The 144,179-nt window shown below is 41.9% G+C and overlaps 2 protein-coding genes, 1 non-coding gene and 4 pseudogenes across 3 annotated transcripts; 1 reads left to right on the top strand and 6 right to left on the bottom strand.

Annotated features, from left to right (window-relative positions):
- Positions 1 to 42,637: 42,637 nt before the first annotated feature.
- Positions 42,638 to 46,743, top strand: LOC139909710 (uncharacterized; annotated as a pseudogene).
- A 10,660-nt stretch (positions 46,744 to 57,403) lies between these two features.
- On the bottom strand, positions 57,404 to 57,579 carry LOC144538850 (U2 spliceosomal RNA; annotated as a pseudogene).
- A 9,317-nt stretch (positions 57,580 to 66,896) lies between these two features.
- LOC144538886 (U2 spliceosomal RNA) lies at positions 66,897 to 67,009 on the bottom strand (annotated as a pseudogene).
- Positions 67,010 to 67,179: 170 nt separating this feature from the next.
- On the bottom strand, positions 67,180 to 67,292 carry LOC144538922 (U5 spliceosomal RNA). The gene has a single exon (XR_013504644.1). It is a non-coding gene; the product is annotated as a U5 spliceosomal RNA (small nuclear RNA).
- A 582-nt stretch (positions 67,293 to 67,874) lies between these two features.
- LOC144538874 (U2 spliceosomal RNA) lies at positions 67,875 to 68,099 on the bottom strand (annotated as a pseudogene).
- A 4,606-nt stretch (positions 68,100 to 72,705) lies between these two features.
- On the bottom strand, positions 72,706 to 121,933 carry LOC139922578 (scavenger receptor cysteine-rich type 1 protein M160-like). The gene is made up of 15 exons (XM_078283290.1): positions 121,897 to 121,933; positions 120,077 to 120,109; positions 119,639 to 119,938; positions 117,205 to 117,510; positions 116,810 to 117,109; positions 100,993 to 101,298; positions 100,604 to 100,897; positions 84,319 to 84,624; positions 83,870 to 84,223; positions 82,237 to 82,542; positions 81,900 to 82,141; positions 75,385 to 75,425; positions 73,423 to 73,442; positions 73,037 to 73,121; positions 72,706 to 72,952 (listed from the first exon to the last, which is right to left on the bottom strand). Exons 1-15 carry the CDS (start codon positions 121,931 to 121,933, stop codon positions 72,706 to 72,708), a joined length of 3,177 nt encoding a protein of 1,058 aa, XP_078139416.1.
- LOC144538550 (scavenger receptor cysteine-rich type 1 protein M130-like) lies at positions 73,481 to 74,230 on the bottom strand (the record flags this gene model as incomplete). Its single annotated transcript, XM_078283013.1, has 3 exons — positions 74,197 to 74,230; positions 73,830 to 74,135; positions 73,481 to 73,734 (listed from the first exon to the last, which is right to left on the bottom strand). Coding segments are annotated over exons 1-3 (594 nt in total), but the record flags the coding sequence as incomplete, so codon positions are not given.
- Positions 121,934 to 144,179: the final 22,246 nt, after the last annotated feature.

The following is a 144,179-nucleotide window of genomic DNA, read 5'->3' as shown; positions in this document are numbered from 1 at the left end:
AAAAAGGACTGGACCCAGAATAGAGCCTTGTGGAACACCTTTAGTCATGGGAAGAAACTCAGATCTTACATCACCCACTTTTACACACTGCTGTCTGTCTGAGAGGTAGTTGCTAAACCATCTCAAGGTGGTTGGATCCATGCCAATATCTGATAGTCCATCTAAGAACGTCGGGTGATCAACACAGTCGAAAGCCTTAGACAGGTCGACAAAAAGAGCCGTGCAATGCATTCTTTTGTCTACAGTAGACAAAATGTAATTTAAGACTAACGAAGTAGCTAGTAGATAGTACTATGTTCCGCTCTAGATCCAGATTGGCAGTGACCCAGTATAGAATAGCTAGATAGATATATTTTGAGTTAGTTATTTACTAATGATTCAACGACCTTTGAGAGGCAAGGCAACTTTGAGATAGGCCGATAGTTATTTAAATCATTTTTATCCCCACTTTTGTGCAGGGGAACAACATGAGCTGGTTTCCATGCTTTTGGAATAGTACCAGATAAAATACTTAGATTAAAAATAAATGTTACATACTCTGCAATGCAAGGGGCCACAATCTTAAAGAAACAGGGATCCAGGTTATCTTCTCCTGTTGCTTTCATAGAATTAATGGCTAAGAGAGCTTCAGCAACTAAGGAAGGGGAAAGAGGGTGAAGGACAAACTGTGGGGAGGTAATATCTGAATTTCCTTCCTTATTTGGAAGAACTCTTTTAGTGGACCCTGAACATACATTTTCAAAAAGGTAACCAGCAGAAGCAAAATGTTCATTAAAAGTAGTGCATATTTCACTTTGCCCTGTTAGCACAATGTCATTGTAAACAATATGAGATGGTAAAGAATTTTATTGTATTTATTCTTAGTGGAATTTACCAGTTTCCAAAATTTAGCTGGGTTAGACCTTGTGTTAGAGATAGAGTCTAAGTAATAGCTTGATTTGGCTTTTCTCACAGCTGAGGTGCACTGATTCCTTAGCTAAGCCAATGACAGGGGTCCCCAGTGTGTCTAGCTAAGGCCCAAGCTTTATTCCTTGAATGAAACAGGTTAGATAGATCGGAAGTGAACCAGGGACTGGATCTATCCTTTATTCTTAGCTTTTTAAGAGGTGCATGTTTATTAACGATAGAATTAAATGAGTTTACAAAATGATTTAGTGCCAATTCAACATCTGGCATTTCTGATGTATAAGAAAGATCCTGAGAAAATTCCTGAGATTTCTTCTGACAACTGTACGAGACTTCGATTTGGGTAGATGGGTGTCTCTGATACATATAATTGGGCAATGATCACTTATATCCAGTGGGAGTACACCAGTTGCAGAGTATTTATGTGGACTATTTGTTAGTATAATATCAATCAAAGTTGACTTAGAGGGATCCTTCAGATTCAAGTGTGTAGGTTCAGAAATCAGCTGAGTAAGGCATAGTTCTGTACACATGAGTTTGAGGTGATCTGAATCTGCAGACAGCCAATTTAAGTTAAGATCACCCAATAATATTATTTCAGATGACAGAAAAGGGATTAAGTGATCAAATATTTCAGTGATAGCCTCTGAGGGAGCGGAGGGTGGGCGGTAAACACCAATAACAATAAAAGAACTGCTACAACTCAGCTCTAATTTTAGTGCTAGCAATTCAAACTTTTTTGTAATAGAAATACTAAGTGACCTGGATGTCTTGATATTACTTTTAATATAGATTGCCACACCACCACCTCTCGGGAGTCTGTCACATCTGTAAACATTGTAACCATTTAGAATAACATCGGTATCTTTAATACATTGGTTTAACCAAGTTTCTGAAATAACTAGAATGTCCGGGTTGTTATTGTGTACACAGATGTTAACATAGTCCATTTTCTTCTATAATGCTACGAATGTTGATATGCATCATCCCAAGCCCCCTCCTAACCTTGAAGTTCATAGATGAGCTTAAGGAGAGAGGTTGGCTCTGAGGTAATGCAGGGACAGTATCTCTTATTATATTAACAAGGATAAGATTTCTGGTACAGACACCTACTGGACTAAAATTACCTCTATGGAGGAATCGGCCATGCCACCAACTCGTCCAAACAGCTGGTATACTACTGGAGGTGGCTGGATGGTTCCCACCACTTCAAATGTGCTTAATAGCAGAAGATGCTGATTTCTCAAAGGAAAGGGATCCAGTAGCACTATACTCTATGCTCAGTTGTTCTGCTGTTGCATTGGTACTGATGATAGGTCTCTTAGTTGGTGAGTGGGTGGTCGGCAGAATAAGGTAGGGAAAATGAGAGGTCCGTTAGGCATGCAAGTCCATCAGGAGAGGGGGCAGGAGTGGAGGAAGAGGATGAAGATGCATCTGCATTGTTCCTTTTTAGAACTCCAGTGGAGGTGTTGAGAAGTCCATATCTCATATTAGCACTCAGGATCAGGGACCCAACCCTGTTTGGATGAATGCCATCTGGGCTAAGACGATGTTTACATTGCCAGAAAATATGAAGAAGGCAGCCAGGTATTGAGGTTAAGAAGCCTACTAAATAATTCAGCTTCTCTACGTGCCGTTGGGATTGGGCCTGAGATACATGCTTGCAGCTGAAGCTTCCCAAGTTGCTCCAATAAGTGAATAAAATCCATCTTCAGTAGCTCTGACCATAAGTTTGTTTTGGAAGAATGTTGTATAATCCTGCATGGATGACAACCTTCTTTACATGAGGTCGATTGGACAAAATATCCGGGAGTTGTTCAGTCACTCGCTTAACTGTAGCGTTAGGAACACAGCAACTTTCCATCCCAGGAAACCTGACACCTTTAATTGTAGAATCTCCAACAAGTAAGGTGTCAGGAACATCGGGTCTGCCAGTATTAGTATGTAAAGGAGCATTAGGCAAGTTGTTAGCAGCGGCATCAGTGGAGGTATCGGGCTTGCAGTTAGCATTGGTACGCATCTGAGCGGGCCTCACTGGATCGCCAGCAATGCGGCTAGAGTTAGCATTAGCAGGCTTCAAGTTAGCAGTAGTGCCGGGGCTAGCACCAGTGGGACGCTCACCTTTCAAAGTTTTAAATGGTTCTCCAAGGATTTCATACCTATTTTCCAAATGTAGCACAGCCGGAACACAGAGGAGATTCTTTTTACTGATGCTTTTAGTCTTTCTGCGTGGATGACGACCAACATCCGTCCACTTAGCGTAAGGAGTAGAGGCTTTCGGCCTCTCGCCTTTTGTCGTTCCAGTAGGCCACATCCACAACAGGTGTTGGTGGAAAAGGCTCCATGGTCAGGCCGTTCAAGGAGAGTGTCGGCCAGGTCAGGTGCTGAAGCAGGTCCGATAGGATCGGGAGTCTGGGCTTTATCAATAACCACCAAACACTTAGCATGTGGATTAGCGGGTTCCTCAGTTTAACATAGCGTTCATAGCTACCGATATCACAGTTCGTGGGCTTGTTTGCCTGTCTGTCAGAAAAGCGTCAATAACAGCCGACAATAACAGATCAGAGACCACATTCATGGTCTCTGATCTGATACAAATTGCTGATTCTCTTCTCAAGAACAGCTATCTTTTGCTCCAAATTTAGCAGTATAGCTCAAGATCCTTGCAATTTGGGCAGTTGACAATAGCCAAGGGAGCTGCTGCCGCTGCTTCACTGCGTATCGCCATCGTGGAAGTAATGATTTCTTTATCTGATTATTTTCCTAATTTATTTTTCCTCTTTCTCCACTCTATTTTTTTCCTTAGTTTTACCATTAGAGTCAGCATAAGAGGAAAAATATATTGACAAAAAAACTGATTTGCTTAACCAGCTATTAGGGACTTCAGAAGGTGTTTTTATTTTAGTTCATCTTATTTATTTATTTTTTGTCCCATATAATGCCACCCACTATGCTAAGAGACTTTAAAATTTGGGATTTCTTTTGCAGCATATAAAATGTAAAAATAATTAAGCGCATATTATGATCATAAAGGTTACTGGGTAGATGGAGATTAGTGGGAAATTAATTTAACGATTCATTCATCTTATGACGTGCAACTGTGAATGGGGGGTTTAAACACGCCACAATACTCATGATATTAGATATCAGTATGCTGTTTTCCACTCAAATATGGGCAATATGTTTGTCATGCCCAAGATTCCTTAAAAAAACAGAATCACTTTCCTTGCAAACTAGTAGAGTTTGCTACTTATGGAGGTCATTGATAGATTTTGTTGATAGAGTTGGTTGGTTGTTGACTCAAACAGTAATAATATTGATTGGAAAATTGTCAAAAAGAAACAAAGGAATTTTAAAGCTGGTGGTGCTTGGCATGGAATAGAAATTTACATTGACATTTACTAATGAAACCTCTTAAAATCATCTCATATAAAGTTAATGGCCTTAAAAACCCTATCAAACGCAAAAAGATGTTATAGCAACTCAAAAAAGATGGAGGGGATATAGCATTTCTACAGGAGACTCACTTAAATCAAACGGAGCATGAAAAGTTAGGTAAATTGACATCAGCCCAAGTTTTCCACTCATCATATAAATCTTCAAGGAGGGGAGTAGCAATATGGCCCCATTATGCGTTTCAAGCAGAAAAAGTGTATTCTGATAAAGAAGGGAGATATGTTGTTCTGATTGGAAAACTTTATAACATAATGGTCTCTTTGATAAATGTGTATAATCCCCCGGAAGAAGGTCTGATTTAGTAAAAACAAGACTAGGTCAAAACCTAGTATATGGCTGGACCGTGTCCGTCTCCTCTCTCCGCCGCTGTCCTCTCCACCGCGCCCATGGCCCGCATTGATCCTCCCGATCCAAGCCCCAGTCGCTCTGGTACCCATCGGTGCCGAAAACGCCGTTCGCCGGACACCCGGTGACGCATCGGCGACGGGACCCCCGCCGAAATTTTGGGCGGATCGGGAACCGGGAACAAATCGGCGCCCAGCTATCGGCACTGGCCAGAACCATGCCCCCAGGAAACTCCAGGAAGTGTCGGCAGTAAGCCCTCGGCGTGCCGAAACCTCCATGCTTGTCTGTGTCTCTCTCTCCGCTGACAGAACAGAGGGCTGTCAGGTGGACTGAGCTCGCGCATATGCATCGAAATAAACGGCAATATGATATAATTGTATAGATTCCACTTTAGCTTCAGTTAGCTTCAGCTTACATGCATGATATTGGTCAGCCTGCTTACTGTGTGGGAGAAACGGGCTCCCATCTCAGTGGAGAAACAAGATGGCGGAGAAAACAAAACTTAAATTTCTGGCTCTGTGATCCTATGATGTGCCACGGCCGACCAATGGTATAACTTCATCACTCACAACAATGAGTGAAAGACATTCGCATTTATAGGGCTGGCCCCACTGTTGCGGTCCAGCCAAAAAGTGGTGGATATAATAGCTTCCCAAAGTCAAGGAATAACGATAGCTGCAGGAGATTTTAACCTTATTATGGACGCAAATTTGGATTCCCAGGGTAATAGACAATATAGTTCTGAACCTGCCGCCAGAGTAATGAGAAGAGCAACAAAAGAGATTGGAATTGTAGATGTATGGAGAACTCTAAATCCTACAGAGAGGGACTACACTTTCTATTCAAAGTCGCATGACAAATATTCAAGATTAGATTATTTCTTTATTTTTTTTAAATTAAATACCTAGAGTACAAGACTGCAATATACACCAGATTACCCTCTCAGATCATGCTTTAGTATAGTAATAGATGTAGGAAGGGAAACGGGTAGAACACTATGGAGACTTAACAACTCATTACTGCAAATGGAAGACTTTAAATTAAAGATAAAAACAGTAATTGAAGATTATCTGGAAATTAATGATACAGGAGAGATCAACCCAGTCATTATCTGGGAAGGTTTGAAAGCTGTTACTCGAGGGGAAATCATCTGCTTTGCATCCCGCAGAAAAAAGGAAAGAGAGATGAAAGTTAAAGACCTGAAGCTCAAGATAAAGAACCTAGAACAAGTTCACAAAGCAAAGGGTGGGACCTCAGTTATGGCAGAACTTAAGAAAATAAGAAAGGATTTAGATGGTTTGTTAACTGAGAGAGCAGATCGAGCTCTGACCCTTACCAAACAAAAATATTATGATGGAGGGGCAAAAGCACTAAAGATACTTTCTTATAAACTGAGAAAACAACAGACAAAATCAAAAGTTTATCAAGAATAACGTTATGCACAAGACGCTAACGGGTAAACAGGAGATTGCAGAAGAGTTTGCTGAGTATTATAGACAGTTATATAGCTCAGACAAAGAAGAAACTCAATCTCAACTGAGAGATTACTTGCAAGGGTTAAATCTACCACAAGTGACTGATGCACAGAGCCAAAGCCTCACCACATCAATTGCTATCGAAGAGATATCAAAAGTGATTCAGGGACTAAAGCCAGACAAGAGCCCAGGCAGTGATGGTTTCAGGAGAATTTTACAAGGAGTTTAAAGTACAACTTACTCCTATCCTACATAAAGCGGTTAACTGGGCATTAACATATGGAATATGGGCAGACACATGGTGTAACTCCATAATAACAGTTATACATAAGGAAGGTAAGGACCCATCGCAATGTGAAGGATACAGGCCTATAACTTTATTAAATTTGGACCAAAAGCTGCTAAGTAGTATACTAGCCTACAGGCTAGCAAAAGTTATGCCTGACATCATAGACTTAGATCAGACAGGGTTCATTACAAATAGACAATTATCAGATAATGTTAGATGTACACTGAATGTAATGGAACATGTACAGAAAAATTATGTCCAGGCTCTCATACTTATTCTTGATGCAGAAAAAGCATTTGATAGAGTTGCCTGGCCTTTTATTTTTGAGACTTGATGAAGCTTTGGCTTTAGTAACGTTTTTATTTCTTGGTTGCAGGCTATGTATGGAATCTCAAAAGCTCAGGTCAGAGTCAATGGTCAACACTGTCAAGTCGCTTTGAGCTTAGAAGAGGCACAAGACAGGGGGACCCACTCGCCATAAATTTTTGCTTTATGTATCAAACCATTGTCAGTGAGCGTCAGGAAAAATTAGGAAATAGAAGGGGTAGAAATCAGTACACAGCATAGCGGATACAGCATAAACTAGCGTTATATGCAGACAACGTCATCCTATACTTAACAAAACTTTAAAATACTCTTCTAGCTTTAATGAAGAACATCAATGAATATAGCGCGGTATCAGGATATAAATTGAATACACAAAAATGTGAAGCTATTAGCTTGGGAGACCCTATTCCTACAGTGCTAAAAAATGAATACCCATGGAAATGGGACAGAGAAAAAGTTAAATACTTTGGAATAGAAATACCTAGGAACATGGATCAACTGTATAAGCTTAACTATGATAATCTAGAAAGCAAGATAAAACAAGATCTGAATTGATGGAGTTTAGTCCCTTTGTCATTATTGGGAAGGATTGACACCATTAGAATGAACATACTCCCCAGATTCTTATTTCTATTTAAGGCATTACCTTTCTATGTCAGTCCAAATACGTTTAAGTGCTGGGAGTGAATGTTACTTATGGGACATCAAAAAGCCAAGGGTCAAAATGAAAATGCTTAAATTGGCCAAGATGGAATGGGGGCTGGCCCTCCCCAATTTGCAGAATCCTACTACTATAATTGGCGGCGCGTCTGTCTGTCTGTCCGGAGTTGCAAGGCACACCATTGCTCCGATCGCCTCCAAAATTTGCCAAAACACTGTTCAGGGGTCTGGCATAAGTTTGGTCGCACCAAAAAAAAAAAAAATTTTGCAGATTTCTAACCTAGGCACTGACTATAGCCTACTGTACCGTAGTTATATTTCGTGGAGGTCCGCCCCCCCATAGGGGAGCTCTGCTCCTATTGGTTTACCCCGCTGCCGAAGCAGCACCAATGACGGTCCACCCCATAGGAGAGCTCTGCTCCTATTGGTTTACATGACTGAAGATCAAATATATGAATGTCAGCGCGAGCCAGGACAAAGAACAAAGTCCTAAAATGCCCAAAAAGAAGCGACCATCACTCTCGGATTGCGAGGCCAAGCGCAAGAAATTGTCTCGAGCTAGCGAAACTCCAGACGAGTCAGGTAAGAAATCTGAACCCCAACCGGGACAAAATTTAAATGTAAGAACATGTTTTCACCTTGCTAACATAGCCTAACATTTACACACAAGTTAGCTAGCAATGTTGTGTGTGAGTGGATGGAGGGAGGGAGAGGGAGCTCTAGAATTGCCACAGTTATCCGAGTAACGTTAACGTTAGAGCGATCAAAGGAACCATAACTGATTTAATGAGCCATTCGCAGTTTCACTGTACCGGCCGTGTGTACTTAGACTTGCATGGCTTAATCTTTGAGACAAGCATATGCTACTGGCAGGATCAACCAGGTAGCCTCTTCCCTTTGGCCGCCGGGACGGAGCGCTCTGACACCCGCACAGACCACGCATCTGGGCCCCGCCGTGGACCTGGGCCAATGGCTACTGGGGGCGGCGGAGCGAGGCTTAGTGATAGGGGGGTTCGACGCGTTGCTTGGGCTTTCCCCGAAGAAACGGCCGTGGTGAGCCCGGGGGCGGGCTCGGTAGAGGGTAAGAGAAACAACGTGTTTGCCGGGAAAGCCCGCCGCAGCTATACGGGGGGGAGGAGTCCAGCACCGGGGAGGGTGAGGGACCCTGCAACGGGCTCCGTGGTAGGACTACTGGGGCAGACGGGGCGTCTCGGTCTCGCTACTGGCAGGTCGGCGATGGAGGAACGTGGAGGACGCCCTCCACGCATGCCCTCCGCGCCATAGAGGCGAACCCACAAGCCGGAGGAACCGTCCACCCAAACACCAGCGCTAGGCCAGAAGGATCAGGGGGAAGAGGTCAGGGGTGAGTTAGGGGGAAAAGTTAGAAATGCCCGAAGGGCGCTTTGTGCTAGTTATTATTATGCAGCCCAAATCCAGGTATTACGAATGTGGCTAAATGACAACACAAAGGCAAAATGGAGGTCCATAGAGTTGTCTCTATGTAAAGGCATGGGGAAACTCCTGCCATTCCTTGGAAAAAAGTCAAAACAGGAACGAAGAACAAAGGTGGAAAACAAATGGTTTCGAAATACACTTACTTAATAAAGTTAGGAGGGACCTAACGATTCATAATGAACTGTTTGTACTGAGAGAAATAAGGGGAGATCCTGACTTCACCCCAAACAAAGAGGATGGATTTAAAATCTGGAATCAAAAAGGGCTAAGCATAATTGGACAGATTACGGACAAAGGAAACAAAAACAAAGGAATTGTACAATTTGAATCGCTACAAAGAGAATATGGCTTGCCACATTCGCATTTTTTTTTTTTTAGATATTTACAAGTCAGGAGCTATATTGAGAATAGTGATATACAGAAGAAAACCACCACAGACCTCCACCCTATGACAGTTTTTGGTTAAAAATTATACATGTGTGAGTGTTAAGCATCAAATCTGAGTACTATATAACATCTTGGAAAGTGATAACAAACCAGAAGAGTTGAGAGAAAAAATAAAATGGCAAGAAGAACTTGATCTAACCCTATCAGAAAGTGATTGGGAAAATATAAGCTTTTCTTTACATAAGACAACAGCATCTCAGTTCTGGTGAGAATATGCATGGAAGTTTCAGATGAGATACCACCTGTTCAACAAGCTAAATTCCAACTATCAGTAACACCAAAATGCTGGAGGGATTGTGGAGAACACCACGCTAACTATAGTCACATTTTCTGGTCCTGCCCCTAACCCTAACCCTAACCCTAACCCTTATATATAATAACTGCTCTTAAACTTATAACAAAAAACTGGCTTCAAAAAGTAAGCCCTACTGCTGAGAAATGGAGAGATCTTATGGAACAAGTAAAATAAATGGAGCAGTTAACATATAAAACAAGAGGAACTCTTAGATTGAGCCACATATTGTGGACTAAATGGGAGAGCTACGTAGAAAGTAGGGGCGAAATGTCACAACATAGGATATAGGACAGCTTAACAAAAAGTACAGCAATCTCATTAGACATTTAGACAGCCAATAGACCGCCAATGTATAAATAGATATTGGGAGGAGTCAACAAACAAATAGGGGGAGCACATCCTTTTACTATTATTATTATTATTATTACTAGTATTATCATCAAAATGTTCTTTTTTATTTTATTTTATTTTATTTTTTTCTTTCTATATATCTATTTCTTGCTTTTTCTCTCGTTTGCCTCTCTCCTTCCAGTTGTATTATGTCTATGAGATTAATATAGATTCTCTACCTAACTTGCCCTCTTGCTTTTAATTTTTTAGCATTCACCTTTCCCTCATGGTCTATGAAATTTAATTTGCATTATTGTACGACTTCTAATGAGGAAGTGAATGAAGGAGGGCGATGATAAAATAAGCGAGAGAATGACTTGTGAACAAATGGATGGATTATGGTAAGGACCTGAGGGTGAGTGGGGGGAGAAGCGGGTACTTGGAGGGCATTTATATGTGTCTATGTGTATGTATTTTATTTAATTTTATATATGTATGTGTATATGTATGTATGTATGTATGTATGTATGTATGTATGTATGTAGGTATATATATATATATATATATATATATATATGTGTATGTATGTGTGTAAATATGTATATGTGTGTGTGTTGATGTATGTATGTATATATATATATATATATGTGTATATATACACTGAACAAAAATATAAACACAACACTTTTGTTTTTGCTCCCATTTTTCATGAGTTGAAATAAAAGATCGAAGACTTTTTCTATGCACACAAATGGCTTATTTCTCTCAAATCTTGTTCACAAATTTGTTTAAATCCGTGTTAGTGAGCACTTCTCCTTTGCCAAGATAATCCATCCACCTGACAGGTGCGGCATATCAAGATGCTGATTAAACAGCATGATTATTGCACAGGTGTGCCTTGGGTTGGTCACAATAAAAGGCCACTCTAAAATGTGCAGTTTTTAATCACACAACACAATGCCACAGACGTCGCATGTTTTGAGGGAGTGTGCAATTGGCATGCTGACTGCAGGAATGTCCACCAGAGCTCATGTTGCAGCATGATAATGCATGGCCCCATGTTGCAAGGATCTGTACACAATTCCTGGAAGCTGAAAACATCCCAGTTCTTGCATGGCCTGCATACTCACCAGACATGTCACCCATTGAGCATGTTTGGGATGCTCTGGATCGGCGTGTACGACAGCGTGTTCCGATTCCTGCCAATATCCAGCAACTTCACACAGCCATTGAAGAGGAGTGGACCAACATTCCACAGGCCACAATCAACAACCTGATCAACTCTATGCGAAGGAGATGTGTCACACTGCATGAGGCAAATGGTGGTCACACCAGATACTGACTGGTTTTCAAAAAATGCATATCTGTAGCCCTAGTCATGTGAGATCCATAGTTCAGTGCCTGATAAATGTCTTTTTTCAAGATAAAACTGCACATTTTAGAGTGGCCTTTTATTGTGACCAGCCCAAGGCACACTTGTGCAATAATCATGCTGTTTAATCAGCATCTTGATATGCCACACCTGTCAGGTGGATGGATTATCTTGGCAAAGGAGAAGCGCTCACTAACACAGATTTAAACAAATTTGTGAACAAGATTTGAGAGAAATAAGCCTTTTGTGTGCATAGAAAAAGTCTTAGATCTTTTATTTCAACTCATGAAAAATGGGAGCAAAAACAAAAGTGTTGCGTTTATATTTTTGTTCAGTATATATTGTTTTTTTTTTTGTTTTGTTGCTATCTTCACCTTGTTTTCATGTCACTGCACTGTGGTGTTCCACATTTTGAAAAATAAAGTTATTAAAAAAAAAAAAAAAAGGAAATCTGAAAGAGACAGGATTTTCACTAAAATCTTACAAAGAGAGATTGAACTGAGCTCCAAAGCAGAACAAGCTCTGATCTAGGAGATAGCAGTCGGTCAGTAAGGGTTTTGAATCTTTGTTTCTGGGTTAGATTTGGACTTAGGCTGTTGTCAGGATTTGTTGTGGCTGAGCACTTCTTCACTCTCTGAGTTTCGATAGGTGGGTCAGCTGTCGTGCCCTCTACAACTCCTAGTACAGGCTCTTGTAATATCACGCCTTGACTACTGCAAGTCTTTACTGGCAGGGCTCCCGGCATGTACGCTCAAACCTCTGCAGATGATCCAGAACGTGGCGGCACGTCTGGTCTGGTCACTCTGCTGTTCATATCCCTCCGCCGGCTCCCAGTTGCTGCCTGCATCAAGTTCAAGTCCTTGATGCTCGCCTACAAAGCAGCAACCAAAACCGGTCCCACCTACCTGAACTCCCTCATTCAGGTCTATACTCCCTCCCGCTCACTACGCTCTGCAAAGGAGCGGCGCCTGGTGCTGCCACCACAACAAGGCCCTAAGTCTCTAGCCAGACTCTTCTCTTCTGTGGCTCCTTGGTGGTGGAATGAGTTACAATACTCCAATTCGATCCGCAGAGTCCCTCTCAATCTTTAAGAAAAGGCTAAAGACCCAGCTCTTTAGCGAACACCTTCTCACCTGATGGACTGTGTAATTGCTTAAAAAAAAAAAATATTTATCTTTATCTGCCTCTATGCACTGCCTCGTGGCACCTATGTCATGTCGGACTATAACTTAGCTTTATGGCACTTACTCTCGTTCTTTCCTGACTAGATCCTTGCTTGTGTTGTATTAAAATCTCGTGTGTACGTCGCTTTGGATAAAAAGCGTCTGCCAACTGGGAAATTGTAAATTGTAGGTAGGCTGGGCAGAGTGAGTGGTGGCTCGTCAGAGGAAGTGATTGCACCTGAGGTGTTCAAAGTGGCTTCTCTCTCTCTCGCTCTCCCTCTTTTTCATTCTGCAGGCACCAGGCCGGCAACATGTCTGGCTACCAGCCTGGCATGTGGTCTGTTGTTTGATTTCTTTGCACCCTTACAACACCCCACACTTCGGCCCAATCCCAATGTCCTCCCTACGGACTGAGCCCTGAGCCCTCACGGTCTTAATTGAGGTCACCTGTGTGAGCAGCTGTAGTGCCTGAGTGTGAGAAGTCATGAGGGCTTGAAATGGTGTATGAGAAATGGGAAAGCACTTTGTGGTATCACGTGTTGCCTTGACAACATCAGACGTTACTATCCCCCATCAATTAATCAATTTGTAATTTACTCGTTGTTTGCGCTTTTGACTAAACAGCATTATTAAGCTAAAATGAAAAAAATGTTGATGAATAATGTTAAATAGGCCTAGGTATATGTTTTGCAACATTGCTCATACTTATCATAACATTATTATGTCAAGCTATGTAGGCAAAAGCTATTTTATAGCTTTATATTTAGGCCATATATATACATAGACATGACATGCAAAGTTTATTCATGCTTACCTTCTATGGTGCTTGGGCACCTGGGGCTGGTAGCTAGGAATCTGGGGCTGCTGCTTGGGCACCTGGGGCTGCTGTTGCTGGTAGCTATGTGGTCTACAAGTGCTGTCGTTTACCTGTCTTGTGCGTGAAGTGGAGGGTTGGTCCGCCTCACTTTTCTCTGAGGCTCTGGATCACTGTCAGATGAAGAGCCAACCCAGGACACATCGCTCAGTCCATCCCCACCATCAGACTCGCTATCATTAATTTGAGTTAGTAACTCTAATGCCTGTTTGGCATCCATGAATCGCTTTCTCTTATCCATTGTAAGCTGTTATGAATGACTTGACTTAGTTTTCAGATCACAACACACACTTGAATACCGTTGCCTAGCAACTTAGAATGTTTAAACATAAACCGCGCAAAAATAAATGCATTTTTATATATGGGTAGATATTACCCGGTGGCGGTTATAGGTATAAATGCCCGTGTTTTTAATCTGGATTTATCTTGACTATATTTAACAATAGGGAGTGCAACACAACACAGTTTTAGGAAAAGTCAAAAACTGGGGGACTTCAATATTTTATTAAAACATAGTTATGTACAATTGGAAAAACCGCTATGGGTAGAATTTACCCCGTGGCGGTTCTAGTTAATAAAGCTTAATGAGCACAAATAAGCACATAAAGCAAAAGGCTATATTAGTCCATGGGCCAGACCAGACTTCGGTACCACTCAAGGTGGCAAAATCTAGTTAAAAATGTTGAAAAGGTATATGTCCGTAGATGATATTTTGGTATGATAACCATTGCTGAATGGCAGCTTTGTCACAGTAATCAGCTCATGAAGTTAACCACCCCCTACAATAAATTGGATTGTAGGCGCTGATGCATATCCTATTTTAGGCTCATTTTCATTTTTTACCTTTATTCATGTTTTATGAGAATATGTTTGATATAATTTTAAAGGGTTGCTTCTTAGCTTTCATTCAAGCCCAGTTGTGAGTCTGTCTGACAAATAAAGAGGTCACATGGGCTCTTCAAAGTGTCAGTGACATTCATTTTTCCACAATTTTCACCTTAACTATAGTCTTTATTTGAGCACTGTGACATCTAGGAACATCACAGACACAAACATCAAAAACTGGAATACACACAGGACTGTAAGGATTCAGAAAAGGTATAATCTACCCAAACTATCCCATCGTGAGGGGTGATTTGACCTCTTGAGGGAAATCTCTCATATGTTCTTGATTGTGAGTAATATGGTGAGTTGTCATTGTATTGTGAACTGGCCATAGCACATAGGCCTTCTACTTAATGACACATACTACTCTTCAGACAATTCCCCAAAGAATTTCACGATTCAATAATTTGATTTGATGAGATTTTGTCTCTCGGACCCAAAACTGAGAATATTTTAATTGCTAGATATGATTTTTTTGTCCAGAATTCCATGACTACACTGTAAAAAAAGATCCTAATTTTACAGTGAGAAGCTGTAATTTTTTTTACAGTATTTTTATGTTTTTTTTAATTACATACTCTATGTAAAATTACAATAACTAGCTTGAATTTAACATATCTCCTGTTATATAAAGGTTTATGTCAATAATGACAAATTACAGACATTTTTTCTCATTTTAAGGTAAATGACAATAATTCTATATGTGCAAGTGTACTTTTACATTTAAATTTTGTAAGAAAACATGGAGTGCACTGTAAATAAATAAATGTTATTGCTTTTAAAAAAACAGTAAAAACAAATTTTCTGTCCATCACCCTGCTGTCACCATTCCTGCCCCTCCCTGTTTGTTTGTACCGTATTTGTATGTTTTTTCAAATTACATACAAATCTATGTAAAACTACAACAATTATCTCTAATTTAACATATCTCCTGTTATATAAAGGTTTATGTCAATAATGACAAATTACAGTAATTTTTTATCATTTTAACATAAATCACATTAATTCTATGCAAGTGTACTTTTACATTCAAATTATCTAAGAAAACGGAGTATACTGTAAATGTTATTTCTTTTAAAAAAACAGTAAAACCACATTTTCTGTCCATCACTCTGCTGTGTCACCATTCTTGCCCCTCCCTGTTTGTTTGCTTAGTCTTCACGTTTATCCACTCAAGTCTGTAGCTATGATCATGGGCAACAGTAGTTTCTCGTTGCTTGAAGATTACCCTTGGTTGTGAGATTGTCTACAGAGTTCAAGAGAAGTCAGCATGTCGTGTTGATAACAAGTTCTTCTGATGAAGAGTTGCCGTGAGGACAGCGTGCAGCGAATTCGGGAGTGAACTGTGGATTCTCCGGTGGATATTTCCTTGCGGTGTGGGATTCCGGTGTGTTTTCTGCAACAGTCTTGGATTTGATCATCAATAGGGACGTGCTTCATGTACGTGAGTAAGCTGTGTTTCAGTAGAGGAGGACAGTTTCGCCACTCCGTCCATCTTGTTTTTTGAGCTCCAACGATTTCGCGTGCCAACAAACTGCTGCAAGCTTGCAATAAGACTATTAAGGGTGCACCCAGGTTTAAGTGAACAGGCCTAATTCCGTGGAATGTATTTTGAAATGTTTTGTATTGTGTAACTTTTATTTTTTGGGGTTTGGAAGAAGGGGAAACACTGGATGTGTATGTGCAAACTGCCTGATTTATTCTTTGCATATTCCTTGAATACACATCCAAACGAAAAGTGATATACTGGTGGAGAGTTATTTGACTCATTCTCTAATTGTGTGTCTTTACATGTTTCTAAACATTTATCCATCTAGATTGTCTAGGTTGAACTATTATATATTATAAAGGTAAATCTAGGCCTTCTATGCACCTTTGAGAGGATCATAATTTCTCCTAGACATGTTTATTTCAATGGAATGTCTCTTTCATCATTTTCACCAAATGCATATTAGTGTAGTACTGTAAGAACAACAGTATACATAATACGAGCTGTTGATGGAAGGGTTACGCTTACGTGTCCGTAAAAACACATAACTCTAGAAACACAAGATAAAAGGTGTCATATGTAGACAGTCTTCTTGTCAATTTGGCATCAATATAATCCATAAAGATAAACCGTATTTCCGTACAAACTTTACATTTTAGATTTTGTCGCCTCAACTCGCTAACGTTACCAGCCTCCGTTGGTTAACGTTAGCTGTGCTATTTTAGTGGGAGAAGACTGTGGGAGAGGCGAACCGTTTCAAAAATTAGATTTCTCACTGAAATAAGTGCTGGTTGGGTATGGAGCCCGGGAGTGGCCATTGGGAGAGAAAAAAAGTTATATCGTGCGCACGATTTACTGTAACGTGCACACGTTTTAGTTAATTCGTGCGCACGAGATACACTTCGTTAAACTGTGTATCGATTTCGTTAAACTGTGAAAAAATGCAACTTAACAGGTACCTTTTAGGTATTGCAGATATGCCTAGTAAGGATTTGGTATGTTAATACCCATTGTCTATTTACACTGAATAGGCATATCCCCCAAATGTTGCAACATATTTAGCCACTTAACCTTCAGGCCATGTAAACACAATCAGGTGGCTGCAACACACCCAGGACAGCGCCACATTTAAACATAATCACCAATTTGTGCACTGACTCTTTATAAGCTTGTGAAGAGCGCATGTATTATATATCGAGAGCACGATATCACTATTTCGAGGGCACATTTTGGCAATTCGCACGTAAAGAGGAAATCGAGGGAACGAATTGTATCTCGTGTGCACGAAAAAAGAAATGAGAGCTCGAATTGCATATCGTGCGCACGTTACAGTAAATCGTGGCCACGACATAAATAATTTTTCTCCCGCCACTCCTGGGCTCCGTAGTTGGGGGATCAGATACACGCCAAATTAAACACCGACTCATAACACTGTTAATTCACCGTCTATCATGTGTGTGTGACGGTATTTGAGGAGTTTTTTCGGCCGTTACCAAAGTAACTACCCGGTTTGCTGCTTCCTGTTTGGTGCTGGAAAGAGCGCAAGCAGGTTCATTCCTATCTTTTCCTATGTTGTATTTTCAGTCAATGATCGCAGTTAAACTAAATGGCATGTTTCTTACTTTTCTAACAGACTCCTGTGTGGATTCATTGACAGACTGTGATTGACAGCCAAAGCATGCTGTGGCAAACGATCAGCGACGGGTTCGACTGAACCAAGGGTGGTCCAAAAATGTGTGATTTTTTTATTACTTGTTTTTGTCAGTTGCTGAAAATAGTAAAATGATCATTAATATAGGCTGCTTAAATATAATCACCTGATTGCGGGGACTGTATGATGATAAGTTTATTTTTAAAAAGACAAAAAGTGGGGTAGCAAAACCATAACTTTGCTCCCCCTAATTGAATAATGGGGATGCATTTGCTCCACTTGCTCCATTGCTCAGGCGCCTATGGCTATGATCCCTGTGTTTAGTTATCTCAGTCGTGTAATTCGACTCTGCCTTGTATTACTCTGATCAAGAACTCAAGTGAAGCATACCTCAGTTTTCACTCTGTCTGCCTCCCATGCATCTCTGCATTTGGGTCCCTACTCTGTATTGTGTCATGCTGAACCAGGAACAACACACCATCAACATCATGACTGAACTGTGCTGGACACAAAGCTAAGCAAACCTATTTTTTTGAAGATAGACAATTCATACACCAGGCTGAAATAGGTGAGGCTTCAAAATACAGAAGACAGACTGAAGCTCCAAAAATATATTCTTTTATTGAACAAAATCAGGCAGAATAGTAGCGTAGTAACTTATTTTCCTTAAGAAACATTTCAGAAAAAAAAAAGAATCTCAAAAATCTTTTGCAGCTGACACTGGCGACTTGGCTTCCCTGTTGTGTGCGAGGGAGAAAAAAATTAAAAAAATCTTCAGAGGGACTCTCCTAGGTGGTTGAACATCACATAAATCTGTAAGGGAACAGGACAAAGGACTGTGAGTGTGATTACTTTACACGTGTAAAATTGTTGCTCCATTCCCCCATATAAACCGGTGTTTAATATTATGAGGTATTTTTTTTTACCATTTAATCAATGTCAATTAATAAATTATTTATATAGTAGAGGTCATCCCTAAGGCCTATCCCTGCACAGGTAACTGCTAAGGGATACACTGCATAGGGAACTCCAGGGAGCATTTTTAGGGAGCACCACATCATTTTCTATTTAGGAGAAGAAATAGTGGTAGTGGAGGAAAGGAGACAATACCTGGGCCTGTTCACTCGATTATTTGTAAAAGGCAATGTTTATAATTACAGCGCTGTTTCCATTATGTCTTTTCCTCAAACAAGGATTATAAACACTTCCCTATACAAACCATTGCGTGAACACTACATGGTCGCGCTGTAGCTATTGTAATGACAAAGCCACAAAGTAAGTTTCAAGTCCTTACATTCAGTCACGCCCATTTGGTGATCACTTGATTTCTGGCCTATGGTATTTTCTCCCAATCTCATCCCAATGTGGTTGAGCATTAGTGCATATATAAGACAGTGTTTTTTTCTGGAAATTACATCTGAAAAAGTGGGGGCATCTTACAGTCGAAGACTAGACTTTTAAATGTTATTACAAATTCACAACAGCAGATGGCCCTAATTCTTGTCAAAAATGTATTTTCTTTATTAAAAACAAGATTTGGTCTTCAAAGACCTCTTCCAAAAACAGGTGTTCAAAAAAATCAGGGTCGTCTTATATTTGGGCTATACGGTAAAAGTCTTCACTTTTAAGCACAATAGCACCTCTTAATGCCACCCGCTCAGTGCATCGTCATCATGATCTACTGTATGTAGGGAGACTAGGTAAGCAATGTATTTTGACTTTATGATTTAATTGAAAAATTGTTTGCTGTAGTAGATCTCACCAGATGAGTCAAAATAGTAGATCTCATACTGAAAAAGTGTGGGCATCCCTGGTATAGAGGTTGGGTATACCAGCTGCCTGTGGACTTGTGGTGATGGCAGTAATAATAAGCAAATAGTAAACATGTTGTCCCCCACCAGTGATGTAGTTCCACCCCACTCAGTCAGTGATTGCTGAGTGTACTTGAAATATGAGTGAAATTGTATAAGCATTTTCGTATGGGACAATGAAAGGACAGATTGACCATATGCAGTATTTCTGTTGCCTACTCTCCTCAGAATTAGGCTTACAAGTTATATCTTGAAATGTAGTAACTGTAATTGTCCTGTTTTTACTCAATACAGTACAAAATATAAGAACTACAATACACAATAAATACAATCCGTACATTACACAATGTACACTACAATACAATTTATAATACAATATACAATATAACATACAACACCAGGAGCGTAAGTGTTATGAATAATATAAATGCTAAATAAGTGATATAATGGTATTGCACAGTAGGTAAGTGGTAATATGATATAAGTAGTCAACACTGACGGCACAGTGGTAGTGCAGTGATGAGTGCAATAACAGTCCAACAGTCCAACAACTGTACAATAACTACAGTGTCTTGTGGTTAGAGGTTTGCCCAAAAATTCTCCATTGACTCTCACTTCAACACATCAACCCAGTCTGATGTCTCCAAGTGTGTAGCGTGTGTAGACTATTATGTTACCTATGATAACTTGTATAACATTGTATGATAACTTTAACTGTATTGCTTTACCACTGAGTCCCCATTCATTGTCAATGCCGCCCCCTAGCGGCACAAAGTCAACGTTACAGTGTGACTAACTAACGAACGAACTAACGGACAGAGACCGATCCATAGTCCCCCCTTTGGTGGGGGACAATAACCACCTAATCAGGAAGAAGGTTAAGTAATAGTGCTTACACATGTTAATGTCCTTGAGATCTACATGTCCTCCCCACAGGATGTAGGAGTTGGTTAGAGATTGACATATTGAGTGATTGAGTGATTGATTGATTGATTGATTTGTTGATTGATTGATTGATTGATTGATTGATTGATTGATGAGTGTGTTGGTTCAGTGAGTGAGTGAGCGAGCTTACCTTTTACTCCCTGAACTCAAATTCTGCGATTCAGGAAATGAGGCTCAGCACCTTTGGGTTGACAGCATACTGGCGTCCCCTTTCTTTTCGTTGGACTTTAGTATCTTGATCTGGGTTGATTTTGAAGATGCATCTGTTGGAAAAAAAAAACAAACAAACATACAAACTCAACAAATTAGGATTTTCCAAAGGCAGAAATGATTTTCAATTCAACAAGTGAATGCAGTGCACAAACCCACAAACAACATGATGTTACTGTATGAAAGTAACAGTGTTGGAAGTGGTAAAAACCAAAGAGGGGAAGACATACTTAAGCATAACCCTGTCACCCAAGCTCCAATGAGCACCTCTCTACACTACACTGAAGCCAAGGCAGCGTTCCTCCTTTGGAGTCAAATTGAAGTTCCGGTGCTACACTGAAGTCCAGTCAGAGGAAACTTACACAGAGGGAACGAAGAACATATTACGTTTACCAATAATTGTTATTGTTGTTATGAATCCTTTACTCAAATTTGCCAGCTGAATGGGACTTTGAAGAGCACATTTTGTTTTAAGGCAGGTACTGTGCTGTTTCCTATTCAAACCAATGATCTGTAAACATGTATTTACATTTAAAAAATAATAATAATAATAATAATAATAATAATAATAATAATAATAATAATAATAATAAGATATTGTAAACTATATCCAAACCTTACATACAAACAGCTGAGTGTCCACTGTCTTGCTCCTATTTGAAGGAGCCAAACACATGCCTACGCCTGTCATTAACAGATATGAACTGTTGGCATATTTGTTTTACATCAGTGTTGTCCAGTGTGTCCTGATGGACATGGCACACAGCAGCATTGTTCAATCTCACTTGTGACATGTAGGCTACTTACGGTCGTCACTCGTCACAGACGCACGCGACGCGGTACTTAAATAAACTAACTTTAATGGCTAAACACAACTGTTACTAATATAAAATAGGATGGAGTCTTCACTTGCATGCTCGCCGGTAGGCGGAGCTTTGGCTCTTCTTGCCCACAGCATTTCATACGTTAGCAAGAAATGGCAAAGCCAATCAGCGATTTTTTTGGGGGGGGTTAGGGAGGCGGTGTCACGCCAATTTTTATCCGGGCTGCAAAAATGGTCCAGGTGACGCAATGACATTCTAAAACAGCTGTTATTATACTAAAGTTTCGTTACAGCGTCCATTGCTATGCCGACACAGGACTCCAATGCACTACACCAATGCAGCGGGACTCATAGTAGAGAACGCGATCTGTTAACATTGACTAGACTCTGACGGACAAAACAACGTTTAATGTCAATCAAAATAATTGCTAGGGACGTTTCAGAGTCGCTTGATATTGGTAGGGACACGTCCCTACCGTCCCTACCCAATTCTACGCCCTTGAAATAGGCCAATGGACAGATAGAAAAACGCTATTCACTGTTCCATTCTCAAGGAGCACAGGAGCAACTGATAAAGATGACTGACAACAAAATTCCTCTTCAAAAAATAAACTTGAACTTAGATTCTGCTCAGGGCCTTCCCTCAAAAGGAGGAAAATAAAATAATCTAAATATGGAAAAAATACTGGTCCAAATGGTCTTCAGGGCCTGAACCTCCCCCCCCCCATGTGTAACGCATACAGTATATCTACCTTTGCAAGAACTCCAACGTAGCTCCAAGTTCCACTGGATATTCAATGTTGTGCAGGTAATACGAGCAGAACATCATCTGGACCGCTTGGGTGAACCGGTGATGCTGTTCGTTGATTAGGACCTGGTCCACCGCTACCATGAACGCCTTGGCTGTCAGTGGACTGTTACCTGTGTAGACATAAAAATGCAAAAATAATTATTCAAGCGGACAGATGAGGAGACTGTTCTTCAGATATAACCTACCACAGACTACAATGCAGGGTGTCCATGGTGGCTTGGTGGTGTCGACCTGAGATGCAACGGTGGTGTCATCCACATGTACAAACATCTTTTCTTGCTGCTCTTTGAAATGGGCAAGGAGCATCAGTACAGCCACACACATATCATCACCTCCAGCTAGGATTTGGCTCAGAATGGTGCCTGCTCTGCTGAATGGCTCAGTTGGAACAAACTGAAAGTACCGGAGGATTCTTCTGAACTTGGTGGCTGCGGCCTCTTCAAAGCTGTCATTAATTTGGACACCAGTTAGTTCTCTGAAATTAATCTTCATTCCAGTTTCTTGAAAGAGGAAAGGCCCTCTCCTCAAGCATCTGTTCTGTGTCCTGCATTCCTGATAATGTCTTTCCTTTGCGAAGCAAAAGTGTCCACCATCAATCTTTCTATTTTCTTTGCATCTTTGTCCTTGTTTTTGAACATCTTCTTTAGTTCTTCTTGTTTTTGCTTTTGTAGCTCTCATGTTTTGCCTGCAGGCAGCTGTGGCTCAGGGTTTATGCACCCATATGCATCCTTGTGCCCTTTCTTTGCATCATCAGGGCTGCTGCTATCGGATGGCCTTTTCTGGACACGAGGAGGTTGGAGTCGTCTGTGGTTATCTATCCGACACATTCATTGTTTCACAATTGAGTCAGACCCGGTGCCAACAACCTGCCCCTCGATCTCATCTCGGAAGGATTTTGGATAGCGAATGACCATCTTCCTTGCTATTTCAGTGACATGCCTCTTCCCTGGTTTCTTGCACACAGTAAGTATTTCAGCAACCACGATCCTTATTATTTCCCTTCTCTCTGCTGCAGACGGTCTCTTCTCTTTGTCTAATAATTTTCTTGTGCTTGATGACATCTTACTCCAAGGAATGTCAAAGCTGTAATGCCAGCTACTATCGCCTGTGGCAATGGGTGAAATCCCACTTCCTGATGCGATGGGTGAGGCTTGACATCCTGTGACCATGGACTGGGGCTGGCTTCCTGGGGCAATGGCTTTTGGTGTAGAGTGGACAGAGATGAAAGCATCGTCAGTGTCACTAATCAATGAATCTTCGGCCTGGCTAGTAGCCACTGATGAGGAATCATCATCTTTTCTCATCACTAAAAAGGAACCTAAGTAACACAAATAAGCATTAATGCCAGTCATATATAATTTTCACGTATTTGACTGTCTAATGAAACAATGTGTAATAATGAAACAATGTGTAATCCTACAAAATAGCTTCTACTAAGTTTGAGAATGCCTCTGTTAGACATCATACATGCTGTTTAGAATAAGAGGTTATAAGATGGTCGTCCTTTCTATCAAGCTGTGAATACACATCATTGCTGCTCACAGCTATATTTTACTTACGTTTTACACAGGCCATAATTTTTCGGATTTCTACTGGACTTTTCTTCAGGACTCCTGCCGGGTCATCTGCTTGCCGATACTGCAGGTTATCAGTGGAATAACCAAGGTTTTTGAGCGCCTCCATTATTCGTTGTACAACATCTTCTTGAGTGAATTCAGAACTGAGGAATGAGGTCAGGTCACATACATCCATTACTACAGGGGAAGGGAAAAATGAATCATTGTTTAAGGGATTTCATATTGTGGCTTACACATACCAAAAGTAATGCCTATAACCTGTTATCTTGGCTAATATGCATCAGATTTCCCCTATGTGAGTGATCCTCAACCCAGATCAACAACACTATGCTTCAGAGATATCACTTTAAGTCCACTAAGACTGTAGAGAGGCAATGGATAGAAATCCAGACAGTGTTCTGCATTTATGCAACGCATATCCTCAGCTGCTTGTTTGATTTCATAGAGTCCATACTCTGCCAAATACAATGAAGTATGTGGCGTCACCAGAAAGCACACATCTTTGTCATCTTTAATCAAAACAAGCTCAGTCTGACCGAATTCAATCGACTCATCAGGCTCATGTTTGAGGCACAGAAAGGATCCCTTTTTGTAAAGGGTGCCCTTGAAGTGTACCTCAGTGGACACAGAATCAGGCTCTGTGACCATGTGTGCTTCAACTGCATTGTGCACTGCAACACTGTACAGGTGAGCATGACATGGAGTTGAGTTTTTTAACTTCAGAACCGGCGCGAAAAAGGAGCTCGAGTTGAGTAACGTGGTGTAGAAAGGGATAGCTTGCTATGTATGAATGTGACTAATAAGCACAAGCACAAATAAGAAAGGTAATGTTAATAGCAGTTTGTTCATCCTGCTATAGCTTAGCATGTAAAGTAGCATGTCACCATGCGATGCTAAATGGCGCCTAAAGTTATATAATTGCGTTAGCGAAGAAAAAAAAAGGAAGAGCGACTGATTTAAAAGCAAAAATAACTCCTCAAATACCGTCATACACACATGATAGACGGTGAATTAACAGTGTTATGAGTCGGTGTTTAATTCGGCGTGTATCTGATCCCCCAACCAGCACTTATTTCAGTGAGAAATCTAATTTTTGAAACGGTTCGCCTCATTCCCTCAGTCTTCTCCCACTAAAATAGCGCAGCTAACGTTAACCAACGGAGGCTGGTAGCGAGTTGAGGCGACAAAATCCAAAATGTAAAGTTTTGTACGGAAATACAGTTTATCTTTATGGATTATATTAATGCCGAATTGACAAGAAGACTGTCTACATATGATGCCTTTTATCTTGTGTTTCTAGAGTTATGTGTTTTTACGGACACGTAAGGAATTGTTAATATGTCATATTTCTTAAAGGGAGTTTGGCGTAGTATTTCCCCGGAGAGCGCAGGGAGCTTCAGTTTAATTCAAACTGCTAATATGTATATTTTTTAACGTTTTGTCACCACTACAGAAACACTAGGTAACTGCTAAAGTATGATAAGGTTGTCTGACGTTGACTGCTGTTAGTTATTGGTTTGATTAATGGTTTAATAATGTGTGTTTGTATTGATTACTGACGGTGGCTGATCAAGCTAATTATCAGCTAATTGTACTCAGTTTGGCTGTTTCTTGACTTAATCCAAGAGGTTAGGTGGTGTAGAAATTTGTTTTAAATTAGAATTCAGACCCCCCCGCCAATTATGTATCTTTCCAAGTTTGCTCCCCCATTTTAAAACATAACCAGGCGCCCATGAGCAGCTCCAGTCTCTTTTTTAAAATTAATTTAACCCTAACCCCTTTTTTTTTTTTTTTGCTGATCCGAAAAATGATCCGAACCTTGAGTTTTGTGGTCCGTTGCACCCCTAGTTGCTATGCTTCATACGATCATAGACTATATAAATATATGCCTGTTTCTCATCTGTGTAATGCTGGGTGATTTTTTTTTAATGAATTTTTGTTGTTGCTAGATTTAGGCCTAAATGGTAAAAATAGGTTAACATAAATTGCATGCATAACTTCACTTTTACATGCCTAGGGATGGGTCATAAAAAACGAATAACTGAATAGTCGTTCACAGGGATCAAGGTTGACTTTTGTAATATGGTTGTTCAAATTTTGTAAGATGTAAAAGTAAGTTGTTGAAAACGTTGCTGAAATAATTTAAAAAGCCTTTAATCATACATCTTTTTGGCTCAATAAGAGCTGTAGAGCAATTTTCGATTTCAGCCACTAGGTGGTAGTATTGTGTCATTAATCAATAGCTCCACTCCCTAGCCTGAGCTCCTGACGTTCAGAATCTGTTCTACTTCTCTACTCAGTAGCTGACTTGGTTGGGTAGCACAGTGTAGCCCCACAGCAAATAATAGCAGTTTTAGTAGTATACAACAGTGAAATGGGTGTTTGTGGAAGTGGTTTTGTGTTATTTTACCATAGTGAATAACGACTGAAACCTGTTTTTTCTCTTTCTCAGCAAATGGAGGCTACAAAGAAGAAAATCCTTGCGACAATTTTCCTAGATGGCAGAGAGATCTGCAAGAAAGTTTACGAACTCCACAATGCTGCAGAATTAATTGATGCAAGCAAATCTCAAGTACCTTCCGGAGCAGAGTTGGATAGATTTCTCAAGTATAATGCAGACTTCAATGAGTTTATTGATTCAGATCGTAACACAGACATCAAAGAGTTTGATAAATTCCACGTATTTTTCCAGTCGGGTTCTGAGCTAGCGGATTCACAGATTGAAGTGATATGTCTGGTAAGGCTGTGAGATAAGAAATGTTTGACTGAGATTTGGTTGAGAATCAATGCAAAACATTTTACCTAATTTTTCAAATGATTGTGCAGTCCTGTTGTCTAATATAAAGTTTTATCTGTTTCATTGGGGATTTTAAACTGCACTGATGGCTCATACATTTTTGCTTTTGTTTGTTGTGTTTGTGTTTACTCCAGCCTGCTCCCCTGCCAAACCCCCAACCAAGACAGACAAATTCTCTACCTGCCCATGATGACGAGAGGCTGGGTGACAGTGGATTGGAGGCACTCAAAGCACTGATCCAAACGAAGGCTCCAGACATACTCACAGAATATGAGGAATCTGGCACCATATGCACAAAAACCAGGATGCTACTTGTAAGGGTTGCTGTCAGCGATCTTGTGGAGAGACGAGGATTGTAAGTTGTCACTGTATCAAGTGTGTGTAGAGTTGAGATACAAAAGTATTGACAGTGGAGTGAAATTGGTTCTCTGCACCATACATGAAATGAGTATTTTATAGTCAATTAATGTGTGAGGTGGGAGTAGAGACTGTTAGCGATATGATTGATTCATGTTACTAATTGGTCATCAGAAATGGTTTGGTAATAGTTGCTAATTGTGTTATTTTCAGTTACCCATCCAGTGATGACAAGGTGCATCTTGCCAAGAATGTTGTCACCATCTTCCCTAAATTGCGTGTCAAAATCCAGGAACACAATGAAGGATATGTAAGTAAATATCAATTGCCCTCAAACTATGCTTGTGGTAGAAATTATGTTATTTGACCCCCCACACACACACATACACACACATACACACACACACACACATTTTACTGATGTGCGATGTACCAAATGTTTCTACAATGGTTTCAGAAATGAGGGCCATTGTATTGTTGATAATGTTGACTGACGCCTCATTCCCACTCTCTCTACCTTTAACCCATGCCAAGGAACACTACTACGATCCAGCCTCTCACAACGGCTTCATTGAAATGAAACTACGAAACCTTAGAAGGAATATGGAGGAAAGCCAGAGAAGATATTGGCGGAAGAGCAAGTCAGGAGGCACTGTAACTCTGATCATGACAAACACAGACACAGAGGAGGATGTGAGTGAGTGGGTGACCCTGGCAAAGAGGATGAAGCCCTCACCTCAAAACCTCTCAACAATCAAGCACGCTATGGACCGGACCTACACTCACCGAAGAACATGGATTACAACACAATCTCCAACAGTGGCTGAGATATTTCATCAGTATCCACGGTTCATTGACATGCCACACCTGGTAAGCAAATTCTTGATGCTATAATCTTAATTAATTCATCTTAATTAATACAGTTATCAATTTTCACTCCTTTGAAGCAATCCCAAAACATTGTTTAATCACAAGAGGCCATACCTCAGTGAATGTAGCCTGTTAAATTCAAATGAACAAACTGGATTGAAATTGACTCAACACAAATATTTATCTCTTTCTACATCTTAGTTTGATTCAGACTTTGGTAAACTGTTCGAGGGGAAGGCTGACCTTTTCCTTCGCAAATGGGAGACAAACATCATCCCCAGGCTAATGAAGGTTGCTTCGTTGGAGATGTCTGAGGATCTGGCAAATCCTTCATCCACCGGGAACGACAGTGATGGTATGTTGGGTCGCATTTAGGAAGATGTGGTGAACATGCACTTATAACTTTTATGCAATGAATAACTACCTAAGCCAGTTTAATTGGTCAGGATGACTTGGCCTTAGGTAGGGGTCAGATATCTAATTTGCAATCTAATATTTCCATGTAGACATGCTTTGCTTCAAAGCACTTCAGGTGCTCACGCACCTTCTTCCACCAACTGCATCAGGACGAGGGGCAGGATGGAGTCGCTGCAGTGTGAAATCAGCCATTTCCTACCTCATGGACTTTGTACCAGTATGTTGTTTGTGTCTTAATGGCTTTTTGGTTGCATCACTGTTGAATTCACATCCTTGTCTAGTACACTTTAGTGAACCTCCTGATTTTGTGTTATGGTCTTCTCCCCATGCTGGTTTCCTAATGTAGTATTTCAAACCTTTTGTGTTACAGCCTGGAACGAGCATCTCATCTTTGCTTGAGAATCCTGATTCATCAGTGAGGGCCCACCAACCTTGCATCCTATGCCTTGGACACCCAAGTGGAGCTGCCCAGCAGTATCTGATCGTCGCAAGAAGTGACAAGATTGCTGTTCTGCTTGGAGATGAAGGGCTGACCTGTGCAATTGACAAGCTATTCAAGATGTATTGGGTTTGCAACCTTGTGTACCCTATCCAACTGCAGTCTGTCTTCTCTTTCCTGGAGCATATTTATGAGATGCCCATTTCCGGTAAGAAAAGATCCAAAGTTGTTGAGCTCATCTCTAAGCTCCAGGCTATATCATAAGTAAACCATGTATGTGTGCCCAAAGTGCAAGCGTGTAATTGGAGGAGAAGTCAGGAAGCTTATCCGGCATCTCAGAGCCTTTCATGCCTTATCAGATTCCCAAGACTTTAAAATTGTTTGTTGCCAGAACAACTGCCAAAGAACATATCACAATCTAAACTCCTATACAAAACATCTTAAGAAAGACCATTCAAAAATGACATCAAATGAACAAATTGACTATGGTCCTGGACATTTGGAGCTTTGTAATATGTCAAATGACATTGATAATGAACCAATTCTAGTAGAAGCCACACCAGATGTCGGACCTGAAGATGTTACAGCGGATTCACCAACTCTTAATGATTGCGCAGCTGCATTTGTAGCCCAAATGTATTCTTCACCTAATACAACTCTCACTGATGTGCAGAGGAGCATTACATGTGCAAAAGAAGTCATAGACCGGACTATGGACATTGTTCAAGAGAGAATGCTCTCCTTTATAGATACCCATTCCATACCTCATGATGACAATGCTTTTACAACTTTGATGCAGGAATTGGAAAGTGGAAGGAACATGTTTGAGGATGTTGACACTCCCTATAAAATGAGTAAATATTTCTCTGATAAAATGTCTCTTGTGAAACCAGCAGAGGTATTCCTGGGGCATAGGGCAGATACTGCCAGAAAGAATGGACAAATGACACAAGTGCTGATCTCAGACACATTTCAGTATATTTCTATTATTGACACCATCAGATTTCTTTTTAGCAGTGAGAAAATGCAGAGCCTTTACATGGAGTCTAATAGAAGTATGGATGGTAAAATGCGAGACTATTGTGATGGTGCACAGTTTGCTACTCATCCTCTGTACAGTAGATATCCAGATGCCTTACAGATACAACTTTATTTTGACGATGTAGAGACACTAATCCCTTAGGTTCTAAAACCAAAATACACAAAATGGGAGCTGTGTATTTTTCTTTGAGGAACTTGCCTGCAGAGTACAACTCCTCTCTGGCAAACATTCATTTGTGTCTCCTTTTTAATTCTATTGACAGAGAGACCTATGGGTTTAGCAAAATACTACAGCCATTGTTAGAAGACATTAAATGTCTCGAAAGTCATGGTATTGCAGTTGACATTAAAGGTCAAACCCATTTGCTTTATGGTACCATTTGCCTCTTTACAGCTGACAACCTTGCTTGTCATTCCCTTTGTGGGTATTTGGAGAGTTTCTCGGCTAATATGTATTGTCACTTCTGCTTAGCTGACAAAAACACTGCTTAACATGTCTTTGAAGAAGATGAGCTTGAAAAGCGTACTAAGGACAATTATCAACAACATGTAATGCTGAACGATTCCGCTTCCACAGGCATCAAGCAGGACTCTTGTTTGAACACACTTAAATACTTCCATGTAACAGAGGGTGTTTGTGTAGACATCATGCATGATGTATTAGAAGGTGTTGCCCCTTTGGAAGTAAAGCTGATGCTGCGACAGTTAATATGAGGACAAACTGTTTACATTGGAGCAGCTTAACGATAGAATATCGAGCTTTGATTATGGCTACATGAACGAGAAGAACAAGCCATCTGTGATTCTGAATCTCAGAACAAATGAAAATGCTGTCAAACAGACAGCCAGCCAAATGTGGTGTCTCCTCTTTGCCACTCATGCTAGGGGACCTAGTTAGTAGGCAGAGTCCACATTGGAAACTGTTCCTTCTTCTGAGAGAAATATGCAGTATCATATTTGCACCTGTAGTCACAAACGGACTAGGTGTGTTTTTAAAGCAGTTGATAATAGACCACCATAACATGTTTAAGACACTCTACCCAGACAGGCCACTTATCCCCAAGCACCATTTCATGATTCACTATGGTAGAATGATTGTAATGTTTGGACCGCTTGTCAAGTTATGGTGCATGAGGTTTGAAAGTAAACACTGTCCTTTGAAACGTCAAGCTCATGTAGTCTGTAACTTTAAAAACATATCTAAAACACTGGCTTACAAGAACCAAATACAGAGTATGTACAGCTGGAAACTTGGGAAGCCACTTGAGAGAGATATATCAGTTCCAAATGCCTTTCCTGTCATTGTAGGATCTTTAGAACACAGTGAGCTGCTCCTTGAAAAGTTGCATACAAAGAATGAAGATTTTGGCATTTTAAGCACTATCCATGTTGCACACACAGTTAGTGTGTTTGGTCAGACCTATAGAACAGGGAGTGTAGTCCCTCTTAAGTATGATACAAGAGGTGAATGTCTGTTTGGTGAAATAGTTCACGTCCTTCCAGAATGTGAGAAGGAAGAGGTATTGATGTTTGTCAGAATTTTATCAGTTGAATGTTTTGACGATCATTACTACGCTTATGTGGTGGACAAAAAAGATGTATTTGAAATGGTTAGCATAAATGACCTTGCAGATGTCAGACCATTAAGCCTGTTGTCATGTTTCCAGGGAGACAGAGTTTACTTAAATCCCAGGTACAAAATTGTGTAAGTCATTCTGAACTGCACCTTTCAGAATCTGGTGCATATTTTGCTTACAGAATGTGATAAATAGTTGTTTATGTTAATACATATGCATATATGAGAACAAATTTCATACAGAATGTTTGTTGATGACCTGTTTGAAGAAATGTTATATATGGGAACATGTATTTTAATGACCATGCATGTGAGGAATTTTAGAATGATTTAAAAAAAAATTTTTAAAAAAAAGTTGATGACCATATGCATGTAAAATTTTATTGATGAAATCTTTTATGTTCATGACCACGATTGTTTAAATAAATTGTACAATAAATGTTAACCTTTTTTCTACAGTTGGGTGTCTGCTTATTTAAATTCAAATCCTTAGGAATAGAATTAACACATTTTTTAACACAATGTGTCTATATAAGGACCACACATATTGTGTTATATTTGACACAATCACTGTGTTTGAAAATCCAACACAAATCTTGTGTTAAAACTCTCAACACAGTAGTTGTGTTAAAAGTAACACAAAATGTGTGGTCCTTATATAGACACATTAGTGTGTTGGGAATTGACACAACTGTTTTAAGAGTGTAGTTGCCACGTTGGGTCCTGAGGATTTATTTTGTCGCCTATGATCACAGGCAGGAGTCTAAGGAGACACCAGTTCTCAGTTGCTTGGCCACTGATTGTATTGCCCTTTTCGCTCACTTGACAGGGAAAAGAACTGGCATCTGAATCCTTATAGGCTAATTGTTTGATTCGTCTGTTCAGCTGAGAGTATGTGAACCACTTCTTTACCTTTACAAAGTATTGCAGGTAAATGGCCAAGTCATATGCAACAACTCCTTCAAACAAGTCATGGCCTATGTGTAGCGGCTGTAGAATGGTTGCTCACAGGCTGAAGAATACCAGTCACACCAGGCTTCAGGATCTGCACATTTATTCTCTATAAGAGCAACACGGGGCACAATCAGCACACACACACACAGTAGCAGGCTCTCTCACAGTCCCCAGCACAAAAGCTATCCAACTTTTTTTTGTTAAAACAAAATACTGCTATACATAAAATATGTGCACACTAACAAAATGTATGCCCTTACAGTGGTTACACGTGTATTTGAAATCAGTAGTTGCAGTAAAAGCAAAAACGGAAATAATCGGTGAGTAAAATTAATATCCACTGAAATCAATTTGTTTTCACTAGATGTCTCACCCTTTACCCTAAACATGAACATAAGAAGAAGAAGAAAATTTAAAAAAAATGCATATTTTAAAAAAAAACGTATTTTCATATTGTTAGGCTACTTATTCAATGCAGTCCTTCCATAAAAGTACACAAGGATATTACAAATAACAACACCGTAACGTACCTATAAGAGCAACACGGGGCACAATCAGCACACACACACAGTAGCAGGCTCTCTCACAGTCCCCTGCAGCGAGTCAGAAAATATGCAATTGAGGGAAAATCTCCGACAGATTTAACAGAAGTAATTCAATTCAATTCAATTTTATTTGTATAGCACCATGTCATACAGAAGCAGTTCAAAGTGCTTTACATAAAAACAGAATAAAACAGCAGAAATGTGCAAATAAACAGAAACATCCATGCATACATACACATAAAAACACATATAGCCTACATACACACATGCAAACAAATATAATGTACAAATACAGTGTGTTCATTTAAGAAAATGCTCGAGTGAAAAGGAAGGTCTTTAGTATGGTTTTGAAAGAACACAGTGTTGGAGCAAGTCTAAGATCAGTAGGCAAACTGTTCCATTCTTTGGGCGCATAAATACTGAATGCCATCTCACCAGACTTTGAAAGTGCTCTAGGCACATGGAGGAGATTCCCTCCTTGTGACCGAAGAGATCTGCTGGGGTTATAAACTGACAGCATGTCTGAGATGTACTGTGGAGCCAGACCAGCAAGTGCTTTGTAAACCAACAGAAGGATTTTGAATTTTATTCTGAAAACAACAGGTAGCCAGTGAAGGTTCCGGAGGACTGGAGTTATATGGTCTGATCTTTTTGTCCTGGTAAGAACTCGTGCGGCTGAGTTCTGGATAAGTTGTAATCTATGGATTGTTTTGTTTGAAAGACCGATAAACAGAGAATTGCAATAATCCAGCCTGCTCATGACAAATGCATGCATGAGTTTCTCTGAGTCAGATTGGGAAAGAAAGCCTCTGATTCTGGAAATGTTTCTGAGTTGGAAAAAGGCAACCTTGGTGATGCTGTTGATGTGATCCTTAAAGCTGAGTTCGCCATCCATGGTAACTCCTAGGTTTTTAATCTGGTCACTTGTTTTTAGTGATCTGGACTCCAGGTACTCGCAGACTAACTGTCTCTGGGCTTTAGGACCCACAACCAAAATCTCAGTTTTCTCCCTGTTCAGCTGAAGGAAGTTTGCTGCCATCCAGTGGTTGATTTCTTCCAAGCAGCTGACTAGGGAGTGTATGGGTTGGAAGTCATCAGTGGATAGTGAGATGAGAAGCTGCGTGTCATCGGCATAATTATGGTAGCTGATGTTATGTTTGCTGATAATGTGACCAAGGGGAAGCATATATAGGTTGAATAAGAGAGGACCCAGGATGGAGCCCTGCGGGACCCCACACAGTAATTTGTGTCTGCTGGAGTGGAAGTCCCCAAGTGTGACTATGAAATGGCGATTTTGCAGGTAGGACTCAAACCACTGAAGGACCGTGCCAGACAGACCCACCCAGTTTCTTCTAGGAGTATTAGGACTGAAGTTTTTTTATTGTCTGTGTTGATCCTCATGTCATTAACAACTTTCAAAAGAGCAGTTTCTGTGCTATGAGACGTGCGGAAGCCAGACTGGAATTTGTCATAAATATTATTATCTGTGAGATAGCAGTTTAGTTGCTGATATACAACCTTCTCAATGATCTTACTCAGGAAGGTGAGGTTGGAAATTGGCCTATAGTTGCTAAGTGCATTTGGGTCCAGGTTATTCTTTTTTAGAAGTGGTCTAATGGCAGCAGTTTTCATGCAATGGGGAAAGATACCAGTCTGGAGAGAACAGTTTACTATTGACAGGATGTCATCTGTTAGAAAATTAAAAACAGATTTAAAAAAGGATGCTGGAAATGGATCAAGGGGGCTGGTAGAGGACTTAAGTCGATTTATAGCATTAGTGAGATCTCTGGAGTCTACAGTGGAGAAATGCTTGAGGCCATTGGCACGCAGTGGTGGAGGTATGTCATAGTTGGCAGTGAAGTTGGCAATTGGGATATTGCCCCTGATGTTAAGAATTTTGTCGTTGAAAAATGATGCAAATTCATTGCATTTGGCGGTTGAGAAAGTATCAGAAGAAACAGCAGGGGAAGGGCTAATGAGTTTATCAATGGTTGAGAAAAGGTATTTTGAATCGTTTTTGTGGGTGTCGATAAGAGTTGAGAAGAATTCTTTTCTGGCCTGTTTCAAGCTTCTGTTGTAGTTCCTAAGGATGTTTTTGAAGATGTCCCGGTCAACGTGTAGTTTTGATTTTCTCCACCTCCTCTCGGCTTTTCGGCAGTCTCTTTTGAGCTGCTTTATGATCTCAGCATTTCTCCACGGGGCTTTACATTTGCTAGAAATTTTTTTAGATCTTAGTGGTGCAGCGTTATTGATACTGTCTAGCAGAAGAGAATTAAAGCGATCGGCCAGGTCATCACAACTGCTGCTCTCACATAAAGGCAGCAAGGAGGACTTTGCACTAAGAAGCTGAGTTAGAAAAGACTGCAGTGATGTTTCACAGAAATACCGTTTCTTGACATGTCTACTGGTGATAGCTCGATCAGCGGTTAAGAGTACACTGAAGAAAACACAGTAATGGTCCGACAGTGCAACATCGTTGACAGCGGTTACTCTGATATCAGTACCCATGGAAATGACAAGGTCAAGTATGTGTCTGTGCTGATGAGTTGGCTCCTTGACATGTTGGGTCAAATCAAACGACTGCAATAACTCATTAAAATAGACTGTGGTGGAAGCTGTGGAATTATCAATGTGAATGTTGAAATCACCAGAAATAATTAATTTGGTGTAATCAGTACAGATATTTGATAGCAGATCTGCAAAATCATTCATGAATTCAGAGTTGTATTTAGGTGGTCGGTACATTATCAGGAGCAGGACTGACATGTCACACTGTAGGTTGACAGCAAGATATTCAAAGCTTTGGTACTCTCCAAGTGAGACCTGAAGACAGTTTAAAGAATCAGAAAAAATGGCTGCTACTCCCAGGGAGAAAACCTCAGTTTTCTCCCTGTTCAGCTGAAGGAAGTTTGCTGCCATCCAGTGGTTGATTTCTTCCAAGCAGCTGACTAGGGAGTGTATGGGTTGGAAGTCATCAGTGGATAGTGAGATGAGAAGCTGCGTGTCATCGGCATAATTATGGTAGCTGATGTTATGTTTGCTGATAATGTGACCAAGGGGAAGCATATATAGGTTGAATAAGAGAGGACCCAGGATGGAGCCCTGCGGGACCCCACACAGTAATTTGTGTCTGCTGGAGTGGAAGTCCCCAAGTGTGACTATGAAATGGCGATTTTGCAGGTAGGACTCAAACCACTGAAGGACCGTGCCAGACAGACCCACCCAGTTTCTTCTAGGAGTATTAGGACTGAAGTTTTTTTATTGTCTGTGTTGATCCTCATGTCATTAACAACTTTCAAAAGAGCAGTTTCTGTGCTATGAGACGTGCGGAAGCCAGACTGGAATTTGTCATAAATATTATTATCTGTGAGATAGCAGTTTAGTTGCTGATATACAACCTTCTCAATGATCTTACTCAGGAAGGTGAGGTTGGAAATTGGCCTATAGTTGCTAAGTGCATTTGGGTCCAGGTTATTCTTTTTTAGAAGTGGTCTAATGGCAGCAGTTTTCATGCAATGGGGAAAGATACCAGTCTGGAGAGAACAGTTTACTATTGACAGGATGTCATCTGTTAGAAAATTAAAAACAGATTTAAAAGAGGATGCTGGAAATGGATCAAGGGGGCTGGTAGAGGACTTAAGTCGATTTATAGCATTAGTGAGATCTCTGGAGTCTACAGTGGAGAAATGCTTGAGGCCATTGGCACGCAGTGGTGGAGGTATGTCATAGTTGGCAGTGAAGTTGGCAATTGGGATATTGCCCCTGATGTTAAGAATTTTGTCGTTGAAAAATGATGCAAATTCATTGCATTTGGCGGTTGAGAAAGTATCAGAAGAAACAGCAGGGGAAGGGCTAATGAGTTTATCAATGGTTGAGAAAAGGTATTTTGAATCGTTTTTGTGGGTGTCGATAAGAGTTGAGAAGAATTCTTTTCTGGCCTGTTTCAAGCTTCTGTTGTAGTTCCTAAGGATGTTTTTGAAGATGTCCCGGTCAACGTGTAGTTTTGATTTTCTCCACCTCCTCTCGGCTTTTCGGCAGTCTCTTTTGAGCTGCTTTATGATCTCAGCATTTCTCCACGGGGCTTTACATTTGCTAGAAATTTTTTTAGATCTTAGTGGTGCAGCGTTATTGATACTGTCTAGCAGAAGAGAATTAAAGCGATCGGCCAGGTCATCACAACTGCTGCTCTCACATAAAGGCAGCAAGGAGGACTTTGCACTAAGAAGCTGAGTTAGAAAAGACTGCAGTGATGTTTCACAGAAATACCGTTTCTTGACATGTCTACTGGTGATAGCTCGATCAGCGGTTAAGAGTACACTGAAGAAAACACAGTAATGGTCCGACAGTGCAACATCGTTGACAGCGGTTACTCTGATATCAGTACCCATGGAAATGACAAGGTCAAGTATGTGTCTGTGCTGATGAGTTGGCTCCTTGACATGTTGGGTCAAATCAAACGACTGCAATAACTCATTAAAATAGACTGTGGTGGAAGCTGTGGAATTATCAATGTGAATGTTGAAATCACCAGAAATAATTAATTTGGTGTAATCAGTACAGATATTTGATAGCAGATCTGCAAAATCATTCATGAATTCAGAGTTGTATTTAGGTGGTCGGTACATTATCAGGAGCAGGACTGACATGTCACACTGTAGGTTGACAGCAAGATATTCAAAGCTTTGGTACTCTCCAAGTGAGACCTGAAGACAGTTTAAAGAATCAGAAAAAATGGCTGCTACTCCCAGGGAGAAAACCTCAGTTTTCTCCCTGTTCAGCTGAAGGAAGTTTGCTGCCATCCAGTGGTTGATTTCTTCCAAGCAGCTGACTAGGGAGTGTATGGGTTGGAAGTCATCAGTGGATAGTGAGATGAGAAGCTGCGTGTCATCGGCATAATTATGGTAGCTGATGTTATGTTTGCTGATAATGTGACCAAGGGGAAGCATATATAGGTTGAATAAGAGAGGACCCAGGATGGAGCCCTGCGGGACCCCACACAGTAATTTGTGTCTGCTGGAGTGGAAGTCCCCAAGTGTGACTATGAAATGGCGATTTTGCAGGTAGGACTCAAACCACTGAAGGACCGTGCCAGACAGACCCACCCAGTTTCTTCTAGGAGTATTAGGACTGAAGTTTTTTTATTGTCTGTGTTGATCCTCATGTCATTAACAACTTTCAAAAGAGCAGTTTCTGTGCTATGAGACGTGCGGAAGCCAGACTGGAATTTGTCATAAATATTATTATCTGTGAGATAGCAGTTTAGTTGCTGATATACAACCTTCTCAATGATCTTACTCAGGAAGGTGAGGTTGGAAATTGGCCTATAGTTGCTAAGTGCATTTGGGTCCAGGTTATTCTTTTTTAGAAGTGGTCTAATGGCAGCAGTTTTCATGCAATGGGGAAAGATACCAGTCTGGAGAGAACAGTTTACTATTGACAGGATGTCATCTGTTAGAAAATTAAAAACAGATTTAAAAAAGGATGCTGGAAATGGATCAAGGGGGCTGGTAGAGGACTTAAGTCGATTTATAGCATTAGTGAGATCTCTGGAGTCTACAGTGGAGAAATGCTTGAGGCCATTGGCACGCAGTGGTGGAGGTATGTCATAGTTGGCAGTGAAGTTGGCAATTGGGATATTGCCCCTGATGTTAAGAATTTTGTCGTTGAAAAATGATGCAAATTCATTGCATTTGGCGGTTGAGAAAGTATCAGAAGAAACAGCAGGGGAAGGGCTAATGAGTTTATCAATGGTTGAGAAAAGGTATTTTGAATCGTTTTTGTGGGTGTCGATAAGAGTTGAGAAGAATTCTTTTCTGGCCTGTTTCAAGCTTCTGTTGTAGTTCCTAAGGATGTTTTTGAAGATGTCCCGGTCAACGTGTAGTTTTGATTTTCTCCACCTCCTCTCGGCTTTTCGGCAGTCTCTTTTGAGCTGCTTTATGATCTCAGCATTTCTCCACGGGGCTTTACATTTGCTAGAAATTTTTTTAGATCTTAGTGGTGCAGCGTTATTGATACTGTCTAGCAGAAGAGAATTAAAGCGATCGGCCAGGTCATCACAACTGCTGCTCTCACATAAAGGCAGCAAGGAGGACTTTGCACTAAGAAGCTGAGTTAGAAAAGACTGCAGTGATGTTTCACAGAAATACCGTTTCTTGACATGTCTACTGGTGATAGCTCGATCAGCGGTTAAGAGTACACTGAAGAAAACACAGTAATGGTCCGACAGTGCAACATCGTTGACAGCGGTTACTCTGATATCAGTACCCATGGAAATGACAAGGTCAAGTATGTGTCTGTGCTGATGAGTTGGCTCCTTGACATGTTGGGTCAAATCAAACGACTGCAATAACTCATTAAAATAGACTGTGGTGGAAGCTGTGGAATTATCAATGTGAATGTTGAAATCACCAGAAATAATTAATTTGGTGTAATCAGTACAGATATTTGATAGCAGATCTGCAAAATCATTCATGAATTCAGAGTTGTATTTAGGTGGTCGGTACATTATCAGGAGCAGGACTGACATGTCACACTGTAGGTTGACAGCAAGATATTCAAAGCTTTGGTACTCTCCAAGTGAGACCTGAAGACAGTTTAAAGAATCAGAAAAAATGGCTGCTACTCCCCCGCCTCGTTTACCCTGCCTTGCAGAGTGCAGAATGTTATAATTGGGGGGTGATGCTTCACGCAGTGTGAAGAAATTATTTGTATCTAGCCATGTTTCAGTAATAAAAAGAGCATCAAGGTCATTATCCTCAATAAGTTTGCTGACTATAAATGATTTGTTGGTCAGGGAATGGACATTCAGTAAAGCAAAATTAAGAGCATGTGAGGTAGGCCTGGGGTGTGAGGTAGTATGATTGAGAATGATGGGGATGAGGTTATCCAAATTAGCTTTAGAAATACCTCTGTTTACGTTAACTGACCTATCAGAGATCATGACAGGAATTGCAGGTGGGAGTACAGAAGCAGACCTGCAGGGAAGTTTATTTAAACTAGGTCGATCTGGGCTGTTGCAGTGAATGGAATCAAGTGTACAGGCGGAGCTGTCCACCGCTAGTATGTTGTTTTGATTACGTCATTTACTGTCGGCCGAGGGGACGCACGTGTGATGAAGACCGTACAGAATGTTGTTTGTCAGAACGCGTGACCCCCGTGCGCTGAGGTGCAGACTGTCTTTTGTAAAAAGATCGTCACAATTCCAGAAGAGATTAAAGTTGTCAATATAGCCCACGTCGTACTTGGCACAGATTGAGGACAACCAAGTGTGAATACTCAGCAGCCTGCTGAAGCGCTCGATGCCGCGGCGAGACACGGGAGTGGGACCAGAAATAAAAACCTGGCCAGCGTGGGATGTACAAATAATATTAAAAAGACTGACAAAGTCAGCCTTCAGCAGTTCAGATTGCCGACATGAGATATCATTCGTTCCAGCATGAATGATGAGTCTCTTCACAGTAGGGTGTCTTTTAAGGATAGATGGCACCTTTTGTGCTATATCCAGAACTCTGGCACCTGGATAACAGTACGTTTTAACCAACCTGGAACTGACGTGTCTGACAATGGAGTCGCCAATGACCAGGATTTGTGGATCTACTGTGGATGGTGTCGCAGGGCTTACCTGGCTATTTGGAGGCAGAGAAGAGCGCAGATTACCTGGCTGTTGGTGACCAGGGGATGTGGAGAGAGCCGGCGTGTCTGCGGCAGAACTGGCCCGCTGCCTCGCCGAAGTGGAGTGACAGGAGGGGTCAGCACGAGAACCACCAGAACCACAGCTGGAGGACCATCCAGCCCTGCCCGAAGGTGGGCACTGATGGCCAAGATCCGGAGAGCGCGGCTGAGTGGTTGCCGCCGCGGGGACAGGGGCAGCAGAGGAGCTGTATGGCGCAGCTCTGACCGAGGTTCTCGCACTACCACCGCTGGGTCTACCAGGAGCAGATGCCGCAGGACAGTGAGCGGGATCGAGAGATGCTCCAGTGGGGACACGGTCTGGATCCGTACAGGTTTCGCCGGCATCACCTGGGTGGTCCGGGGCTTCATCCAGCAGCGCTGCGAAGCGATTTATTAGGTGGAGTGGTGGGGGAGACATGGCCAGTCCCCCCATCCTCCTTCCACCCCTGACCACCACTTCCGACCAGGTTTCCTGTGGGTTGGGGGTCGAGCAAGAGGATGGCCGAGGGCGTATTGGATCCCACAGCATGGTATCCGAGATGGCGGAGTTTATTGCCGAGATCTTCCTAGCCTGTGCGGCTGCCGTGTCGATATAACTGAACAGCATGGAGTCCTTCTTCCGCAGCTCCGCAGAGAGCCTACGGATATCTTCCTTGAGGTTAGTAACCTCTCTGTTAGTGCGTGTGAGCAGCAGACAGTCTTCACAAGGCATGATGATAGTATAAAAACAGCAGTGATGTTATCTGGAGTAATGGACGTTTTTCAAACCAAAGCCAATGGCAAAACTCAGGAACACGTTAGCAATGATCTATCGTTACATCTCCATGCAATTTAAGCCAGGATAAATGACTTTTAAACGTGCTAGCTTAACCAAGGGAAAGAGAGCATCACAACACATCTTACCAGCACAAAAGCTATCCAACTTTTGCCGGGAGTTTGCAGCTACGTCACTCATACGTCTTTTGTGTGTCACTAATTAAAGCCCCCCCCGCTACAATAGGTAAACCGGAACTATTAAGACATATTCATTCAATATAAAGTTGGCGATACACAAACATTTTTGAGAATGTTCACCAAAATAAAAATAACATGAACAACATATTGACTCAGCTACATATGCATGGAGGAAGGCCTGGCTGAGAGACATAGAAGTATTTCAGAGAGTTGAAGACAGAGTCAAAATATATGCCATTGACATCAGCTGTCTCACTGTCTTGCAATATTTGGACTGCTTCTTTGTAGGTATCGACTGTTCGTACAGGAAAGCTCTGAGTCACATTCTCAAGTTGGTCTCGAGGTACCACACAAAACCTGCAGAAGTACTTAGAAGTGCTAAAATTCTGTGTGTAGCCACCAATGCAAACCAATGTGATCCCAAATTGTCGCCTACAATACACAGGATTGTTGCTCGAACCACATGACCAGAGGAAGTCACTAGCCCATGCTCTTCAAGCTCTCTCAGATCTGACAACATTCTCGAAGACAGCTTTTCCTGACCAAAGTATGTAAAGTCTTTCTCTTTGCACAAAAGCAGTAACTGCCAATTGTCAATACTGGAACGGTGGAATGGGTTTAGGTTAGCCAGTGTGAAGTAAACTCCCACAATCTTATGTTTTTTCTTGGCTGACCCGAGTAAGTTCACAACCTCGAACGCATCCTGATATAAGATCAGTTTCAAGCTTATGTCTGTTTGCTGAAACAACTCATTGGATTTGAAGACTGAGCCATCACAAACATCATGTAAGACACCATCAGAAGCTGGGAGATGTTGAGACTTTACACACTCCTGCCACACAACCGGATCTTTTAGAATAGTGCTTAATGTGTCACTCAGAGGGATATATTGTACGTAACAGTCTCTTCTATTTTCATTTGTGCCGAGGAAAACATTTTGTGGGTGCATATAGGGAAAGTTCTTCTGAAAATACTGCCTTCTAGTATATTCAGTGGAGAGATGAGAACTACATGCTGCATGCAAATCAGTTTCCTGTAAACTTTGAAAAACTGCATCAATCTCAGTATGTGACATGTTACTGTTTGCCCTAAGTGTCTCTTTAATCTTGTCTTTCGTATACTGATGACAAATGTCATTCAAACCATTGATTTCTTCAACAATCATTTGAATGGTTGATGACGGAACAAGATATTTTGTAAAACATGCACAGATTCTTCATGTACAAAGGTCTAACATCGGTATCAGCTATTCAACTTATGTTCCATGGCAACCCGGGGGTCAGCGGAGCACTTCCGATTGTGTTTACACTTCCGGTGGTCGCGACGCGAATCAGCGGAAGTTGTTTAGTACTAGCAGAGTAGCGTAGTTTGACGAGAGTCTCGACTATTGTTAGCTAGCTATCCATATACCGATCGAAAAATGACGAGTATAATATGTTCAGTAAGAGGGTGCCATAATAATTGGAAGAGACAAAGGGAGTTTTTACAGCAGGAATGTTTTGAACATCGACCTCAACTGCGGTTTCAGTGCACCTGTGGAGCCGCATACGACCTGCATCCACCTCCGAAGGAGGACGAAGCTCTACGGCTCTGGTTGAAGGCTTTGAACCTGAAAAACCCACCCAAACGTCCTTTTGTGTGTTCCTTCCACTTTGTGGATAAAAAGCCAACAACAGAGCATCCCTACCCGGAAAAGTGGCTTGGCTATGAAGCTCCGGTGAAGAAACCACGTCGGGTGCTAGTCAGGCCGTCAGGTATGTCAAATTATCAAGCTCCTGTTTGCACTGGTTGTTTGTTCAGAAGTAGGTGTACAATTTGTAATGATAACAACAATAATAATGGCGAAAGGCAAAGCTGTAATTGTTTAAAGTTTGTTACCAAATTAATTCAACATCCAATTTAAGTATTCAGTAATGCTACAAATTATACATATGAAACTTTAACACCAGGGAATAACACGTTAGACGTCCTTACTGTATAAGTGTTCAAATTGTTTACCATCATTGACTCATTCTTGCATTCCCTCAGCCATGTCACACACAGTGCACAGTCCTTTGCATTGATTTGATATAAAATGTATACCTACTTCTGAAATGCCTTGCATATCTATGTCTGTCTGTAGGGCCAAACATAGGCTAATGACCACATAATCTGGCAAAGCACAGATCAGATCATTTGCCACTTGCCATCATTGTGTATAATTTGGTAGTTAATGAAAATGTCTTATTTATAGTACAGTGGGAAAATTATTATGTTTATTCATATTGTTAAAGAAATACAATTTAATATTTTAATAGATGACAATGCAACACCCAGCATGGAGCATGAGGGATCTGATTGGACCATAGCAAGAGGAAAGGAGGGATCTCATTGGACCACAGCAGGAGGAAAGGAGAGATCTGATTGGACCATGGCATAAAAGGAGGGATCTGATTGGACCACAGCAGGAGGAAAGGAGGGATGTGATTGGACCACAGCAGGAGGAAAGGAGAGATCTGATTGGACTACAACAAGAGGAAAGGAGCGCTCTGATTGGACCATGGCATAAAAGGAGGGATCTGATTGGACCACAGCAGGAGGAAAGGAGGGATCTGATTGGACCACAGCAGGAGGAAAGGAGAGCTCTGATTGGACCATGGCATAAAAGGAGGGATCTGATTGGACCATAGCAAGAGGAAAGGAGGGATCTGATTGGACCACAGCAGGAGGAAAGGAGAGCTCTGATTGGACCATGGCATAAAAGGAGGGATCTGATTGGACGATAGCAAAAGGAAAGGAGGGATCTAATTGGACCACAGCAGGAGGAAAGGAGAGATCTGATTGGACCACAGCAGGAGGAAAGGAGAGATCTGATTGGACTACAGCAAGATGAAAGGAGAGCTCTGATTGGACCAAGGCATAAAAGGAGGGATCTGATTGGACCATAGCAAGAGGAAAGGAGGGATCTGATTGGACCACAGCAGGAGGAAAGGAGAGCTCTGATTGGACCATGGCATAAAAGGAGGGATCTGATTGGATGACAGAGCTCTCCTTTCCTCTTGCTGTGTTCCAATTAGATCCCTCCTTTCCTTTTGCTATGGTCCAATCAGATCCCTCCTTTTATGCCATGGTCCAATCAGAGCTCTCCTTTCCTCCTGCTGTGGTCCAATCAGATCCCTCCTTTCCTCTTGCTATGGTCCAATCAGATCCCTCCTTTTATGCGATGGTCCAATCAGAGCTCTCCTTCCCTCCTGCTGTGGTCCAATCAGATCCCTCCTTTCCTCTTGCTGTGGTCCAATCAGATCCCTCCTTTCATGCCATCGTCCAATCAGAGCTCTCCTTTCCTCTTGCTGTAGTCCAATCAGATATTTCCTTTCCTCCTGCTGTCGTCCAATCAGATCCCTCCTTTCCTCCTGCTGTGGTCCAATCATATCACTCCTTTTATGCCATGGTCCAATCAGAGCGCTCCTTTCCTCTTGCTGTAGTCCAATCAGATCTCTCCTTTCCTCCTGCTGTTGTCCAATCAGATCCCTCATTTCCTCCTGCTGTTGTTCAATCAGATCCCTCCTTTTATGCCATGGTCCAATCAGAGCTCTCCTTTCCTCTTGCTGTAGTCCAATCAGATCTCTCCTTTCCTCCTGCTGCGGTACATTCAGATCTCTCCTTTCCTCCTGCTGTGGTCCAATCAGATCCCTCCTTTCCTCTTGTGATGGTCCAATCAGATCCCTCCTTTTATGCAATGGTCCAATCAGAGCTCTCCTTTCCTCTTGCTGTGTTCCAATTAGATCCCTCCTTTCTTTTTGCTATTGTCCAATCAGATCTCTCATTTCCTCCTGCTGTAGTCCAATCAGATCTCTCCTTTCCTCCAGCTGTGGTGCAATCAGATCCATCCTTTTATGCCAAGGTCCAATCAGAGCTCTCCTTTCCTCTTGCTGTAGTCCAATCAGATCTCTCCTTTCCTCCTGCTGTGGTCCAATCAGATCTCTCCTTTCCTCCTGCTGTGGTCCAATCAGATCCCTCCTTTCCTCTTGCGATGGTCCAATCAGATCCCTCCTTTTATGCAATGGTCCAATCAGAGCTCTCCTTTCCTCTTGCTGTGGGATTTAAAGGCTGTTTGGAGCTACAAACGCCGTTTTCGGTGTCTAAAGGCTGTTGGGAGGTAGAAACAGCGTTTTTTGGGTTTAAAGGCTGTTTGGAGCTACAAACGCCGTTTTCGGTGTCTAAAGGCTGTTGGGAGGTAGAAACAGCGTTTTTTGGGTTTAAAGGCTGTTTGGAGCTACAAACGCCGTTTTCGGTGTCTAAAGGCTGTTCGGAGGTAGAAACAGCGTTTTTGGGGTTTAAAGGCTGTTTGGAGCTACAAACGCCGTTTTCGGTGTCTAAAGGCTGTTCGGAGGTAGAAACAGCGTTTTTGGGGTTTAAAGGCTGTTTGGAGCTACGGATCACCTGGATGTGCCAAACTCCCAGAGAGATGTCGGGACCCAGTGGGAGGACTACACACTTGGTGATCACAGCTACAGTTCAGGTCTCCCCCTTTGCCCACCACTGCTGACCAGGGAACACAATGTGCAGAACCTCTCTACAAGACTCTGCTTAGGATCGAAGCTCTCTCTCTCTGCTCCATACTGTCTTGTCGCTTGCTGCCTTTTATTTGGTGGCTGAACACCTCATACCTCTCTACAAAGGTAGCTTCCAGCTCGACCCAACAGACCAGCTTCTGTTGACTATGATGAAGTTGAGGCTTAATCTGCTCCAGGAGGACTTGGCTGAAAGATTTTGTCCCAGAGTGTTGTTAGCCGAGCGTTGAGCTACTGGACTGACCTCATGGAAGAAAATATGAGACTACATTCCTTGGCTTCCGAGGGAAACTATCCGTGCTGCAATGCCCCAGTGCTTTAAAGAACACTACCCAGGCACAACATGCATCATAGACTGCTCCGAGACCCCCCTCCAAAAGGCCAGGAATCTTGACTCCCGGGCAGTCTTTTAGCCACTACTATGCCCAGAACACCGTCAAGTACCTGGTGGCAATTGCACCCTGTGGCCTAATAATGTTCATCTCCCCAGCTTATGGAGGTAGGAGTAGTGACAAATTCATTACATCTGACTCTGGGTTCCTGGAGTACCTGCGTCCAGGAGATGAGGTCCTGGCTGACCGAGGCTTCACCATCCGTGATCTGCTGTGCGAAAGGAAGGTCAAACTCACAATACCGGCCTTTACTAAACGAGGGGCACAGCTGTCTGAAGAAGACACCACCAGTACAAGGAGGATTGCTAATGTGAGAGTTCACGTGGAGCGTATTATATGCAGACTAAAGCACTTAAGAATTATTTCACAGGTTGTGCCAATCAACCTCGCACCAAAAATAGATAAAATTTTGAGAATTTGTGCTTCCCTGTGTAACCTGCGAGGTGACATGATACATGAAGATGCTGAGTGAGATGGATTGGAGTTGTCAACAGAGCAGCAGCAACAGGATCGAGCCTGTGTCCTCATCTCCAAACCTTTTGTATATTGTGTAACTAACTCTACAGTTGTCCAAACTTGTATATATTTCCATTTATTTGGTGTATATACTGTATATATATTTCCATTTATATCATTATCTTGTGTTCTTAAACTGTCCAGTCTGTCCAAACTTGTATATAATGTACATATTTCATTTTAACCAGGCCAGGAAGTGTAGGGATGAATAGCCATTTTCTTTAAGTATATTTTTCTCCTGTTTGTTTTTGTTTTATTTAGGATAGTATTATTAGGATAGTATTATTAGGATTAGTTGAGTTTGGTTTGTTGTTTGTGCTTCTTATTGTTGACCAATTAAATACATTGTGGATTTTTCCCTGCAGTCCTGCTGTCAGTGTTTGGTTATTTTGTGTTGCAGCTTGCATCACCCAGACAAGGAACATACTGGAACCACCATAATATCACTAATTTCCAATAGGATATAAGTTGTTACTTAGTATTACTTCCAAGGGAAGGATCACTTTACATGGGCAATAAGTCAGTTTTGCTGAGAATACTCAATTGGGTAAAATGTGTTTACTTGTTATTTACAAAAGACATACAAACACATGTACAATTATAACAAAGTTCATTGATGGCAACAGCATTCAACAATGAAATTACTTTTTTTTGTAACTCTCTCATACATACAACTAGCCACTCAATGTGATAAGAAGTTGAGCATTAGAAATGAAAAGATGTGTGAATGCTCAAGTTATCAATTGAAAGAAAAATCAATGCACACCAGTGTCCTAGTTTGGTGCTGGTAGTGGCAAAATAACTACAGAAAAGGAGAAAATACTGCACACTCAAAAAACAGCACAATAGAGAAAGATTTAATGCTCATACCAACATCAAGGTGGTGATCGAAGGCAACATGGCTGAAATATTGGTATGAGCATTAAATCTTTCTCTATGGTGCTGTTTTTTGAGTGTGCAGTATTTTCTCCTTTTCTGTAGTTATTTGAATGATGAATGGAGCTGAAATTACTGTTAAATTGCTTACACCTGTTAATTCCTTTCAGCTCTCCAGAAGTGCAGAAGGCCTTGCATTGGTACCTGCATTAGGAAGAGAGAGGGTGAATTAGAGAGCAGAAATTAACAGTGGGTTTGGATCTAGCTTTCACAAAGCTGCATGTACCTATCACTCAATGACAACCTGCCTGCCTGAAATTCATTGACAATATGAGGCAGCATATGTTTAAAATAGCAAGCCTTTAGCCTAGGCACAATCGCAGCACAGAAATTTGCATCATATGCAACACTGATCAAGGCTTGCTGGGATGGGGTCCAGATGAGCAGCTTCGATGCTTTCAGCCCTGTGCAGAACATGCCCAGCTGCACCTGCATGTAATAGCCACGTGGCCTGTGTGGTTGGAGTTGAAATGCCCCCTCCACCATCTTCACATCTGAGGTCTTGCTACTGAAGAGGTCTTCCAGAGACTCAAAGGATTTTCCCAAGACTGGACACTTGATCTCTAACAGTTCCTCAGTGTTCAACACTCCATCAGGGCTTGCCGACAGCCATGGCTCTTCTACGCTGACCACAGTGCCTCTGTGACTGACAGAGTAGCCACAGCCTTCGAGCCACTGAGAAGCTACCAGCTCACTCTCCTTCCCATAGCGTGTAGCTGCATTCCCATGGAACCTTGGGTAGAGATGCTCCTGCAGGAACTTCTCAGGACTGGCTCTGACTGGAACCCTCTTGGCTGAGCTAGCAGTGATCCGAATTTTACGAGCATCATACCACATGTGTGAGGCACTCTGCTCTTTGGTGATCTGCTCCAGTGTTGCAGACTTGGTCAGGTCAAGTGCAATGAAGGTATTGTAAAATAACAGACACTTCTGGCAGGTGGTGGGAACATCATGCTCGCCATGTGGAAGGGGATCTGGCTGCGAAGGCTCTTCTCTTGGCTGAGTGTTGCAACGTTTGTAGAGCAGGCTTCCTAAAGGCAGCTTCAGGTGGCTCAGGCTCTCCCTCAACTTCTCATGTGAATGAAATGCAGGGGTGGGAGGCAGGGGTGGACATTGTGGCCTTACCTCTGGGTGCTGAAATTGGTCAATGGCTCTGTGGTGTGCGAAGCTGATGTCCACTAACCGCTTTGGGGCAAGGTTCCTCTGGGTTCCAGCATTCCAGTAGCGTTGCTCATCAAAAACAATCCATAGATTACAATTTATCCAGAACTCAGCTGCACGAGTTCTTACCAGGACAAAAAGATCAAACCATATAACTCCAGTCCTCCGGAACCTTCACTGGCTACCTGTTGTTTTCAGAATAAAATTCAAAATCCTTCTGTTGGTTTACAAAGCACTTGCTGGTCTGGCTCCACAGTACATCTCAGACATGCTGTCAGTTTATAACCCCAGCAGATCTCTTCGGTCACAAGGAGGGAATCTCCTCCATGTGCCTAGAGCACTTTCAAAGTCTGGTGAGATGGCATTCAGTATTTATGCGCCCAAAGAATGGAACAGTTTGCCTACTGATCTTAGACTTGCTCCAACACTGTGTTCTTTCAAAACCAAACTAAAGACCTTCCTTTTCACTCGAGCATTTTCTTAAATGAACACACTGTATTTGTACATTATGTTTGTTTGCATGTGTGTATGTAGGCTATATGTGTTTTTATGTGTATGTATGCATGGATGTTTCTGTTTATTTGCACATTTCTGCTGTTTTATTCTGTTTTTATGTAAAGCACTTTGAACTGCTTCTGTATGAGATGGTGCTATACAAATAAAATTGAATTGAATTGAATTGAATCAGTGCACGCTATACCAGTGAGTCCCTGGGACACAGCATTCTGGACCTGAGAATCAGAATAAAATAAAAACATTTATTTCAAGTAACAATGAAGTGGTTGGATCAATATACAGCAATATACAGCAATTCTAAATCTTTCAGATTCAAAGAGGCAGACATCTGAATATCCTAATAATAAACTTACTTACTGGTTCCAAGTGATATGATTAGACTTATACTTACTGTGACATCTCCAGCCTATTTCTGTATGGCTGGAGAAATGGACCCCAAACCTGTGCAACTGATTACTATCATTTAGAAAGTGACAACTCAAGAGACATTACTGAATATTACAGATTATTCTGAATGAGTCCAAGAGCTGAAATGAAAATTTTTTATCGTGTAAGATTTAGTAGCCAGGATACCTGACTACTAAATCTTAATAACTTTCTTAATAATTTTGTTGCAGGTGGAAAAAGAGTTTCATGAGGCACATCAGGTAAAAAAGGACTCCATGCACAAAGACTGCATTGCAATACATCACATTTAATAGTTGCTTGCTGAGTGTTCGGCTTCAGCTTAGTGAGCAACTACTAAACATGATGTATTGCAATGAAGTCTTTGTGCATGGAGTCCTTTTTTAGCTGACATATGTTTTGACAAAGAGAAGATTTGACTTAGCTCACTTACCTTGACTCCATATTACTTACCTTCTTCCTCTGCCAATATGAGATTTGACTGGAATACTTAGATTCTCCATGATTCTCATTCTCGCAGTTCTGTGATACACAAATAGCATGTTAGCACTACCCACATTGCAAGTTCAGTTTTATTCTATTGTTTTAATATGAACATTTTTTTTATACTAATGGTATAAATTGTAGATTATCACACAGTTTCAGTTTTGTGATAGGCTATTTGAATCAAAGTAGCTGCAAACAATTAATATGCTCCATCACATGGGCCAATTGTCTTCCTGTAATATTCTATTTTCTGGTTAGACCAGACCAAAAAAAAAAAACAGCTGATCATTTTTAACCTAACATAGCCACATAATTGTTTATTATTGTAAGACTATCAACTAATGTGAGTTTTTACTTTCAAATAGGGTACATATGATCAACAACAGGAGATGTTACTCATCATTGTAGACAAAAAAAACATATCCTACTTACCTTGCACAAAATTGAAGCAGCGTGGCTGCAGGACTTCCCCAGGCCAGCGATGCAAGAGCACCCTGCTGTCTCTACTGCTCCCAGGCTTGTCACCAGTACCCAGGCGGAGTGTACTGGACTGCTGGACTGGCTGGGCTGAACATCAGCCTTCAGAAATACCAGATCTCTTACTTGGTGGAGTAATACCCGGCCCACTTTACCACTGTGAAGGTACTGGTAGGCTTCAGTGCTCTTGTAGTTCTTCATAGTGGCACCATCTACTCCAAGGGACAGCACAAAATAATTGAATATATCCCCGTAAGTTATTTCTGGTCATTTTCTCATGTCATCCTCCCAGTCGCTAATGTTGATCGTTGAAGGGTGTGGTACCGTCCGATGCTGTGTACTTTGTAAATTGTGGTTTGGCTTCTTGTCTATGTAGAAGTTGATGATCAACATAGCCTTTGATACTCTTCAGAGACATACCACATGAGCGACATGTAAAGTTTGACCTAACATATGCCATTGTAGCCAACTGTATGAATTTGAAATGCTGTGGAAAAAATCCCAAACCAGAAAAATAAGCCTTCACTTGTCAAAAAGCACCAACTCTATTTTAAACTCGGCCCCATCTGACTGCTAACGTTACCATGCTCCTAAAACGTATGCATCGCGGTGCACGTGCTCATAGCTGCTAGCTAAAGTTAGCTGCATGTTTCCTCAGCTAGCAAACATCACTCCTCATAAATCCACGGTCATAAAACAGTTTTATTTTGATATTTAGCTTGACTTCATCTTACCTTGTTCTGGAGATAGCCACCAAGGCTGTGAAAATGTAAAAATCTCAGAATGACAAGGACTGTCTCCTGCGGCTTTCCCGAGTCTGCTCCAAGTATACCCTGTTGCAGCAGTAGTCAGGCTCAAAGTGGAAAAAAGTGCAGCAGCAGATAAAGCCCAGTGTCCACCAGATGCGGCACGGAAGCGGAATGGCCGGGGCACGGGATCAGAATGGCTCCGGAACGGAAGACAATGTACACCGCACGCGCTTGATTGAGTTGTATGCATCACCCGCAAGTCAATAAAGTGCATTTCCACGCTTGTCAGACGCAAGCGGATCCGGCAAAAATAGACCAGACGCGGAAAAAGAACGGAGCGCAAGTTCCAGACGGCTTTCGGACGGCTTTCGTGCCGCTACCGCAGCGCATCTGCCAGATGCGGTACGGCTCCAGCACGGAAGCTGTGCGTGTGCCGGAACAGACTCGTGCCCATGTGAATCAGCGCTGCAATGTCCCGGGTGCAGATGCGTTGCGGTAGCGACACGGAAGCTGTCCGGAACCCGCACGTCAATTTCTGCCGCTCCGTTCTTTTTCCGTATCTGGTCTATTTTTGCCGGATCTGCTTGCGTCTGACAAGCGTGAAAATGCACTTTATTGACTTGCGGGTGATGCATACAACTCAATCAAATGCGTGTGGTGTACATTGCCTTCCGTTCTGGAGCCGTTCCGCTTCCGTGCCGCATCTGGTGGACATTGGGCTTTAGAATCCTATTGGTGCTCTACTTGGCTGGTTGAGAGAAGCGTTGAAAACAAGGGCGCCAATTTAAAATTGGAATGTTACAAAAAAAAGATAATGTACATTAGTTGTACACTAACAACAATCAAATGTTGTAGATTAACACCAATCTCTTGCACATGAATTCCAATGTACAATAAAAATTAATTCCATTCATGTTTAGATGATGAAACTAGTACATCTGGTGCACTAAATAGCACAAAAGCATAAAATAATATTATCCATATTGTGTGTGAATTACTGCAAACCATATGCTATGAAACAGGATTGGTTGTTTAAATTGTGGAAATTGTTGCTTTGAACAGAACAAACCTAGAAACCTCCATAGACAGTATCATTTTGCGTAAAATGTTGATAATTCTATATGTTTCGAAAAATCAAATCAGAATGTTTGTCATATGAACTGAATACACAGGGGAAATGGTACAATCAATTGTTCTGTGCTCTAAGCAGCTGCATGAACATACAGTAACACATACTAGGCTATATCAGAAGAATACTACTGACATTACTAATAATGGCAATATAGAACATATGTAGTAAAACCTACTAATAGAATAATGAATAACAAACAACCTAAAAAAAAAAAAATACATGAAACTTTTAAAGGTCCTAAGAATATCAGTCAGTCTTGGTGCAATGATAGAAAATGGTGAGCTGTTGACCCTAACCACTGCTACCCATCAATGTAGATGCAGCTACAATACAAAGTGTCAACATGACTCCCAACACATCAAAATTCTGCATTGATGAATGTAACAATGAACAGTGAGAGAAACATAGGCTACTCCTCAGCAATATGAGAGCAGCTATATGTTCCCAGGGCACTATGTTCCCTCAACCCTATGTTCCCAGGGTTAGGGTTGGATTTGGTTAAGGTTTACAGAGAGCGAGAGAGAGAGAGAGAGAGAGAATCTGCAGTATGAGTCATGTGGACTACTGCAATCTGCAAAATTATGAATCTTCATTAAAGGACCTATATGTAACAATGACACCCAGCGTTTAAAATGGGTACTGCAGTCCAAATTCAAAATATTGGAGAGAGTTGTCTCCCCCCGCCCCCTCCTCCCCAGACTCAAAGCTCACGCAGGTTGCCAGGTGAAAACAGAAAGAAAACAGACGCAGTTTCCATTTTACATCATAGATTGAAGAGCATGAAGCTAATCAGTATGGTAGATAGTGGTAACATGGAAGACAGGACTCTGACTGCTGGAACTTCTGCAGCAAAACAAAACAAGAAGCCTATAACAGACGAGGCTAAAAGAGCTAAGAGGGAGGGCACGACACCCGGAGCTCCCGGGAGCCCCGTGGATCGTTCGGCTTGAAGTTCCCGTTCCCCGGCCCCCTGCAACACGGCAGACCGGAGACTCCGGTCAGGCTCCTGTACAGCTACTAAGCTACGGTATGTAACCTAGCCTAGCAAATTAGCTTCACTTTGTCGGTACATAGCCAGCTGCCGACAGAGAGTGGGGGTACAGAAGGGAATGAAACTATCATAGTGATTTACATTTGTCAGCAGACCATGGTGTTCCTCATATCCAGTGTGTGTGCAGGTAGTAATTGCGTCGTTTAGTCTGTGCTTGCTTCCATGGCTGCAGTACGCTGTGTTTGCGTGCCAATTTGTTTCATATCTGGCAACCCGGGGTGTCGAAATGGGCAGTGGGCGGGATCACACAGGCCAAAACACAAACAGACGTTCTGCTCCGGAACGGAAATTTCAAAGGAGAACATACTGGCTGTAGGATTGTTGTCGGAGAAGCCAGTATTTCAACTTAGCATGTTTCCTTAATCTCTGATGACATATCATGGTCATTTTATGATTTAGTACAGTAAATATATTACATATTGGTCCTTTAAGTCATCTTCATTCTTCAAATGGGCCTCTTGCAAGAGGCACAAAGAAAACTTAACAGAACTTAAATGAGCAAAAACGACAGCTCTTTCAGCCTTATTTTTCAGACCCCTAACATTCAAAGTAATAATGCGAAACATAGACTTCAAGCAAAATAAATTGTGTACAAACTCACGCTGTGTCTCGGGCAGCACTTTTACCGGTCACGCTGACAAATAGCCCTCCTCATTCTGCTCCCTCACTGGACAGGAGCGCTCGGAAGTAGGGGGGCTGTCAATTGGGGCTGAGGATGAGTGTCTCTCGGGACCCCGCTAGGCAGAAATCCCCCGCTGTCAGATCCAGTCACACCAGTCTGAGAGGGAAAACCTCCAGCCGTCGGCTCCCCAACTTCATCCCCTCCTGTTAGAGTGGACTCAGAGGGCGAGGTTTCCACACTGTCATTTTTATCCTGTAACACCTGTACTGCCATCTCCTCCTCCCCTCCCTCTTGCATCTACTCCAGCGCTTCGGGAGAGAGTGCAGTGAAACTGTTCGTGTCCACAAGCAGTGTGGGGGAGGGGGGCGAGACAGCCATGTTCGTTTTAATCCTTTTTCTTTTACTCTGTCCACCTCCCCTCTCCACCGTGGCCCACTCCACACTAGGGGCCTCATGTATAAAACTGCGTAGATTTCATACTGAAAGATGGTGTACTCACTAAACTTGAAAAGTACATGCACAGAAATTTTCAGATGTATAAAACCATGCGTACGCCAGGTCCTGTGCACTTTTCCTTTATACATCCCAATCAGCGTGAAATTGAGCGCACATGCATGAGCCTCTCAACCCATCTTGTCTCCTACCAGAATTAACTATGCAAATGACTATAAATACGCCCCTCTTGTCACTTTCTTGTCAAAAACAATGGTGAATATGCCTGTGTTCAGTGCTCCCCTCTCCAAATATTTCCAATGTGCTTTTACACGTTCAGTGTTTTTGTAAATAAAGGTAAAATTGCACAATTGAACTGATTCAAAGATTATAAACCAAACCATATAATGTGCCATGTCCAGCGTTCCAGGCTCAGCTGCTCCAAATATGGCTTTTCCATTTGTGGCATTTTTTCTTTCTACACTATTTTTTATTTACTTTTACGCACCAATTGCCTTTCCTTTCTTACCATTCAGTCCTGCAGTCAGCGCACAGCTTTGGTGGTTTGTGTGAGCAGGTACTACACACAAATTGTTTGGACATCACACAGTTGTTCCAGGACTTATTCCGAGTGCATTTGCCCACCCGACACTGCGTTTTCTTCCCAGGAGAGATGGATCTCTGTGCACCTCGCCTCCTGTGCGCCATGGATTTCTGTGCGCCTCGGCAACTGTACAGTCCCTGATGTGCGTTAACATGTCCATGTCACATAAACACAGACAACTGTCCAGTTTAATGGCGATCTTGGTTTTGGCATTGTGAGTAGGGCCTGCTGTGGGAAATAACACTTATTTAAAGCCATCTTATTTAGTACAAGTTGAAGAAAATTGCATTTTCAGTGTTGGAGGAACTTAAAAATTGAAAATACAACGGCAGATGGGTTTTAGCCTTTCTAGAGTTAAACATTATCCACATAAATGACCAAACTATTATGTTGTATCAGCGGAAATAATTTAGTTTTTTCATAGACAGATCACAGTGAATTGAGTGAAAATGAGATTTTTCAACATTTGGGGAGTTTCACTACTGTGTAGTTTTGCATAGCCAACTGACAAAGCTAGAATAATGTGCGTATGCATGGTCTAGAGTTTGCTGGACGGCCCGTAGATTGTCACATCAAGTTTTTTTTTATACATCCCGACGTGTGCGTGAAAACTGCCGTACGTAACCTTTTTGAGCGTACGCAACGTTTATACATGAGGCCCCAGGAGCACACTCTCCCGAACTTTCAGCTTCCTCCACTTGCTCATCCCATGCTTTACTCTCCGTCCTGGCGGGCGATGCGGTGTGAGATGATCCCCCCCACACTCATACTGTCCTCTCTCTCACGCATTACCTGAGCCATTACCTCCTCAATATCCCTCATTGAATCAGCGAGAGGGATATTCTGATCTTGGCTTTCCTCTTGTCTTGGCCATCTCTTTTCTAACAAAGGCAGCATATGAAGGAGCAACTTTGGGGCACTGTTTAAATAAATGTCCATCCGAGCCACATAGGCTACACTTTTTAGGCTGATTACAGTCCTTCATGGTATGGCCCAAGTTATCACAGTTCCTGCACTGCACCTGTGCACAGAACGCTGCCACATGTGCCATGTGTAGCACATTTTCTGCAAAACTTGGGTTGCCCTGCATAAATTAAGTAACCTCTGTCGGCACCAATGGTGAAAGCTGCGGGGGGGTGGCGAAACCCATCGTATCCATTTGGGTCATCTTTCAGTGCAATGCGAAACTGGCGTTTGCCTGTCCACAAACGCAGTGCATCTTTGATGTCTCTCACGCCTGGCAGCACCGTCACGTAGCGGCCAAGAAAGCTACCTGGTTGCCTCCTCCGGTACCCAGGGGGTATAGATGTGCACTGTAACGATGCACTGGTTAGTTCTGCCAAGGCTTTCCACCTTAAAGCTCTTCAAGGGGCGACTTGCCAGGTGAGTGGCCAACGCCCGTACTTCCTCCACCTTGGTGATGGTGAAGAATGTGACATCAAAGAACTTTTCTTAAACATTTTGTTGTAAAGATGAATTCATTAGTACTATTCCAAACAAAACGAAGCCTGTTTTTCTGCATGGTGGGCACCTGCTGCAAATTGGCCGATGTTGCCTTCGCCACGTGGAGGAATTGCGTGAGACTATTTTCAAACAAACTTAATGTTAGCTAAAAGGACAAAAAGCGATAACCCCTTGCCATTGGCAGCACATGGCCGCCCCTCTAGTACAGTCCGTCCTTGTCGGGGTGTCATAGTATTTTACCACTCGCACTCCATCCCACCTGAATCCAATCCGATGACTAACAAATTCATGCATTGCGATTGCGCACAGGCTCCTAGAGCCACTGCAATAACTGGTCAAGACCCCATGCTCAAAATCACTGGTCTTGTTGTGTAAAAGTACGCGAGGCTTGAAGGGAACAGGCCGCGCTTGTTTGTATAGCATGTCTACCCGTCGGGGAATTGAACCCTTGTCCCCTGCGCAACAAGTAGGAAGATTGGCCACTGTACTAAGCAGGAGCACACTCTTTCACACCCTGAATAAGCTTCCGGTGAGAATAGATTAGCTAAGGCAAACGGGGAGAAAACGCAGCACAGACTGCTTTGACCAATTTCGAGGCGTACAAAAATGCCGTCCACTTTGTTCTTGGTCTTTCAGTCAAATTAGGTATGACTTGCAGACTGGCAAATGTTGCTTTTCCACAGAGTGAGAGAAGGGTGCACCGTTCCCAGCGGCACTGCAATACCGGGTCGATGCGTGGAGCGAACGGAGCAAGCCCCTTTTTCAACTCCTGGTTCTAAAAATCTGTTTAATATGTTGTCCCCTTATAGAGGACGTATCAGATATTAAACTGATAAGAACAGATTTTTTCTTTCGAAAAAAATTATTGACACTTATTTCAAAAAGACATACACTGTTTACAATCATAAAATCATTCACACACACATCTTTTCAAAATACAACAAACAAATAAATATGAGTACTCCGTAAAACCATGTTCTTTTGTTTAAAACAATAAAAGCAATTGTTTTAAAGTGGATTACAGATAAGATAACGTTGTATTAAAAGTGGGGAAAAAAATACAAAAATAATTGTCTCTGTGTATATCAGTGTACATTCGTTGTGCAGGGGCGGGATGAGTCCCTAACAAGGTTCAACTCATCCCGCTCTCCCGAACAGCTTTGGGTCTCTCGGAACCTGTTCCTGGTGCTCAGAGGCGACCCTCTTCCTTCTGCTCCTTCCCACCTGCCACACCCGGAGAGCCAGGCCGCCGCTGCCTTGACCCTTTATTTGTGTGGCTCCGGCTCCCACGTCCGAATGGGCACAGAGGCGATTCTTCTTTGTGGCTGCGTCCTAGGCCTGCCGCCTGCAGCGACGGCTGCTTGCACCGCCACTGTGGCCATCTGGATCGCAGCCACGGGGGGGATCTGCATGTGCTTCCTTACCAGCAGGTTTCTGGAGGTCCATATGGTGTCTTTGATGGCGGCCAGGGTGAGCCACTGTTTGGCAAAGTCTGCTGGTAATGTTTGTTCCTGGCCCACCCCGTACAGCACTAGCTGTGCTGTCAGGACCTCCCCTGCTGGTAAGTACGGGAATTTTAGGGAGCCGGCTGTTGCCCACTGGTCTACAGCAGCGCTGCACTCCCAGAGCAGATGCCTCACCAACTCAGGTGCGCCACACCCCGGTCGGGGGCAAGTTGAGAGCGTTGACATGCCCCGGGAGTGCATTACGGACCTGACTGGGAGGATCTCATGAGCCACCATCCACGACAGGTCCCGGAGTCTGTTCGGGAGGGCGGAATGGGTTACGTTGCGCCAAACTGTTGAGGACTCACCTATTGTGAGCCCGCGCACTGGATACATTGATTCCCGCTCCTGCACAACAGAGAGAAGAGAGCGATGGTGGGTTAAAATAGACAGCTCCTCTTGCTCTAGTTTAAAATGCCTTAGGAATTTCCGGATAAAAGCGTAGGCCGGTGGCAGATTAAAAGACACAGGTACTCTAAGATCAATGGGTAAAACTTTTAGGTGTCTGAGGTAGGACCCCATCCGGAATCATGCCATTGCTGTCGTTTTGTGATCTCTGGATGGGGTTGTGGCGTAGGTGATGTGCAGGGTGCTGTATCGGCTTCCTAAAAACTGGTGTAGGTCCGGGACTCCCTTTCCTCCTTTCTCTTTCAGCTTTTTCATCACCTCTCTCCTCAGCCTCTCCCACTTGGACCCCCACAGGAAATAAAAGATGGCGCGTTCCAGATCTAAAAGCACTCTTTGTGGTGGGATAAAAACAGAACTTATTAATAAAAGCAAAGGTAAAATCACTGCTTTAATGATTAAAACCTTTCCTTCCATTGTCAGTCTTCTAAGTCCCCAGTACCCTAGTCTCTGTCTAACTTTCCCTACCACGTCTGGCCAGTTTCCTTTTCCTCCCCCCTCCCTGTCAAATTTAACCCCCAGTATTTTTTGGTCAGTCTGGGTCACAGTCAAGGGGAGTCCTGTCGTCTCGGTCGCTGTCCACGGTCCGTAAGTTTGGGCTTGAGTCTTATCTCGGTTAAGCTTTGACCCAGAGGCCTGTCCGAACCAGTGAGTCAAGTCCAGTGTCCTGTTGACAGATAAAAGGTCAGTACATAAAATGTTAAAATCGTCCATATATATTGCACATTTTGTGGTCAATCCCCCGCTCCCCGGGATTGCCACCCCATTGATTCTTTGGTCCCTTCTCAAGATCTGTGCCAACGGCTCTATACAGGTAACGTAGAGGAGGGCTGATAACGGACAACCCTGACGGACACCGCAGTGTATGTTAACTGCTTTTGTTAGATGCCCATTAACAACAAATCTGCTGGTAATGTCCCGGTACAGCAATCCCACCCAAGCTATAAACCTTTCTGGAAACCCCATTTTTCGCAGTACCTGGAAAAGGTACTGGTGCGAGATCCGATCAAAGGCTTTCTCAAAATCTAAATTTAGGACTACTAGCCGGATGTTTCTGTCTCTCGCATAACAGATGGTGTCTCGGATCAGTACGAGGCTGTCGGTGATCTTCCTCCCCGGGATGGCACAGGCTTGATCCGGGTGAATCACCTCCTCTAAAACCAGGGACATACGAGCAGATAAAAGTTTACTAAAAAGTTTGCAGTCAAGATTTAAGAGGGTGATAGGTCTCCAGTTTTTCAGTTCAGTCCTGTCATTTTTTTGTGAAGTAGAGTCACTATCCCTGCTCTAAAACTGTCAGGTAGTCTGTCTAGTCCTTCAAAATCCATAAAAACAGAAAGTAGGTCCGGTGCTAAAATGTCCCAAAAAGTCAGATAAAAGTCCCCGTCTTCTCCTGGGGACTTCCCTTTCTTGAAACTTTTTACACATTTACCTAACTCTAAAAGGGTAAAACCTTGGGTTAAAGGCACACTGTCCTTTACTGTTTTGTCAATGAATTTTAAAACCTCTGTCATGGTGTCTATTTTAATATTTTTTTCCTTGTAAAGATCCCCGTAAAAGCTCTCTATAGTGTCTTTGATTTCTTCTGTTGTGTTTGCTGTGTACCCACTTTCTTTTTTTAGTTGTAAAATACCCCCCCCCCCCTTTGTTGACAATTTTCTTAAAAAAATATCTGGTACACTTTTCCCCTTCCTCAATCTCCCTTTCTTTACTTCTTAGAATGACACCCTTACTTTTGATGTCTGCTAAAACCGACATTTCTGTTTTGACTTGTTTACAGTAATATCTTCACTAAAATCCATGCCCTGTTGCTGTAGTTTAAAATAGCGCTGTAGTCGCTTCTGCAGTCCCAGCATGTGTCTGTTTTCCCTATCTTTTTTCTTCTTACCTGCCTTTCTAAAAAAAGTCTGGGTCTTTCCCTTCACCATTTCCCACCAGTGTGCACGTGTGTCGTACAAGTCTTGAAGGGTCTGCCACTCTTTATACTGCTCCCTGAACTGGCTAACTAACTCCCTATCCTCTAACAGGGAGCAGTTGAGCTTCCACAGACCACTTCCTGTTGTCAAACCCGAAAAAGGTGAGAGGGTGCAGGAGAGCATTATGTGATCAGAGAAGAAAACAGGGGTCAATCTAGCATCGGTTGGCGGGCAGTCCCTTGTAAAAATATATATTGCCATCACCACTGAACCAGGTGAAGCCTTCCTCTCCGGGATGCATGATTTTAAAACAGTCTTGGAGTTTAAAATCCCTGCATAAACCCTGCAATAAACACAATGTTTTATCAATTTTAAAATCCTCCCCTGCCCCCTTCCTACCCTTGCTGGATAAAACACAGTTAAAATCCCCTCCTACCACTAGCGGTGCCCTACCCAGCAAGTGGGACTGCAGGTCTTCTAAAAGGTCATACCTGTCGTTTCTGTGTCTCTAAAACCATAAATATTTAGTACGTTAAAATCCTTTCCCATGTACGTCAGATGTGCTAAAAGTGCCCGCCCGTCTCTCACCACAGTGCTGCCCTTCACCAGAATAGAGGGGTTTTTAATTAAAATGGCCACTCCATCGTTCCTGTTTTCATTTGATCCGCTCCATATGGATTCTTGTGGCCACTTCTCCTCCCATTCCCTGTAGTGTTTTAAAAACAGTATGGCACACTCCTGGAGTAAAAACACATCTGCATTAAAAGCACTAAGAAAGGATAAAACTGTTGTGGCTCTAACTCCCGACCTCACACTTCTCACATTGAGGGTGGAAATGATGAGGGTCATGTGTATTATGTTTAAAACAACAGGAATGACAGTTTAAAGGAATTTAAATAACAGGGTTAAAAACCTATAAGAGAAATGCAGCTAACCAAATAATTGTGAATGCAGCTCTTCCTTTCCTTTTATGGGGGAAAGGGGAGGGGTCTGAGCTCCATTCCCTTTCCGGACTCTGGCAGCTGGTCTTGGGGGTAATGCCGCGTTCAGTACTGAGTCCTTGGGGGTTGATTGCAGAGCTACGTTTAAAAAGGAGACCTGGTTTGGAGAACTGGAGGGGAAGACTCTGGACTCCTCCACAGACGAGCTGTCTGAGGGGTACACAGCTCTCCCCTGCTTCTCTGAGGCTCCAGGAGTCTCAGGGGACAATTCTGAAGCAGGCCTCTTGATTTGCTGGGCATCGGGGAGGGGGCCATCATTTCCAGCTCCGCTCTCTGCCTGCATTGCCTCCTCTCCCTCAGCACTCTCCATTTGTGGGGCAATAACAGGCCCCTCCCTGTCTCCCGCCTCACCTGATCCCTCTCCTCCAACCACAGGATTTGGCGGGAGATATGAATTTTCTAGCCCAGCCTCTTCAATTTGCTCTCCAACTGCCTCCCTTTGTCCACCATCTTGTTCCTCATTCCCGGCCTTCTTGTTAGCCTTTAGCTTGTTGGCAAAGGATTTTGGGCAATCTCTGAAGATATGATTTGACTCTCCACAAAGATTATACTTTCTGCCATGTGGACCCTGCTCAAAAGCATGCCCAATTTCTCTACACTTCCCACAAACAATTTTTTGGCACGCTTCTACCAGGTGCCCATGCTCACCACACTTGCGGCAGAGCTTGGGTTGTCCCTGGTAGTGAATGTAGCCTCTGTTGTCTCCCAGAACTATCATTGATGGCAGATGTTTCAGGCCCTGGTAGCCCTGGGGGTCCTGCCATTGTTGAATGGGGACCCTCCAGGCGCAAGTCCAAATGCCATCCTCATCTCTCACTTTGGTAGCCTGGCCCTTAACAGTGCAATATCTTCCCAGGCACAAACAAATGTCATCTGCATTCACTGTCTCATTGAACATTCTGACAATAATCACTTTTGAGGCATTGTCAGTCAGTTTCTCTACATTGAAGGCAGAAAACTGGGTTTTTGCATTTCAAAGCGTGTCCAGAACTCTCGATGCACAATAGCGAATCCGAAACTTACATCGAATCCTTTGTTGAAGGGAAGGGTCAAAATACAATTCAAGTCCTTTGCCGTGAAACCTAATGTCTTTTGAATAAGCTTCCTGGAGAAGTCCATTCTGGACATCTCCAGGAGCCTGCCATCTTTTTTTTTAAACTTAAAACGCACGCTGTGGTGCCTCCGCATGCTGGCGTGGCCAGCCGACATGGTGGGGACACCCCACGTTAAGAACAATTAAGAAACCTAAACCACCACGTACAAAAACCAAAGAACCAAAGAACTAAGAACAGGGCTAAAAAGGAGAATAAAACAGTGAAATCACTCCTAAAAGGTGAAATACAAAACACTTACCTTTTCTCGGGTGGTTTGGTCTTGGTGAAGATCTGATAAGAACAGATTTTTTTTTTTTTTTTCTTTCGAAAAAATTTATTGATACTTATTTCAAAAAGACATACACTGTTTACAGTCATAAAATCATTCACACACATCTTTTCAAAATACAACAAACAAATAAATATGAGTACTCTGTAAAACCATGTTCTTTTGTTTAAAACAATAAAAGCAATTGTTTTAAAGTGGATTACAGATAAGATAACGTTGTATTAAAAGTGGGGAAAAAAATACAAAAATAATTGTCTCTGTGTATATCAGTGTACATTCGTTGTGCAGGGGCGGGATGAGTCCCTAACAAGGTTCAACTCATCCCGCTCTCCCGAACAGCTTTGGGTCTCTCAGAACCTGTTCCTGGTGCTCAGAGGGGACCCTCTCCCTTCTGCTCCTTCCCACCTGCCACACCCGGAGAGCCAGGTCGCCGCTGCTTTGACCCTTTATTTGTGTTGGGCCAGGCCATGTGGTCAAACAAAGGAAAGGCCTACATGTAAGATTGAAAGCCTAAAACACCGGCCTAACAAGGGAATCAGAAACCTGAACTCTAGCCCACCCGCTGGGCTGGGACCTTAAACAAAGGAAAGCAGCGCCAAAATTCCAACAGGCCCTGAAGTTCACACCTAGGTGCGAACTGGCTGAAACCCAACCTCTGGTCTCTCATTGGACGAGACTCGGGAGAACCCCGGGATGTCCCCATGACGTCACCAAGAGTATAAATTCCAGAGATACCTTTCCTCATCGCCCCTTATTGCGACCCCGTTGCTGAACAAGGTGGTACCTGAAACGTTCGAACTATTCTTTTGTTTAGCCCAGGCGCAGTCTTCAACTCGCGGGACGAGACCAGACTGTTTAGTGTTAGCCATAACACTGTTGGATCCAGAAGGATTAGATTAGCTGTTTGTGCATCCGGCATTCTAACTCCTTACACGCACTGCCGTGGGTAGCAGACCTGCAGAAGTGGACTGGAAGAGAATACAGCTAAGGACACTCCTTCCCTCCAAGAAGACAACGTAAGGATACGTTTCTTCCACCAAGTCGACTCCTGGCTGACATCTTCGCTGCCTACGAGGAAAGCCAGCTGGCCGTTGTTCCGTGCACGGAGAGATAACGGCCCCGCAGATATCCTGGGAAACCCCCTGGAATTGATAAGACGGACTCAAACACACACCAATCACTGAGAGTGAATCCCAAGTAAGAGGCTTTGGTTCTGGGCAGAGACTAGAATAGGTGTGTTGAATAAGCTTACTGATCAGAAGCTGTATTTGTGCGTATTGGGAAGCGCATCGGACCGCCGCGTCCATATTATGCTGTATGAATAATACCTCAATCATTATGCTTGCTGCTTAATTTGATTGTGTTAATGTGAAGCTGATTTGTGTTCAATTGCATGCCGCTGAGCTTGCATCCATGTTAGTAGCCACCGTATAAAGCCAATATACTGCCTTTTACCAGTTCAAAGACCAGTAACCCGGCGTACTATTTCCAAGTCATACCCCGAGTTCCTGTGTGGTAAAAGGCTATTGTTGTGTCTCTAGACGGCGAGTAGAACCTCTAGGTTTACCCTGAGTGTTTCCCCCTTTCTCTCTCTCTCTCTCTCTCTCTCTCCCGTACTAACCCACACACACACACACACACACACACACACACACACCCACACCCACATCTTACTACACATTCATTGCTACCTAAGAATTAGATGGTGTTGGTTTAGCTGCCTAACTCCAACTCCATCTTGGTTCCAAAACCCCCCTTTGTTCAAACTGCGCGGTCACAGCCGCCATCTTGAACTCTCGCGAGACCTCCCACTCACGTGGTCACGTCCGCCATCTTGCTCTCTCTCTCTCTCTCTCTCTCTCTCTCACACACACACACACATACACACACACACACACACGCACGCATCCATACGTGCCATATGCTGTTTGTGCCTTTATGCTTGTTAGTTAGACTGATAGTTATAGTTGTATAATAAGTTGTTGATTAACTGCAGTGTTATTGATTATTGATTGATATTGCTAAAGTTAAATAAAACTCCATTATACTTTTAAAGAGAAGTTGTCTGTGATTCCTTGTGCATATGTGTTGCAATAACTGCTGATTGTGAGGGCCTGTGTACGAATTCACCCTTCACTGTTCACTCATAAATGTACAGTGGTCCTTAAACACTGTCATTTGGGGGTGAACAGCCATTCTGAGACTGTATTGAAGGTTCGGTTATTGGTCCCTGATTCCAGGGTGGTGCCCCGTTTATATTGACTCCCGTCAATAATTTTATGAATATTAATAATTTCACAATTATTAATTATTAATTGCTAATAACCAAACCTGCCCCTATCAAAGCCCAACATTTGTGTGGCTCCGGCTCCCACGTCCGAATGGGCACAGAGGCGATTCTTCTTTGTGACTGCGTCTTAGACCTGCCGCCTGCAGCGACGGCTGCTTGCACCGCCGCTGTGGCCATCTGGATCGCAGCCACGGGGGGGATCTGTATGTGCTTCCTTACCAGCAGGTTTCTGGAGGTCCATATGGCGTCTTTGATGGCGGCCAGGGTGAGCCACTGTTTGGCAAAGTCTGCTGGTAATGTTTGTTCCTGGCCCACCCCGTACAGCACTAGCTGTGCTGTCAGGACCTCCCCTGCTGGTAAGTACGGGAATTTTAGGGAGCCGGCCGTTGCCCACTGGTCTACAGCAGCGCTGCACTCCCAGAGCAGATGCCTCACCGACTCAGGTGCGCCACACCCCGGTCGGGGGCAAGTTGAGAGCGTTGACATGCCCCGGGAGTGCATTACGGACCTGACTGGGAGGATCTCATGAGCCACCATCCACGACAGGTCCCGGAGTCTGTTCGGGAGGGCGGGATGGGTTACGTTGCGCCAAACTGTTGAGGACTCACCTATTGTGAGCCCGCGCACTGGATACATTGATTCCCGCTCCTGCACAACAGAGAGAAGAGAGCGATGGTGGGTTAAAATAGACAGCTCCTCTTGCTCTAGTTTAAAATGCCTTAGGAATTTCCAGATAAAAGCGTAGGCCGGTGGCAGGTTAAAAGACACAGGTACTCTAAGATCAATGGGTAAAACTTTTAGGTGTCTGAGGTAGGTATCCAGAATCGTGCCATTGCTGTCGTTTTGTGATCTCTGGATGGGGCTGTGGGGTAGGTGATGTGCAGGGTGCTGTATCGACTTCCTAAAAACTGGTGTAGGTCCGGGACTCCCTTTCCTCCTTTCTCTTTCGGCTTTTTCATCACCTCTCTCCTCAGCCTCTCCCACTTGGACCCCCACAGGAAATAAAAGATGGCGCGTTCCAGATCTAAAAGCACTCTTTGTGGTGGGATAAAAACAGAACTTATTAATAAAAGCAAAGGTAAAATCACTGCTTTAATGATTAAAACCTTTCCTTCCATTGTCAGTCTTCTAAGTCCCCAGTACCCTAGTCTCTGTCTAACTTTCCCTACCACGTCTGGCCAGTTTCCTTTTCCTCCCCCCTCCCTGTCAAATTTAAACCCCAGTATTTTTTGGTCAGTCTGGGTCACAGTCAAGGGGAGTCCTGTCGTCTCGGTCGCTGTCCACGGTCCGTAAGTTTGGGCTTGAGTCTTATCTCGGTTAAGCTTTGACCCAGAGGCCTGTCCGAACCAGTGAGTCAAGTCCAGTGTCCTGTTGACAGATAAAAGGTCAGTACATAAAATGTTAAAATCGTCCATATATATTGCACATTTTGTGGTCAATCCCCCGCTCCCCAGGATTGCCACCCCATTGATTCTTTGGTCCCTTCTCAAGATCTGTGCCAACGGCTCTATACAGGTAACGTAGAGGAGGGCTGATAACGGACAACCCTGACGGACACCGCAGTGTATGTTAACTGCTTTTGTTAGATGCCCATTAACAACAAATCTGCTGGTAATGTCCCGGTACAGCAATCCCACCCAAGCTATAAACCTTTCTGGAAACCCCATTTTTTGCAGTACCTGGAAAAGGTACTGGTGCGAAATCCGATCAAAGGCTTTCTCAAAATCTAAATTGATACTTGAAACTGATAAGAACAGATACTACACTTGATCTTAGCCAAAAGGCCGAGAAGCGATAACCCCTTGCCGTTGGTAGCACAAGGCCGCCCCTCCGGTCCGGTCCGTCCTCGTTGGGGTGTCGCAGTATTTTACCATAACAATTGCTGGTGCTTAGCACCTCTGCCCACGGAGTCTCTGGTGTATTTGTTGACCTAGGTTTCTATTTCCTTGCACAACTGTACAGGGGTCAGCCAAAGTGCTAAGCCCGCCAAAAATACATTTAACTCTTTGGTGTTACTCTCCACGGAAGTCTTTAGTAAAAGGCGAAAGACTTATACGTTATGAAGAGAAACCAGAGTAAGTACAGCCTCTGGCCACAAGAGCAGCCAAAGACCCTAGTCGTCTCGGTCAACAGCTTCACGGTGCTCCCCGTTTGGCTAGCTGCATAGCAAAGTACAGGCCACACCTTTGCTGGCACTCCACCCCGCCTTCTCAGGAGCTTAATCCAATCCGATGACCCAGAAACTCATGCGTAGCCATTGCGCGCAGGCTCCTAGCGCCACTGCAATGACTGGTCAATCCCCCATGCTCAAAATCACTGGTCTTGTTGTGTAAAAGTGCGCAAAGCTTGAGGGGAACAGGCTGCGCTTGTTTGTACAGCATGTCTACCCGTCGGGGAATTGAACCCTTGTCCCCTGCGCAACAAGTAGGAAGATTGGCCACTGTACTAACCAGGAGCACACTCTTTCACACCCTGAATAAGCTACCGGTGAGAATAGATTAGCTAAGGCAAACGGGGAGAAAATGCAGCGCAGACTGCTTTGACCAATTTCAAGGCGCACAAAAATGCCATCCACTTTGTTCGTGGTCTTTCAGTCAAATTAGGTATGACTTGCTGACTGGCTTTTCATGTTTTCAAATTTTGCTTTTCCACAGAGTGAGAGAAGGGTGCACTATTCCCAGCGACACTGCAATACCGGGTCGATGTGTGGAGCGAACAGAGCAAGCCCCTTTTTCGACTCCCGGTTCTAAAAATCTGTTTAATATGTTGTCCCCTTATAGAGGACGTATCAGATATTAAACTGATAAGAACAGATTTTTTTTTTTTTGTGGAAATAGTTTGTTTACTTATTCAAATCTTCAATACATACAAGTCACAAAAAACAATATTCCACAATACATTAGTCATTTAGTACATCTGCCTAGTATACCCACACATTCTACAACTCACATTTCATGAGACCACCCTCAAATAAATCATAGTAACACACCAAGGCATGTTAACTGTGCCTGAGCTGCCCAAAGAAAAACACTACAGCACACAGCCAAAGATTACAAAAACCCATCTGGGCCTTAACGGCCACAGCTTCGCCCCTCTCTGAGGATCGAAGAGCTATATTAACATATAAACAGTATTTCTATCATATATCGTATTTCCGTCATATACGGCATGCCTTAAACATGGAGTACAGACAGGTTTTTGTTTTTTGTTTTTAGTCTCCCATATTCATGTAAATTACTTTCCATTTACTTTTAATGGAGTCTATACCCCACTTCTCAATCTTTAGGTGAAGCTGTCTTTGGAGGGCCCCTTCTATATTTCTAGCAATGCCTGCCACTGCCCACTTGGTGTCTCTGTTTACTGTACAACACCTAACCTCCCACAGCTTGGCTCTTATTACAGTTTTTTCTGATTGCTTAGGCGCTATCTTTGAAACTATAGGCTATTTTTGCAAAACTCTACACACTAACCACAAAACCTTACACCAAACCAGCAAAACATTATACATCTCTTGCAAAAGTAAACAATTCTTGCAAAACTCTTCAAACTCTTTTAAAACATTGTGTTTTTGCGTCAATACAGTACACACAAACCATCATTTGAATAAGCACACGAAGCACCAACTATGCACTGATAGTATAAATGAAAAACACTTGTGGCTTTTGCTTTTTCTGTGTGCAGGGCATAGCAGTTTGCAATACTGTAAAGTTTTGCCCCCCCCCCCCCCCCCCCGCCTCCCATGTTTGAGCAAAGTGTAGTGGCTGCAGACAGAGCTGCGCTATCAACAGAATCACAGAGCAGGAAGACAATGTGCCAGGGAGACCCTGTTAGTTTACAGTTTTTTCTGATTGCTTAGACACTATCTTTGAAACTATAGGCTATTTTTGCAAAACTCTACACACTAACCAAAAAACCTTACACCAAACCAGCAAAACATTATACATCTCTTGCAAAAGTAAACAATTCTTGCAAAACTCTTCAAACTCTTTTAAAACATTGTGTTTTTGCGTCAATACAGTACACACATACCATCATTTGAATAAGCACACGAAGCACCAACTACGCACTGATAGTATAAATGAAAAACACTTGTGGCTTTTGCTTTTTCTGTGTGCAGGGCATAGCAGTTTGCAATACTGTAAAGTTTTGTCATGCATGTAGTAACGTAAACACACATACAGACAGGTATCCAAATGTGTAAAGTATGGATGTGTATTCTGAACATAACACACTATCAATACAAATGAGGGGAAAAAGTTTTTTGTTTTTTTTCTTACTGTAAGAAAAAAAAAAAAAAACTTCTTCCCTTCTTTGTATGTGTGTTTACTACATGTATGACAAAACTTTACAGTATTGCAAACTGCTATGCCCTGCACACAGAAAAAGCAAAAGCCACAAGTGTTTTTCATTTATACTATCAGTGCGTAGTTGGTGCTTCGTGTGCTTATTCAAATGATGGTTTGTGTGTACTGTATTGACGCAAAAACACAATGTTTTAAAAGAGTTTGAAGAGTTTTGCAAGAATTGTTTACTTTTGCAAGAGATGTATAATGTTTTGCTGGTTTGGTGTAAGGTTTTGTGGTTAGTGTGTAGAGTTTTGCAAAAATAGCCTATAGTTTCAAAGATAGTGCCTAAGCAATCAGAAAAAACTGTAATAAATATGTGACTAATTGCAGCCATTACTTGAACCTGGCAATATATCACATATCCTGCAATTATTTATTAGCATTTAGGCTGTCAATATATCAATGTAGCTAATTGAAACTTGGACTGAATTGACTATTGCTAGCTAGCTTGATGCTGCTGCCCATGTTGACTTTCTTAGCCCAGTAGCCTAGATTCTCTTGTTTGCTAACATTATTTTTTCATTTTACATATTATATAGTGAGTGGCTGCAAGATGCCCTCGAAAGCAAGAAGGGCGAAAGTAAAAGAGAAAGTAAAGCAGCAGGCAGCTAGAGGGACTCAAGACAACAGGCAGACTTGAGAGTCAGAGGGTGGTAGGGCAAACTAACTTAACTTCATATTTATCATGCAAGGAAAAAAATAGATTTAGTGACGTTATCATAAAAACTATCCAATGAAGATTGTTACATTTTGTTTAGAGCTTGTACTATTATGATAGAAATTATAATAAGATAATAGAGGATTAATCACTAAGATAAGTTTTGTTTTTTTGTTTTACTTAATATTTAGCACAGGCAGACAGAAATGCAGAGAGATGAGGGGGAGAAAGAAGAGGACAGTGAGACAGAAAGACAAGAGATGGAAGCAAATATAACAGATGAGTAAAGTAAAGGGATGTAACAACACCGCATTGCTGCACTATGAAGACACAGAGATTATTCCACAGACTGTTTGACACTGTGATGCCCCTTTTTTTATTTGAGCACCTGCCCCTGAAGAACTCTCTGCACGTCCCTGCTTCACACAACATCACAACACTAAGCTTACACATCTAAATCAATACATTTGAAGCACATAATGATCTATTGTACAGAGATTTAAAAAGAGAAACAAGCTTTCCAGCCTCAGATCTTCAGGCTGGTCTAAAAATAAAAGTTTCTCTGAAGGTAAAAGCCTGGTCTTCTTCTGTTTTCAGTGTCTCTACCAACCAGTGGAAAGCCCTACAGCTATGAGCTGCCAACATGTTGCTGCTGACCTGTGAAAACCTCTTATCTCCAAAACATCAACTTTTCAGGAATTAATAAAAGCATCTTTGTTTTTAGCTTGACCACCATGCAGTTTTGAGTTTATCTAATTAATTTAGAAAAGGTTTCATAAACTCAATGGTTGTAGAATTTTCTCAACCCATAGAGGAGCATGTGACACTTCAATTAAAATTAAAACAGGAAAATCACCAAACTGAGTTATGAGGTTTTCCCCAATAGTGACAATATATGTTATATAGTAACAATATTTCAGTTTGGCAGCCAAGCAAAATTACAAAATTGCTAAAATGACATGTTACTTGCAGACACAGCAAAAATAATTTCCTCAGGATCTTTATCGCCAAGATTTGTAGACGAGCTTCTCTCCTCCCGGAGGAATGAATGGAGGCTGTAAACAGAGCAGGACTCCTGCTGTCTGTTGTCAAGCCTTCACCAACTGACATGGAGGGCAGTATATATGGTTTCCCAAGGTGATACATCACTGTTGACATGTTTGTTTTGTTCTGTACTTTCTGTTTTTATTCATTTCTTTATAGAGATTAGTGTTTAATAGTTTCCTGTTGTTTTCTTCAGTTTCTGAATTGGACCCTGATGAATATAAATGTGTGACTCTTGTGTCTCTTTCTTCTTCACAATCCCTGAAGGCTTTCTCCACCTCTTCCACACCTCATATTGTAGATATTACTGTGACAATAAATGGACCTGAAGTAATGGGAAAACTGATAAACTGAATAAAAAAGTATTAAAGTCAGACTGAAATGACAATCTCAAAACAATTATCATCAATTTCTAAAACAGTATTTATGTCATAAGTATGTTTTTGTTCATTTCTGTCTTTGCTACACTCTAGAGACTCTCAGTTTGACAGGGACTGTTGTTGTGAATATTCACATCAAGGAGTCATAAGTGTGATCTGATATGCTGTGAGTCTTCACTGCTGACAGCTGATTGGCTGCATTTTAGTGATGCTGATGGATAGACATTCAACACTTGCATTACCACATGACAGACAGGGGGCGCTCTTTGTTTTCACACATTACAAACTGGGAGTTTTGGGAACGTCCATTACAGCAAAATGTCCTGACCTCCTTTTCAATGATCCTGTTTTTTCTGCTGTGATTTCAGTCTGACTTTAAAGGGAACAGCTCTGTCACTGTAAAATCCTTCACTAAGGTGATGGACGGTTGTGTGAAAGCTGAGCGATCCATCTGGAAGTGAGATAAGCTCCTTGGAGATCCTACTCTGTTCCCTGGGCTCCTGCCTCGTCACCCGGCCCGCCTTCAGCACTGGAACCACCAAGGTTATAATAATCCAGCTCAATGTTCTCCTCTCTTCCTGGCTTCTGCCCCCTGGTGGCCTGGAGAGACATGACAACAGCCAACTCTGTTACTGGATCACACCTCTCTTCTAGCTAAAAATATACAGTCTAACTACTTCATTTAACCCAATCCTCTACTGAATAAAGATGTTCAGTACCTTGCAGTAGAAACAGTGGGCAGTGACCAGCAACACCACAGTCAGCAGCAGGACTACTAGTCTGATGATGAGATGTGGAGAGGCTGAAACAGATTCAGAATCATCACATCAGATCACTTGACATCATGAGAACAGCTCCCATTAAAGATAAAGTTTATGTTGCCCTAAAACCCTTAAAATCACTAAATGAAGGTCACTTTAACATCTGTTTGATTCAGTTCTTAGAGAATATGGTAATCTGATCCACTCTAAAGATTATACTGATGTTGTTGGACAAAAGCCACATATCTGCAGAAAGTCAGTTTTCAGGAATGAAGTAAAGCCTGCTGATTCTCTCATTAACTCTCATGTCTTGTTGAAATGATAAAATGGATTGTTAACACTGTCACATATTCCTGTTGGATTCAGCTTCAGATTCTCCTTCAGGTTACCTGAGACAGTGAGAGAGAGGGGCTGGCTCTCAGAGGAGAAGTTATGAGAGAAAACATAGATGTGATAAACACAGCTGTAGTTCCCTTGGTGGGCGTGGCCTGCAGCAGGAAACAGGAAGTGGGCAGAGTGATTGACAGCTGGCTGGATGTGGTTGTGTGTTGTGTTGGAGGCGGTGGAGGTGAGGTGGAAGGAGCCTCCTGGGTACTGTGGCTGGATTGAGCAGCTGATGGTGAAGCTGGAGCCCCTGAACACCTGAAGCCCCTGCTGCTGGGCCTCGGAGACCCCGTCCATGGAGGGAGAGAGGGAGATGATTGGCTGAACCAGCAGATCTGTAAACAGAGAGGGAGATGATTGGCTGAACCAGCAGATCTGTAAACAGATAGATGATGAAGACTTGAGAATACATGTTACTGATATCCTAATGCCTCCTTCCTCAGTGAGAAACTGACTGTTTTCTCCTCATCTGTTTTGTCAAACTGATGAATGCTGATGGTTGAAAGGCGACAGGATTTGTCTGTTAGCAGCCACTGTACAAGACAGAGAACTGCTACATATGTAATACAGAGGAGTCAGAGAGCAGCCTGTCACTGTGGAAGCAGCTGAGGATGTGATGTCACTGTTCAGTGTTACCTGAGCAGATCAGCTCCAGGCTGGAAGAGCTATGATATGAATCCATCTTTACTACACACTCCCTCACTGCAGACTCAGACCCATCACAGTGAGGTAGAATCAGCCATACAGATCTTTCTGAGGAATCCTCTCTCCTTTCTGTTGAAACAGCAGAGCCACAGTCCAGCTGTCTACACACTACAGCTGCTGACTTCAGGTTCCAGTACTTGTCATCCACTGGTTTCCAGCTTCCAGTCTTCCAGTCATGTTGTTTCATCTCCAGTCCACCAGCACAGCGGCTGGCTCTTCCCACCAACCTGATATCATCAGCCTCTGAACAGAGACAAGAGAGTAATTAATAAAAGAAGTAAAGTCACTTTGGTTAGAACAGAAATGAAGCCAAATCCAAGCTGCAGCTCCTCTTCTACCTGAGCAGGTGAGTCCAACAGCTTTGCCAGGTGAGCAGGTGTTTCTAGCTGAGCCTGAGCTTCCACAGTCCAGCAGAACGGACTCATTGCCTTCACACTGGAACTCTTTGGTCCACATTGGACCCTCCACTTCTCCATAGAGCGCCCCCTGGAGGACTGAAGGAGCCCCACAGCCAAGCTCCCTACAGACCACCTCTGCATCCAGCTGGTCAAAGTCAGCTTCACACACTGAGGACCAGAACTGGTTAGACTTCACCTCCACTCTGCCTGAGCACAGACTAGTCCCATCCACCAGCCTCACAGACTCTGGAGAGAGAGAGAGAGAGAGAGTAAAGACTGTCAATCATCTGTGTATTCCTGCACTGACTATCTGCACCGTGCTGATCTCTGTACATAGACATACTGTACATACAAACAGAACAGATACATTTAAATACATTTGTAAGAAATTTAAAAAATAAATTGTTGCAGTGTTTACACAGTTCTCACTTATTTGTATTTATATTTTTTATCTGCAATGTCCACATTTTTCTATTTTTATTTTAAGTTATTTTTACTTATCTGTATGTGTATATATATATATATATATATATATGTGTATATATATATATATATATATATATATATATATATATATATATATATTATATATATATATATAAAATAATATATATATATACAATATATATATATATATATATGTATATATATATATATATATATATATATATATATATATATATATATTGTATATATATATTATTTTATTTTTTTAACAGCTAAAGCACATTTTTTCTGTTTGTATTTTTAAGTTAATTTTACCTATTCTTATTTATATATTTGATTGCAATGTTGCAATGTTACACAGCTCTGTTTACACATTTCTTTATTCTAATATATCTTTAATTGTACATACATTTTTTGCTCTTTTATTTCAGACTTGCTTTGGCAATGTAAACGTATGTTTCCCATGCCAATAAAGTCCCATGCCAATAAAGTCTCTTTGAATTGAATTGAATTGAGAGAGGGATAGAGAGAGAGAGAGATGGAGAGAGAGAGAGAGAGAGAGAGAGAGTGAGTGAGAGAGATTACAGAGGAATCTGTGTGAACAGTGTTCTGGGGAAAGTATTTTGTAGTATAATAAACAGACTACAAACTTTCTTTCAAACTCATGACATACTCAACAAATGTCAAATAGGATTCCTACCCAAACACAGAACAACGGATCACATCTACACCCTCCACACTCATCAAAAAGCATGTGTATGAAAAAAGCAGAGGGAAAATATTTACCTGCTTTGTAGATTTAAAAAAAGCATTTGACTCTATTTGGCACAAAGGACTATTCGTCAAATTAATTCAAAGTGGTGTTGGAAGTAAAATCTATGATATTATACACTCAATGTACTCAGAAACAAAATGCTGTGTTCAAATTGGCCAAAAAAGAACAGCATACTTCAACCAAAACAGAGGAGTAAGACAAGACTACAGCCTGAGTCCAACACTCTTTAATATTTTTATTAATGAGTTAGCAGCACTGTTAGAGAAATCTGACATCCCAGGGAAGAGCAAGAAGTTCTGCTGTTTGCTGATGACCTGGTTCTGTTGTCTCCGTCAGCGGAGGGCTTACAACACAGTCTGTCACTCCTACACACATACTGTCAAAATTGGGCACTGAAAACAAATATGGATAAAACAAAAATCATGATTTTCCAAAAGAAAGCCAGATCTCAAGGGAAGAAGTACCAATTCACACTTGGGAAAAATATAATAACACACAGCACCACCGCTGCTGCTTGCTGTCCAGAAAAGAGCCTGCAAGTTCTGGAACCACCTGGCCAAATCAGATCCCAACTCCTTACAACACGCAGCCTTTCAGTGGAATGGCTCCGGCCCACAGAGTCACCCCTTACATCGACTGGCCCTGGAACATAATGTGCACAGAAACTGCTCCCAAAATACAATATTTCAACAAATTGAGAAGAATATCAAAATTGATTACACCAACTATTGGCAAAATGAAATAAAAAAAAACAATAAACTGAAATGTTATGATGATCTGCAGAGAAAATATAAAATTGCAGACTATGTTTTAAAAATAAAGAACAGTAAACAGAGAAAAACTCAGTACAGGGTCAGTGACCATAACCTGGCTGTTGAAAAGGCAACAGCCAGGAAGGCCAGGGAAGACAGAATCTGCTCCCAGTGCCAGTCAGGACAGATAGAGACAGAGAGTCACTTCCTGCTGTCCTGTGTAAAATATAAAGAGGTCAGAGAAGTTTACCTTCCTGCCATCATGTCCAACATCCCAACATTTAATCTACTGACTGAGACAGAAAAGCTCAAAGTGTTATTGGGAGAAAAGACAAAAACGATCAATATTGCCGCAATGTTTGTATCTAAATGCCACCAAATACGGGAGAAAATAAATATTGAAAATAGTTTTACAAATTTTGTCTTGCCAGAAATCCTCCCCACCCCTCCCAATGTCCTGTATTGTTATACATTGAATTCACTTTTACATGCTATTTTTGATATGTATAGAATTTGTACAATAGTTTGTTTATTATCCATTATTTATTTGACTTTATCCTCTGCAAATGCTTTGGCAACATAGATCCTTTCAGTCATGCCAATAAAGCAGATTTGAATTTGAATTTGAGAGAGACAGAGAGAGGGAGAGAGGGAGAGGGAGAGAGAGAGACAGAGAGAGATGGGGGGGGAGGGGGGGGGGAGACAGACAGAGAGAGACAGAGAGAGAGAGGAAGAGACAGAGAGAGAGACTTTGAATTTTGATGTTCCTTTATTGAACCATTATCTTAAAATAAGAAGAAAAAACCTAACACCAGCATTAGGGATGTCAGTTTCGGTTAATTTTGCTTTCGATAGGCCGACACCCATTAACCGGTAACTAACCGGTTAATTTTTAAGAAAAAACGCAAAATGACGTGAAATACAAGAAAGTGGTGCTTTCCTTTTAGTCCGGCACTCCATTGACTTAACTAGTGCAGTGCCCGTTCGCCCCGCTGCTGCACAGAGCGCTGCTTGCTTGTTTATTCAAAGTTGATATTGAACGTGTCACGTGTCCAAATTGCACCAAATCCGACACTGCACGTCCTTGGTCCCCAGCAATACACCCGCCAAGTGTGAAGTAGATTGGACGAACGGTTCTCGAGATATGCGAAGGACACACACACTCACACACTCACTCAGACTCACAGACAGACAGAGATTCCTTGCTTTAGTAGATAGATGAGCTTTGACGCCGCATTTCGAAGCGCTGTCCATTTGCTGTAATTTGCACATAAATATCTGCACTTGTTATGCACGCCGCAGCGTAGCCCGTTTTAATATGAAGTGCTGACTCCGCCCACCCGGGCCAGTTTCGGCGTACACCGGTAGCAATTACAAGTGGACCCTATCCTACAGTCCCCGCTCTCAGCGGAGGGAGGGAGCTACGCTGTGTGAGGGAAACGGTGTGATCATCAGACCTCTCTGGATTAGACAAGCAAGTAGAGAAAACCGGCATCAGCCGTACCAATTTATTGCCAAATGCTTTGGGATTCAACACATTAACATTGCTTCCCATGGTCAGAAAAAGTCGCCAGATTTGTTGCTAGTCGCTTTTGAGAAATAAAGTCGCCAGGGGGGTCTGAAAAGTCGGTAAATCTAGCGACAAAGTCGCCAAATTGGCAACACTGTATGCAAATTAACCTATAGATCGACATGCGTAACCGGTCAAAAATATTCTCGGTGGTTAACCGATTAACGGTTAACCATTGACATCCCTAACCAGCATATGCTAGCCAAGTTAGTACACCACCACCACACACACACACACACACATAGAGAGACAGAGAGAGAGAGACAGAGAGAGAGAGAGGGAAAGAGACAGAGAGAGAGAGAGAGAGGGGGAGAGAGACAGAGAGAGAGAGGGAGAGAGAGAGAGAGAGACAGAGACTTTTGACTTTTGTTGTTCCTTTAATGAACCATTATCTTAAAATAAGAAGAAAAACCTAACACCAGCGTATGCTAGCCAAGTTAGAACACCACCACACCCACACACACACACCCACACACACACACACACCTCCCCAACACACAGGAAACAAAACAACAAGAATAAAAACCATGACAATAACAACAACACCTGTAACGCAATAAACCTGTCAGAGCCGAACTGACAACTCGCATTCAAATACAAATCTCCAGGCCCTCCTCCCCCACAGTGCAGACTGCTCCCCCCAGCCCCCAAGTACTCTTAAAAGCCTCAATGTCATTTATCAAACAATAATACATATACTCAATCCTGAGGCGAGCTGTGACCATCCCCCTGAACACAGCCACAGGATCAGTAGGCCCAGCACCTCTCACCTTATTTCTGCGTGTTAGCCAAATGGCTAACTTAGCCTGCCCAAACAGAAAGTTAATTAGTGTACACACATTTTTCCTTCTGAGCGAATACACAGGATAAAAGATTCCAAACTGAAAGCCTCCCCCAACTTACCACACAGACTATTTAAAACATTAAAAATATGTACCAAACGGTGGCATTCATGAAAAACATGTACAACAGTTTCATTACCAACACAGAAAGGACACTCACTCCCCCTCCCTGGGTTAACCCGAGCTAAAAAACTATTGGTTGCCAGGGCGCCATGAATGACCCTCCACTGTAAGTCACCAGACCTTTTGGGGAGAGGAAGCTTGTAAAGCACTCTCCACCTAAATCTTACAGGACTCTGGTCTTCTATCACAGCCTCCCACTGGTGTTCCCTGACATCCTGTAAGGCCCTCAGGTTCTTCACCTTAACACAGGCTGCATAAAAAGCCTTACTGCCTGCCTGCCTAAACCTCCCCAGGTTCGGAGTGGAAAAACACAGCAGCCTCCCAGTTTCCTGCCAGCCCCCATCCTCCCCCCAGTTCTTCACCAAGTACCTCTCTGAGTCCAGGTAAACCCCCAGCAGCTTCACACCTGTGTGACTCCACTGTAAACCTCCAGGTAGTGGTGGAGGTGAGCCCCCCCTCCACTGTCCACACTGTAGAGCCTCACTCTTGCCCCAATTGACCGTGGCAGATGATGCCCTCTGATAAATACTGAGGCTGTCCTCCACTGCGCTGATGTCCTGCCCATCCCTGACCAATAAGGTCAGATCATCAGCATAAGCTGAGAGACAGACCGGCAGCCTTAGACCTAACTGAGGTACACACACTCCCTGCAACCTTCTCCTCAACAGACACAGCAGAGGGTCTAGTGCTAGGGTGTAGAGCTGGCCTGATAATGGGCAGCCCTGGCGAATACCCCTACCAACCTGTACTGGCCTGCTGAGGCCCCCACCCACCTTAAAGGGTAACTTCGGTATTTTTCAACCTGGACCCTATTTTCCCATCTTTTTGTGTCTACGTGACTAAAGGGGACAACAATTTTTGAAATTGGTCCAGTATTGAGCGAGATCGCTTCAGCTGGCAGCCTCGAAACGAGCTGCAATGTAATCCGATGGGACAAATCGCACCGTCAATGTACGTCCACTAAAAGTGCTTGTTTTGCCACTGACAGGCTCAGATTGTTATTATAAGTGTCTGACAACATTATGGAAAGGACCCTACAGAGAAATGAAACGTTTTTCTTTACCTTTCGCTTGATCCGGTCTGTGTGTAACTTCCTGCAACAACTCAACTCTCACGAGACTTGGTTACACACAGACCGGAAAGAAAGAAAAACGTTTCTTTCTTTTTTTCAGCGTTTTTCAACCGCCTGTCACAGACTGAGGGACGGCCCAGACTGATCATCTTGACCTATCTTACTCACTACTGTTTGTTTATTGTTGTATTATATTATTCTAACACTGTACTTATTGTTAATAATATTATCATAATTTGTAGTATTATAATACTAGTACAATTACTTATTGTTACGTATTATTTTAATACTGTTCTTGCTTTGTCAGTATCTTATTTGATTTATTTTACTAGCAGAACTGATTCTGTCTTATTCAGTAATGTATCCTCTGTTTACTCTGTTGTTAGATCAGTTGTATCCTTTTGTTGACTGTCCTGAGACGCTTTGGCAATTTTGTTGTTATGACATTCATGCCAATAAAGCAAATTGAAGTGAATTGAATTGAATTGAGAGAGAGAGAGACAGACAGAAAGAGAGAGAGAGAGAGAGAGAGAGAGAGAGAGAGACACACAGAGAGAGAGAGACAGAGAGGGAGAGAGAGAGAGACAGAGAGGGGGGGAGACAGAGAGAGAGAGAGACAGAGAGACAGAGAGACTCCATGTTTACAACTGGAAAATATGTTTAAGTTTTACATCGTTCAAGACATTGTGATTAACACTGTAGAGCTACTGACTGTAAATATGTATGACTCTGTAAATGACATTTGATATATATCACCATTTTGTTATTCTTGTTATTATTTAATTAATTTATTTTTATTTTATTTATTGTTCTTATTTTTTATTAAAAAAATGTTTTACCATTTTGTTACTATGACTTGCTATTTTATTAATCTATAATATTGCATCTTAAATTTCCTTTTCTATGTTTCTGTAATGTATAACATGACACACAGTGTGACTCTATAGAGTCCAGACTGCTTTGGCAACACTGTATCCTAACAGTCTGCTAATAAAGCTGAACTGAATTGAATTGAATTGAGAGAGAGACAGAGAGAGAGAGAGAGAGGGGGGGGGGGGGGGGGGGGAGGAGAGAGAGAGAGAGAGAGAGTCACAGTCTTGCTATAGAGGACCACCTCGGGAAAACATGGAGGCTGTAAACACTGTAGCTCAGGAGACACAGAGGATGGACAGCATTTCTTGCTCTGGTGCTCCAAGTACCAAGGTATTAGAGAGATATATTTCCCTAAATTTGTTGACAAAATACCAAGATTCCATGATCTGTCACATGAAGAGAAAACCTGTCTCCTCTTGGGAGAAAACATACAAACAGCCCAAATAGCTGCAGACTTTTTCCTGTCATCAGTTCAGAGAGACAGTGGCTCCTCCATGACTCACAGCCTGGAAATCCTACATGATTTGTTAGACTTTCTTTTCCTTCATTATTATATTTAATCACTTTATGTTTTATCATTGTTGATTATTATCATCATTATTATATTTTGATATTATTATTACAAGTTTGTATGTTACATTTATTTTATTATTTCTACACAAACAATTACTTACACATAAAACTACTGACACTCACTATGTGGTGAAGAGTCTGGGTATGGGAGCTGAGTATGCAGCAACCCAGAGTCTACACTGACTGACTGACTGACACACACACACACACACACACACACACACACACACACACACACACACACACACACAGAGAGATACAAGGGGGAGGGGGTTTTAACATGGAAATGTTGATCTGTAACTGATATACTGTACTGCTTTGACAACATGCATTTCTTTACTGTAATGACAATAAAGCATATTTGGAATTAAATTGAGAGGAAGAGAGACAGAAAGACAAAAAGACAGACAGACAGAGAGACAGATGAACAGAGACAGAGAGAGAGAAAGTCAAGTTGCAATACTGATCTAGATTCAGTTCTTATTTGTTGAAAGGATAATACCAGAATATTTTTTTCCTGTCTCTATTATCTCCCATGAAAAGTCTAAATCCTCTGATGTATTTCCACAGTCAGAAACTCCTACTGTCTGTTCTACTGCAGGTTTGAACTCATAGACTCCCATTGTTTTCCAAAATACATTAAAAATCTCAGAGACAAACTGCTGCCTTGACTAACGTAATACATTATTATGTTAACAGCTCCACTATAGCAGTTAGGGGGGAGCTGCCTTGCTGAAGAGCACCACAGTAAAAGAGGGGGATTTGAACCAGTGAGCTTCCAGCAACAAGTCCACTTCTCTTCCCTTTAGGATGCCATTGTCCTGGATAACTTTACAGTTCAGTCCAATGTAAACCACTGACTGTCACTGTGACAGAGGAAGGAAGAGACTGGAAACATTACTGTCATAGTTGATGTCATTGATGGTGTTACCTGAGCAGGTGATCTGCAGGCTGGAAGAGGAAGGGAGAGACCTTGGTGATACACACTCCCTCAGTGTAGACCCAGACTGAAGACAGGAAGGATTGATCCTCCATACAGATATTAGTGAGGAATCCTCTCTCCTTTCTGCTGAAACAGCAGAGCCACAGTCCAGCTGTCTACACACTACAGCTGCTGACTTCAGGTTCCAGTCGAAGTCATCCACTGGTCTCCAGTCTCCATGGTATTTCATCTCCAGTCCACCAGCACAGCAGCTGGCTCCTCCCACCAACCTGACATCATCAGCTGAACAGAGACAAGAGAGTAATTAGTAAAAGAAGTAACGTAACTTTGATTAGAACAGAAATGAAGCCAAATCCAAGCTGCAGCTCCTCTTCTACCTGAGCAGGTGAGTCCAACAGCTTTGCCATGTAAGCAGGTGTTTCTAGCTGAGCCTGAGCTTCCACAGTCCAGGAGAATGGACTCACTGCCTTCACACTGGAACTCTTTGGTCCACATTGGAGCCTCCACTTCTCCATAGAGCGCCCCCTGGAGGACTGAAGGAGCCCCACAGCCAAGCTCCCTACAGACCACCTCTGCATCCTGCTGGTCAAAATCAGCTTCACACACTGAGGACCAGAACTGGTTAGACTTCACCTCCAGTCTGCCTGAGCACAGACTAGTCCCATCCACCAGCCTCACAGACTCTAGAGAGAGAGAGAGAGAGGGAGAGAGAGAGAGAGAGAGAGAGAGAGAGAGAGAGAGAGAGAGAGAGAGAGAGAGAGAGAGAGAGAGAGAAAGAGAGAGAGTCACCGTTTTGCTATAGAGGAACGCCTCAGAAAAACATGGAGGCTGTAAACACTGTAGCTCAGGAGACACAGAGGATGATCAGCATTTCTTGCTCTGGTGCTCCAAGTACCAAGGTATTAGAGAGATATTATTTCTCTAAATTTGTTGACAAAATACCAAGATTCCATGATCTGTCACATGAAGAGAAAACCTGTCTCCTCTTGGGAGAAAACATACAAACAGCCCAAACAGCTGCAGACTTTTTCCTGTCATCAGTTCAGAGAGACAGTGGCTCCTCCATGACTCACAGCCTGGAAATCCTACATGATTTGTTAGACTTTCTTTTCCTTCATTATTATATTTAATCACTTTATGTTTTATCATTGTTGATTATTATCATCATTATTATATTTTGATATTATTATTACAAGTTTGTATGTTACATTTATTTTATTATTTCTACACAAACATTAATTACTTACACATAAAACTACTGACACTCACTGTGTGGTGAAGAGTCTGGGTATGGGAGCTGAGTATGCAGCAACCCAGAGTCTACACTGACTGACTGACACACACACACACACACACACACAGATACGGGGGGGATTTTAATGTGAAAATGTTGATCTGTAACTGATATACTGCACTGCTTTGACAACATGCATTTCTTTACTGTAATGACAGTAAAGCATATTTGGAATTAAATTGAGAGGAAGAGAGACAGAAAGACAAAAAGACAGACAGACAGAGAGACAGACAGACAGATGAACAGAGACAGGGAGAGAAAAAGTCCAGTTGCAATATTGACCTAGATTCAGTTCTTATTTATTGAAAGGATAATACCAGAATATTTTTTTCCTGTCTCCATTATCTCCCATGAAAAGTCTAAATCCTCTGATGTATTTCCACAGTCAGAAGCTCCTACTGTCTGTTCTACTGCAGGTTTGAACTCATAGACTCCCATTGTTTTCCAAAATACATTAAAAATCTCAGAGACAAACTGCTGCCTTGACTAACGTAATACATTATTATGTTAACAGCTCCACTATAGCAGTTAGGGGGGAACTGCCTTGCTGAAGGGCACCACAGTAAAAGAGGGGGATTTGAACCAGTGAGCTTCCAGCAACAAGTCCACTTCTCTTCCCTTTAGGATGCCATTGTCCTGGATAACTTTACAGTTCAGTCCAATGTAAACCACTGACTGTCACTGTGACAGAGGAAGGAAGAGACTGGAAAGATTACTGTCATAGTTGATGGTGTCATTGATGGTGTTACCTGAGCAGGTGATCTGCAGGCTGGAAGAGGAAGAGACAAACTCTATTAGTACACACTCCCTCAGTGTAGACCCAGACTGGAGAGAGGAAGACCTGATCCCCCATACAGATCTTGATGAGGAATCCTCTCTCCTTTTGGTTGAAACAGCAGAGCCACAGTCCAGCTGTCTACACACTACAGCTGCTGACTTCAGGTTCCAGTCAGAGTTCAGGCTCCAGTCAGAGTTCCAGTCATCCACTGGTCTCCAGTCTCCATGTTGTTTCATCTCCAGTCCACCAGCACAGCGGCTGGCTCCTCCCACCAACCTGACATCATCAGGTTCTGAACAGAGACAAGAGAGTAATTAGTAAAATAAGTAAAGTCACTTTGATTAGAACAGAAATGAAGCCAAATCCAAGCTGCAGCTCCTCTTCTACCTGAGCAGGTGAGTCCAACAGCTTTGCTAGGTGAGCAGGTGTTTCTAGCTGAGCCTGAGCTTCCACAGTCCAGGAGAACGGACTCACTGCCTTCACACTGGAACTCTTTGGTCCACATTGGAGCCTCCACTTCTCCATAGAGCGCCCCCTGGAGGACTGAAGGAGCCCCACAGCCAAGCTCCCTACAGACCACCTCTGCATCCTGCTGGTCAAAATCAGCTTCACACACTGAGGACCAGAACTGGTTAGACTTCACCTCCAGTCTGCCTGAGCACAGACTAGTCCCATCCACCAGCCTCACAGACTCTGGAGAGAGAGAGAAAGAGAGAGAGAGGGAGAGAGAGAGAGAGAGAAAGAGAGAGAGAGGGGGAGAAACACAGAGAGAGAGAGAGACAGAGAGAGACAGAGAGAGAGAGAGTTTTGAATTTTAACAGCTCTTTATTAAAAACAATTTAGCAAGTTACAAAAAAAAATATTTCATACATTCATTGGTCAGTAACAATAGAATAATCAACAAGTACAAGCCTTCCTTGAACTCAGTTCAATTCATCTCTAAAGATAAGCTCCTCCCCCTCAACAGAGCACAGCGCACCTCCATAAGACCAGATACAGTATATATTAATTTATCCAGATCCTTCATAGCACTATAATAATTAAAATCAACCCTTACTCTGGCCTTTAGCATCCTGATGAACAAATATTCTGCAGTCTAGTCTTCATCAAGTCTAAAGATTGTTTCAGTCAGTTTTGCCTGTCCTAAGATGAAGTTCAAGAGTTGGCATTTATCCCTCGAGTTTTGACTGTATTTACAACCAAGAATAAAAGAGTGTTTAGAAAAAAACTCTCCAAACAACTTAAACATCCTCTTTAACAGAAGGAACAGTGGTGAAGGTCGAGCACATTCAGAAAAGCAATTAAACAGTTTCTCTCTGGACACAATAGGGACAGTTGTCTTTGACATTAGGGTTTAAAACAGAGATAAAAGCGCTGACAGCCACTATGCCATGCAGGATCCTCCACTGCAGATTACCAGCTGTTTTTGTTAACAGTGGTTTGTATAATGCCCTCCACACTGGTCTCACCTCATCTGTCAAGCTCAAGTGAGCTCTCCAAAGTGTGTCACTTCGACCATTCGGTTTTGTCTTATTTAACATTTTCACAATCATGTTATAAATCATTTTACCTATTACATCACCTAAGTCTGTATTAACTGCATCCCCCATTTCTCCGTGCTCAATATTTTTTTATTTTCAACAGTAACAAAATGATACAATACAAAATGATACAATACTAAGACAAAACATACCGAAAACCACAACACAAGAGCAAACACAACCACATAAACAACTAAAAAAATAAATAAATAAATAAAAAAAACAGCAGTAGTCACAACCCAGTGAGTTTACTAAAAGTGGTTTGCATGTACTTATTCTGTTATATTTGTTACCCCCATACTTACTACTCTTGACCATTCTTCTTTCAGGTATATTGCTATTGGGGACCAGTCCCTTACAAACTCCTCAAGAGTACCTCTTAACACATGTGATAGTCTCTCCAATCGCAAAATGGACATAATTTTTTCATACCACGCTAAAATATCAGGGGGCTCTTCGTCCAGCCATTTTTGTAATATTATGAGGCGTGCAGCATATAAAGCAATTCTAAGAATATACCTGTACCTGCGTTCATAATTCGAGTCTAATCCCAGTACAAAGTGATGTGGATTTAGAGGTATATCTATCCCAAATATTTTCTTAATCTCATTTTGGACTGATAGCCAAAAAATTGCAATTTTAGGGCACAACCACATAAGATGACTATATGTACCACAGCTATTTTTACATTTCATACATAATGGAGAGCACATAGGATCATATTTACATCGAATAGCTGGGGTTACATGTAGTCTGTGAATAATCTTATATTGGGTCTCATAGGATTTGTTAGAGCATGTAATTTTCTTTGCATTCATTAAAATGTTTCGCCACATCTTATCATCAAGATGAGACCCAAAATCTTCCCCCCAGGATGTTTTACTATTGATAGTAGGGATGTTAACAAACATTTGATCATAAATATAACCTATAACTTTCTTCCTTAGAGAAGAAGCTTTCAATAGTATGTTTTCCAAATGATTCATGTATAGACCACTCTTATATATTGGTATGGATTGAATGTAACTCCTAAATTGTAAATAGTGGAAAAATTGTGCTTGAGGAAGGTCGAATTCAGTCCTGAGTTGTGAAAAGGATTTAAGAGTTCCTCCTAAAAAGAGATCTTGTATTTTAGAAATACCAGCATCCTTCCATGTTTTGAAACCCACATCTGAACAAGATTGTGCAAAATCAGGATTACATACAATAGGTGCCAGAACAGAGTATTGATTCATTATCCCAAAGTGCCTACGTACCTGATTCCAGGTTTTGAGAGTATTTCTAACAATAAAGTTTTCCTTCATCCCCTGTATTGAAACTGCATTATTTATAAATGGCATGTCCGAAAGAACAGGCTCACACCCAGTAGTTTCCAAGTCAAGAAATGTAGAATTAAGGTCATTTTTTATCCATTCTGTAATGTATCTAATTTGTGAAGCCCAGTGATAGTACATTATATTGGGAAGTGCTAATCCTCCTTTGTCCACAGGTAACTGCAATTTCTCCAACTTAAGTCTGGGGCGCTTAGACTTCCACACAAATTTACAAATCATACTATGTAGTGATTTAAAAAACTTAACTGGGATATAATTAGGCAACATTTGCATTGGATATAATAGCCTCGGTAAAACATTCATCTTTATAATGGCAACCTGTCCGAGTAGTGATATTGATAAAGGGCCCCATCTTTGAAGATCTCTTCTAATTTCATTCACCACTGGGTCTAGATTCCTTTTTATCATATCATCCAAAATAAAAGAAACAAAAATGCCTAGATACCTGAACCCATTAGGAGACAACTGAAAAGGAATGTGTCCCAATAAATCAGAGCATCTTAAATTTCCAAGTGGTAATGCCAAGGATTTCCCATAATTGATCTTATATCCAGAAAACACCCCAAACTCATAAATTATCTTGATAATAGCTGGGACTGAGGACATGGGATTACTCAGAAATAAAAGAACATCATCAGTGTACAGAGAAATCTTATGTATTTTTTCCTTGGTTTGAATACCAGTAACTGAAATACTAGATCTGATCATTTCTGCTGAAAGGCTCCATTACTAATGCAAATAATAAAGGAGATAAAGGGCATCCTTGTTTTGTACCTTTACTTATTGTGAAAGGAGAAGACATTGCCCCATTAATGGAAACTGATGCTTGCGGTGCAGAGTATAGCAATTTGACCCAATCAATAAATCCCTCTCCAAAAGAAAACTCATTTAAAGTTCTAAACAAATACTTCCACTCTATGTGATCGAATGCTTTTTCTGCATCTAACGTTACCACTAAAGCATTGAGTTTCTTAATCTTAACATACTGTAAAATACCCAATAGTCTCCTGATGTTTGAATATGACTGCCTGTTTTGGACAAAACCAGTCTGGTCATGTCCCACAATTTTTGGTATAATATGGTTAAGCCTAGATGCAAGGGGTTTAGCTAAGATTTTGCAGTCTGTATTTTGGTTACTTATTGGCCTATAGGATGCTGGATCATCTGGGTTTTTGTTTTCCTTTAGTAATACTTTAATACTAGCCAGCTGCAGTGATTGGGGAAGTTTCTTAATTGATAAAGAGTGTTTAAACATTCTTGTTAAAAGGGGGGAGAGAATACCTTTAAAGGCTTTATAGATCTCTGGTGGAAGACCATCTGGTCCACAAGCCTTTCCAGATGCCAAGGTACATATCACCTCTTCAACCTCCTTACTAGTAATATCCATATCACATTTATTCCTATCTTCTTCAGAAACCTTAGGAAGTTTTATACGTTGAAAGAAATCATTCATTTTATCCTCCATGCCCAATGATTCTGAGGTATACAAAGATGAATAAAAATCATTAAACACTTTAGCAATTTCAGAGGTGGTATAATGTGGCTTACCATTCTTATCCTTAATTCTAGTAATAGATTTATTTGAGGATTTGTACTTATTAGATTGGATAAGTACCGCCCAGATCTATTAGCATATTCGTATATCTTATGTTTTTGTTTGAACAATACCTTTTCTGCATTTTGAGATAGGAGTGTATTCAGAGCAGTTCTGGTTCTTATAACTTTATCCCAGTTGGCTTTGCAACCATTACGCTTATGTTCAGATTCTGCTTCCTGTAACTGTACTTCAAGGAGTCTCTGTTCTTTCAACTTTTTTTTTAGTTGAACAGTATGATATAATTATGCCCCTTAAAAAAGCTTTAGTTGTTTCCCATAAGTTTGAGGGATCTGTATATTCATTATCATTCTCCTGGATGAACATCTGTAGTTCCCTTTGAGCCATGGAACAGAAATCTGTGTCAGATAATATAGACCTATTGCATTTCCAGCTGTATCTCTTTGAATTGTTATTTGAAATGGACATAACTAAAAAGACAGGAGCATGGTCTGATATATGAATAGAACCAATATAACATTTCTCAACTAGTTCAACAGAAATCCGTGGAACAAGATAAAAATCAATTCTGGAGTATGACCTATGTGGATTGGAGTAAAATGTATAGTCTCTATCGTCTGGGTTCAACGCCAAACATCTGTCAGACCAACATCGTCTAGCATTTGACAAATAGCTTTTTGTCTAGGGCTTGATATAGTTGATGCAGTAGTGGGCTGCCTATCCAATTTCCCATCTAACACACAATTCCAGTCACCACCAATAATTGTATTAGGGCAACTATACTTCACAAGCAGGGAAGTTAATTTTGTAAAGAGATTCAATTGAATATTTGGAGCTGCATAAACATTTAGAATGCTTACCATTTCACCATACAAAAAACCATACAGGAAAACAAAGCAACCATAAGTAAGATTCATAATGCTCAACTTTTAGTGGGATGTCCTTGTGGATTAGGATAGCGACTCCTCTACTTCTGCTATTATATGAGGCAGAAAACACTTGCCCAACCCAATCTTCCTTTAATTTTGAGTGTTCCAAGTTTGTTAGATGGGTCTCCTGTAGCATTCCAATAGATACTTTCTCTTTTTTCAAGAAGGACAGAATTTTCTTCCTTTTTATGGGATGTTTACATCCTTTGATGTTCCAGGAGCACGTTAAAGTAGAATTATTGAATTACATTAGAGATTAAATGTTATATGTTCTGACAAGGCTTATATTCAACCACCATATGTGCAGTAATTTACAGGTTGCTGCTTTGCTGATAATAACATACATTGATAAACTAAACTCATAGTACACAAACGTAAACAACATCAAACATTGACTTCACCTTTAAGACATGTGAAACACAAAACCCCCTCCCACCCACCCAAACAGTAATAGGCCCAGCACAAGTCCAAAAGACTTGTGTCCTGCCTAACCATTCCCTAACCATTCCCTAACCACTGTAGGAAGGAGTCAGTGTCTGCCAGTTATTAATACAAGCAGAATAACTATAGCAAGAACTGTTATTTTCCAATACAAAAGCTAAACATACAGAAACTAAACCATCTGCATTTACAGTCTTGTGACCGGCCTTTAGAAGAGTGGAGTAGAATAACCAAGGTGACTACTATCAATAACACCTATCACAACATCAATTATTAATGTTGTTACTACTCTCTTTGATGCCACCATCATTACCATCATTATAACAAAACAAAACTTATTATTATTATCATCAGTTTTTGCTTTTCGTTCAGTATACTCCCCAAAGCCATTAAGTAATAATTCTAATAAGAATAAAATGACAACAACAACATTAACAACAAAATACAAAAATTAATAAAAAAAATAAAATAAAAAAAAATGGTTGACCGGAGGCTGAGAAGATATAATAGAACAAACGGGAAATAAAGACGACCAAGGATTCTTCAGTAGATTAAGCAATAAATCAGTGGCAGATTTCTTTTGTTTGTCATGTTGTTTGTCACGTTGTTTTTCTTAATCTATCAGAGTCGATGAATTAGTCTTTATGGAAAAAAAAAAGGTCAATAAGTCATTGTCATTAAGTGAGACAGGTAATGATAAGTGATAACAAAAATTATGAAATTATTATATCCGTCTTCTATGGGGCATCAGGCCTTATCTTAGGCAACATAGGCAGATGAGACCCTGCTAATGCATAGGGGATGAAGATTCGCTGGCCTGGATTTCCTTCACAAACTTCTCTGCCTCACGAGGTGAGCCAAACCTTAATTTAGTGCCACCATGGTCAATAGATAGTGTCGCCGGGAAGAACATGGCATACCTTATTCCCAAAATTTGGAGCTTCTTTTTCACCGGCAGGAAAGCCCTGCGTTTGGACTGAACTGCTTCGCTGAGGTCGGGGAAGAGGTATATTCTTTTACCGTTGAACCGAAGCTCTCTTTGCTCGCGTGACAAGCGCAGGATCTTCATCTTGTCCTGATAGTTCAGGAATTTCACTATGATGGGTCGAGATTGTTTCTGTGGGTCGATCCTGTTTCGCACGACAATCCGATGGCTCCTCTCCAGGGCTAGCGGCTCCGGGAAGTTTTCCCTCCCGAGTAGGTCAGGAATCAGGCGTCGCAGGAAAGCCACCGTATCAGCTCTCTCGGATCCCTCCGGAACTCCAACAATCAACAGGTTTGACTGTCTGCTCTTATTTTCCATATAGTCCTCTTTTGATTGTAGTGAGGCCATATTCTTCTCCAATACTTTTATGCGTTTTAGCGCATCTACCACATCATCTTCGGCTTTACTCACTCTTTGTTGCATCTCGACATATTGCTCTGCCAAGTTTGTCATAGCAATGTCAAGTTGATTAACTTTCTTTTCTATTCCTTGGAGATTTGAGAGGACTTCTTTTTTGCTGTCCTCAATTGCTCGGAATATCTTTTCCATTGTGAATTCACCTGCCATTGTTTGGCACGCGGTAAGACGGTTCAAGCGACGTGGAGCGTTTCAAAAGACACTCTTAAGGCTGCGTAGGATTAATGCTCAGTCCAGTTTCGAATCCTTTGTTTAGTATATTAGATGTTCTTTTCAAGAACACATTCTAATGTCATTAAATTTCAGTATGACTTTAGTCAGACAGGCCCTAGTGCAGAGCCCAGTCATGCATGTCCTTCCGCTCCGCCATCTTCCAATATGCAATATACATATTATAATGCATCCCCCATTTCTAAAAAAGGACCCACACAATCTTTAAAATCAGGAGCAATTGTCAGTGATGGAAAAGGATCTTCACTGTCAGGATGCTGCTAACAAAGAACATTCCTTCTCTGTCAGCTGACATCTCCAGTTGTCAAGCAGCTGACTAATGAGCCGTGTGGATCTCACTCCCAGGTGAGACGCTAGTGCAGCAGCATTGTCCAGGTTTGGCCCCGCCAAGTCCACTACGTCAACCAGTGTGACGATTTTCGCCATGCAGAACAGTTTTAAGACTGTGGGTCCAACCCCACAGGTTGTGACTAAATGTCCTCCATAAACCGCTGGTTCCTTTAAAAGCCAGTACAGAGAGTCAGACCATTACAGTCTCTCCTTCTTGAACATACTCCACACTCTCAACAGTCCACGTCTCCATCTCCATTTGCTAAGACGTCCTTCAGCTTTCTCTGAAACATTTTCCCAGTTCTTATTTACAAAAGACTCAGTCCCCAGAAACACTCCCAGATATTTAAACCCCCTTTTTTTCCAGGTGAGCACACCAGGTAAACTGAGCATCCTACACAACCCCTCTCCAACCATCAGTGCCTCGCTTTTACCCCAGTTAACCTTTTCTGATGAAATTAAATTACATTACTACATCATCAGCATAAGCAGAAAGCTTAAAAGTTGAGTTTATGCAGCAGGGGCTCAATAGCCAGAGAATACAACATACCAGACAAAGGGCAACCCTGCCTGACTCCCCTCTGAACTTTATAAGGAGCACTCAAACCACCATTCATTTTAAGTACACTTCCAAAGTCACTGCACAGAGCCTGGATCTTAGCTGTAAAACCTGGGTTGAAACGGAAAGCTTGTAGAGTTTTCCATAATTACTGGTGTTCAAGCCGGTCAAAAGCCTTTTCCTGATCTATGGAAATAAAACCAGTTTCATTCCCCAATGAACTAGAGACGTCCAAAACATCCCGAATTAGAGTGATATTGTCTGTGATCAACCTGCCGGGCACACAGTAGGTCTGGTCAACATGAATGACCTGCTTCATCACTTCTCTCAGTCTAGTGGCCACCACCTTAGACAGGATCTTATAATCGGTGCAGAGCAGAGACACCGGCCTCCAGTTCTTTATCTGCTGCAAGTCTCCTTTTTAAGACAGGAGAGTAAGGACGGCCCTCCTGCAACTCAGTGGCAACCGCCCTTTAGTCAAACTGTCTCTCAGAACAGACAAGTCTTTACCGATCTCTCGCCAGAAAGACTTGTAAAAGTCTACAGGTAGACCATCAACACCTGGCGCCTTGCCACTCTCCAGATTTTGCACAGCAGTGCACAGTTCATCAGGAGACAGTTGTGACTCAAGCTCTGCATTAGAGTCCTCGTCAATCTTTGGTAGACCGTCATAGAATACTTGTGCGCACTCTGGATCCTCTTTATGCTCGCTCTTGTAGAGATCACCATAAAACTCTGCTGCATATTGCGAATCTCAGAAGACTCTGACAGCAACAGACCAGTGTTCGAACACAGTGAGTGAATGATCTTTCTTTGGCCATTCTTGTGCTCTAGACTAAAGAAAAAGTGAGATGAGGCATCCATTTGTGTGGCATTCAAAAACCATGAGTGTACCAGCGCCCCTTGTGCTGTAATACCCAGCAGGTTCGCCAAAGCAGACTTTTTAGATTTGAGACCTCAATATGGCCTCAATCTCCTGTGGACTCTGCTGAACCCTGGAGTTCCACCACTTCAATCTCTAGATCTCTCACAGATCTAAGTCCTTTGTGACATGGCGAGTGTACTGCTGACAAAACTGCTTTATCTGATACTTCCCAATATCCTAAAAAGGTCAAAACTCCAGCAACACTTGTAGTATATATATATACTTCCCAATATCCCACCATTGTTGTAAAGAACTAAAATCAGCCTTTCTATTTCTGTACTCCAAAAAAACTTTTTAAAATTATTGTCATGTAAAAGAACTGCATTAAAATGCCAAAAAGCACTACCGTAAATTCTCTAATATTGGCCCGAGCCTTTATTTACCTCAACTGCAGAGGGTACCAGGCCTTTATTGGAAGCAGGCTTATATTAGAGACAGGCCTTTATTTCTAATTCCCTCTGTTTGATAAGTATATTTGCTCATATTTTAGTACGAAGCCTCCTTGTTTTCTGATCTGCTTCTGTTGGGGTACGTTAGGTAGACGTTTTTTTGTTACTGCAATGCATTATGATAATTACGGTAATCGACGACGGCATGCTCCAGAGACTACCGCCGGCCGAGCCATCTTGTGGCACTTGTACGTTACTACAAACTACAGTTACAAACAGGCACCAGGGGTTTACCGGTATCCACCGTTGTTTGCATGTAAGCTGAAGCTAACTGAAGCTAACTGAACCTGGGCGCCGATGTGTTCCCGATGTGTTCCCCACTCCTGGTCGGTGATCCGGCCGAAATCTCGGCCGGATCACCGACCAGGAGCGCGGTGGAGAGGCAGTGGTGGAGAGAGGAGACGGACACGGCCCAGCCATATACTAGGTTTTGACCTAGTCTTGTTTCCTTTGTTTTTTCCCCGGCCTGTATTTGAGGTCGGCCTTTATTTGTTTGTGTCAACCACGGCCCCGGCCATTATCGGAGACCCGGCTTTTAATTGACTACAGGCCACTATTAGAGGATTTATGATATTTGGTTTAACACTCTTCATAAAAACACGGAACAAGGAAATGATCAGAAAAACCAACTGGGTTCAAATGACATCCTTTAAAGACACTGAGGTGATGTTTAAAACAATAAAAGCGATCAAGCCTGGCCATAGAGAGCACATTATCCTTTGAGCGGGTCCAGGTATACTGCCTCTGGTTTTTGTGAAGACTTCTCCACACATCGCTCAGTTCATTTGATTCAACTAAACGTTGAAGCCGATTCCGTGAAGCAGGATGTGGTTCCTGATGGTTCCTGTCTAATTTATAATTTTCTGTACTATTACAATCACCTCCCAGAAATAAATATTCCTCACTATTACAACTATGAATTGTATTACATAGCACATCAATAAAACAGTCTTTCAGCACCAAGAACTGGAGCATAAACATTTATAAAAACCATTCTGACATTCTCATATTGTGCTTTAATTTTCAGTAATCGACCAGCGACTATTTCTTCTACATCATAAGAATCTGGCATAAAATCTTTGGAGAACAAAATCCCAACACCACCACTGTTGTTAGATTTATGACTAAGAAAGATTTCCCCATTCCATTCTCTCTTCCATTCAGTTGCATTATCAATGGTACTCTTGCACAAATAAAACATCTAATTTCTTGATATCAACCAGTTTAAAAAGAAAAGCCCTTTTGATATAATGACTATCACCCAGTTGCTCTAACACCAGTTGTTATGAAGTGCTTTGAGAGGCTTGTACTATCTCACATCAAGGCCAGCACCCTCACTGATCTGGACAGCCACCAGTTTGCTTATTGAGGAAACAGATCTACGGAGGATACAGTCTCAATCGCACTTCATACAGCCCTGTCCCACCTGGAGCATCCAAACACATATGTCAGGATGCTATTCGTTGATTTTAGCTCCGCTTTCAATACTATAATCCCCCATAAACTGGTAGACAAACTCAACAACCTGGGATTAGCCACTTCACTCTGCTTATGGATTATGGACTTCCTCACTAACAGACCACAAAATGTCAGAATGGGCAACCACACATCCTCGACCCTCATCCTGAACACAGGTGTACCGCAGGGCTGTGTGCTTAGTCCAGCCCTCTTCACTCTCTTCACCCATGACTGTACCCCCATCCACTGCTCAAACACTATAGTGAAGTTTGCTGACGACACCACTATAGTGGGACTTATATCCGACAATGAGGAGACACACTACAGAGAGGAGGTCCAACATCTGGTCGAGTGGTGTTCGGATAATAATCTGGTCCTGAACACCACAAAAACCAAGGAGATCATTGTGGACTTTAGGAGATCCAGGAAGACCACACATCCCCCTCTCCACATAAATGGTGAGGAGGTGGAGAGTGTCAACGACATCAAATTCCTGGGAATCCATATAACAAAAGATCTCTCATGGTCCCTTAACACCTACCACCTGGTGAAGAAAGCTCAACAGAGGCTTTTCTTCCTAAGAAAACTCAAACAGGACAAACTTCCCTCTCAGCTCCTAATAAACTTTTACAGAAGCACCATAGAGAGTATCCTCTGCTACTACGCCACGGTGTGGTATGCCAGCTGCACTGCCGAGAACCGGAAGGACTTGGTCCGGGTGGTAAAAACGGCACAGAAGATTGTGGGAACTGTGCTCCCAAACTTGGACACTGTATGCTAGCCGTCTACACAAGAAGGCTAACAATATCAGCAAGGACCAAACCCACCCAGGTCACAGTCTGTTTGTCCCCTTGCCATCGGGGAAGAGATACAGAGCCATCAAAGCCCGAACAAACGGACTGAAGAACAGCTTTTTCCCCAGAGCTGTAGCCTCCATCACCACCCCACCCTCTCATAGCTGTTGAGGACTGAAGACTGTAAATATTACCGAGTTAGCCTCTCCCATCCACCACCCCCACCCCCCAACTGCTGCTAATGCACTCCAACACTTTATTACATACATTTAACTGTTGTGCAATACCTCTTTATTATCTTGTTCTTATCTTGTTATCTTGTTATCTTGCACTCCAACAACTTATTATTTATTACATACATCTAACTTGTTGTGCAATACCTTTTTATTATCTTGTTTTTATCTTGTTATCTTGTTTTTATCATGTTCTCTACTGCTGCTGGTCACTGAGAGTTACCAAACATAATTTTGTTGTATGCCTACAATGACAAATAAAGTGTCGTATGTCTTATGATATCATCCCTTGCTCCATTTACATTTAAAGTGCCTATTTTTATTTCACACATAAAAATAAAGTAGCTGAGCTGTACAATGACAAGAAACACACTAATTACACCTAAGAGAGAATATGACATGAACTTATTCATCATCAAGTATTCACATTTTCACCGTTTGGACAAGTTGTTTCAGGCGGAAAATCTCTTGCTCAGTAAAGCTTTCTCAAACCTCCTGCATTTTTCACGACACACCTGACTGAATCAACAAACAGTTTCAGGTCTGGAAAGAAGCTCTCCACCTTCACTGCCCTCACACCTTGGTGGCTTGTAGGAACTTCCTAATCTTAATGAGAGAGCAGCTGCTCTCTGTATCAGCCTGCACCTGAGAGGCGGAGGCAGAATCTGCATCACTGTCACTGTCATCTGTGTTCTCCTCCGGTAAAGAGGATGGGAGCTTTGTTTCTTTAGCAGCTTTTTTTTTTGCTTTTGAACTGTTTTGGCTGCTTTCTTTAGGTTTCCTTTTAACAGACATTTTCATAAGATTGTCATCTAGCGTCACATCTTCCTCCTCCACTAAAACAGCCTCTGCCACTCTGGCAGCGGTCTGTCCTGCCTGCTCTCCAGTCTTTTTATTTTGCCCAGGCTGTTTGCTTTGCTTGGTTCTCTCACTAACCCCATTTTATTATATGTTTGTATGTTACATTTATTTTATTGTTTCTACACAAACATTAATTACTTACGAAAAAATACTGACACTCACTGTGTGCTGAAGAGTCTGGGTATGGGAGCTGAGTATGCAGCAACCCAGAGTCTACACTGACACACACACACACACACACACACACACACACACACACACACACACACACACACACACACACACACACTGATACATGGGGGAGGGGATTTTAATGTGAAAATGCTGATCTGTAACTGTTATACTGTACTGCTTTAAAAACATGCATTTCTTTACTGTAATGACAATGAAGCATATTTGGAATTAAATTGAGAGGAAGAGAGACAGAAAGACAAAAAGACAGACAGACAGACAGAAAGACAGACAGACAGATGAACAGAGACAGGGAGAGAGAAAGTCCAGTTGCAATATTGATCTAGATTCAGTTCTTATTTGTTGAAAGGATAATACCAGAATATTTTTTTCCTGTCTCCATCATCGCCCATGAAAAGTCTAAATCCTCTGATGTATTTCCACAGTCAGAAGCTCCTACTGTCTGTTCTACTGCAGGTTTGAACTCATAGACTCCCATTGTTTTCCAAAATACATTAAAAAAAGCTCAGAGACAAACTGCTGCCTTGACTAACGTAATACATTACTGTTTCTCAACGGGGGCGGTACCGCGGGGGTCAGGGGGGCAGGGGGGCAGGGGGGCGCTGGAAGCAATATTTTTGAAAGGGGGGCGTTGAGGTGTTCTTGGGGGGTATTTGTTTAAGGCGAGTTTAAGGCCCTGACACACCAGGCCGACGGTCGGCCGTTGGCCAATGTCGGGCCGTCGGTAAGCGTCTGTGTCCCTAGTTTTTGCGGTGTGTCCCGCACCGTTGGCACTAGGCCAGCTCTGTACGACATCACAGAAAAACGTTATGCCAACCGAGTGGTGAAAACAGAACTCTGGCGTGAGATCGAAAATAAACTTGTTATATCAGGTAAGATTTTCTTTAGCAGAAACTGTTCTACCGACTACCGCCACCTGCTGGTATGGAGAGTTATTTCCCCTCACGCAGGCGCAGAACGTACGTGCTAGTTGGCCGTTGGCTGTAGTCTTTGCGGTGTGTTCAAGTGCAACTTTTTGGACCAGACACAGGCGACGTGAGGCGACGCAACAGTCGGTTTGGTGTGTCAGGGCTTTAACACCAAAGATTCATGACGAGACGAGTTGAAACTTGCAACTACTTGCAAAAGAATGTGGTCTGCAACATTCTAAAACCTGCCAGTTTACTCCAATGAGACTAGACTAGACGGTGTATCGTTTCCATACTCTTTACTTCAGTGTTTCTGTCAGCTTTCTGTAGCGCAGCTTCATGCTGCCTTCACAGAGAACGGGACGTCAGAGTATCATCTATAAAATTTCACCAACATGGCGTTTACTGTGTCAACTCAGGAAAATGGAACGCTCTTCCTTGGTATTCCCCATGGAGGAAATTAAGAGTTTCTTCCTCTTGAAAGCATTAATTTCTCCCGAGGATAACGCCGTGTTATCGCCGTGGTTACAAATTTACAAGAGGGATATTCCGCTGTCGGACTTCCCGTGAAAGCAACTCTAGCATCCAGACACACACTATAACACTATTCAATTCAAGTGGCTTTATTGGGATGACTGCATACAATACAATGTTGCCAAAGCATTTTAACACAAACTATACAATCATAATAAACATAAATAAACAATTTTCTAAAACAATATTCTAAAACCAGACACCTGCCACCTGACAAGCTGAGTCACAGCAACGCCATCAGCCAGCTTGATTCCAGCTGAGACGGGGGAGTTTACACCGCTGCAACTTTTCTCTGCAGCATTTCGTCTAGTCGTGAACTTTAAAGTCTTCAGACCCCATAGCGCCCGAGAGCGCCCGTTCTATAGTTCACTGTAGCGCCCAAGAGCGGCGGTCATTTTTAAATAGTTTAAAATGTACCAAAAACTGAAAATCAAGTTATCAGCTTTGCTTTATATATACTTATATATAAGTTGTCATCAATGAACCGGAACTGGAAAATGTATCTGGTGACACTGAGGCGTTTGATTTTCCCCGGGTTTAGTCGTCCTCCACCAGTAAAAATGGCTTCGCCGGCTAAGCGTCACACTTTTAAAACATTCTAGAAGCTGTCAGATTGTGCTGTGAGACAGAACCTGACCCGCCGTATGTAGTGGAAAGTTATGAAGACATTGTGAGTCGAAGTCTTTTGATCGGAATCGCTTGTTCTTGCTCGATAAAACAAGACACAAGATCACCTTCACTAAACAGCGGGACCTACCTGGCTCTCACTGCCGTAGACGGACGCTATTTTCCGGGAGGCAGTACGCCGAAGAGTCGGTAGGAGGACTGGCCGGGTTGCAGCGACTTTTATCCATATAACATTAAGTTTGGCAACTTTTTCCATATTTGTTTGGCGACTGTTACTGTCTGATCTTATTACTGTGTGGGCTGAAGCGCTGGAGGTTTTGTATGGATTTTGAAAGCTTATCATTAGCCAAGATCTGTTTTGTTGTCATACTGTGAATGACACTTAAGTAAGGAGACGCCCTGCATCGCCTTGCCATGTATTTGGTACCAAATTAAAGGGAAAGTTGTGTTTTTTTTAAATGGAAAAACTTGTGATTGTCAATTTCTTTTTATTTTTGAGATATAGCTGTTTGTTTGGAATGAACAAGAAAATGCTGATTTAAGTGAGAATTCCCAGTGAACTGCAGCAACATTCTCGAATTCTACTGGGGTCTACATCGTCTATGAATAAAAGGAAATGTGAAATCCCAAAACATAGGACATTTACCAGGTTTAATTTGCCTGGAATAGCACAAAACAATGTCAGACCAACTCCATTCAAAAATCTGCTAAATTAATTCTGCCCTATTTAATGCCAAAAAGTTACATGCTGCATAATATGTGACATAGGCTATGTGACATATGTGACCCGCTCACATCTGTTATTTGGCATTCAATGACATGCTTTTTAATAATATAACACAGAATAATAATCATACTAATAATAATAATAATAATAATGATATAATAAGAATATAAATAAAGAATAAATATATAGGCCTAATATAAATATAATAAATTATATAAATAATAACAATAATAATAATAATAATAATAATAATCATAATAATAAACAGGATAATAATCAACATTCATATTCAGGGAAGACAATTAGCCTACATTTTATTTGATGGGGGCGGTAAGGGACCTGGATAATGGATAGGGGGCGCTGGCCCAAAAAAGGTTGAGAACCACTGTAATACATTATTATGTTAACAGCTCCACTATAGCAGTTAGGGGGGAGCTGCCTTGCTGAAGGGCACCACAGTAAAAGAGGGGGATTTGAACCAGTGAGCTTCCAGCAACAAGCCCACTTCTCTCCCCTTTAGGATGCCATTGTCCTGGATAACTTTACAGTTCAGTCCAATGTAAACCACTGACTGTCACTGTGATAGAGGAAGGAAGAGACTGGAAACATTACTGTCATAGTTGATGTCATTGATGGTGTTACCTGAGCAGGTGATCTGCAGGCTGGAAGAGGAAGGGGGAGACCTTGGTGATACACACTCCCTCAGTGTAGACCCAGACTGATGACAGGAAGACCTGATCCTCCATACAGATCTTGATGAGGAATCCTCTCTCCTTTTTGTTGAAACAGCAGAGCCACAGTCCAGCTGTCTACACACTACAGCTGCTGACTTCAGGCTCCAGTCAGACAACAAAACTGGTCTCCAGTCTCCATGTTTTTTCATCTCCAGTCCACCAGCACAGCGGCTGGCTCCTCCCACCAACCTGACATCATCAGCTGAACAGAGACAAGAGAGTAATTAGTAAAATAAGTAAAGTCACTTTGATTAGAACAGAAATGAAGCCAAATCCAAGCTGCAGCTCCTCTTCTACCTGAGCAGGTGAGTCCAACAGCTTTGCTAGGTGAGCAGGTGTTTCTAGCTGAGCCTGAGCTTCCACAGTCCAGGAGAACAGACTCACTGCCTTCACACTGGAACTCTTTGGTCCACATTGGAGCCTCCACTTCTCCATAGAGCGCCCCCTGGAGGACTGAAGGAGCCCCACAGCCAAGCTCCCTACAGACCACCTCTGCATCCTGCTGGTCAAAGTCAGCTTCACACACTGAGGACCAGAACTGGTTAGACTTCACCTCCAGTCTGCCTGAGCACAGACTAGTCCCATCCACCAGCCTCACAGACTCTGGAGAGAGAGAGAGAGAGAGAGAGAGAACTTTTCCCAGGCCAAATAACCACAAAAATATGGTGCCCAAAAACACAAAATGTGCTCCCAATACTGTCTGACCCTGAGTTTGGTAAACCCAGCCATATTATCATCCACACTGGCACCAATGACCTCCGACAGGAGCAAGAGAGAGTCGGAGGACTGGTCTGTAGAGTGGCAGAGAGAGCCACTGAGGCCTTCCCTAACGCAAAGATCACCATCTCTACTCTTCTGCCACGCAAGGACCACTATCCAGAGAGTAAATGCGGACATTTCCAGAGGATGTGCACTCCTGCCTAATGTGCACCTGGCTCACCACTCCACCATCACACCACAGCACCTGTACGACCACGCGCACCTGAGCAAACATACAGTGAGTATATTTGCTAAGACACTAAAAGATGTGGCACTGGGAAGACATCCTGACTACAGAGGAGAAAATCTAAGACCTCAGTACTACTATGGCCACACACCCAGCAGGAGCCCACCCGCCCCCCGCAGACCCCTCCTGAGGCCCCAGCCTCCACCAGGCCTTCACCCAAGACAACACAACCATGCCGGACCAGTTAAGCACACCCAGCAACCCAGACCAGCCAACTGGACCCGCCCCCAGCCAACTGGACCCGTCCACCGCCCCCAGCCAACTGGACCCCAGCCAACTGGACCCGTCCACCGCCACCAGCCAACTGGACCCCAGCCAACTGGACCCGTCCACCGCCACCAGCCAACTGGACCCCAGCCAACTGGACCCGTCCACCGCCACCAGCCAACTGGACCCCAGCCAACTAGACCCGTCCACCGCCACCAGCCAACTGGACCAGCCTGTTGGCCCCAGCCAGCCAATGCACCCAGAGCAGTCCAGCTGCCCCAGGACCCCAGTCTACAGGGCCTCAGCTATGCAGACGCCCTCAGAGGACCACAGAACTTTATGGGTACTGGGATGGGTGAGATCAAAGAGCTACTGCAGTACATCTGTACCAAACTCATATAATATGAATACAAATAATGTTAATGTTCTCTTTTTTTCTATAATAAATACATGAATAAATAAATAAATAAATAAATAAGATTAGACCCATTAGACATTGATAGTTTAATAATAAATATAGTAATTAAATAAGTACATTCAAAGTTCAATCATTCTCTTTTGATATCTGATATATATATACTATATTATATGTACTGTGTTTGTATATGTATACGTATGTGTATGTGTGTGTGTGTGTGTGTATGTGTGTAAATGTATACATATGTGTGTAGGTGTGTATGTGTAGGTATGTGTGTGTGTATGTATATGTATATATATATATATGTGTATGTGTATGTGTATGTATATGTGCATATATGAATGCAAGTATGTGTGTATGTATGTGTATGTATGTGTATACCGCTTATAATATACTTTTCTATGTACATTCCACTAATCCTTTTGCTTGTCAAATAATGACAATTATCTGTTTTCCAAGTTTATGTCTTTTTTAATAACAAGAAATTCTATTGAAAAAATGAGTATCTCTATAAGTACATGGAATATCCAAGGTTTGAAATCGTCAGCCTTTGGTGTGAAAAGCCTAAATAGAGATTTCCAACAATGCATCAAGAACACAGACATAATCATTCTGCAGGAGACATGGTGTAAGGAAGACGCTGCCACTCACTGCCCCTCAGACTACAGAGAGATCATTATACCCTCCCAAAAACTCAGCACCACACATCAGGGCAGGAACTCAGACTAATAATATGGTACAAATCTAAACTACACAATTTTATACAAATTCTAAAAATTGGCAAATCACATGCATGGATAAAAATTAAGGAAAATCTGTTCTCAGCACAAAAAGACCTATTCCTCTGTGCTATATACGTCCCCCCTAAAGAATCCCCTTATTACAACGAAGACACGTTCTCTGAACTAAAAGAAGAGACGAGCCATTTCCAGGCCCAGGGAAATGTGCTCATCTGTGGAGATCTGAATGCTAGGACAGGAACACAGCCTGATTTTACTGATGAAAAAGGAAATAACTATATAACTAACAAATTGTCATATATTCACAATCTGACCTATTCCCACAGAAACAACCACGACCACGCAGTCAACAAAAATGGAAAGGACCTGCTGCAGCTCTGTCGAAACCTGGGTCTGTACATCGTCAATGGTAGGGTACGAGGGGACTCACTAGGAAGATACACATTTTGCTCTCCTCTTGGGAATAGTACAGTAGATTATATGATAACAGATATAGAACCTTTTTCTCTCAGAGCATTCACTGTTAAACCACTAACCCCTCTGTCTGATCACAGTCAAATCACTGTATACATCAAAAAGACAGATAACAACACTACACACATACAGCCCAGTAAGCTGTTCCATATCAAGAAATCATACAGATGGACCCAAAACAGTACCGAAGATTTCCAGAAAGCAATTGGCAGCCACGAAATTCAAACACTCTTAGATACCTTTCTGGATAGCACATATACTCACAGTAAAGAAGGAGTCAATCTGGCAGTACAAAATGTCAATACCATCTTTATAAAAACGGCACAGAAATCACAACTGAAACAGAATAAACCAAAAACCAAACTCAAAAAAGAAGACAATTGGTTTGACCAAGATTGCCAAAACATCAGAAAAGAACTTAGAGCATTATCCAATCAGAAACATAGAGATCCAAATAATACAAACATTCGCCTTCTTTACTGTGAAACATTAAAACAATACAAACGTACACTCAGAACCAAAAAAGCACAGTACACCTACAAGCAACTGACACTAATAGAGGAGTCGATCAATACAAATCAGTTCTGGAATAATTGGAACAAACTGAAAAAATCCAAACAAGAAGAATTGGTAATACAAGATGGAGAAATATGGACCAACCATTTCCAAACACTCTATAAAAAAGTTGAATCAAATACAAACCCTAATCAGGACTATATAAACAAAAAACTTGAAGAATTAGAATTGGCTATTAAAGATAACCAGAACCCACTAGACTTCTCTATTACTGAGCAGGAACTTAAGGACAAAATCAAAAAAGTAAAAACTAAGAAAGCACCTGGACCTGACAGCATCCTAAACGAGATGCTAAAATGCCTGAGCTCAAAATTTCAATTGGCCATCTCAAAATTATTCAATTTGGTTCTGAGTGCAGGTTACTTCCCTGACATCTGGACTCTAGGACTAATAACCCCAATCTTTAAAAATGGAGATAAATTTGACCCTAATAACTGTTAAATGACTGCTAAACTTCCTTATGAAGCACAATGTCTTGAGTAGAAGCCAAATTGGATTTTTACCAAAATACCGCACATCCGATCATAGTTACACCCTGCACACCCTAACTGATAAACATGTAGTCCAAAATAAAAACAAAATTTTTGCATGCTTTATTGATTTCAGAAAAGCTTTTGACTCTATTTGGCACCAAGGATTGTTTTACAAAGTTATTGAAAGTGGTGTAGGGGGTAAAACCTACGACATAATTAAATCAATGTACACAGAAAATAAGTGCGGCATAAAAATTGGCGATAAAAGAACAAATTTCCTCTCTCAGGAGCGTGGAGTGAGGCAGGGATGCTGCCTGAGTCCAACTTTATTCAACATTTACATCAATGAATTGGCAAAAACTCTAGACCAGTCAGCAGCACCCGGCCTCACTCTATATGACTCAGATATTAAACTCCTGCTCTATGCAGATGACCTGGTTCTGCTGTCTCCTACTGAACAGGGCTTACAGCAGAACCTGGACCTGCTAGAGCAGTACTGCCAGACCTGGGCCCTGGCAGTAAACATGAAAAAGACCAAAATTATGATTTTTCAAAAAAGATCCAGATCTCAGGGAAAAAAATATACATTTACGTTAGGAGGAAACCACATTGAACATTCCCAGAACTATAATTATTTAGGTCTAAAAATCAGCAACACAGGAAATTTTAACCTTGCAGTGAATGAACTGAAAGAAAAAGCACGTAGGGCTTTCTATGCCATAAAACGACACATTTTTATAGACATTCCAATTAGAATCTGGCTGAAAATATTTCAATCAGTAATCGAACCAATTGCCCTTTATGGCAGTGAAGTGTGGGGTCCAATCACAAATCAAGAATTTAGCAACTGGGACAAACATCCAATTGAGACCCTGCATGCAGAGTTCTGTAAGAACCTCTTACATGTCCAGAGGAAAACAACAAACAACGCATGCAGGGCAGAATTAGGCCAATATCCATTACTGATCACAATACAAAAAAGGGCAATCAAATTCTGGCAACATTTGAAAAACAGTGACCCCCACTCATACCATTACAAAGCCCTGCAATACCAAGAGTTGAGCAAAACCAGAACCAGTCCCCTCACTCAGCTGGTCCTGACGCTCAGTTCACTAACACACACTAACACTTCACAGCCTCAGGACCAGAACATCACAATCCACCAAATTATAACTCAACAAAAACTAAATTATATTACTTATTGGGACACACAAACTAAAAACCAAAATAAAATGCAATGCTATCTGGCCCTAAAAAGACAGTACACTGTGGCAGAATATCTGCACACAGTGACTGAGACCAAACTGAGAACCACCTTGACGAAGTACAGACTCAGTGAGCACGGCCTGGCCGTGGAAAAAGGCCGACACAGACAAACATGGCTGCCAGCAGAAGAGAGGCTGTGCTCACACTGCGACATGGGAGAGGTGGAGACAGAGCTGCACTTCATTATCACCTGTCCTAAATATAACCAAATTAGAAATTACTATTACCCAAAAATCGAACAGATCCACCCAAATTTCAGAAGCCTCCCTGACATCAGCAAACTAGCCATCCTACTGGGAGAGGAGAAGACAAGCTGCAACACAGCAGCTAAATATATTGTGACATGCCACAATCTGAGGGACAGCGAGTGAGCACCCCGTCCACCCACACACACACACACACGCACACACACACTTCAAACCAGTCCCAGAAGGTTTTTTTTTGTTGTTGTCCTTTTACATTTGTATATAATTGATGTTACAATTGTAGAGAGTAGTAATAGTGTAATGTTTTTATTTTACTTGTTTCACACTGTTCACATTGTTCATATTGTTATACACATGTAATATGCTTTGGCAATACAAATGTGTACATTTTGTCATGCCAATAAAGCACCATTGAATTGAATTGAATTGAATTGAGAGAGAGAGAGAGAGAGAGAGAGAGAGAGAGAGAGAGAGAGAGAGAGAGTTTTGAATTTTAACAGCTTTTTATTAAAAACAATTTAGCAAGTTACAAAAAAAATATTTCATACATTCATTGGTCAGTAACAATAGAATAATCAACTTCCAACAAAAACAAGTACAAGCCTTCCTTCAACTCAATTCATCTCTAAAGATAAGCTCCTCCCCCTCAACAGAGCACAGCGCACCTCCATAAGACCACATACAGTATATATTAATTTATCCAAATCCTTCATAGCACTATAATAATTAAAATCAACCCTTACTCTGGCCTTTAGCATCCTGATGAACAAATCTTGTGCAGTCTAGTCTTCATCAAGTCTAAAGATTGTTCAATTTACTTTTTCCAACTGACAAAAATAGCCAGTTTTGCCTGTCCTAAGATGAATTTCAAGAGGTGCATTTATCCCTCGAGTTTTGACTGTATTTACAACCAAGAATAAAAGACTATTTAGAAAAAAACTCTCCAAACAACTTAAACATCCTCTTTAACAGAAGGAACAGTGGTGAAGGTCGAGCACATTCAGAAAAGCAATTAAACAGTTTCTCTCTGGACACAATAGGGACAGTTGTCTTTGACATTAGGGTTTAAAACAGAGATAAAAGCGCTGACAGCCACTATGCCATGCAGGATCCTCCACTGCAGATTACCAGCTGTTTTTGTTAACAGTGGTTTGTATAATGCCCTCCACACTGGTCTCACCTCATCTTTCAAGCTCAAGTGAGCTCTCCAAGGTGTGTCACTTCGACCATTCGGTTTTGTTTTATTCAACATTTTCACAATCATGTTATAAATTGTTTTACCTTTTACATCACCAAGTCTGTATTAACTGCATCCCCCATTTCTAAAAAAGGACCCACACAATCTTTAAAATCAGGAGCAATTGTCAGTGATGGAAAAGGATCTTCACTGTCAGGATGCTGCTAACAAAGAACATTCCTTCTCTGTCAGCTGACATCTCCAGTTGTCAAGCAGCTGACTAATGAGCCGTGTGGATCTCACTCCCAGGTGAGACGCTAGTGCAGCAGCATTGTCCAGGTTTGGCCCCGCCAAGTCCACTACGTCAACCAGTGTGACGATTTTCGCCATGCAGAACAGTTTTAAGACTGTGGGTCCAACCCCACAGGTTGTGACTAAATGTCCTCCATAAACCGCTGGTTCCTTTAAAAGCCAGTACAGAGAGTCAGACCATTACAGTCTCTCCTTCTTGAACATACTCCACACTCTCAACAGTCCACGTCTCCATCTCCATTTGCTAAGACGTCCTTCAGCATTCTCTAAAACATTTTCCCAGTTCTTATTTACAAAAGACTCAGTCCCCAGAAACATTCAGTGGCAACCGCCTTTTAGTCAAACTGTCTCTCAGAACAGACAACAAGTCTTCACCGATCTCTCGCCAAAAAGACTTGTAAAAGTCTACAGGTAGACCATCAAAACCTGGCGCCTTGCCACTCTCCAGACTTTGCACAGCAGTGCACAGTTCATCAGGAGACAGTTGTGACTCAAGCTCTGCATTAGAGTCCTCGTTAATCTTTGGTAGACCGTCATAGAATGCTTGTGCGCACTCTGGATCCTCTTTATGCTCACTCTTGTAGAGATCACCATAAAACTCTGCTGCATACTTGCGAATCTCAGAAGACTCTGACAGCAACAGACCAGTGTTCGAACACAGTGAGTGAATGATCTTTCTTTGGCCATTCTTGTGCTCTAGACTAAAGAAAAAGTGAGATGAGGCATCCGTTTGTATTTAAAAAACCGTGAGCGTACCAGTGCCCCCTCTGCTGTAATACCTAGCAGGTTCGCCAAAGAAGATTTTTAGATTTGAGAGCCTCAATATGGCCTCAATCTCCTGTGGACTCTGCTGAACCCTGGAGTTCCACCACTTCACTCTCCAGATCTCTCACAGATCAAGTCCTTTGTGACATTGTGAGTGTACTGAACAGGACAGGGAACAGAACAGGAAGGAAAATAGTACATTACAATAGTACGGTATAAGTGCAGGAACTTACCAATTATACAATACTATATCCTCATATACTATTATCAACCACCATAATAATAATAATAGTGATAATAATACTCAATTTACTAAGTATATCAAATTACTAATTATTTATTTATTTATTTAATTATTTATCTTTACAGAAATAATAATAATAGTTTGCACATAAAGGAATACCCATACAATATCTGAATAGGCTATTGGATATTTGGGGTACAAATATAGTAATACTAAGCAAGGTAAACAAACCATTGCATGATGAACCACCATATCTACACTTAAACTTATATCGCGGCGCCCTCATGTGGAGAGATAAGCGAAGGGCGCAAATGGCGACGGCACAATGAAGCATGTGCCTTCATACAGCTATATGCTGTCCAGTGGCCACACAAGACCCATATTTCTTACACCTAAATACTAACAAATACATGAAGGAAACAGGCACGTTAATAATGTGGCCTATAGTGACATGAACACAGGCGCAAATTCAATGGTGCGCGGTGTTGCGCAATCAACCTCCGAAGCACATGGCACAGACAGCTCACCCGCTCCAAGTGGCGCAGCAAGGTGTCGTCAGAGTGACTACATTAAACCAATCCACAATTACTATGAATTGGTAGTCATGAAATGACAGTACAAAAACTATGACTTTATAACCTCACACTAGGATAGAAATAATTATCCCGGCAATAACGCTAGCTTGAGTTATACAGGTAGAACATACAAAAAAGGGCAAAAAACGGGAGAAAAAGTCTACTTACTTAGATTTCAAGGACTCACACTTGAAGGAGAAAAGGAACTAAGGAACACCCTGAACTTGTACTATTAACTGTAGGTAGGAACAATCCACTCTGTGTAATCTTGTGAAGAACTGGCTGAATTAGGGACTGTTCGTTATTTATGAGAGGGAGAGAGGGAGAGAGAGAGGGAGAGGGAGGGGGGGGGGGGGGGCTGGGGTGTGACTTGTTTTTTGTTTTTTTATCTTGACCCTCCCCGGAGCTACAAATATTTTTCCTTGAGCCTCCCTGAGTGACTGGGGGAAAATGCACGGCCCTCCCTCCACCATAAATAACCATATTTTATTATATTCACACCAAAGGTAGGTAGTATTGGAGAAAATAAAAAGCAAAGGCTGACCTTTTCCAACCATAGATGTTGATTGTCAAATTATGAATTGATAAAATAAAATTACCACTGATGACTTTTTAAATATTATTTTTTAGAATATAATAGGCCCTGACGGTTCCCCTCGCGGTGCGCGTGCGTTCACGTTCACTGTGAACGCAAGCGCACCGCCAACGTAGCCAACGTGCACTCTGGGTATGACAGCTGCCGAGAATCTGAAACGCAATGAAAGATAAACGTGGAATTTCCTCATGTATAAAAGACTGCGTAGATTTCATACTGAAAGATGGCGTCCTCACAAAACTTGAAAAGTACGTACGCACAGAAATTTTCAGATGTATAAAACCGTGCGCTCGCCAGGTCCTGCGCATCTTTCCTTTATACATCCCAATCAACGTGAAATTGAGCGCACATGCACAAGCCTCTCACCCCGCATTATCTCCTCCCATAATTAATTATGCAAATGACTATAAATAGGCCCCTCTTGTCACCTTCTTGTCAAAAACGATGGTGAATGTGTCTGTGTTCAGTGCTCCCCTCTCCAAATGTCCAATGTGCTTTTACACATGCAGTGTTTTTGTAAATAAAGGTAAAATTGCACAATTGAACTGATTCAAAGATTAAAAACAAAACCATATAATGTGCCATGTCCAGTGTTCGCAGTGCTGCCGCTCCAAATATGACAATTTGTGGCATTTTTTTCTACACTACCTTTTTTTTTTTTTTAGTTTTACGCACGGGTGGCCTTTCCTTTCCTACCGTTCAGTCCCGCAGTCAGCGCATAACTTCGGTGGTTTGTGTGAGCAGGTACTACACACAAATCGTTTGGACATCACACAGTTGTTCCATTCTTATTCCGAGTGCATCTGCCCACCCGACACTGCGTTTTCTTCCCAGGAGAGATGGATCTGTGCGCCTCGCCTCCTGTGCACCATGGATCTCTGTTCGCCTCGGCAACTGTACAGTCCCTGACGTGCGTTAACATCTCCATGTCACATAAACAAAGAAAACTGTCCAGTTTACTGGCGATCTTGGTTTTGGCATTGTGAGTAAGGCCTGATGTCATCTGTGGGAAATTAGTTTCACTAGGTTTTCATTGCGCTCAATAAGCCAGACCTACTTGAAGCGAGCCGGAGGGCGCACAAACCAACGCGGCAATATAGAGGATTTAGAGAGGAGTGCCTGTATCTATTTCCTAAGTGGCTTTTTTCATTCATTTGACACCCTCATATTTAGGACAAGTTATGGAGGGTGGGAAAAATAGCATTTTCCTCCAGTGTTGGGGGAACTATAAATTGGAAATGAACGATGCCAGTTTTGGCCTTTCTGGTGTTAAACATTATCCACATAAATGATCAAACTATTATGGTGTATCAGCGGACATAATTATGGTTTTTCATAGACTACTTCAGTAGACATAGCACAGTAACTGGAGTGGAAACATTATTTTGAAACATTTGGCGAGTTTCAGTACTTTGTAGTTTGGCGTCGCCAACGGACAGAGCCAGACAAGAGTTTGCGGGATGGCCCGCACATTCTCACAGCTGGTCTAAAGTTTGCGGGATGGCCCGCACATTCTCACATCACCTTCATTTTTATACATCCCGCGTGTGCGTGAAGACCAGCGTACGCAACCTTTTTGTACGTGCGCACCGTTTATACATGAGGCCCCTCGTCTTTCCTGCAGGGACTGTGAAGAATATGAGCCCGGACACGACGCAAACCCATGTGGGTATTGTGGCTGTCCACCGGGAGCACATCTCCGTACTGCTGATGAGTCGGGCGTGAGGTCCAATGAGGTAAAGGTAGGGGTGGGAGATACCAAGTTTAGTGAGTCCCGTCACCATACCATACAGCAGTAAAACACGTATTTTGAAAAGAAAAAAACGTATTTAAATTAAATCCAAAATGCAACCACATAAAGTTGTATGTCCCTCCCTTAAAGCCAAAAAAAAAACATAAGTCCCTCCCCAGTGCTTAAAAAATTATTTGACGTGCCTCCCCCGTTTTGCGCACCCCCCCCCCCCCCACACACACACACACACACACACACACACACACTCACTCTCATAAATAACGAACAGTCCCTTACACTACTGTATAGGGTGGAGTAGTACAGGGGCATTCCTATTGGTCAATGGAATGATTGACTCATTTATCAGCCAATAAACACAGGAGTTGATAAATTAACATTACAATTAACATTACAACTAATTATAGAGCAAATTAGGAAAGTCATTAAAACGTCCGTGACCTAATCACCCTTTTATACACACTGAACAAGGAAATGATCAGAAAAACCAACTGGGTTCAAATGACATCCTTTAAAGACACTGAAGTGATGTTTAAAACAATAAAAGCGATCAAGCCTGGCCATAGAGAGCACATTATCCTTTGAGCGGGTCCAGGTATACTGCCTCTGGTTTTTGTGAAGACTTCTCCACACATCGCTCAGTTCATTTGATTCAACTAAACGTTGAAGCCGATTCCGTGAAGCAGGATGTGGTTTCTGATGGTTCCTGTCTAATTTATCATTTTCTGTACAATTACAATCACCTCCCAGAAATAAATATTCCTCACTATTACAACTATGAATTGTATTACATAGCACATCAATAAAACACAGTCTTTCAGCACCAAGAACTGGAGCATAAACATTTATAAAAACCATTCTGACATTCTCATATTGTGCTTTAATTTTCAGTAATCGACCAGCGACTATTTCTTCTACATCATAAGAATCTGGCATAAAATCTTTGGAGAACAAAATCCCAACACCACCACTGTTGTTAGATTTATGACTAAGAAAGATTTCCCCATTCCATTCTCTCTTCCATTCAGTTGCATTATCAATGGTACTCTTGCACAAATAAAACATCTAATTTCTTGATATCAACCAGTTTAAAAAGAAAAGCCCTTTTGATATAATGACTATCGCCCAGTTGCTCTAACACCAGTTGTTATGAAGTGCTTTGAGAGGCTTGTACTATCTCACATCAAGGCCAGCACCCCCACTGATCTGGGGCCTCATTTATAAACGTTGTGTACGCACAAAAGAAGGCGTACGCCACTTTCTAAGCAAACTTTGGGATCTATAAAAAACAAACTTGACGGGAGAATGTGCGCACCGCCACGGAAACTTTGACCCATGCGTGCGCACATTTTGGAGACAGTGGGAAACGGCGACTGACATAGCAAAGCAGTAAAATAAAGCAAAAAGTGGCATTGTACACTCAGTTAACTTCCAGGCCGACTCCACATCAACTTAGAAACCCCTCTAATAATAATATTCCTTGTCGGAAGAACGTCTAGGCTACAACTAAATAGTGTCTTTGTTGCTTTCGTTTGAAAACCGATCATTTGTCCAAAAAGCATCTACATGTCATTATAGGCTGGCATGGTGTGAATTAGTCTCAAGTAAGTGCATTACAGTCTTTTAGCAGAGACCCAGTTTGTCACAATTAAATCTGACAAATTCAAGGTGTTAGGCAATTGGACTGGATGTCTCAAGGTAATAAATAATTATGCGTTATGACGCACGGGGCGCATTGGAGACGCCGGTGCCAGGCGCAGCGTCCTCTACAGCCAGCTGTTCACCCCGGTCGCACACTGTCTGATCTTCCTCTCTAACGTTAAGTCAGTGTCACGCTGTTTTTCTGGCACAATGCCACTAAATAGGGTTTCCCCCGTCATCGAGGTGTAACGTTCAAGAGGAGAGAGCTCCGGTATCTCCTCGCCCCGCCGGTGGTGCTGACACAACAGTCCAATGCGCTTCTTGGCGCTTCTCGGACAATTTCTTTTTTATTTTTATAAAGGGTTCTCCTCTCTGAGCTGCAGCATTAAATACTGCTGTGACATGTTGCCACTCAACAAACTGTTTCTGGTTGGTGACGCCCGAACTGAGGCCACCGGGGACATTTCTCTTTTACGTCTGGTTCGGCTTTGCCAATTTCTCACACAGAGAATGGAATGACAAGTATATTTACATACACATCAGTATTCATTCAGGGCGTTTCATTGACCATATATGGTTAATTGTAGGAGTTAAGGGGCGGAGTATGAGGCTCGCGCACGTGCGCAACATTTCGAGTTGATTGTGATTTATAAAGGGAAACCTGCGTAGGACGTGCGTGCGCACTGTGTTATAAATCAGAATATTTTTGTGCGTAAGCACTTTCTGTGTTTCGTCCGTACGCAACCTTTTGACGTGAATCCTACGCACAGTTTTATAAATGAGGCCCCTGGACAGCCACCAGTTTTCTTATTGAGGAAACAGATCTATGGAGGATGCAGTCTCAATCGCACTTCATACAGCCCTGTTCCACCTGGAGCATCCAAACACATATGTCAGGATGCTATTTGTTGACTTTAGCTCCGCTTTCAATACTATAATCCCCCATAAACTGGTAGACAAACTCAACAACCTGGGATTAGCCACTTCACTCTGCTTATGGATTATGGACTTCCTCACTAACAGACCACAAAATGTCAGAATGGGCAACCACACATCCTCGACCCTCATCCTGAACACAGGTGCACCGCAGGGCTGTGTGCTTAGTCCAGCCCTCTTCACTCTCTTCACCCATGACTGCACCCCCATCCACTGCTCAAACACTATAGTGAAGTTTGCTGACGACACCACTATAGTGGGACTTATATCCGACAATGAGGAGACACACTACAGAGAGGAGGTCCAACATCTGGTCGAGTGGTGTTCGGACAATAATCTGGTTCTGAACACCACAAAAACCAAGGAGATCATTGTGGACTTTAGGAGATCCAGGAAGACCACACATCCCCCTCTCCACATAAATGGTGAGGAGGCGGAGAGTGTCAACGACATCAAATTCCTGGGAATCCATATAACAAAAGATCCCTTAACACCTACCACCTGGCGAAGAAAGCTCAACAGAGGCTTTTCTTCCTAAGAAAACTGAAACAGGCCAAACTTCCCTCTCAGCTCCTAATAAACTTTTACAGAAGCACCATAGAGAGTATCCTCTGCTACTACGCCACGGTGTGGTATGCCAGCTGCACTGCCGAGAACCGGAAGGACTTGGTCCGGGTGGTAAAAACGGCACAGAAGATTGTGGGAACTGTGCTCCCAAACTTGGACACTGTATGCTAGCTGTCTACACAAGAAGGCTAACAACATCAGCAAGGACCAAACCCACCCAGGTCACAGTCTGTTTGTCCCCTTGCCATCGGGGAAGAAATACAGAGCCATCAAAGCCCGAACAAACGGACTGAAGAACAGCTTTTTCCCCAGAGCTGTAGCCTCCATCACCACCCCACCCTCTCATAGCTGTTGAGGACTGAAGACTGTAAATATTACCGAGTTAGCCTCTCCCATCCACCACCCCCACCCCCCAACTGCTGCTAATGCACTCCAACACTTTATTACATACATTTAACTGTTGTGCAATACCTCTTTATTATCTTGTTCTTATCTTGTTATCTTGTTATCTTGCACTCCAACAACTTATTATTTATTACATACATCTAACTTGTTGTGCAATACCTTTTTATTATCTTGTTTTTATCTTGTTATCTTGTTTTTATCATGTTCTCTACTGCTGCTGGTCACTGAGAGTTACCAAACATAATTTTGTTGTATGCCTACAATGACAAATAAAGTGTCGTATGTCTTATGATATCATCCCTTGCTCCATTTACATTTAAAGTGCCTATTTTTATTTCACACATAAAAATAAAGTAGCTGAGCTGTACAATGACAAGAAACACACTAATTACACCTAAGAGAGAATATGACATGAACTTATTCATCATCAAGTATTCACATTTTCACCGTTTGGACAAGTTGTTTCAGGCGGAAAATCTCTTGCTCAGTAAAGCTTTCTCAAACCTCCTGCATTTTTCACGACACACCTGACTGAATCAACAAACAGTTTCAGGTCTGGAAAGAAGCTCTCCACCTTCACTGCCCTCACACCTTGGTGGCTTGTAGGAACTTCCTAATCTTAATGAGAGAGCAGCTGCTCTCTGTATCAGCCTGCACCTGAGAGGCGGAGGCAGAATCTGCATCACTGTCACTGTCATCTGTGTTCTCCTCCGGTAAAGAGGATGGGAGCTTTGTTTCTTTAGCAGCTTTTTTTTGCTTTTGAACTGTTTTGGCTGCTTTCTTTAGGTTTCCTTTTAACAGACATTTTCATAAGATTGTCATCTAGCGTCACATCTTCCTCCTCCACTAAAACAGCCTCTGCCACTCTGGCAGCGGTCTGTCCTGCCTGCTCTCCAGTCTTTTTATTTTGCCCAGGCTGTTTGCTTTGCTCGGTTCTCTCACTAACCCCATTTTATTATATGTTTGTATGTTACATTTATTTTATTGTTTCTACACAAACATTAATTACTTACGAAAAAAATACTGACACTCACTGTGTGCTGAAGAGTCTGGGTATGGGAGCTGAGTATGCAGCAACCCAGAGTCTACACTGACACACACACACACACACACACACACACACGCACACACACACACACACACACTGATACAAGGGGGAGGGGATTTAAATGGGAAAATGTTGATCTGTAACTGATATACTGTACTGCTTTGACAACATGCATTTCTTTACAGTAATGACAATGAAGCATATTTGGAATTAAATTGAGAGGAAGAGAGACAGAAAGACAAAAAGACAGACAGACAGACAGACAGACAGACAGAGAGATGAATGAGACAGGGAGAGAGAAAGTCAAGTTGCAATATTGATCTAGATTCAGTTCTTATTTGTTGAAAGGATAATATCAGAATATTTTTTTCCTGTCTCCATCATCGCCCATGAAAAGTCTAAATCCTCTGATGTATTTCCACAGTCAGAAGCTCCTACTGTCTGTTCTACTGCAGGTTTGAACTCATAGACTGCTGCCTTGACTAACGTAATACATTATTATGTTAACAGCTCCACTATAGCAATTAGGGGGGAGCTGCCTTGCTGAAGGGCACCACAGTAAAAGAGGGGGATTTGAACCAGTGAGCTTCCAGCAACAAGCCCACTTCTCTTCCCTTTAGGATGCCATTGTCCTGGATAACTTTACAGTTCAGTCCAATGTAAACCACTGACTGTCACTGTGACAGAGGAAGGAAGAGACTGGAAACATTACTGTCATAGTTGATGGTGTTACCTGAGCAGGTGATCTGCAGGCTGCGAGAGGAAGAGACAGACTCTGTTAGTACACACTCCCTCAGTGTCGACCCAGACTGAAGACAGGAAGGATTGATCCTCCATACAGATCTTGATGAGGAATCCTCTCTCTTTTCTGTTGAAACAGCAGAGCCACAGTCCAGCTGTCTACACACTACAGCTGCTGACTTCAGGTTCCACTCAGAGTACCAGTCATCCACTGGTCTCCAGTCTCCATGTTGTTTCATCTCCAGTCCACCAGCACAGTGGCTGGCTCCTCCCACCAACCTGACATCATCAGCTGAACAGAGACAAGAGAGTAATTAGTAAAATAAGTAAAGTCACTTTGATTAGAACAGAAATGAAGCCAAATCCAAGCTGCAGCTCCTCTTCTACCTGAGCAGGTGAGTCCAACAGCTTTGCCAGGTGAGCAGGTGTTTCTAGCTGAGCCTGAGCTTCCACAGTCCAGGAGAACGGACTCACTGCCTTCACACTGGAACTCTTTGGTCCACATTGGAGCCTCCACTTCTCCATAGAGTGCCCCCTGGAGGACTGAAGGAGCCCCACAGCCAAGCTCCCTACAGACCACCTCTGCATCCTGCTGGTCAAAGTCAGCTTCACACACTGAGGACCAGAACTGGTTAGACTTCACCTCCAGTCTGCCTGAGCACAGACTAGTCCCATCCACCAGCCTCACAGACTCTGGAGAGAGAGAGAGAGAGAGAGAGAGAGAGAGAGAGAGAGAGAGAGAGAGAGAGAGAGAGAGAGAGAGAGAGAGAGAGAGAGAGAGAGAGAGAGAGAGAGAGAGAGAGAGAGAGAGAGAGAGAGAGAGAGAGAGAGAGAGAGAGTCACAGTCTTACTATAGAGGAACGCCTCAGAAAAACATGGAGGCTGTAAACACTGTAGCTCAGGAGACACAGAGGATGAACAGCATTTCTTGCTCTGGTGCTCCAAGTACCAAGGTATTAGAGAGATATATTTCCCTAAATTTGTTGACAAAATACCAAGATTCCATGATCTGTCACATGATTTGTTAGACTTTCTTTTCCTTCATTATTATATTTAATCACTTTATGTTTTATCATTGTTGATTATTATCATCATTATTATATTTTGATATTTTTATTACAAGTTTGTATGTTACATTTATGTTATTGTTTCTACACAAACATGAATTACTTACACATAAAACTACTGACACTCACTGTGTGGTGAAGAGTCTGGGTATAGGAGCTGAGTATGCAGCAACCCAGAGTCTACACTGACTGACACACACACACACACACACACACACACACACACACACACACACACACACACTCTGATACAAGGGGGAGGGGATTTAAATGTGAAAATGTTGATCTGTAACTGATATACTGTACTGCTTTGACAACATGCATTTCTTTACTGTAATGACAATAAAGCATATTTGGAATTAAATTGAGAGGAAGGGAGACAGAAAGACAGACAGACAGACAGACAGATGAACAGAGACAGGGAGAGAGAAAGTCAAGTTGCAATATTGATCTAGATTCAGTTCTTATTTGTTGAAAGGATAATACCAGAATATGTTTTTTTCCTGTCTCCATCATCGCCCATGAAAAGTCTAAATCCTCTGATGTATTTCCACAGTCAGAAGCTCCTACTGTCTGTTCTACTGCAGGTTTGAACTCATAGACTCCCATTGTTTTAATTAAAAAGCTCAGAGACAAACTGTTGCCTTGACTAACGTAATACATTACAAGCAAATAGTAAACATGTTGTCCCCCACCAGTGATGTAGTTCCACCCTTGGATCAGTCAGTGATTGCTGAGTGTACTTGAAATATGAGTGAAATTGTATAAGCATGGGACAATGGTTTGGTATGGGACAATGAAAGGACAGATTGACCATATATTTCTGTTGCCTACTCTCCTCAGAATTAGGCTTACAAGTTATATCTTGAAATGTAGTAACTGTAATTGTCCTGTTTTTACTCAATACAGTACAAAATATAAGAACTACAATACGCAATAAATACAATCCGTACATTACACAATGTACACTACAATACAATTTATAATACAATATACAATATAACAAACACCAGGAGCGTGAGTGTTATGAATAATATAAATGCTAAATGATAAGTGATATAATGGTATTGCACAGTAGGTAAGTGGTAATATGATATAAGTAGTCAACACTGATGGCACAGTGGTAGTGCAGTGATGAGTGCAATAACAGTACAACAGTCCAACAACTGTACAATAACTACAGTGTCTTGTGGTTAGAGGTTTGCCCAAAAATTCTCCATTGACTCTCACTTCAACACATCAACCCAGTCTGATGTCTCCAAGTGTGTAGCGTGTGTAGACTATTATGTTACCTATGATAACTTTAACTGTATTACTTTACCACTGAGTCCCCATTCATTGTCCCCCACATTGTATGATAACTTTAACTGTATGACCTGCTTTACCACTGAGTCCCCATTCATTGTCAATGCCGCTCCGTAGCGGCACAAAGTCAACGTTACAGTGTGACTAACAAACTAACGAACGAACTAACTAACGGACGGAGACCGATCCATAGTCCCCTTTGGTGGGGGGACAATTATGTTAACAGCGCCACTATAGGGGAGCTGCCTTGCTGAAGGGCACCACAGTAAAAGAGGGGGATTTGAACCAGTGAGCTTCCAGCAACAAGCCCACTTCTCTTCCCTTTAGGATGCCATTGTCCTGGATAACTTTACAGTTCAGTCCAATGTAAACCACTGACTGTCACTGTGACAGAGGAAGGAAGAGACTGGAAACATTACTGTCATAGTTGATGTCACTGATGGTGTTACCTGAGCAGGTGATCTGCAGGCTGAGAGAGGAAGGGAGAGTCAATGTTTCTACACACTCCCTCAGTGTAGACCCAGACTGGAGACAGTAAGGACTGATCCACCATACAGATCTTTCTGAGGAATCCCATCTCCTTTCTGTTGAAACAGCAGAGCCACAGTCCAGCTGTCTACACACTACAGCTGCTGACTTCAGGTTCCAGTCAGAGTTCCAGTCATACACTGGTCTCCAGTCTCCATGGTGTTTCACCTCCATTTCACCAGCACAGCAGCTGGCTCCTCCCACCAACCTAACATCATCAGCTGAAAAAGAGACAAGAGAGTAATTAGTTAAAAAAAAAAAAAAAAAGTAAACTTACTTTGATTTGAAAAAAAAAAGAATCAAACCAAATCAGACAGCTGTTTCTCTTTTTTCCATTTCTATTTATTTTCTCTATTTACCTGTTGAATTGTGTTTTTCTTCAGCCTGGAGTCCTGAGCAGAAAAAGCAGAAAATAAATGAGTATCATGATTTGATGATTTGTTTTCTCATGTCATTGTCATTGTCAGGCACGTGCAGAGGGGGGAGCTCTGGGTGCTTGGGCACCTGCCTCTTTTCCCTTAATTGAACAAAATGTCCCTTCCAATATAAATGTAGTATTTTATTTTAGGCATTTTCCGAATAGTTTCTAAATTGTAGCGATATGAGCAAAAGTATTTGAGCAAATGGAAAACACAAATGACATCATCTGCACAGTGCATTGCCCCTTCTCTTTCTTAGCCCAGTAGCCCAGATTCTCCCGTTTGCCAACATTATTTTTTCATTTTACATATTATATAGTGAGTGGCTGCAAGATACCCTCGAAAGCAAGAAGGGCGAAAGTAAAAGAGAAAGTAAAACAGCAGGCAGCTAGAGGGACTTGAGAGTCAGAGGGTGGTAGGGCAAACTAACTTAACTTCATATTTATCATGCAAGGAAAAAAATAGATTTAGTGACGTTATCATGAAAAACTATCCAATGAAAATTGTTACATTTTGTTTAGAGCTTGTACTATTATGATAGAAATATAATAATATAATAAGATAATAGAGGATTAATCACTAAGATAAGTTTTGTTTTTTTGTTTTATTTAATATTTAGCACAGGCAGACAGAAATGCAGAGAGATGAGGGGGAGAAAGAAGAGGACAGTGAGACAGAAAGACAAGAGATGGAAGCAAATATAACAGATGAGTAAAGTACAGGGATGTAACAACACCGCATTGCTGCACTATGAAGACACAGAGATTATTCCACAGACTGTTTGACACTGTGATGCCCCTTTTTTTATTTGAGCACCTGCCCCTGAAGAACTCTCTGCACGTCCCTGGTCATTGTCCATGTCACTGTCCATTCCACTGTTTGTCCTGGCACCTATTGAACGCTCAGCCGTCCCTCTGTGACTTGGCCCGCCCGAGGTTTCTAACAGTTTTTCCTAATAAGGTTTTCTTGGGAGTTTTTCCTTGTATGCTTCGAGGGTCTAAGGCTGGTGGTGCTGGTTAGGTTAGGATATGTAGAATAGGTAGGCTTGCTGTGTCTTGCTCTAACTTGCTATTGTGTGTCTTGTGCTTTCTTTTGCTTCCATAAGTTTGTGTTACATCATTTTGTTCTATGATTGATTGTTAAATCTGTTGATCAGTTAGATCTAGGTCGGCTCTTTCTCTGTAAAGTCTTTTGAGACAGGCTTGTGATGAAGGTTATAGAAATAAATGAACTTGAACTGAAATCAGAGCCATGGACAAATTAAACACTCAAGGAGTACTGGAGGATCTCAATTACAAAGCACAGAGATTATGGACTGAAATGGAGCATCGCGTTAGTTCAGGCAGAACACTTAAGTCATGCACGCTATCAGCTGATTGGTTATCAGCTGATTGGCTATCAGCTGTCCAATCCAAGCTGACTCTCATCACCAATCACATTCAAACAAGTCAATTGCTGCCTTCAAATGGAACTCGTGAGCTCGTGGTTACGACATGGGAAGTCGTGTACACGATATGCTTGGCGTTCAAGTGGTTAAGTTGTGAGAGCACCGCTGCTAGGCAACGCTGCAACGTGCGTCTAGAAGCCACCAAGGCTAACAATTTAGCTAGCTAGCGAGCAGGTAACGTAATGCAGGAAATGCAAAGGCATAATGACAGGAAAAAGATGAGGCCGTTGGAAATATCAACATTTTCCTCAGACATATTATAAAATTACTAAGAAAAACTCTATACGACTAAAGTTACAATATATTAACTTACCATCCACCGAAAAATGAACTTCCATGGCCTCCGCCATTTCTGAAAACGTCAACAAACACGTCGCAACTCGTGAACTCGGAGCTTTCAGAAAATTTCCGTCGTGAATACCAGGGGGGCGTTCATATGGACTCTTCTCGTGAACACGGTAAACATGACCCCATTTGAAGGCACCAAATGAGGCAGTCTTTATAATCTGCCAGCTCACACTGCTGATCATTCATGCCACTGCTGTTGACCCAAGTCGATGCAATTCCTCCCGCAACGTGATCTCACAAAAATACGTGAAATGAACATGAACTCTAAAACAGTGATTTGCGTGTTGTGGATACGTATTATGGGAAAAAAACATGTCTCCACCACGAATTGAATTACATTCCAAAGGTTGGTTAACGGTTACATTTAGGCAACTAAAACAAGTTTGGTTAAGGTTAGGGTTAAGGTTATGGTAAAGTTTAGGCAACTAAAACAACTTGGTTAAGTTTAGGGAAATGGTTTGGTCATGGTTAAATAAGAAAAGCGTTCGTTAAAAATTAAAATTTTACTTACAGTTGCATGTCCTATGGAAACATGGGAACATGGGAATCGAACCCCGGTCGCCGACAACATATTCACCCATCTACCATCCCCGACCAAAACACCCTGATTAGCCAGTGCTACTTCAATGTCACAGTGCTTCCTGTTTATAGTCGGGGCTCCTTCACGGAACCGTATCGTGCTGGGAACACGTAAATTGAACACTTTATGTTCCACCAACACATAATTCGCTGTTAACATGTCGTGTTCATTTCACGTTTTTCTGTGAGATCAGTCTGTCCTTCCACCACCCCAACCTCCTCCTGTATTATCTGTTCCCAGGATGCTGTACAAGCTATCTCTGAATTATATCTGGTTTTATGTTGGTTCATATTATTAATGATGTGTTTACTATGCCGTGGGGGGTTTATTGCGCTCCCTGCAGAATCTCTCACATGCTGCTTGGATTCATTGGGAAGCTTCCTCAAGAGCAGAGCCTTTTCCGCCAAATACAACTGTATAACCATTAGTGCTATAATGGTCCAAACTCCTTTGACGTAAGTCTCTGACTGAACTCAGCTGTGATTCATTTTGACAAGGTCACTGTAAATCAATGTGCATATTTGACTCATTAAATATAAATGATGAGATGAAATATACTGAATTAAATCCAGAGGGAAACTCAGGTGTCATACAGCAGTCAGCAGGGAAACACTCAACACCAAACACACAAACACTCACTACACTACAAAACACACATTTCACAATACAAAACTCAAACACACTCCTCAGCTAACTAAATTACAATGTTGTGGCAATAAGTGTGTTTACATTCACACTAATAATTCCATCTTAACCCGATTAAAGCAATACTTTGACTATTGACATGTCATGTAAAAGCGTTTATCTGATTATAAGGTCATAATCACAGTAACATAACCTGGTTAACAACCTACTTTCCTGCTCAATCTCTCCATGTATTGGGGCTTGTAAAGACATTTTGGTTTTTCTCACACTGTGCAGGTCAAAGGTCAGACGCAGTCAGGTTATTCCTTTAACATTACTTGTGATAATAGTGAAACTTACAGTAATAACGATACTTGGGTTAGAGCAGCTCTGCAGCATCACATACTTTGACATTAAGTCTTTTATGCAGTAGCTCTTTTGACCAAGACATTGCCACAGATAGAAAACACTGTTAGAGTTTTACCTGCTATCAAAACAACATGAATCAATTGTTGTAGAATTAAGCATTAATGTGTAACTTCACTTTACATTTGAAACTGTTGATGACGTCAACTAGTCTGAAACCACAAGGTTTTATCAAACGAGAATCATTTATCACATTTCCATATCAGTTACTCAACAGCCTCTTGCCAACAAGAACAGCCAGCCAGAGACCAGAAGACAGGAAGTTCTGTGGGTGACTTTCCTTTCAAAAAAAAAGTCTAACGTGTCACTTTTGGGAAAAAAAGAATAACTATTGAGGTGTACAGAACATTCTGGGAGATAACATCAACTGTATATTTATTAATTATTGAACCCCCCTCATATATCCTATATTTTCACTTTGGTATATTATATTATGCAAGTTTAACGTCCATAGATCTTCCATTGCAGCCTGGTTCTCACAGATATCTGTCTCAGAGCCTTTCACACATCATCATTAAATCAGAGTCCTACCTGAGCTGCAGAGCAACATGAACAGCATCAATATGTGATCCATATCCAGTCAGTCAGGAGTCTGAACCAGCCTGTCAGTGTGTCGTCTTAACTTGGTGTCTCTTGGTCTTCTGTGTCTTTATGTTTGACACTCAGCTCTCCTCTGTGCCGTTTCCTTTCCATCTCCTCCTCAGGTTCATGTTTCTCTCTAATATCTGTAATGACAGGAAGCTGCTAGCAGTAACCACAGTGACTTCCTGTAGCTTCATGATGTCTCCAACATCTAAAGTCCACTGTCCATCATTCAGTTTGATTTAGAGAACCACAGCTCCAGTTAGTTATGTGTGAGTTGATCTGCATCACTATCCATTGGTTCTGGGACGTCTGAGTTTACTGAGCATCCTGGAGCCACTGGATGATCCAATAACACCCCCCCCCACACACACACACACACACACACACACTAACACACACACTCCTCCTCCCTATTCCCTTTTATTCATTCTCCTGAATCGCAGTCACTGTATTGTGAGTCAGAGAGTAATTGGCGTCAAACTGAAAAACTGAACTGTGCAGTAGAGGGAGAGACTCTGCTGTCCAGACTGGAGTGGGAAGGTTTTCTACCACTGATTTCTACCATTGATATAATTTCTCCATCCAGCTTCTCCCTCCTGGCTCAGGAGGGAGAAGACTCAAGGCTCAGGAGGGAGAAGACTCAAGGCTGGATGGAGAAATTATATCAATTATACAAACAGAGAAGTCACAATTCTATCAATTATATAGACCGAGAAATTAAAATTCCGTCATTTCTAACCTGAATAATGGAGATGAATCACAGTTCCATAATGTTTTAGGGTTCTTGTAGAAATCAGTGAGGATATGTTTTAGGAAATCTTAACTAGTAGCCAAGTCTTCCATTTATTTGTACTGGGATGGTGAGTGGTGCTCATCTTAGCTGCTGCTTTGAGCAATATTAGCTGTTTGTGTAAGAAACAGAAATGTAAGAAACACATAGAAACAGGTAGAAACAGATTAAAAACAGAAACCGATAGAAACACAAACAGTAGAAATAGATAGAAACAGAGTTGAAACAGACAGAAACAGAGTTGAAACAGACAGAAACAGATTAGAAATAGAAACAGGTAGAAACAGATAGAATCAGCAGGGCTGGACAGGCTCGCTGCTCCCTCTGGTGGTGAGTCTGAAACCTGCAGGGAATCTGAGGAAAAACTACAACTCCATAATGTGAGATGATTCTTCTAGAAATCAGAGGGGAGAGGTTTTAGAAAATATTCCTTCATTTACACAAATCTAAACTGGAGTCAGAGCCTGTTATGATTCCTTCCACTGACTTTGTTGGCCTGGTGAGTGATGTTTTCTGAGGTCCTGCTGTTTCTAACAACAATAATGATCAGAATAACTCACTGTAACTCACTGTTCATTTACAGCAGATCTCAAAGTGCAAAGAGGAAAGAACATTAGATCAGTATTAGATCAGTACTCTGTATCAGCAAGTACTTCAGATGTACTTGTACTTGTACTCAGTCACCATCTCAGCTCTCTACTGTGTCTAAGACCAGCAGGTGGCGCTGTTTCCTCATTTCTCAGCACCTGAGTCCACTGAGCTTCTCTTTCAGCCAGCAGCATTCAGTAGGTGAAGAGAAGAGAAGAGGAGAAGAGAAGAGAGGAGAGGAGAGAAGAGAAGAAACAAGATGAGAAGAGAAGAGAGAAGAGGAGAGAACAGAACAGAAAAGAAAAGAGAAGAGAAGAGAAATCCTTCCATTTACGTCTCTTAGTTCCTGCTTTCCCGCTGAGCAACATTTGTTGTTTTTAATTCAACAGCAATATTAATATTATTCATCATCATCTTGTCAAAAATCTCACTTAACTCACTGTAATTCTCTTTTCATTCAAATAAAATCTTCAAGTGCTGAAAGGGCAAAACGATTCAGATCAGTTAGATCATCAAACACTCCATGTTAAGTCCTGCACTTTGTCACCAAAATGAAACGGCTGCATCACAACTCTGCTTCAACACAGTAATATATACAGTTCAGTAATACAGTTATATTCAGTGATATACAGCAATATATTCAGCTCTACTGTGTGTCTCTATGGCCAGCAGATGGAGCTGTTTTCTCACAATTCTCAACACCTGAATCCACTGAGCATCATTTTCATCTAGCAGCATTCAGCAGGTCAAGAGAATAGAATAGAATAGAATAGAACAGAGCATTAGGTCTCAACAGATGCTGTTGAAAGCGTAGCGGCTCCTGCTGTTTGTAGGAGACTGTTGACAGCCTGTTTGAAGTGCAGCGCTCTTTTGATAAAGTTCATATCTTTAACTTTCAGAGTCTGGCTCACCAAACTGTAAAAACATGGCTGTGCTGCATTGAAACCAATGAGAATCAGAAGGCAGAGCTGTAAAGACACACAGACTGACTTCCTCCACTGCAGAAAGGCTGGAACACACTCAGCAGGATGGACACTTCGTTTTCCTCAACCACTTTTTGTCTTTATTCAGTTTTTGGATTTACAAAGAACAAAAATAAAAAAGAGAAAATATAAAAATTCAGCTGTATAACACTGTTCTCTTTAAAAAGCCAAAATGTTTTTTTAATTGTAAATGTTGAAGTTACACAAGGTGTTTACATGATAGAAGTGATAAGTTACAAAATGAATAATAACAAAATAAAGCAATATACAAATGAGTGTTGTAGATTTGTTTAGCATTTAGCTGACAGTCTTATCCAGACCTGGGTCGGACCAAAACCACCAGACAGTGTCCTCTCTCCTCTCCTGTGTGGTAAAGTTGGTGGAGGTTCGGACCGTCACAGCCAGTCAGTACAAACACTCATGAAGATGAACGATAGACTCTTTAAAATCTTTTCACAAGTTTGCTTTTCTTCCCCAAGTCTACTAACTGAAGCTATACACAACATCACAACACTAAGCTTACACATCTAAATCAATACATTTAAAGCACATAATGATCTATTGTACAGAGATTTAAAAAGAGAAACAAGCTTGTAACAACGCATTATGTAATAACACTGCATTATGTAATAACTCGACAAAATGTAATAAATTTTCACTTCATTATGTAATAACACCCGCATTTTGTAATAATCTGCTGCATTTTGTAATAAATTATTACGTTATGTCTGCATCAAGGGTCAACTGCACGATAAATGACAACAATTCTGTTGGCAGGATGGGCATGTCATGTTTTCCATCTCCATCATTATCTTGGGGTCCATCCAGCAGGGCATCATCTTGGCACTGGGCACTACTAGCAGCCCACTCCCACTTGACCTGAGAGGCCTGGCAGGAGTGTACTCCTTAAACATGTCTGTAATGTATTTGGTCCCACTCATGTATTGATTTATAAACAAGCAGCATTGCCTTATATTCAATTCTGTGGCTGACAGGAAGCCAGTGTAGCGACTTAAAAATCGGGGTGATGTGGTCTGACCTTTTGGTCCCTGTAAGAACTCTAGCAGCTGCATTTTGAATAAGCTGAAGCTTTTTGATGGTCTTTTTGGGGCGCTCTGTCAAAAGACCATTGCAGTAGTCTGCTAGAAATAAAAGTCCCTGAGTTTGGCTGTATTTGTAAGATGATAAAAAGCTGATCTTGTTACTGCTTTTATGTGGCTATTTAGACTAAGATCAGAGTCAACTATAACGCCGGTCTAATTTAATATTTGGGAAGTTTAATTTAGCTTAATTGTTAAAAATATAACATGTGTACAGATGAAGACATCCATTTTGGTTGGTTATTACATAATGCACTGTATTATTACATTTTCATCATAAAAAAAGTGCAACTCCCGCATTTTGTAATAATCACCGCAATATGTAATAATTTATTACAAAATGCGGGGAAATTTATTACATATTGCGCTCAGGCTGTGTATTACAAAATGCGGCTGATTATTACAAAATGCGGGTGTTATTACATAATGAAGTGAAAATGTATTACATTTTGTCATGTTATTACATAATGCGGTGTTATTACATAATGCGGTGTTATTACATAATGCGTTGTTACAAAGCTTTCCAGCCTCAGATCTTCAGGCTGGTCTAAAAATAAAAGTTTCTCTGAAGGTAAAAGCCTGGTCTTCTTCTGTTTTCAGTGTCTCTACCAACCAGTGGAAAGCCCTACAGCTATGAGCTGCCAACATGTTGCTGCTGACCTGTGAAAACCTCTTATCTCCAAAACATCAACTTTTCAGGAATTAATAAAAGCATCTTTGTTTTTAGCTTGACCACCATGCAGTTTTGAGTTTATCTAATTAATTTAGAAAAGGTTTCATAAACTCAATGGTTGTAGAATTTTCTCAACCCATAGAGGAGCATGTGACACTTCAATTAAAATTAAAACAGGAAAATCACCAAACTGAGTTATGAGGTTTTCCCCAATAGCGACAATATATGTTATATAGTAACAATATTTCAGTTTGGCAGCCAAGCAAAATTACAAAATTGCTAAAATGACATGTTACTTGCAGACACAGCAAAAATAATTTCCTCAGGATCTTTATCGCCAAGATTTGTAGACGAGCTTCTCTCCTCCCAGAGGAATGAATGGAGGCTGTAAACAGAGCAGGACTCCTGCTGGCTGTTGTCAAGCCTTCACCAACTGACATGGAGGGCAGTATATATGGTTTCCCAAGGTGATACATCACTGTTGACATGTTTGTTTTGTTCTGTACTTTCTGTTTTTATTCATTTCTTTATAGAGATTAGTATTTAATAGTTTCCTGTTTTTGTTTTCTTCAGTTTCTGAATTGGACCCTGATGAATATAAATGTGTGACTCTTGTGTCTCTTTCTTCTTCATAATCCCTGAAGGCTTTCTCCACCTCTTCCACACCTCATATTGTAGATATTACTGTGACAATAAATGGACCTGAAGTAATGGGAAAACTGATAAACTAAATAAAAAAGTATTAAAGTCAGACTGAAATGACAATCTCAAAACAATTATCATCAATTTCTAAAACAGTATTTATGTCATAAGTATGTTTTTGTTCATTTCTGTCTTTGCTACACTCTAGAGACTCTCAGTTTGACAGGGACTGTTGTTGTGAATATTCACATCAAGGAGTCATAACTGTGATCTGATTTGCTGTGAGTCTTCACTGCTGACAGCTGATTGGCTGCATTTTAGTGATGCTGATGGATAGACATTCAACACTTGCATTACCACATGACAGACAGGGGGCGCTCTTTGTTTTCACACATTACAAACTGGGAGTTTTGGGAACGTCCATTACAGCAAAATGTCCTGACTTCCTTTTCAATGATCCTGTTTTTCCTGCTGTGATTTCAGTCTGACTTTAAAGGGAACAGCTCTGTCACTGTAAAATCCTTCACTAAGGTGATGGACGGTTGTGTGAAAGCTGAGCGATCCATCTGGAAGTGAGATAAGCTCCTTGGAGATCCTACTCTGTTCCCTGGGCTCCTGCCTCGTCACCCGGCCCGCCTTCAGCACTGGAACCACCAAGGTTATAATAATCCAGCTCAATGTTCTCCTCTCTTCCTGGCTTCTGCCCCCTGGTGGCCTGGAGAGACATGACAACAGCCAACTCTGTTACTGGATCACACCTCTCTTCTAGCTAAAAATATACAGTCTAACTACTTCATTTAACCCAATCCTCTACTGAATAAAGATGTTCAGTACCTTGCAGTAGAAACAGTGGGCAGTGACCAGCAACACCACAGTCAGCAGCAGGACTACTAGTCTGATGATGAGATGTGGAGAGGCTGAAACAGATTCAGAATCATCACATCAGATCACCTGACATCATGAGAACAGCTCCCATTAAAGATAAAGTTTATGTTGCCCTAAAACCCTTAAAATCACTAAATGAAGGTCACTTTAACATTTCTGTTTGATTCAGTTCTTAGAGAATATGGTAATCTGATCCACTCTAAAGATTATATTGATGTTGTTGGACAAAAGCCACATATCTGCAGAAAGTCAGTTTTAGTCAGTAAAGCCTGCTGATTCTCTCATTAACTCTCATGTCTTGTTGAAATGATAAAATGGATTGTTAACACTGTCACATATTCCTGTTGGATTCAGCTTCAGATTCTCCTTCAGGTTACCTGAGACAGTGAGATAGAGGGGCTGGCTCTCAGAGGAGAAGTTATGAGAGAAAACATAGATGTGATAAACACAGCTGTAGTTCCCTTGGTGGGCGTGGTCTGCAGCAGGAAACAGGAAGTGGGCAGAGTGATTGACAGCTGGCTGGATGTGGTTGTGTGTTGTGTTGGAGGCGGTGGAGGTGAGGTGGAAGGAGCCTCCTGGGTACTGTGGCTGGATTGAGCAGCTGATGGTGAAGCTGGAGCCCCTGAACACCTGAAGCCCCTGCTGCTGGGCCTCAGAGACCCCGTCCATGGAGGGAGAGAGGGAGATGATTGGCTGAACCAGCAGATCTGTAAACAGAGAGGGAGATGATTGGCTGAACCAGCAGATTTGTAAACAGAGAGGGAGATGATTGGCTGAACCAGCAGATCTGTAAACAGATAGATGATGAAGACTTGAGAATACATGTTACTGATATCATAATGCCTTCTTCCTCAGTGAGAAACTGACTGTTTTCTCCTCATCTGTTTTGTCAAAGTGATGAACGCTGATGGTTGAAAGGCGACAGGATTTGTTTCAAGTTTCAAGTTTTTATTTAACACTCATATGGCAGTTTTACATCCAGAAAACTGAAATGCATGAGCATTTACAATGCACACGTCAAAATAAAAGCATGGTAATTGAACCTTATTTTATAGTTTTTCATTTAAGAGTCTTATAAGGGATGGGTGACTTCCTGTATCTTTCAGTGCGCGTCTTGGGAATCAGTAATTGTGTGCTTTGTCTGGTCTGTTGGTTGGATATTTGGGCTCTGGTGGGGGGGAGCCAGTTCCTGAAGGAGGAGTCCAGAAGGCTCTGTGCAAAGTCCCTACACAGTGTAGTTCTTCTGTCTTGGAGAGTGGGTAGTGAAAGGGTTTGGAGTGCATCCTGATAACTGGAATATGCCCTGCCAATAATGATCCGGCAGGCGCGTTTTTGAACGTGGTCTATCTGTTTAGACATAGCCTCTGTTAGATTTCCATGCCACACTGGAGAGGCATACTCCAGTGTAGGGCGGACATATCCAGTATATATTGTTGCTAAATCTGAGGTGGTAACACCAGACCTCCTTAACCTCCTCAGGAAATGCAGCTTGGAATTGGCTTTCTTGACCATGGCAGCAGTATGATGGTTCCACTGTAAGTCTGACTGTATCAGGACTCCAAGCACTTTCACAGTATCACAGGATGGTAGTTGTTGGCCGGACAGGAAGAGAGGAATGGGGGGCGGTGCTTTCTTCATGAAGGTCACAGTTATGGTTTTGCACTTGGATGGATTTAGTGCCATTTGACTGTTGTGAACCCAGCACTCTAGATTGTCCAGGGCTGCCTGGGGAGATGTTATTTTTTCAGCATGGCAGACATGGACTAGACTTAGATCGTCCACGTATTTCCAGCATTTTTCAAAGTCTGTTAGCAGCCACCGTACAAGACAGAGAACTGCTACATTCATATGTAATACAGAGGAGTCAGAGAGCAGCCTGTCACTGTGGAAGCAGCTGAGGATGTGATGTTACTGTTGTGTGTTACCAGAGTATTACCTGAGCAGATCAGCTCCAGGCTGGAAGAGATATTAGACGATTTCATCAGTAATACATACTCCCTCAGTGTAGACCCAGACTGAAGACAGGAAGACCTGATCCTCCATACAGATCTTGGTGAGGAATCCTCTCTCCTTTCTGTCGAAACAGCAGAGAGTCTAGCTGTCTACACACTACAGCTGCTGACTTCAGGTTCCAGTCAGAGAACAAGTCAGCCACTGGTCTCCAGTCTCCCTGGTGTTTCACCTCCAGTCCACCAGCACAGCGGCTGGCTCCTCCCACCAACCTGACATCATCAGGCTCTGAACAGAGACAAGAGAGTAATTACTCTGGAGAGAGAGAGAGAGGGGGGGGGGGGGGGGGGGGGGGAGTAAAAAATTTCCAACTTTACTTATCTGTATATATATATGTATATATATATATATATACATATATATATACAGATAAGTAAAGTTGGAAATTTTTTACTTATATATATATACTTTTTTTTAACAGCAAAAGCACAATTTTTCTGTTTGTATTTTTAAGTTCATTTTACCTATTCTTATTTATATATTTGATTGCAATGTTGCAATGTTACACAGCTCTGTTTACACATTTCTTTATTCTAGTATATCTTTAATTGTACGTACATTTTTTGCTTTTATTTCAGACTTGCTTTGGCAATGTAAACGTATGTTTCCCATGCCAATAAAGCCCCTTTGAATTGAATTGAATTGAATTGAGAGAGAGAGAGAGGGAGAGAGAGAGAGAGAGAGTGAGTGAGAGAGAGAGAGAGAGAGAGATATATAGCAAACCAAATATTGAAATTTAAAGAAAATCAGTATGACACCACCAGAGATGGTATTAATTTAGCCATCACTGATGTTAATATGCTCTTTCACGAGGCAGCTATTAAGGCTAACCTTGCCAAAGTGAAAAAGAAGCATAACAAAAAACAAAATAATGAAAAATGGCTCAACAAAGAGTGTAAAAACATCAGAAAAGACCTGAGGAAAATTTCTAACTTAAAACATCACCAACCAAATGACTCAGAATTACGAACAGCTTATAGTAACACCCTCAAAAGATATAAATACACACGTAGGAACAAAAAACAAAATTATACTAGCAGAAGATTAGATGAAATTGAACAGTCCATAAACCAAAATCAATTTTGGGAAATGTGGAACACCTTGAGCACAAAAGAAACACAAGCATTACCCATTCAAAATGGTGATATTTGGAGAACCCATTTCGAAAATCTCTATAAAGACATTCCAATAAATAAATTGAATTCAAGTCACCATCTTATAAAAGAAAAACTCCAAAAATTAGAATCAACCATAAAAAACAACCAAAACTCCCTCGACTTCCCAATCACTTGGGAAGAATTGTCAAGAAAGACAAAATGTCTCCAACCAAAAAAAGCTTGTGGTCCAGACAACATAAAAAATGAAATGCTAAAAAACTGCAGCCCCAACATGCAGGATGCAGTGCTCAAACTGTTCAATATTATACTGAGTTCAGGATGTTTTCCTGACATCTGGTGCCAGGGCCTTATCTCCCCCATCTTTAAGAGTCGGGACAAACTGGACCCCAACAACTACCGGGGAATCTGTGTCAGCAGTTGTCTGGGAAAGCTATTCTGCAGCATTATAAATAGTAGAATCTCAAATCTCCTTGAAAATCACAACATCCTTAATAAAAATCAAATTGGCTTTCTCCCCAAACATCGTATCACTGACCATATTTACACACTTCACACACTCATTGAAAAACATGTACACCAAACAAAAAATGGTAAAATATTTGCTTGCTTTATTGATTTTAGAAAAGCCTTTGATTCGATTTGGCATGAAGGCCTATATTACCGACTTCTTCAATGCAGTATGGGTGGCAAAGTATACAACCTTATTAAATGTATGTATATGACAAGTAGATACAGTGTGAAGATTGGAGACAAACACACTGAATCCTTTGCCCAGGGGAGAGGTGTCCACCAGGGCTGCAACCTGAGTCCAACGCTGTTCAACATCTACATAAATGAACTTGCAGAACAGCTGGACCTAAGCGCCGTCCCGGGCCTCTCTCTTCTGGACAAAGAAATCAAATTCCTGCTCTATGCAGATGATCTAGTTCTGCTGTCTCCCACAAAACAGGGACTACAGCAGCAACTGGACCTGCTGGGCCGCTACTGCCAGAGCTGGGCCCTGGCAGTCAATTTGAAAAAGACCAATATCATGGTGTTCCAAAAAAAGGCCAGATGTCAGGAAAACAGACACCAGTTCACCTTAGGAAACACCATCATACCACACACCATGAGCTACACCTACCTCGGCCTTACAATAACAGCCTCAGGCAGCTTCAGCCTGGCAGTGAACGCACTAAAAGAAAAAGCTCGAAGAGCTCTACATGCAATCAAAATGAAATTTTATAGAATATTTAGATTTTTTATTCTAATTTTATTAGAATATTTGATAGTGTGACCCAGCCCATTGCGCTGTATGGTAGTGAAGTCTGGGGTCCACTCAGTCATCATAGCTTCACCAGCTGCACTTCCCTACATGCTGAATTTTGCACATACATCCTATACACACAAAGAAAAACACCAACAAATGCATGCAGATCAGAATTAGGCCATTATCCATTAACAATTAACATTCAAAAGAGAGCGCTAAAATTTTTTAATCACCTTAAATCCAGTTCCCCAGACAGCCTCCACTCCAAAGCCCTCCAAACCCAAGAGCTGAACCCAGAAAAGAGTCCGCTGTGTCAGTTGGTGCTGAGACTAACCGCCCCCCCTCAGCCACACCTGGACCAGGCTCACACCAACACTGCTTTACTAATACCAATTTGTGTAAACCAAATTATTAAACAATGCAAAGAAACCTATTTGGAACATTGGAAAAAAGAAACCAAAAGTCAAAGCAAATTAGAATGTTATCTGACCCTAAACAGAGAATATAAATTAGCAGAATATCTCTCTACTGTCAGAGATAGGAAGCAGAGACAGATCCTCACCAGGTACAGGCTCAGTGACCACAAATTGGCAATCGAAACAGGAAGACATAAGAAATCATGGCAACCAAAAGAAAACAGAGCATGTGGTCACTGTTCGACAGGTGAGGTCGAGACAGAGATGCACTTCCTCCTAAAATGTGAAAAATTCAAACCAGCCAGAGAAATGTTCTTTAACAAACTCAGCTCCCAAATTCCCAACTTCAAAGAGCTGGATGACAAGTCCAGACTAGGAATTGTCCTGGGAGAAGGAAACACAGCAGATCTGACTGCACAATATGTGTTAACCTGCCACAACCTGAGGAACACTGAGTGACCAACACATATGCACATACACATGTACACATTTAAAATATTTATTTATGTCCACAAAAATTACAAGCATACAAAGGACATAAACACTATTAATGCAATCAGATGTTAGGAGTCAGTCAGTTACATAAGTGCCTAATTGGCAGCCACATTGTTGCTACATACAGGATGAAAACAGTGGCAGGTCGAGGAATAATACACAGAGTCCATTTCAAGGGTATAAAAAGCAACGTCTTCTCCATATTGAGCGGCTACCAATGACAGCAGATACTGAACAATACCTCGCTAACTGCTTGGCCCTTCTCTTAGGGAGACCAGCCATTTGAAGGCCCCTCACAACTAGCTTGTGCACATGACCCAGGCTGCCAAATATGAAAACTAAAAGTTTACACTTGTAGCCCAGCTGTGAAATGGTCTGCTCCAGCTGTTGATATTTCAGCATCTTAGTTAGAAAGGCTTCCTCTAGGCTGTAGTCAAAAGTACAGCCGACCTCTAGAACGAACACCTCTCTAAGATTTTCATTGACAACAACAACATCGGGAGTGCTAGCTGTAATATTAGAGAACACTTCTGAATCCTCACTACACAGACTGAACATGCTCGGCTTCACAGCAGAATGCTTATAAAGCATTATAGAAGACCTGAAGATAGATGTGATATCTTTTGATATCAGATCCACTATTCTGTCATGCCTACATATGTAAAGCCCCCTGTATGCATGGCAACCATTTAAGATGTGGGACATGGTTTCAGCTATCTGATCATGACCATGGTGTTTACAGTGAGGAGCATGACTGTCTGGAAGCCAGATGGAAAGATTAAGCTTAGTTGGTAAAACCTGTAATCTTGCTTTTATAGTGAAGATGACAATGCTCTCATCTATAGCTACACTTTTGAACACTGAGTGGGAGACAGAGTGATCTGCAGCAGGGAGACATGCTAGCTTCCCTTGAAGTTTCAACTCAGTCCAGTGTTGCCGTTGTCTCTGTTGTTGCGCCCACAGGAGGTGACCTCGGGCATTTGTTAGTGGAAGTTGATGTTCTGTTCCACCGACATTCACAGTTGCTCTCACAGAGATACTGGGGTCAGATATAACCTCCTCCGAGACATTTACTGCCTCGGAGTTAGACCCTACCCACTCCAGAGTAACTTTTGCCCAGCCACAGAGGTCGTTCAAGTCAGGCCAGTCCGACCACACACCGAAACCAGGGGAGCGACTGTCCAGCTTTCCACTGGGTTTCCTCTTGAAGCCCAGGAAACTAGGATCCGACTCACGTGCCAGGGGGACCTTGCGCCTCTGTAAGTCCAGGAACAGAGAAGCTCTAGCAAGCTCTCTGACACATTGATCATCACTGTTAAGCATATTTAATAGATGGCAGAGCCTCGTAGCAATATATGTCCATTCAAAGTTAGGGACCCCCAGTCCACCCTCCCGTTTACTGTGAAATATGACATCACGTGTAGTATGCGTATTTAAGCCAGCCCACTGTCTTACCATACGTACAGTTTTATCATTCAAGTCACGTAGTGACTTTCGTGGAATATGTACATTGGAAAACAGATGTTGTACTTTGGCCAGTGCTACTTGTCTGATCGCTTCCAATTTCATGATAAGTGGCAGAGGCGATGCATTTATTAGATCAAGTCTGGTGGAATACTCAGATATGATTTCATCGACTTGTTCTTTCCATTCACCTGCTACATTGAATTTATGACCAAGATATGTATATGTCTCATGCCGTGAGTGAACTCTTAGTGGCTTATTACTAATTGTGAATATAGGTAGTGAATCTGACTTAGAATGGTACCACCGGTTTCCCCCACTCCGCCTTTCATAGAAGACTGCACATTTGGAATCTTTAACCTCTAATCCTGACCACTCCAAAAAGGAGTCAGTTCTGGAGAGCATGTTGTTAATAACAGCCTCTTGACGAGAGGATATCAGAACATCATCGGCATACCCTTGAACGGGGTTAGGAGAAATAACACTGAGGGGAGCACACTTACATAGCCACTTTAACCATTGATTGATTGCTAGCACAAAGTTAACTGCACTCCATGGACAGCCAGTCTTAATGCCTACTTGGAGAGGGATTGGATCTGTGAGTTGTTTACCACAAATAACCTGTATAAATGAACCATAATAAACATCTTTAACAATGTCAATAAAAACCTGAGGTAGATGTATTTCCTCCAGAGCTCTTAACATGACATTATGTGCTAAAGTTCCAAATGCATCACGGAAGTCCAGAAAAACAGTATAGAATCTACAGGACTCGTGCTTAAAGTCATCAATTCCTGTTTTGAGAGAAAACACATGTTCATTCATGCCTTGCCTATTGATGTAAGCCTTTTGCTTGGGAGATAAGATGTTTGCATCCACAAGCCATGGGAGAATTCGGGCAAGAATACATTTCATGAACACCTTATAGATGGTGGGTAAAAGGGATATGTCTCTCCAGGTTGATGGATTGTCCGGGATATTGTCTTTTTTGGGGATTCTATGAACAAGAGCCCCCTTCCACGAATCAGGCACTCTTTTATTTTCCAAGCAGGTATTAAAGATTGAAGTTAATGCACTTCCTCCTAAAATGTGAAAAATTCAAACCAGCCAGAGAAATGTTCTTTAACAAACTCAGCTCCCAAATTCCCAACTTCAAAGAGCTGGATGACAAGTCCAGACTAGGAATTGTCCTGGGAGAAGGAAACACAGCAGATCTGACTGCACAATATGTGTTAACCTGCCACAACCTGAGGAACACTGAGTGACCAACACATATGCACATACACATGTACACACGCACACACACACACACACACACACACACACGTTGACCAATGTGTTGTGTTTTTGATTCTTGTTTTATTGAATGTATTTTTTATTGTTGAACTGTTATGACTATTGATAGTCATTATATGATGGAGTGCTAACCCAGCACACACACACTCACACACGCACACACACACACATGCACACACACACACACACACACACACACACACACACACACACTCTGTACCTTCATGCTTTGGCAACATTGTTTGTAAACTTTCATGCCAATAAAGCAAATTGAATTGAATTGAATTGAGAGAGAGAGAGACAGAGAGAGAGAGGGAGAGAGAGAGAGAGAGAGAGAGAGAGAGTTTTGAATTTAACAGCTCTTTATTTAAAACAATTTAGCAAGATATAGAAAATATTTCATACATTAATTGGTCAGTAACAATAGAATAATCAACTTCCAACAAACAAAAACAAGTACAAGCCTTCCTTCAACTTAGTTCAATTCATCTCTAAAGATAAGCTCCTCCCCCTCAACAGAGCACAGTGCACCTCCATAAGACCAGATACAGTATATATTAATTTATCCAGATCCTTCATAGCACTATAATAATTAAAATCAACCCTTACTCTGGCCTTTAGCATCCTGATGAACAAATCTTCTGAAGTCTAGTCTTCATCAAGTCTAAAGATTGTTCAATTTTCTTTTTCCAACTGACGAAATAGCCAGTTTTGCCTGTCCTAAGATGGAGTTCAAGAGTTGCATTTATCCCTCGAGTTTTGACTCTATTTACAACCAAGAATAAAAGACTGCTTAGAAAAACACTCTCCAAACAACTTAAACATCCTCTTTAACAGAAGGAACAGTGGTGAAGGTCAAGCACATTCAGAAAAGCAATGAAACAGTTTCTCTCTGGACACAATAGGGACAGTTGTCTTTGACATTAGGGTTTAAAACAGAGATAAAAGCACTGACAGCCACTTTGCCATGCAGGATCCTCCACTGCAGATCACCAGCTGTTTTTGTTAACAGTGGTTTGTATAATGCCCTCCACACAAGGACGTCACTTTGTGTTGAAAAGTGGTGGGGACATAAGGGCTCAGATGAAAAAACATTTTTTAAACGGTCTTCAACATATGCAATTTTAGGCAATGTAATGGGGGGATCGGTATGGGGTCAGAGTAGATAATTACGGCGAGAAAAAAATTGCATAACGGCGCATCAAAAGGGCAGGTTACTACAGAGTCGACAATATGAAAATACTCAGCATAAAACGCACAACAACGTCGACCGCACAAGTACAGTCATCCATATGCATCACATCCACAGCTGCAACACCGTGTCAATTGAACAATGCCAATATCACATCTACTGTAGAAAGCACCAGTGCATGAAGAACTGGCTTCGCTCTTCAATGTCACAAACCCGACTCAACAGCGTGGCTGTTTGTCATGTTCACAGAGTGAGAATGGAAAACTTGGACAAGAAGAAACTGTGTCAAGAATTTGTTAAAGTTACTGATGCATGTTTTTGGGTCATTTTAGATCAGTGTCCCCAGCGTCCCCAGTGTAAATGACACCTATGCCCTCTCCTGCTCTTCAATCTCCTTTTTTCCTCCAGTGGCTCTCTCCCTCTTCCTCTTCCCTGTAAAAACTGTTCACCTCAACAAATAATTTCATCTCTAAGTAAAGTGTCCACCACACGTGAGCGGAATGAAATGCTGGTATATTTAATAGAGACTTTGCAATTGCAGCCACAGCAGGTGCCATGGAGGTCCATTCGAGAACTGGCTGTGCGCAAATAATGTGAAATATAGAACAAACTACATGGATTTTTTTTTTTTAGCTTACGTATTTCGGACAATGCGCATTTGTTTCTTCTGTATTTACATTGCATTGTATGTTTTCTTATTGTGCAAATAAACCTTTCTCAAAGCGTTCTCATTTGTTAGTTAACATTTCTTGGCGCAAGCTATTTTTCAGAACATTTTTAACAAATTATGCTTTTAAAAAGTGATGGGGACAAAATCGGCCATTTCAAAAAGTGGTGGGGACAGTGCCTCCACACTGGTCTCACCTCATCTTTCAAGCTCAAGTGAGCTCTCCAAGGTGTGTCACTTCGACCATTCAGTTTTGTCTTATTTAACATTTTCACAGTCATGTTATAGGCTACATCGTTTTACCTTTTACATCACCAAGTCTGTATTAACTGCATCCCCCATTTCTAAAAAAGGACCCACACAATCTTTAAAATCAGGAGCAATCGTCAGTGATGGAAAAGGATCTTCACTGTCAGGATGCTGCTAACAAAGAACATTCCTTCTCTGTCAGCTGACATCTCCAGTTGTCAAGCAGCTGACTAATGAGCTGTGTGGATCTCACTCCCAGGTGAGACGCTAGTGCAGCAGCATTGTCCAGGTTTGGCCCCGCCAAGTCCACTACGTCAACCAGTGTGATGATTTTCGCCATGCAGAACAGTTTTAAGACTGTGGGTCCAACCCCACAGGTTGTGACTAAATGTCCTCCATAAACCGCTGGTTCCTTTAAAAGCCAGTACAGAGAGTCAGACCATTACAGTCTCTCCTTCTTGAACATACTCCACACTCTCAACAGTCCACGTCTCCATCTCCATTTGCTAAGACGTCCTTCAGCTTTCTCTAAAACATTTTCCCAGTTCTTATTTACAAAAGACTCAGTCCCCAGAAACACTCCCAGATATTTAAACCCCCTTTTTTTCCAGGTGAGCCGACCAGGTAAACTGAGCATCCTACACAACCCCTCTCCAACCATCAGTGCCTCGCTTATACCCCAGTTAACCTTTTCTGATGAAATTAAACCAAAATTGTTAACATTTTCCACCAAAACATCAACATCTTTTTGTTCTTTCACCATAATTATTACATCATCAGCATAAGCAGAAAGTTTAAACGTTGAATTAGGCTACACCCAGGGAAACAAATTCCAGACAGTTCAGACCTCAGTTATGCAGCAGGGGCTCAATAGCCAGAGAATACAACATACCAGACAAAGGGCAACCCTGCCTGACTCCCCTCTGAACTTTAAAAGGAGCACTCAAACCACCATTCATTTTAAGTACACTCTCAAAGTCACTGCACAGAGCCTGGATCTTAGCTATAAAACCTGTGTTGAAACCGAAAGCTTGTAGAGTTTTCCATAATTACTGGTGTTCAAGCCGGTCAAAAGCCTTTTCATGATCTATGGAAATAAAACCAGTTTCATTCCCCAATGAACTAGAGACGTCCAAAACATCCCGAATTAGAGTGATATTGTCTGTGATCAACCTGCCGGGCACACAGTAGGTCTGGTCAACATGAATGACCTGCTTCATCACTTCTCTCAGTCTAGTGGCCACCACCTTAGACAGGATCTTATAATCGGTGCAGAGCAGAGACACCGGCCTCCAGTTCTTTATCTGCTGCAAGTCTCCTTTTTAAGACAGGAGAGTAAGGATGGCCCTCCTGCAACTCAGTGGCAACCGCCCTTTAGTCAAACTGTCTCTCAGAACAGACAAGTCTTTACCGATCTCTCGCCAGAAAGACTTGTAAAAGTCTACAGGTAGACCATCAAAACCTGGCGCCTTGCCATTCTCCAGACTTTGCACAGTAGCGCACAGTTCATCAGGAGACAGTTGTGACTCAAGCTCTGCATTAGAGTCCTCGTCAATCTTTGGTAGACCGTCATAGAATGCTTGTGCGCACTCTGGATCCTCTTTATGCTCGCTTTTGTAGAGATCACCATAAAACTCTACTGCATACTTGCGAATCTCAGAAGACTCTGACAGCAACAGACCAGTGTTCGAACAGTGAGTGAATGATCTTTCTTTGGCCATTCTTGTGCTTTAGACTACAGAAAAAGTGAGATGAGGCATCCATTTGTGTGGCATTCAAAAACCGTGAGCGCACCAGCGCCCCCTGTGCTGTAATACCCAGCACGTTCGCCAAAGCAGACTTTTTAGATTTGAGAGCCTCAATATGGCCTCGATCTCCTGTGGACTCTGCTGAACCCTGGAGTTCCACCACTTCAATCTCTAGATCTCTCACAGATCTGACTAAGTCCTTTGTGACATTGCGAGTGTACTGCTGACAAAACTGCTTTATCTGACACTTCCCAATATCCCACCATTGTTGTAAAGAACTAAAATCAGCCTTTCTATTTTTGTACTCATTCCTAAAAAACTTTTTAAAATTATTGTCATGTAAAAGAACTGTATTAAAATGCCAAAAAGCACTATTTGGTTTAACACTCTTCATAAAAACACTGAACAAGGAAATGATCAGAAAAACCAACTGGGTTCAAATGACATCCTTTAAAGACAATGAAGTGATGTTTAAAACAATAAAAGCGATCAAGCCTGGCCATAGAGAGCACATTATCCTTTGAGTGGGTCCAGGTATACTGCCTCTGGTTTTTGTGAAGACTTCTCCACACATCGCTCAGTTCATTTGATTCAACTAAACGTTGAAGCCGACTCCGTGAAGCAGGATGTGGTTCCTGATGGTTCCGGTCTAATTTATCATTTTCTGTACAATTACAATCACCTCCCAGAAATAAATATTCCTCACTATTACAACTACACTGAACAAAAACGCGACATAATAATAACAATAAACGCAACACTTTTGTTTTTGCTCCCATTTTTCATGAGTTGAAATAAAAGATCTAAGATTTTTTCTATGCACACAAAAGGCTTATTTCTCTCAAATTTTGTTCACAAATTTGTTTAAATCCATGTTAGTGAGCACTTCTCCTTTGCCAAGATAATCCATCCACTTGACAGGTGTGGCATATCAAGATGCTGATTAAACAGCATGATTATAGCACAGGTATGCCTTGGGCTGGTCACAATAAAAGGCCACTCTAAAATGTGCAGTTTTATCACACAACACAATGCCAGAGATGTCGCAAGTTTTGAGGGAGCATGCAATTGGCATGCTGACTGCAGGAATGTCCACCAGAGCTGTTGCCCGTGAATTGAATGTTCATTTCACTACCATAAGCCGTCTCCAATGTCGTTTCCGAGAATTTGGCAGTACATCCAACCGGCCTCACAACCGCAGACCACGTGTAACCACGCCAGCCCAGGACCTCCACATCCGGCTTCTTCACCTGCGAGATCGTCTGAGACCAGCCACCCGGACAGGTGATGCAACAGTTGGTTTGCAAAACCAAAGAATTTCTGCACAAACTGTCAGAAACCGTCTCAGGGAAGCTCATCTGCGTGCTCGTCGTCCTCACCAGAGTCTTGACCTGACTGCAGTTCGTTGTCGTAACCGACTTGAGTGGGCAAATGTTGACCTTCGATGGTGTCTGGCACTTTGGAGAAGTGTTCTCTTCACAGATGAATCCTGGTTTTCAGTGTACCGGGCAGATGGCAGACAGCATGTATGGCGTTGTGTGGGCGAGCGGTTTGCTGATGTCAACGTTGTGAACAGAGTGCCCCATGATATGGGCAGGCATAAGCTACGGACAACGAACACAGGTGCATTTTATTGATGGCAATTTGAATGCACAGAGATACCGTGACGAGATCCTGAGGCCCATTGTCGTTCCATTCATCCACCGTCATCACCTCATGTTGCAGCATGATAATGCACGGCCCCATGTTGCAAGGATCTGTACACAATTACTGGAAGCTGACAACATCCCAGTTCTTGCATGGTCTGCATACTCACCAGACATGTCACCCATTGAGCATGTTTGGGATGCTCTGGATCGGCGTGTGCGACAGCTTGTTCCGATTCCTGCCAATATCCAGCAATTTGGCACAGCCATTGAAGAGGAGTGGACCAACATTCCACAGGCCACAATCAACAACCTGATCAACTCTATGTGAAGGAGATGTGTTGCACTGCATGAGGCAAATGGTGGTCACATGAGATACTGACTGGTTTTCAAAAAATGCATATCTGTAGCCCTAGTCATGTGAGATCTATAGTTCAGTCTTTTTTCAAGATAAAACTGCACATTTTAGAGTGGCCTTTTATTGTGACCAGCCCAAGGCACACCTGTGCAATAATCATGCTGTTTAATCAGCATCTTGATATGCCACACCTGTCAGGTGGATGGATTATCTTGGCAAAGGAGAAGTGCTCACTAACACGGATTTAAACAAATTTGTCAACAAAATTTGAGAGAAATAAGCCTTTTGTGTGCATAGATAAAATCTTAGATCTTTTATTTCAACTCATGAAAAATGGGAGCAAAAACAAAAGTGTTGCATTTATATTTTTGTTCAGTATATGAATTGTATTACATAGCACATCAATAAAACACAGTCTTTCAGCGCCAAGAACTGGAGCATAAACATTTATAAAAACCATCCTG

This window comes from Centroberyx gerrardi, chromosome 4 (genome assembly GCF_048128805.1).
Source record: "Centroberyx gerrardi isolate f3 chromosome 4, fCenGer3.hap1.cur.20231027, whole genome shotgun sequence".
Taxonomy (NCBI): Eukaryota; Metazoa; Chordata; class Actinopteri; order Beryciformes; family Berycidae; genus Centroberyx; species Centroberyx gerrardi.
The sequence above is the reverse complement of the archived record's forward strand: the minus strand, read 5'-3'. Positions and strand labels throughout refer to the sequence as shown.

Bases quoted from the DNA above. Each gene is read 5' to 3' on its own strand.
- LOC139922578 (XM_078283290.1), bottom strand. From the start codon at position 121,933: ATGGCGGAGGCCATGGAAGTTCATTTTTCGGTGGATG. The intron at 117,511-119,638 runs GTAACACCATCA...CTCTCTCTCCAG, and splicing joins CCTGCAGATCACCTGCTCAG to AGTCTGTGAGGCTGGTGGAT. The intron at 117,110-117,204 runs GTAGAAGAGGAG...GTCTCTGTTCAG, and splicing joins TGTTGGACTCACCTGCTCAG to CTGATGATGTCAGGTTGGTG.